The following is a 136214-nucleotide window of genomic DNA, read 5'->3' as shown; positions in this document are numbered from 1 at the left end:
TTGATTCTTAAAAAAATAAAAACGTGTGTGTGTGTGTGTGTGTGTGTGTGTGTGTGTGTGTGTGTGTGTGTGGTTGAGTTTACTTTCCATTCACCTATTAAAATGAGCCAGTTAGAGATGAATGGAAAACCTAATAAAATACTAGTTACAGCTTTCCAGTTGTGCGTCTTTCATTAATTTGACCTTCAACCGTTTGGATTTAAAATGTTACCACTTAATAGTTTTATCCCATCAGACATTTGGGTTAAATTGTTCTTTCAATAGTGTACTAATTTTAACGTTATGGACAAAAGCAATTTTGATCTTTGATCACAAAAATGTCATCAGTCCAAATTTGAAAAGTATTTTAAGGTGTTTTATATTAAATTTACTTGAATTTGTCGAATCCTTCCTACCTTTGCAGCTGTTCTTGACATGGAGGCCTAAAAAACTATTTGTCGCACAATGATACTTTTACTTGTGACCCCATACAGTTTTTTCAATACCTGCAAAGGTTCCTGGACCAATGATTGAAGATGAAGATGATTAAAACTAGATTATTATGAGCACCGTATTACATTACTGGATGCTCCCATATTTCCCAGGTAAAGGATATTGTCAATCTGAGGTTAAAATAGTTGCATAGATTTAGCTGCTGTCTGTAAACTCTGACACATTGATGATACAAATAGATAAGAGAGGAAGAGTTTGTGTGACAATACCTGGTATTTAGACCAACTCTGGTCCAAAAGCAGAAAAACAAAAGTAAAAAGTAAATTGATGAACCTGGACGCTTCATGTGCTAACCATGCAAGCTGCAGATAGCGGCTTACTGAGGCAGGAAGTAATAAGTTTAACATCACAGGAAATCATTGGACTCTGAGTTATAAGTGACTTATAAAGAGGTCATGTCTGTCTTTGTGTGTCCTATGCCAGCCCCGCCTCCCCCCTCCCCTGCAGTGCCACACTCACTTGACTATGTCGATTGTCGTTTACAAATCTTCATAACTGTGGTTGGCTCATTGATCAGCCTTCATCCACAAACAACTGATGTCTCTGATGATTTTGCTCAGCAGGAGAGATGTATCGGGTTCATGAAGTTTGACACAGATTTAGCAGGCAGTGGTGCTTCGGGGGGGGGGGGGCATTGATGTGTCCGTGCTTCAGCTAACATCAGAGTTCACAATAACAAACTCTTGCTGACCCCTGTGTCACCCTCCTGATCCAGCCAGCCACGGCTTATGCTGTGGCTCGAATCTAGGGAAGCATGAGTGCAGTACCATCCAGAGCTGGCTGTCAACACATCCAATAACTAACCCCCCCCCCCCCCCCACACACATACACAGATTTTATGACTTAAACACAAATATAACTTTTGATAGGTGAGCCACTCAATCTCTCCACCACACTTTATTGTGTTAAATTAAATTTGGTTGTTAGTGTATTTAAGAACTAAATACATAGTACATACAAAAATGGGAGAAGTTAATGTTTTTCTTTCTCCAGCTCATTTTAAATATAAATATAAGATAATTATATAATATATATATTATATATTATATTTTAAATTTTCCACTTCTACTTCATCGGCAGCTTTACAAAGACAGAAAGACATTATCCTTATTTAAATATGAATCCTTCAACCCTGTGTGTCTACAAAAGCACACTAAGAAGCAGGAGATGCTGAGAAAAACGACCTGTAATTTTTCTTCCCAGCTCACCGGAGACATGTGTCCCTGTCTTGAAGGTTGTCAATGTCCCTAGCACAATCGAGGATGGCAGCGTGTTGACAGGGATCGATTTTCATGTCAGAAGCTTCGCGGTATCCTACTGAGGGAGAAAAAGACATTGTTTGTGGAGAGAGACCGACTGAGGTGCCACTTAGTGAACACAGAAGAACTCGATTCTCAGAAATCACACAGTGACAAAGAGCTTTTTCAGGAGAGTCTTGCGTCGTTTCCTCATCATCATTGGCGCCGTTAGCAAATGGTCTTCAACAAAAGGCAACAGAATCAATTCCTTATTTATGCTACTTTTTTCTGAAAAGGTATGATTGTTATGGTTCCCCTCTGTTGTCTTATGCTAGATTTATTTTTTTCTCGTTTTTGTTTTTAAAGAAGTGATTAATTTAGGATTAACCAACAAATTTGATAAAATTAAAAATAAAAATGAAAACATTGAACACAACCATTTACAACTCCCACTTTAATGAAAGGATTTTACATCAAATTGATCACGTAATCAAAACATCATCAAACAGCTTAAAAGCCTTTCCCCCTCTGATTTGTGGTAGTCTAAAAAGGCAAACATATGCTTTGCACATATTTAGAACAATCACCACTACCATAGAAAAGGCTAAAATTGATTAAACACTTTGTGGTTGGAAAATTTACTTTAAATGTTTGAAAAAAAAAAAAAAGATGGCTGCAAAAGTTTGGCTCAATTTCACGTTCACAGAGACTTGTCATTCAGAACTCATCTTTGTTGACGCATTGTGGCGGTTCTTTCCGTCCAGTCCGGTTCTGTACAGGTGTTTTTCAAAGACAGTTCATCCATAGATTACTCTTAAGCAGAAGGCGAAGGCACAAGTTCCTTCCAACCAGCAAAGGTTTTGGATCTTTTGGTTTTTTGCATGTTTTCAACTGAAAATATGGGAACAGATTTAGTGCTGTGAAACTTGGCTCTGTCACTGTCCTCCATCATGAAATGTCGAAACGTCTTTTCACTGAAATGTGGCAAAATGTTCAAGACAACCAAATAAACTTTGTGTTTATATCCACAAGCAAAGGTGCTTGAAAGCTGCGGTTTGGTTCTCAGCTGCTGGGATTTACACTGTTGAAGCACCACGAGGAGCTTCAACAGTTTGACCTGTGAGACCTGTACAGCAGCATCAGTGACCAGTAAACTCTGATGAATTTAAAGACATCAAGCATGTCGGATACGATCTTGTTTCCGCTGAGAGTGAGAGTTTTCCCTCTTAGCCTGAACACTAAGGTCTTTCTCTTTTCTGTTCTCTGTTGCACTGCGAACCATGAATGATGCATGTGTATAAAAGGACAGTAACCCTGAAGATGAACACTCTTTGGAAATAATTTAGCTCATGCCAATGCAGGTAGTGAGCTGGTTTTCCAGACATGCAGCTATTTGCAGCAGATAAATAGTGTGTGGACCTATTCTTTCAACTTTGTTCTTGCTTTTGTAAAATCTTAAGACAGACGCTGTGTTTTATCCTTAAGTCACATAAACAGAATTGCAAATCTTGACCAATCTGCTATGCCGATGGCTATGCTGTTATTTGGAAGTCAGAATTAATGCTCTTCAGATTTGATTCAAGGACTAAAGAAATGTTTATTTTGCTAAAACATCAAGTATGCACATTATGGTCATCTAAATACAAAACAGTGCACTGTGTCTACAGCACAGCAGCAGCATTCTCCTGTCGCTTCAAATCAATGTTTAAAAGTGATCTTAAAAGGCACGGACAGTGGAGAAAATATTAGATTCTCTTTAGCAGCTAAGAATTCACTTCTGCAGTGTAATGTGGTCCCCTTAAAAACTCTACTATTCATGTTTTCAGAGTTTTATCACAGCTTAATATTGCATTACACACAGCCTGTTTGGTTGCAGACATTTCGGTTCTCAACAAGGCTTTCACGTGTTCTCTCACTGCGTCTTGGGAGCTCTGTTACTTTCAATAATTCATGAGTTTGACTGTGTGTGCCAGCGGAAACAGATGATGCCTCAGGTTTTTATCCCATTTGACTGTAATCACAATGTGAAGCTCCAATACTTAACTTAAACTCCCATCACATTGACACCAGACCCACCAGAGCTGACTCTCACAAGTTAGAAAAAAATAAGGTATGCAAGCAGAGCGTGTTTTGAATGTTTAAAGAATCAGCAAAATGATGTTTAGACTTTGCAAAAGCCTTTGTAAATTTGATGCTGTGAATGCTGCAGGGTGCTGTTTGGAGGGCAGAAAACTATTTAAGCTTTATCTACTAGCTGCAAATAATTTACGTAGGCAATCCATACAGCGTAAACAGCATAGTAAGGTTTCTGCAAAGTCATGGGGAAAAAAATCTAGCATTTACTGGGGACATAAAAAATACAGGCCTTAGAAAACTATTGATGTAATAAACAAAATAAAAAGCATTTAATATTTATGTGAGAATCTTAAAATTTGTGCCTAGTGTCGACACACAGCTAGTGTAAGATTTTACAAATGCTCGTAAAAATGTTTTGCTACCTTATATTTCTCTTCCATCGTGTTAATTTATATTTAAACAGTTTATTGTGACTGAACTCTCTGGCTGCACTCCATTAGCTCTCTGTGCTATGCTTGTAGCTACAAGGGACACAACAATTTATAAACCGCACACACACAAAAGCATGACAATGCTGCTAACTTATTTAGAACTTGTGCTGAAAAACCGTGCTAATACATTTTTAAATGTGTCAGAATGTATTATAAACTACATCCTTTCTGAGTGCCGTATAAATGCATCCGCTGCAGTGCAATGAATCCAATTACACGTGTTCTTCCTGCTGTCTGCCGTGAACTGGGACCATATAGTCTTTGTATCGCAGCATCTGTCGCTCTCTGTCTGACAAATGTCCTCTAAACTTTTTTTTTTTTTTTTTTCGACTCTACTTTTCAGTGACGCAGCATCTTATATAAGTAGAAAAACATATCCCTGTCAGTCTGTTCCACTGCGCCACCACCAGCTATCTAGCACTCACTGCCTTGACCAACCATGGATTTTGGATATTTTATGGAGTGGATACTGGATCCGCTTCATAAAATCTGTTGCCCAGTCAGTTCAGGGGAAGTTGCTCACCCAGCACACACAGTGAACTATCCATGTGGGGAAGGCTTTTTTTTTTTTTTTTTTTTTTTTTTTTTTTTTTTTTAATCTTTCAAGTAAAGTGAAACTTGGAATATTTGGGTTCTTCCTTGTAGATAAATACTTGTGAGGGAAATAAATGTTTGGTAGTTGGAAAGTGTTTTAGGTGCCAAAACAAATACAAACTAATATTTGTTTCCTTTCACTTGAGAAGAGCTTTTGAATTTTCAGACAGTATTATTTTTTACATTCAATCTAATTGCGGAATGTCCCTTTAAACAGGGGCTTGCAGAAGTGTTTGCAGTGAGGGCCAGAGTTATTGGTGCTGCTGGTGGTGCTTCATTCCCTCCTGAGCAGCCTTGGAGAAAAGTTGATGCACAGCATTAAGTACTCATTGGTCTGCCCTTTGCCTTTCTCTCCCTCCCTTCTCCCAGATCACTGTCTATATCCGGGCCAGCATCCTGAGTGGAGTGCGCTCTCATGTTCCAGATATTAAATTACTCATAAAATATTTGCTTGGCCTCCAGGCTCCGCTGCAGCTTGCTGCAAAACCTCCACTTAGCCCCTAAAACGTCTCAGAGTGCAGGCTTGTGTCACCTTTCTGAGCAAGGTCAATTTTTCCAATTTAGAAATGGGGCATTACAGGCCATTTCGGATTGCATTAGCGTCAGAGTTCTGCTCTTGTCACCTTTTTCTTTTCCTTCCCGTCCTACCTTTCCTCCGTGCTATCGGGACGAGGACTCCTCCTCTCCTAAAACAAGCAGTCTGAGAGGTTGAACATTGCATGATTCAGTAACAAGAACAGGCCTGATCACTCACGCTGTGTGCACTTGACTGCACCAGAAAGTTCCATTAAGCTCACTGAACCTTAAAGACATTTTAAAGATACAGCCGCGAAGTTCAGGAGGGCAACATGAGAGTTTGAAACTGTCTAGACTGATCTGTTGGGACTGAACCTGATGGCTCCTGGGTGTGGCACATTATTGTATAGATGTTTTCACCTCTATTCAATCTCTATTAATCCGAACATGAAACATTTAAGTTGAAGTTTAACATTTTCCAATCATTGGACACCACAGAGGAATCTGTGCCATGAAAGCCACTAATAGTTATAATTTATGGCATACAGAGTATTTTAAATCTGCTTTTTGAATTAAATATTATTTCATGAATGATGAAACACTCATCTGTAGAAAAATATCCAATATGCATTGGAGGTGAAACTACAATTTTCTCTGAAGCAGTATGTTTAAGAAAATGATCAGTTTGGTTTATAAGCAGTCGATTCTTGCCCTTGGTTTATTATTTTCTAAAGACCGAACACTTTTTCAATTCTCATTTTGAAACTTTTGAACATTTATCCAGATGCATCGAAATTAGTTTCAATATATCATACAACAACGCTGGGAGATGTTGATGGAAAAGACAGTGAGACCGCAGTTGCTCTTGTTCGTCTTTCATGCAGGCAGATGTCAAGATAGAGAAGATAGCAGTTTTTTGCTTAAAGAGGGAGGTGGACGTGGAGCATTGAAGTTATTGTGCTGTATAGTTTTGGTCATGCATAATGTGCAGTGCTGCACGGAGAATGATGGATTTAATTTCTGTGGGAAATGCATACAGCAGTAATCCAGTCAAATTATTCTTCTGCTTTAAGTGCTTTAATTAAATAGTCAACTTTACTGCAATATATTTTCTGTTGCTTGTGCAAGATTTGACTCAAGGAAAGAAAACAAATATGCAAGTGCAGGAATAGGTTTTTTTTTATTATTATTATTTCAGACAAACACTGAATAATTTCATTAATAACTCCACTTGCTTGAATATTTCAAAAAACAGATACAGTCTTGACAATTACTCTCTTCCACCGAGATCCAACAGACATCAGCAAAGATCAATGCACTGAATTTGAGCTGTAAAAATAAGTCACATGTATAATTGCACCGTTTCTGCCCAACGTAATGTCTTATTTCCTAGACTGGGGAGCACGGAAGAATCAGATAAAACAATGTAAAGCAGATGAGATTCCTCTGACTTCAGAGCTCAAGCATTCCCATATGGCCAGCGAAGGTCTCACAAGTGTAGCTGCACTGTCGCTTACAGAGCTCAGCAACAAAAAGGTGAGAATCCAGTCACCCATGATTATTACCAGCTCACTCATGAAATCGCCAACCACTGGGCAGTGATGGAGCGAGGAGAGGCAGTCAGAGATCAGGAGCTGTTTTCTATCAGACTGAGGCTCAGTTTGTACACAGGGTGCTGCAGTTTTTTTTTAGTTTTGTTTTTTTTTTTTTAGTCTTTTTAGCATAACATCAGGAAAACAAGGGAAAATCGTCTCTATCTGTCTCTATCTGTCTTTATATTTATGGATATGATCATCGATACAACTTGAACATTAAATATTCATTCAAATGTCAGACAAGGGAGTATTTCCCCTCTTCCACAACCAATGCTGTGTTACTTTAAATTCACACAGATGAAATATTTATAGTCCACTGAGAACCTTTTCCAGAGTCTTCCATCTCCTTCAGCATTGTGTTCATTACATCCAGATTATCTCCAGTGTTTTTATCAGCCTGTGACAGTCTTTAGGGCGGACCAAGCTGAATTGTCAGTGTTTTAGGGAACCGCAAGTAGGTAAGTGTGTGTGTGTGTGTGGGGGGGGATCCTCTGCAGCTATGACTTTAAATGAATGTCTTCCCATTTATAAATCCAATTTTATTAATGCATAAGTTAGTGTTAAAAATTTAGAAGATCCAGACCATGAAGCTGACTTGACCTAAAATATGACTGAACAGCTTTCTGAACCACAGAAAATAAGAGATTGTATTAAGCTGCCAAATTGCTGTATGAGAGCGGATCTGGAAATCCTTTACCAAAGGCAAATAATACTATAAGATCCCTCTGAGTTTGGCTATCTGCACCATCCCAATATCCCAGAAACATAGAGCATAAATCATTCAAAATCATATCTGTGTTTTTTCTCCATGGCCGCAGGCTTCCATTGCTCACATCCTGGAGTTTCTCGCACTGATGATTCTGTGGGAGGTTGGATTTATCAGGTTACATCTCTGTACAGAGATGTTCAGTGGGAACAAAGGTACACGTTGACCTAGCAAAGCTTTTCTTCCGCCAAATAGCCAAATAAAACACATAAAGTCTTAATAGAGTACATCTGGTACGTCTGGGCATCCTTCACTCCTCGTGTTCTGTTTGGGCCCCCGATGACACAGGAGCCTCTTAAACAGCTCACAAAATATAATATGAATTGTTTTAGGCCGACTTCATGACTTCCCCTAATTTTATGAGAATCACCCATAAACTTGAGTTTGAACTGATGACATGTTTAAAAGTAAGACAGAAAATTATGCATTATTTCTGTTTACAATGACAGTTAGGATGGATGCATCTGACTCCAAGTACTGCAATATTTATGTCTATGAATATTTGTTTTTCGGGGGAAAACTTATAACACATAATTGTAATGCAACCCTCATGTAACATATAAAACGCTGAATATATTGCCAATACTCTGAATGACTGTGGTCATCTCTGTTCTGTCAGATACATTTTCTATATTGGGTGAAACAAATGGTTGCTATTAGAATGATTTCATCTCATTATTTATACTGCATATCCGTCATGGTCACGGAGGGGGTGGCTTGTCCAGCGGGTGGGGGTACACCCTGGACTTGTTTCAGATTTATACATTTTTGTATTTATATGTTTATTTTCTTCATTTCGTGTGATTTTTATTTTTATTTTTATTTTTTTTCCCCCATTCCATTTTCCAGTGGAAGTTACACCAAGTTCTGGGGTAACTTAGCCACTCTTAACAACATATAAGTTAACAAGGAAATGGACGAGGCAACACTGATGTTGTAGTTTCACATTCATTTCATTCAGTTTAGTATAACTAATTCAAATTTTAAAAATCAGCTACATTTGTGTGAACTTCTATTATTGAATCATCCTGAATGTTGCTGAGAGTGACCTCTCCTCTCCTGCATACCTATACTGAAACTAATTGTCATTTATATATAATTTTTATATATATAAAGATAAGATTAAACAGTTCAACATTTAAATTAAAGAATTACAAGAACTGAGTTGAAAAATGTTTGTAATTTTAGCCTACGCAGCACTGATTTATCTCGATGCTCATCAGGATATCATTTACTCCTCAGCTATTTTTGCTCCTCTTCTCAATAGACAAAATAAATTTGTTGACATACCCATTTAATGGGTCAGGTCATCATGTTAGCATAAACACGGACATTATCATACAGTTGAGCCCACCGATAAGATAAGCCACAGTGTAAACCAGCTTTCCAGTATAATTTATGACCCACAAGTCAAGCCAGATTAGGCCTGATTGGATCACTGGTGCCATATGTGACCTACAATCTGCGCTTCGCTCGTACTACAGTGCTGGGAAGGGAAGGGAAGGGAGGGGGGGGGGTCAGTGATCTCCCTGGGCAAAGGTTGCCATGGGAACGACCTCTGGATGCTCCACTCTGCTCTTTGCAGCCCTCTCGCATCTTAAGGCAGAAATATCTAGGATTTCTTTATGTCAGGCAGGCCCATATTCTTCTGCTCTATTTCCCCACTCTCTTCTGTGCAATTTTAGCTCCCTCTGTTTCCTTTCCACACACACACACACACACACACACACACAGACGTTTACATGCACTGGCATTTGAACACTTGCATGCACACTTAAGGATATGTGATTACGCACTGCTGCAAACCCCTGCACACATATATACATACACAAACACGCATCCGTCTTTGGATTAATATCACTCTCAGTAAGAACACAGTGTTGGGCAAACAAGCTCTTCTATATAGTGGCTTGTGACCTTTATCGCTTCATGTTTTAAATTTTTTATAACCAGGTAATTCGCTTGTGTGAGCATGTCATCTTCAACATCATCACATCAGCTGTCACCTGAAGATCCTCAAGAGGAACTGTGGTTGGTGGTGATGGATTAGTGCAAAGAAAATTTCTGGGCAGAAGCTACAATCGCCGGCCTTTCACACTGAAACATCATGGCAGATTTCAAATAGATCTGTGATTTGCAGGGAAAATGCGCATCTCTGAATTTTAACCTGCTTCTTCTAGCAGAGCTCCGACCACTGCTGTAGTTCTTTCTGTGATTATGTTCACTAGCTTAACGTAGTGAGATGATCACAGGGTAAAAACAACTGAGGTCAGATTAATGCCCTTAAACAAAAACTAACTTATTTTCTAGGGTCTACTGAGATCAAATCTGAAAAAACACTGAGAGCAGAAAGAGGTCCTTTTGCAAAGTCATTATTTTGCAGTGAACACGGGAGAAAATATAATTGAATCCCCCTGGAGATCTCCAATTCCTCTCCTTCCTTCCTCTCAGGGTTGAGGTTAAATACAAAGGAAATACAATAAAGAGGTAATATCCCTCAGAGCAGCAACCAAGTTAAATTAACCATTTTTATGCTCTCACACAGTGTAGGTATCTACATCTAGATCCCATGAAGTCATTAAACCACTGCAGGATTTTATTAGATCTCTATTGAACTGTGCATGTGTGAAATACCTTCACAGCAGTTTATATCTACAAAACCCAGGTCTGGAGTAAATTCAATATTGAAAAATAATGACATAAATATTCTCATAAGTTATTCAATAATGTTTCTGTATCACAGAGTTCCACCATTCCTTGTAAGATCTCTCCGTAAATCTGAATCCCAACACAACTCCAAACTATTGGGCTATTTTAAAGTGGTACCATAAAAAATCCCTCCTGTCATATGGCTGTGCAAACCCAGCTGCAAGGTGTCTGAATCATTCAAAAGCTTGACTTTCACCCACAAGGCAGTTACAGTATGCAAAGACCATTTGAAATATTGCATAGGAGGTAACAGGCATGAAGGACGGCAGCTTGGCTTTCAATAAAAATTCTTCTTCTGTGCCAAAGCATTGTGGAGAACAGTCCACTTGCACACAAAGCACCAAAGAACAAATTCACCATCCTTTTTGTACACTCTGGCCCCGACGTAGTCATACAAACACTTCCACTTGTGTTTGTATGACAGGAGAAAAAACAGCTCCTCTGTGAGGCTCAGTGTGGAGTCGTGGGGTCGCCACGCTTGGTGTGCCCGAGGGAGCAGGCAGTTCTCTGAAAACGCGTCTGCACAATGAAGTTTATGAAAGGGACTCAAGTTGCCGACCTGAATGTCTTTTGCGTTCTTAGCATTCTCGTATTTTCAAGATCTGAGGACGTCTCTGGGTTAAACATGAGATGTATGTATAAACATACAATTGATGTGCTGGCATCTTTCTTTAAAACTGTCATCGAGATCTTTGATGTGTAAAAATAACTCCCGTCCAATGAAAACTTTATGGCTGGAAAGTTGCAAACTCTTGGGTGGAAAAAAAAACACTTGTTAATCAGCTCTTCAAATCTTATACTTTAATTGGTAATCAGTGCAAAGCGGTTATGAGCAAATACATTCAGATGGTTCTTAAACAAATACATTTACAGACATTCCTTATTATTTCTGGTGCATTTTCTCCCTGCTATGTCTCGGATGGGTTAATTTTACTAAACAGTCATTGTGATGTTACTCAGACAGCAGTTTAGCTGAAGGTATGTTTTTAATATCTCTAATTTGGAACTATGTGCTTCTCACCTCTGTTTACACCAGAAAAACTACTTATGCTCTAATGCTAACAAAGCTAACATAGTAAACAATCCGGTCAGATTTGAACTGTAACCGAATTTCTGTGCAGAGAAGAGCCTAGTCAACATTTAATCTCCTTCCAAATAAAAATTCCAGAGCCATCTGTCAACAGGAAACACACTGCGCCTCAGTCACTTTGGTACTGCAGGTGAGCAAACTTGACACTGGGCCGACACATACCTCTGAGTTCTGAGCAAAAGGTCAGAGTTCGGGGACTCAAGATACTAAGAGGACTTTCTAATCCCACCTGGTTACTCATTTTAATGTTTTTCACAGCAGGCTTGATTGGGGATTTCTGTTTGCCAAGCAGGTCAACATGGGCAGTGGCAGGTTTCAGAGGGCTTAACGGACAAACTTGACACCAGTTCCAGTAAGCCAGTGGAGCTGGGTCACGATGAAAGAGTCTGCGTCCACGGGAAAAAAAAAAAAAAGTCCACAGTGACAGGCAAAGAAAAAGGAATCCTCTTAGCAGTAATATCCTGTAGTGTACCTCCATCTGTTGCTCTGTGATGGCCGGCAGTCTAGATGGAGAGAGCAGAAGAAGGGGATCATGAAGAGCGCCATTAACAATGCTCTAGGTTAGATCAAAATGTGTTATATTTTCATTTTCGAATTCAAAATAATGTAAGATAAAAATATATTTTACATTCATTGTAGATATGTTTTCAGAAAAGCAAATTTTTTACAAAAGAGAGATATGCAAATGAATTGTTCACTCTAAAAGATGTCTATCTAAATAGAAAAAGTTAATGGATTTTCACATTTAGAGAACTGAAACATAGCACCACCCCCTCACACACATTTGCTCCAAAATAACATCACGGTGAACAAAATTTGTTGCCAAATAAATGTATGAATTTTCACTGGTCAGTTTTTCTTACCTGAAGTTTCACTCCTTGATAGCGTATTTTCACAGGAAAAAAAAAACAACAACAAAAAACTATAAGTAAGAATACTGTCGTGCATGTACTGTGGTGCACGAGTGAAAGCAGTCATGATCCGAGCAGCTGGAAGGTTAATGCACTAATAAGGATCTCATTATCTTTATTTTGGAAATGCGCTTTCTCTTTTGAAACTGCACCAATGTTCTTAGAGTATCAGACTGCAGTAGTTTTATTTTTTTAGGCTCAATTAAAAACTTCACTTTTTCTCTCAAAGAAAAAAAAATGTTTGTGCAGCAGCTTAGATGTGTGTGAATCCACAACTCCTTCGGTTCAGAACAGCTGAGAATAATTTCAGTGTATGAGCTCTTTGCTTATCCAAGACCAAAACAGAACTTTTCCTGAATCTCAAAAGAAACCCAGTTCCCCATAAGTGAAGAGCAGGAATCTGAATATGATACGATATGAAAGGAATCAATCTGAAGATTTTTATAACCGTGTTCTATAGAACGTACCAAAACTGTCCACATTGTGGGACGATGGCTATAGCACATGTAGATGAGTGCTCAGTATGTGTTATGGGAAAATTGATCTGTGGTTCTGAAAAGCAAACCACAGCGACAACAGCACAGTGCATCTGCACATGACTGCTGATTTATGTGAAGGGTTCATATCAATTAGTAGAGAGCTTAAAGAGGATGTTAGCGTCCAAAACCAAAGCTTTGATTGATGACTGCCATTTTATCAAGGCATTCATTTCATCATGACTGTCAGCCGAATCACTTTTAACTGGGCCAATGTTTTATGGCATCAGTGCTTAGATTTATTATGATGATAAAAAGCGTTGTCTGCCCTACGACAACATAGCGTGCACGATTCAAACACTGTTGTGAAAGCCAGCCACTCACCATAAACCATCAAAGACACTGATTTCAGCCCCCCCCATCCTCTTCAATTTGTCTGGGAAAATGCTGGTTAGTTTGAAAAGTGTATATCTTTTATTCTAATGAGGTAAAATGGAAAGGACTCGAGTGTTAGCATCCCCTTTCAGGTCTCAGCAGTAAACTAGTGAAAGTTCTGTAAAGTTCATTTAACAAGAAAGTAAATGAAATCCTGCCAAGGCTTTTGGTCTATTTAATTAAAGCCAGAGCAACTTAGCGGGATTGAATTAAATTTTTGGCAGGAGTAAACCAATACGCTGGGAAGGTGGTGGTGGTCGCTTGTAGTGCAGTGCAGTAGACTATTCATGAAAGATAAGAAGTGAGCCCATCTTTTTTTTTTTTTTTCTCCCCAGCTTTCTTCAAGATATATTTTCTTTGCAAAACAACTCGGCATATCTTTGCGTGCTCTCTGTCAGTGGCATTTAATTTAGAGAAGGAAATGGTCGGCAGTGATAAAGTTTGCCTTATCAGCTAGGACAAATAAATAAATAAACTTCTTCAAAAACCTGGATTATCCAAGTCAGGTTTGGTTCCTCTGTTTGTCAAGAGTTCAATCAGCCGGCTCTCCTCTTCATGCCTGTGAAAATGCGGTCTCAACTGAGGTTAATCCATGTGCAAAAGGTCTCTCTAGATTAGAGAAGTCCATAGCTCATTCTCAGCACAGGGGTCAGGGAGCACACACCAACTTTTTATGGCGAGCAGGTCGTTTTCTTTCCTCGCTCTTTATCCAGCTGCTGATGCCGACCGAGTGCAATACTTCACCGTAAGCCCCTTAGAGCTCAAGGTGAAATTGATTCCAGCCCAGAGTGGCCATATTTGAATGGCTTTAAGTTCAAACTAAATATTCCAGACAATAGTAATATCTCATGAGCTGCATTAAACTCATTCTCACCCTCGTCAACTTCGCTTCATCCCTCTTGACAAATAATATCTATTTAAAGATAATAGGGCTCAGTGATGGAATTATTTTTATTTATTTTAATTGAAAGTTAAAATCCATTTAACTAAGTAACTATCAGATAATAAAGAAATAATAATTAGAAGCATTTATTATAATACAGTGACAAAATATTAATGTGACATATGGCACCACAGCTAAATAATTCATATTCATTGAAATGCTTCTTTGCCAACAAAAGATAATTGTATGTTGAACTTACTTTGCTGTCATCGCAGTTACTTTTTGTTTACTTATTGCTAAGTTATGATGAGCTACCCTGAAGCCACATTGCCTCTGTGACTACATAATCAGCTTCAAAATAAACCTCAAATTAAAGTTTGCAAAAATATGCTGTTCACTTCAGAGGTTATTTGGAATTTAATTATGATTATTCATGAAAATATATTCCAAGCATTCTTTTTTAAAAAAGAAAAAAAAACATAACTTTGTTTTCATAGCAATCAGACTTTTAAAAAATTTATTTACAAAACTAATTTCCAGATGAGCATTTTCAATTTGTGGGTTACCAAACTAATATTGCCTGCCTGGAATAAAAAAAGAAATGTTTACTTGTAATTGAGTGCTAATAAAAATTGGTAACCTTGAGCTAAATGTAGGCTAAGCAATGCTCTGAATACTCTGGAAAATGTTCAGTGTCACCAGCGGTGCCAATAGTAGATAACTGAGTATTCATCTCTAAACTCTGGGTGGCAGTGTTGAAGCAATGACACATTACACGGCTAAGGGAAGGAAATCCAGCTCAGATACTGACCAAAACATTTCAATAATTGCTAAGGTTTTCTTGTTTGTTTGTTTTTATGGGCAGGATTATGCTACTACATTATGACAATTTTCTAAATATAATTTGTTATACTATATTTGTTGTTTTTTTTTTTTTTTTTATTGCTGGTGTTGGAGGCTTCAAGTCATAAATCCCTGGTTATTTTGCATCTAGGTCTTAGCAGCCTCCATCCATCACTATTTACATTCTATTTCACATCAACATCCATATTCATCTGATTATATTGGCACTGAAGATAAATGCATAGTTAATGTTCATCTATCTTTTCATGGCTATGAATTTAATATTGATGGAAAAATATATAAATTCTGTTAGATAAGATTCAGACTTAAATAAACTTGCTTTTTAAATTAAATTATATCAATAATAGGAACAATAATAAAGTTAATCTGTTACATGGACTTGTATGATTAATACTAAGGATTCTAAATTGAAGTTGGATGGTCGACATGAAATGTTATATCAAGCTGGCTGGTTGGTTAATTACAATTGCTGAAAATTATTGTAAATATCAAAAAGTAAATTCCTCATTGTAAATTTATTCTGTATTTATTCTGTATGATAAAAATACAAATATATCTTACAGATAAATGTATTACTGTTTTGGTGCTTTTAGAAAATAATACTCTTAATACCATAGAAAGTGATATCATTGATGCTTGAAACTGTTTCTCTATTTCATATTTCCATTAGCATGAAAAAATATAATGCTAATAAATTGGAAAAACTGCAGTAAGGCCAAATTTAAAGCTGTAAAAATTTTGAGTAATTTTAAATAAATAGCTGTGCATTACTGCTGTTCTGCAGTTCTGCCTTTGAGCATGCAGCTGGTCAGTATATTGCCCTCACATTAGGAATTCAGTAGTACTTATCTGCATGCTGCAGTTTTTCAACCCTGTCTGAGCTAAAATCAATCTCTCCTTGACACGCCAGGTCTCCATTATTAGGAAGTCATTTAACGTAAGTAATTTGCTTTGTGTAATGTGAGCTATGTATGCGTTTACTGTAATCTGCTGCGACCAGCTTTATTGTAAAACTGTACTGTGTTCATTCTGCTGTGTAAGGGAATGCCATAGGTACGCAACTTTGCTTTACTTTTGTTGGCTCACAGTCCCAGAAGAGCATGAGAAGATATATGCCACATTCACCTTCATCTCTGCTTTGCATTACATATATTTTATTACTACGCAGCCATTATAACATAGCGTTATAAAAGGGACTCTGTGGGCAACATTAGAGAAGTATTAACATCATTTTTTAAACATCTTTCACTTCTCTTATGGCCCAAGTCAATGTTGAGATTGTATGGAACTCATTAGAATAAGCTAAAGCTGCCCTCTCAGTGCCTTGCCATTTTGCTCCATTGGTGTTGTAGTCACCTGAACACAATCTGAAGTCAGCCATTCAAGTGACCTGGAATCAATACAGTCAAACTCAGTGGAGGCAAATAAATCAGCCTGGTTCATTTAACCCATGAGAGTGCTCCAGCACAGACACAGCAGTGCAGCACGTAATAAGAAAGACATGTTTGATGACAAATAATTTATTGTAAATTCTTGTTTCTCAGGCAGCTTTAGTGACTCCATACTTCATATCCATGAGGAATCCCTCCTCATGCATCTTTACTTGTAAATCCTGAGCACATCTGAACCCCATTTTTTTTTTTTTTTATGTTTGTCCCTTACTTTGAACAAAAAGTTATTCAACATTTTTGTCTGTTTTGGTCTGTATATCATTTTTTCATCCACTTAAAAAAAAAAAAAAAAAAAAAGTGTATATCCATGTGTGTCATCTCTTTGTGTAAACCAATCCAGTAATACTTTTGCATATCTGTCGTTTCTGCGGCTGCTTCAGTGTGTCCTTATGGCATCTGTCCTCATGCCTGTCAGAGTAACATATAAAAACCAGACTCTGTTTTATTCTTCAAACAACTTTTATAAAGATACTGGAATTTTACTACCAGCTTCTGGCACAGGAAATAGGTTTTTGCTGCTGTCCAAAAATGTCAAAAATATGGCGATGGCTAGCAGGATGCACAGTAAATTCACGTGTCATTTCATGCCAAATAACACTGTCAACTTGGACCTGCTGCAAGGGCAAGTAATCACATTAAAACTGCAGGAAACTCATAAAAGATGAATGTATTATGATTATTCATATGCATATTTATTTTATGTAAAGAAATTGTATTTATCGTTGGAAAATGAATGGCATTAATGGTACTGCCAGACTCTGTCGTGCCAAAAAAATTCACCACAGTGCAGAAACAGCTCAAGTTTAATCATTTGGAAGATTAATCGTGACATATTTTGAAGCCTTAAGGAACTCTGAGCCAACATCACATCAACTGATTATGGTTTTATGATGATTCATGCACAGGAAGGAAAGTTTTGAATTCTGGAGGAAGTTACATTTCACTCAGGTTTTTGCTTCTTTGGCTTTGTTATTGGAAAGGGACTGCTGTTCACTTCTACCTAAGTGAGAACAATGAAATCACATGATGTCTTCCATGTGGTGCATGTCTGCCTTACACAACAAGCTGAATAAATTGAATATCTGAGTAGATAAGAAGTACCTCCTGCTCAATGGCTCAAATTCACACGAAACTTTTCATGTAGCTGGAGGAAAAATGAAATGTGTCCGTATTCTTGCACAAGGAAGAATCAGAGGAGCCAATATTTATTGATTACCCCTTCAATTTTACATTTCAGTTCTTTGTCTTGGAATCACACACCCACATATTTAGTCTCTAAATTCCTTTGGAACATAAAATGACTAAATGCAAATTGAACATCTATTCAAACTATGTTAATTCAAACGGTAATGGCTTCTTATATTTTCAGACTTTTTTTTTTTTTTAATTAGACTGTAGTGTCTAACAAAATAAATAAAGTGCCATAACTTCGGCAAGTTCCTGTAGCTTGACACAATAGCCTGCAGTCTTGAGAAAGCTGGGGAAAACAGACTACAGCTTCATGCTCTACTGTTTATGGGATCAGGACCATAGATCAGGAGACTCAGTTCAAGCTCTAAAACTGATTCACTGTGAGGCTTGCGAAAATCTGAGAAAAAGTAATCATAAATGTATATATTTAAAAAAGCTATAAAGGTATAAGCTGTGGAATAAATCAATACTGAATGTTTTGTGTATAGTATGCTATTTTTATCCATTGGTATACATCCGTTAGGCACTACTACTACTACCACTACTACAAGTGATGTTGCTGATGAGTCTGAGCAGTAAACAGAAACAAAAATAAACAAACAAAAAGCTGTAGATCATATTAAAATAAACTAATACCAACCATCAATCAATCCATGAACTAATATAAATGTTGTTTGGAACAACACAGATATTTAAAAATAATACTAATGTATTGAAGCAGTATGAAATTAATAGAGAAACAAAAACACTTGCACACACTTCTTATTATTAGTATTGTGATCATCAATGCTCCCAGGAAAATAAATAAATAAGTATATGAACCGCTTGAAAGAGTTTGAGGTCTTAGTGACTGATGGAAATCAATCGAGCCAAAATAATAATAATAATAATAATGAGGAGGAAAACAGAAGAGAAAATGTTGAACTTACTTTGACTCTCCTCCTGAGTCCATCACCTGTTAGAGCCCCACGACCCAGAGAGAGGATGAAGAAGCCTCACTGTGAAGACAGATTTCAGCATTGTCAGACAGACAGAGAAACTGTCTCTGTTTCCTCTGGAAAAAGTCTCCCCATCTTTTCCTAAATGCCCAGCGCGGTCCCCAAACGCTTCATTATCGCTAGGTGAGGCAGAGACGGTCCCCCTGTCTGTGACTGACAGCGGGGTGAATCGAAGTGGCTCCGAGAGGGGATGCGGGGTCCCCCTTCGGATCGGCTGCATCGATTATTCCCTTATTTTAAAACCTCCCGTCTCCAAAATGACTAACAAATCAAGCCTCCCCGCCTCTTAGAAACGCGACGGGACGTTGCGTGGCGCTGAGACGCCCGGCACAGTCTCCTCTCTCCCGGCGCTCCCCCCCTCCGTCTGTGTTTTTCTTGGTTTCGCCCAAACTTGGTCCACATTTGAGTTGGTTCGTTCTCCGCTGTCTGGGATCGCTCTGCTGGAGGTGAAGGACCGGCCTGTCCCCTCGCTGCCTTCGCTGTCAATGGCTCTCGGGACGTATTTTATTTGAATGTCTGGGTTCCCTCCGAGTGAGCGATGATGGATATTCTGTGGATATTATGGACCGTACCGGCCGTAATAGCAGTTGAAGGTAAGCTAACGTTTGCCACATCCCTTTACCAACGGCTGCAGCCGCATCCTCCCGTTTAACCGGCTCCTGAGTTACACAGACAAAAAAAAAAACAAAACACACTTTTCAAATAAATAAATAAAATAATAATAATTAAAAAGAATAAACTTAACAACGGGAATACATCAAAAAATCTGATAAATAAATAAATAAATGAATGTGTTCGGAGTTAGCGCGGACGGTGGGACACAGACACGCTCCCTCAGCCCAGCAGGTACACGGAGCCCGCTAATGGCGTTAATTGCGGGTTAATTTGCGGGTTTTATTGTGTTTTGTGTGTGTGTGTTGTTGTTGTTTTTTTTTTTTTTATTTTATTTATTTTCTGTGTCACACCGCCGGTTAGGTGGAAATGTTAAATCTCAGCCAGATCGGTCGCATCCAGCGTGGAGGTGTGTCACAGTTGTCAAAACAGTTGATGTTGAAATAACGCGAACGCGGACGTGTTTTATTTGTTGGTTTGTTTTTGTTTTTGTGAGTCTGTATTTAATCCCGACAGTGGTTGAATGTTCACACACACACACACACGTGATAAATGTGGTGTAGTTGAACTTAAAATGGACTCTGATCGCTCGTTGTGCAGCCGTGAGGACGCAGATTGGATCAGCAGCAGGCAGCGGTGTTAAAGCTCCAGAGAAACAGGTTGGATGGTGGATATAATCTGGATGATGTGTGTTTACAGTAGGGCTGTTGTGTTTCTGAAGAGAAACTGCACAGTGATCTTACGATACTTGTTGCCACAGTTTCCTTATCTGCAAGATTTGGCACTTAGAGGGAATATATCAGTGTGATATGGTTGTGTAGTCTTTTCAGGATAATTTGGAGATTATAAAAGATAATTGCCGCTTGGCATCTTTAATGCAGAGGCCAGCCAGCCTGTGCTTCATAGTACTGATGTGTGATTATTTTTTTTTTATATTTTTTATTTTTTTGTGGAGCTGGATGTTTCCACATTGAAGAATGTGTCAGCCCAGTCTTACATTTATTCAGGCTATTTTGGGGACGCTGTCAGAAAACAAACATGTCTTCTTCCTCTGGTCAGTTTAACTAAACCTCATAATTACAGGTGGTCCAGTCCAGAAACGATGGGAAAACTCAACCAAATCTAACCACAGGTTGAAACAACAACAACAACAAGACACGCAAGAATAAAATACTTAGTTGCATGTTTGAAGTAAGACCATTTGTAGTCTACGTGTACAATAACACTTCAAATTTGTGTAGAAATGTTGAAAGACCTGTGAGGGCACATGCAGGACCGGCACAGACTTTGAAAAATGTCATGTGTATTTGTGCAGACTCCTGCCGACTGTTTCTGTTTATGGTTTCAACATGTCTAAGATGTAGAAAGAATGAGACGTGAAGAAAAATCTGTCTTTTAAGGGCTACAACACGTCACGCTGCATTACATTACTCATGGCAGCTCTAACATTTGTGCCATTCCTTCTTAATTTTCCAAATTATCAGTAAAACCACACCCGACAAATACAAAAAACCATTTATAACACAGATTTCATGATATTCCTTCATATCTTTTATTAACATACATTAGAATAATGCATATATTTAAAAAGGTCAACATTATATCCAGTGCCTTAGTTTTCCCATTAATAAAAATAACACATTATTCTTACGTAATATATAGTGTTCTTAAAAAAATATGTTATTGAAGAATCTTATATTACTCTGTATTTAGAAACTGTAAAAGAATATGTGATGTGAGTTAAAATATGTACGAGAGGATGTTGCCATACTATATACATACATACCTACATGTACATAGTATTCAATAACATTTTGGTTAATTGCGGATATCATGATAGCTGTTATAATGGTTGTTTATTTTTTGTTTTTTATCTTCATCCTTCTGTCCAAGTGTGAGGGACCCACAGGATGTGAAAAATGCCAAAAATAACAGCAGATTCACACTACAGAGAATTCCACTTTGCTTGTTTCTTTTTCAAACATGGCCACGGTCATGTAAAATATACTGTGAAGCGTATCTGTAAACTGAGAGCACACTGTACAGTGCCTCAAATACCACTTCACACTGCTCCTCAAAACGTTATTTCCGTGCACTGAAATACACTAGTTGCTTGGGAAAAAAATACCCCAAACAAACAAACAAACTAAAATAAAATGCTATGTTGATGTTAAATTGTTACGCAGCTAACAGGATACATGTTGGAGTACCTTTCGGGCCTGTGCTGCTTCAATTTTTGATTCGGGGAATCAGCTAGTCCCGTCGCCAACTCAACACAGCCCTCCTCCATTTTACCCTGTGAATCACCCTAGCTGACTGTCCAATGAAGTTGCAGGGATGGCTTACGTATGAGAAATGAAGAGTTGAAAAAGAGGTCACTGCAGCTCTAATCCTTAAAAAAAAAAAAATCCACCCACATCCCAGCATGCATCAGAAAGGAGCCCTTCAGCGGAACATTTTGACACGTTTAGTGCCGGGATGGTACATTTCTTCTATTGTTGCTTTTCTTTAATAGAGAGTGACATCTTTTTATACTTCAGTTCGTTATTGACGAATGTTATCACTAAATGTGCACTGAATAATAATATATCATTGAATCAAACTTTTGTGGTCAGACGCTGATAATATGTATTATGACTGAAAAAACAAAAATCTACGTAAATCGATTTGCAGTATAATGGGATCACAAACACTTTCCTGCGAATTCCTCAACCTGTTTTCTGGAGAATAAAAAAAATGAAAAGGCTACTTGCTATACAGATAATCAATGAATGAGGCAGGGGCCATAGTGGAGCAGATTAGAGGATTAAAACAGAGGTCAAATTTAAAGAAGTCTCGGATGTGCCTGAGTAACCATTTTGTGCATAGTGTCAATGCTACAAACCTGGTAAAATTCGAAATACTGTAAATTGGCTGAATGCTAATATCTGACTTTGGCCCGTGACCTTTTCCCCTCAGCACATTATCTCTTTCTTTTTAGATTATTCCACCGAGTCCATTCTCTCTACTCAGATTGCCATGTTAAACAAGTAAAAATGGCATCCATTCATTAGTGGCTTTTTATTCAGTGGCATTTCATTTACCCTGTGGAATGTGAAACAACTCTAAATTGTTGATTAGTGTTAATGTAAGCTGCCATTGATGCTACATCTTATTGGTTCGGTTAACAGGAACAGACAGGCTCTTTTTCTGAAATTAATGGAGGTACTACTGCCAAGGAAATTAGCTTAGCTATGTCAAACATGTCTATGAAAACACACTGTGGATTTATCCCTTCATTAGTTCGCCCATACATTGTCATCAGTGCTCAGATGACAGCCTTACTAACAATAGCGCTCATATAATTTTGTTGAGTGGAAATTCTCAGATTCATCTCTGTCTATAAAATTGCTGTGGCCTGTATTGTGAGAAGATAAAATTTACTAGATGGTTCATTTAGCCATTCAGAGTTATGCCCACAACCCACTTAAGTTGTGGTATTACAGTTTGTGCTGTGCAAACATAGCAAATGTTCTCTGGGATGATTGGTGTTGCTATGATGCACTAGCAGCCCTCCTCCAGACTTAGATGTAAGCTGTTGTTGGGGTCAGCAGGATGATAGATCGCTTCGATGCGTCGTGTTCTCTCTCTGGTTTCTTTGAAAGGAAACATAATGGGTCAGAAGCCACAGTAGAGGTTGGTGAAGTTGGGTAAAATGAGATCACAGTATGGAGTCTTAAAAAAAAAAAAAATGTCTCGCGGGTTTGATTGCATTTCAATATGCACTGCATTCCTTCAGCGCTCCATTGAACACCAGAGCCCGCTTATTTGAACGCTGGCAAACACTGACCCAATGGACGTTTTACATTTTTCGATATTTTATGAAATTTACAAACTTACATTATATTTATATGCATAAACATTTCTAGACAATTTTTTTTAAGGCGACCTGACAGTTCAATGCACCGTATGACTGTTAATCTTTATAAAATCCTGCCAAGTTCAGAAAAGATGCTTTCATATGCAAATCAGTTGGCTGTTTTCGACCGGAATTGTTTTGTAAGGCATAGACATGTGAGTGTAACATGGAAGCATTATGTTTTGTGGAAGAGTAACAAAAGATAGACAGAGGCGGGCTCAGAAATGGGATTAAATAAAGGTAAAATGAGCGACCGTATACAATCCAGTGTTTTCTCAGTCCACCCAATGAGCAGATGCAGGGAGCTGGCCTGCACGCCAACCGCCACAGTAGGCTTTCACAAAGAATCTGTCTCTATTCAAGCCCTAATCCATGCTGCTGAGGGCCCAGGCATTGTCACTTTGCATGCAAAATTTCAATTAGTGCTGGTACCAGTTGTTTCACTTTAAGGGAGGGGGGGGAGTGTCACATTTCAGAGTCATCTATGGCTACCTTTAGGGTGAGATCAAAGCGGGAGTATCACCGCTTTGCTTGTGAAAATTAAGGGCTCTTTGCACGGCATAAGGTTACTGACATTGGTACTGCTTAGCTTCCATGTTGCTGTTGTACAGTACTGACCTCAGATCTTGCTCACATTGCAAGTGTTTGGAATTTACTGTAACACATATACAGTTTATTATGTAAAAGTTAAACAGGAAGAAAAATACTGGAGGATGTTTCCTTTAAGGCGGATTTGTTAAAACCTTCACACGGGGGATTTTGGTGTTGTAGGTTTTTGTCCTGGCTGCTTCTCAAAGCAAAATAGTTGCACATGTTGCTCCTGGCTGCAGTTGGCTCAACTAATTTACCTAAAGACTGAGTCCAAGACATGATGGACCGCTTGACACTGTTTCCATACTTTCAGCTGTTTGACTGTGGTTCAATGTAGCAAGCCAGATCTTCATTCTCTCCTGCCTTCGACTGCTCCAATCCACACATACTTGCCCTTTAGACGTCATGCTAAAGTGGCATTTTTGTTTGTGGAACATTTTTTGATGAAGGAATTGAAGTTTATGAATTTCAATTGTGGTTAGGAAAGTTACAAAATCAATATGCAGGCCATGTTAGTAGTTTTAATGTGCTCTCCTCTTTATAACGCCATTATACTATACTAACACAGCAAGAGAATCAAATAATAATAATGGAGTAGTCAAACTGGGAATCTTCTGGGGATTCTTTTGAATTCTGTAGTTACTGACATCGGATGTGTGTGTGTGGATGTTGTTTACCGCAGATATAGTAAACTGAAATGGGATATTCTTATAATGTCCCATTGTTCACCTGAAAAATCTGCACATCCACTCAACACTTGATTTCTTTGGTTTTGTTGTTGCTGCCACACAACTCAAACAGATCTCTGGGCTCAGATCGCGTATCATTTTTGAGTCATGTTTTCTTGCATTCACAGCCTTGGCTGTACAGTAAGGAATCGAAGCGTCCACGGATCAGTTACTGGAGTTCTGAAGCTAACCACCACAATGGGTAGCACTACATCATACTTTTTAAAAACAAAATAGGACCTACTGAATTACAACTTCAGAAGCCAAGCCAATATTCAGCTCCCACAGACTGCACCTGGCAGCTTCATACTACAGAGGTGTATACAGTGTCTTCTACATGTCAGTCGTGTTCATAAGCCATATGTTTGCTGCATTTAGAGCGACTTTTCCCCTCTTGTTGTACATTCATCTCCTTCTAAAAAGAGAAGGTACATTTCTGCCTGTTTAAGGTGTAATCATATTCAATGGGTAGAGTCCTGCTGTTCAGATATGACAGTTACATGAGGCATTGAAAATATTTTCTAGCCAACAGGTGTTTCGTGTCGTGATATACAGCATGATGCAGGAAGAGCGTTGGTTCCTTTAAAAGTAAATATGACATGAATTAGACTCCCTACGTGTATTTTAACCTTCAAGAAGGTGGCACAAGGAAAAAAAAAAAAAGTTGAACAGGGAAAGAGAAGAAAAACAACCACAGCTCTGAGTTCAGCCGGTGCAATTCCTGATGTATGCTCTGTATCAGCCGACTCTAATTAGTTAGACGCTTGCATGGTTTTGATTTAAAGCTCACTTAGTCTTAATTGAACCCTGATTATTTTGCTGTGAAGGGTTGTGTATTTAAATGCCATGTGCTGTATTGTGTTTATCAGAGGCCGTGTTACAGAAGGTCATAGCTTTCAGATATATGTGCCGGCTAAAAGCTGCGGACACAGAGAAGTCTACAGTTTACAGAAGCCCATAGAAATTCATACTAACAGAAACTGTGGGAATATTTGTGAGATATAGTTCAGGTTTGAATGGTCACAGAAATTATGGCCCCACAAAAAAAAGTATGTCCTAAGCACATGGAAAATAGACATTAAAACTAAAAAAGCTGTACTTGCCAACTTTCATTCAATATTAGGCAAGGCATGTGGTGCTCATAACTCATACCTCACAGTATTTCATCTAAACTTCAGAATATTTCTGAAAGGTAAAAAAAATAAAATAAAAATCAACCCCACAATGAACTGACTTTCAAATAACTGCTAAAACTTCCACTCTGTAGAATGCATGTTTTGTTTTTTTAATCCCTGTGGCAAAAGTTCATATCAAGGAGTAAAATCTATTTCAAACCATGCTACTATATCTATAGAATTTTAATTTAATTAGGTGCTTACGTTACTGTAGGTACTGGATGCTATCAATGGGCAAAAGTTGGATGATAGAGATGCATTATTTTGTGAAGATGAGGTGAATTATGGGTCTCGAGATTTGTTTTTCTTGCAGTGCTTTAAGGATAGGTGTGTCTTTTGATCGAAGAGCTATAATTGTTTCAGTCTGTTGTTGTGGAAACAATGTGGTCAAAAAGTGAAAGAGTATGACTAAGGCTATTATAACAGTGTTGCAGCTGCAAAATATAGTGCTGCTAATCCCTACAGTTTAAGAAGGGACAAAGATTTAAGTCAGTATTGGAGAGAGGGTGGCTCTTTTCTTCCCCACGTTATTACAGAAAGTATTTGTTATGTATAGTATCAACTTAGCAGGCAGACGCTATGAATTAATTCAGGGAGTTAAACTTTGCTCCTAAATTAGATCTTGTACTTTAACCTGTGTGGAATAAAGTTTGATTCAATGTTGAAGCTGCATATGGTATTTTCTTGCCACTTGCAGAGACTAGGTGGGATGTATACATAGTGATGGAAGAAACCTGCTTTACCTCCACGTAACCTCTGATATTTCACACAGGAATCTAGATCAAGGATGTTCTTATATCCTGCTATCTTAATTAGCACATGTTAATTGGCAATACGCAGTCTCTTGGTAAGTCATATTTATTAGGAAGAGCCTGATTCATCCCAACCCGTTGGGAGTAAAAATCATTAGGGGACAGTGGAATGTATTTCCAGATATTATTCATAACAGGAAACGTGTGAGTACTCACGATCAAAATGACCCTGCAACATCTAGGCCTAATTTGCAGGATGAATTCTTCGCGCAGTCGGCTTAATTTCACAGAAGGTCCAGCCATTATGTGTACTCGGTGTGCTTTACGTCTTTGACAGTGTATATTATTTCGTCTTATCAGCGCGTCAAATCTGTTGATTGTAATTCTGAAAATGGCAGCCGAGTTTGCTCGGAAATCAAAGATAGACTGATCAACCTGACTCCGGTGCCTGTCACATCATTCATACGAGCGTTGAGTCATGCACATTAACAATATGGCGGTTATAATATTCAACCCAGCGAAGCCAGCCATGGAGCGAGGACGCAGAGAGAAAGAGAGAGAGAGAGAAAGAGACAGGAGGAGGAGGAGGGAGAGTGTACCCTGAGAGAGGTCAGACCCCATTTCAGAGAGCCCCATCCACACACACCCCAGGTACTGTGACACTGCCTTTATGAGTGCGCCGGGAGAACACAAACCCACCGGATTAGTGTCTGGCTCTCAATGTCCCCGGGAGCAGAGCCCATCGGCCGAAACAAAGCGGGGCTGATTGCGTTGTCATCTGCATCACAAAGGGAAGCCTTTTCTACCTGAACCATTGCCTTTGCGCCATGCTGCACATCACATCTATCAGCGACTCTGGACACACGTGACATCTGTCTTTTGTTTTGGTTTTTTTCCTTTTGGTCCATCTCTGTCTCCACTGCTCCTATTCCCTCTCCCTCTGGCCCACACCGTCTGTCCACCATGGCACATATCAACAGCAGGAAGCCCTCCCCCCCTGCAGTCTCAGCGGAAGCAACCTCCTTAGTCTGCGCCTGCAATGGCCGATTTCTGCTTTTGCCAGTAGTTATGTGCTCAGTGCGGTGTGCATCATAATCTCTCACTGCAAAAAACCACTAGCATTCTTTGTCTTTCCTTCCCCACCTCTGGCTCTCGCTGGCTAGCTGTATCTCAGCTCAGCTAACACACATTGGAGAAAAAGCCCAGTCCCCCGCTGTCAGACCCTAACAGGTCTATTGGTTTCACTCGGACCAAAAGAGCGCCCCAGCAGAGGTGCTGGTAGTAAGCAGACGTGTTTTATCTGATTAGTGTACTGCACAGGCAGGCTCTGCTCTTCTATAACCGATGATTGTTGTCTTGTGTTGGTGACCCAGCCAGTTCTAACAGATCAAGCTCCTGTCTTCGGATTATCTTCATGTTCGTATGTACAGACGATTTTGCAATAACCCTTTTGTTTGTTTTCATACTTCGTACTTCATCATCATCATCAAAGAAATGACTTTAAGATGCTGCCATCTTATATTTATATTCTATGACTGTACACTACTCTATCCTTTGAGGTAAAATTACATTTTTTTTTGCGTAAAACAAAGATGTTCGAAGTATGTCAGGAATGACAACTGAGGCTGAAAGACACACATTTTCCATTTTAAGACATATGAATTGAATTTATAAATAAATTCAATATATAAAAAAGACTATGACATTTAGAAAGCAGAGGGAGGGATGGAAAGGGAGAGAATGAGTTTGTGTCCTAAAGTGTGATAGCTGGTGTCTATTCACAAGTGATTGCATTAGCTTCGAGTATAGGGAATTCTCACAAGGCAATTAAATGATTTGGCCTTTGGCTGCGACTTGTCTGGTTTTGCAGAGCTGAAACTCATTGTGTGTTTTCACAGATTAATTTAGGAATCACATTCAATCAAAACCTTGTAAACCCTACAGTGAAACTTGAAAAACTCATTAAAATAACTACATAAATTAAATATGTGGTCATATCAGAAGAGAGTCAGTAAGTCATACATGCTGTGTAAAAGACAGGAAGTACAGTATGGAGAGCTCAGAGGTGAAAAATCTCAACGGCAAGGGTCATCACAGCAGCGGAGTAAACACACTTCTTAGTGCTTAATCGCCTGTAGTCCAATTACAGAGGACTGCACGGCCACATTGGCTAATTGTCAACAACAAGGGTGCAATTTAATTTCAACCTTAGGGGAAAAATCTACTAGGAACTGGCGAAGATACTGTAATTATATTCTTCACCAAGCACTGTGGTGTATTTTTTTTATATATATGTACACAGTGCAATGTATGGAGCAATTACATCCCCAAAAGTCTATTGTATCTTTTTAAAATAGATACAATGCTTGCGTCGACTTATCAATTGAATAAGATCAAACTGATTCCTAAAAAGAAGCCAATTTTATTAGTAGCATTTACAGAGCAAATCGTCTCCATGAAATAATTAGAAAGGATATGCTCCTGCCTGAAGCGTCCAGCACACATCAGCGGTGCTTTAGCCAGAAGCATTTGATGGATTTCTGCATGCAAGGAGATGACAGGTGCAGCACACAGTCAGCCTTACCTGGTTTGATTTCAAACAGTCACAATTGTTTCTTTGAGGAAAGGCAGCATTTTTTTCCTCCTGATCTTACGTCACTGTCATCAGTCTACCTCAGCGTACAGCTTTGAAATCAATAACCTAGATTCAGCGAAGATTAGTCCCTTCTCATTGTGTCCATAAAGCCCTATCAATTGAAACTTCATTGTCATCGTATCACGTACGGCAAAGGAGATGATAAATGCACCATTCTGGCAGAGAAAGCTTAGGTGAATTTACATAATCACTTGTCTGGAAGTGGATCCAGTGTGGGGAGCAATCAACAGCATTTGCCACACTCACACCTTGTAAGAGCTGCTGCGGTAACATCTTGCACCCCTTCCCCCTTCTTGTTCCAACTAACAATCCGTTGTTATTTAATTCTAATTTCAAACCTTGTTAAAGATTTCTAGCCGTAAATACTATCTCTAAAACACATGCCCACGGATGTACGGTTGCCAAAGAAAGACCGAGACACGTCCTTTTGGGTCAGTAAAACAATGTCTGGAATCACAATACGGCCATGAGGTAACATGGCGTACGAATCGGGAGCCAGGTATATAGGAAGATGGCGAAATGATAACTGTTTTCCATGCCTCTCATCTGGCAGGGCCTTTTGGACTGAAATCACAATGGATCATTTGGGAGGGCAGCTGGAAAATCCATAGAGAATCTCAGGAGACCTGCTGTGCCTGTGAAATCAATACAGAAATCCAGCTGAGACCATTAAATGAAATGAATGTCACATGATAGGGTTAAAAATGTAGAATATTATTATTCATACAGTCCAAATAGGTTTTTCATCTGCAGATAATACAAGTAGGCATGGACGTCAATAAAGGCAGCACAGATTGTCTCGTGTTTCACACTTCCATGCATACAAGCAATCCATCATGTTTCTGACCTATTTTTATTCTGAGTTATTCCAACTGTGTTACTGAGGAAGCTAAACAGACGTATTCCTTTATTTGGTCAGTGTTTCAACGTAGTTTATTACCCAGAAATAGCAGTCAGGTTGTGCATAAACATAGAAACTGCCCTGACTTGGGTATGGTGGACTGTGTGCATCACTTATTAGTTACATACAAGGTTACAAATTCAGGATCCGTCACATATTATACAGCAGGGCTTCAAATATTGATTCTTTTAAATTATTAATTTAAACTGTCATCTGTTGTCTTGATGAATCAGTCAGCTGTTTTCACTTGATTACCAGAAAATATAGAAAAAAAATCAATATGTTATACTAATTAACACATTTGAGAAGCTTAGTTTTCTTATTATGCTTATTTTGTTATTGCTCTGTTAATCCAAAATAAGCACAACTAGTGGTTTTGTTTCACAGTTTAAGTGTAAAGCAGTCTTTCTCTTTTTTTCTTTTTCCACTCAGTTGTCGGTTTATACAGCATAATAGCTATATGACTGAGCAAAACCTTAAGCTGTTACATGTGTGAAAACACAAGTTTCATAATTTAACATACATATCAAAAACATACCATTCCCTGGCATGGCTTTTCCTCTGAAGTGCCATAAACCACCATAAGTGAACACATATATTTGTGGTATGGGTGGCCTCGGTAGGGATAGGACCCCAAAACCAGGTACAGTTACTCACATGCTGTGCTCCCTGCGGCACCGCCCCAGTTTGATTACACCTCTTCTGAGCGCTCTGCAATCTGCTTTCCCTTAGAGACGGTTTGACACTTTGTAGTGGTCAGGCAGGCCCACTACATACATGTAGCGCCTGTGCGAGTTGATGGGGGCTGCTGTCAAGAGGCCTGCCTGTTGGAGTTATTGAAATAGCATGTTTGGGATTAGCCGTCTGTCCTCATCTGCGTGATGCTCTGGCAGGGGTTTGTATCTGGGCTCTCGTGGCCTGCCATGCCGCTGAGTGATGGAACAGATAGACTTGGACCTCTGCTCTCCAGAACTCTGCTGACGCACATCCTCTCACTCTACAAAACACCCTCACACACATGTAAATATCTCCACTCTGTGGCTCAATTTATTCATGCTGCAGTTAGCGGGAAAAACCTTGCTCCAGAAGTCCCTTGGGCACACTGACTTGAACAACTTTAACATAAAGAAAAAGGCAATTGTTGTTTTGATTTTGCCTAATTTTGCCAGACTGAGCAAAATGAAGAAGCTTTGGGTCATTTTACTATGTGACTTAACTTTTCTTCCCTGCACAAGAACCAGTAAAACAGCACATTAGGCAAAAAATGATTTCCCTTTCATCTTGAGCGCCTACAGTGATATGTCCTATTTTGGAGAAATAGAAATGGAGAGCCATAATAGTGTTTAGTGGTTTTTCTCCTTTTGGACAGATCTTTGGGCATGAGCATCAACTAATCTCTCTTTCACAGATATTAGCATGCTCATTTTATGTCTCCAGTTCTTTTGTACATGTCTCTCACACTCTCTCAGACACTCTCAAAAGTATGAACACTTCTGTCTGCACCACTTCAAATTCAACACCTGCAGGGTCAGGCCGTCGGGCTTTTTTGGAATTATGGCATTAACATGGAAACCAGAGGCCTGGAGTTGGATTAGTTGGGAGGAGGTGTGAACACAAGGTCAGGGCAAAGATGTCCGTTCAGCTAATTTCAGGTCATTCTTTCACCCCTGTTTGTCTTGTCATAGTATTAGTACATATTGACACACACACACACACACACACAAAAAGTTTGCTCATTTTGCTGTTCATGTGTGGTTGGGTTTTTTCCTTTTTCCACTCTTCACATATCTTATTCCTGTAAGCTTTAAAGCCTTGGGCAGGTGTTTTTGAGGAGCCTGAAGTTTCCCTTTGAGTGTAAATTTTTGCACCTGGCGGCTTCTGAACTTGCTGGAAACCAAGTTAAAATTTCTGTTCACACAACTCCTGAAATTGGCTGAGATAACGCTTCACAGCAGAGGCTGGAGCTGCTTTGGCTGTTAAAGATTACAACTACAAGCTATCAGTGAACCAAACATTTTATAATTATTGGCTTTCAAAAATGAAACCCATTGTTCCCTGCACATGCAAACCAGTGAAAACATGACAAGAAATACCATATTTGCGAAGCTGAAAATGTCAGTGATGTACCATGCATCATGGTTGTGAAAACACTATTTCCTAAAATGATGAAATTTGCATTGGTTGTAAACTGAACAGGTGCAACCTAACAAATTCCGTTACATTTTTTTTCTTTGAATGAACAGCCCCACAATCTACACTAGATAGGCAGTTTTTGATGTTTCAGTGTACTCTAACCACCGTACAGATGGATCCAATCACTCGTTAGTTTGAATCCATAAATTAATTTAAAATGAGTAACAATGAGTCAGCAGCCAGACCATTTAGGTACTGATGAACACACATTGCAGATAACAGAGCAGATGCTTTAATGTAACAGCCTTGGAATCCCTGTAAAAGACCGTAATTATGGACGGATACAGCAAATTCAATAAAAACACATAAGCTGCTGAACACACAACACGGGGATACTCTGAGTGTGAGCACATTCCCCCACACACACACACAAACCTCCGTGTCCATGTCGTCAGTCTTCTAAGATGACAGTAATGATAGTCGTCTGCCAGTTTTGTTAGCATCCAGCTCATGTCAGAGGCTGTCATTATGCTAACTTAAACAAGCTGAGTAAGTGCAGATCTAGATCTTTGAGCTGCTTAGATAAGTCTAATGTGCTTCCTTTTCATGGAAAAAATTCTCTGACACTGTTTTGCATACTGGCTTTAGGTTGTTAAAGATTTGTCCCTGACAGTCTGCATCACGTAGGAAATGTCTGCTTCCACTAGTTTTGTCCTGCCACTATCAGCCATAAATTGTATTTACTGACCCTCCACAGTTGAAAAATGAGCTCAGTTAGTTTCAGTTATTCATCAACTAATGGTCATTTAGGCATTTCAGGAAGTGACAAATTCAGTATGAACAGGCCAAAAGGAAACAGTCTTGCTCAAGGTTTTCTTCCTTTCAGTTGAAGGGCAAAATTTACCAAGGACTACCAATTCAGAGCACCTAATCCTTCAGCTGACAAAAGAAGTGTGCTAAACTCTCACTCATTGTTGCTTACACTCATGTTAGGTAGCTGGAGGGCACTTCTCAACAGCTCACTCTTACAGCCTAGCATGCCCCATTTCAAAACACCACATTTGCTGCCATCTTTACCTCCTTTGTCCTGCTGCAGGCTGGTTCTGTCAGAACACCTCCACCCTCACTATTTTTCCTTTGACCATCCGCCACCTGTCATCCCCATGCTAATGTGAAACATTAACAGCCTAAGAGCCTGAATAGAAATACACCACTTCGTAGAAATACATTACCTGTCACTCTGTCTCTGGATTAGGACTTCACCGGTGCCAAATGATTTAAGAGGCTTTTGGCAGGTTGTCAGGAGAGACATGATTGTGCTTGTGGCCATAAAGAAACATATGTGCTATTTATTTTTTTTTTCTTCCCCCTGCTTTTTGTAAGGCGTCAAAGCAGGCAGCACCAGATGTGTACAGTGAATGGTGCTGGGTTTTTTTTTTTATTTTTTCCCTCACTGGAGCGTGTGTCAGACACCATGTACAGCTGCACAGAGGAAGGGTTAAGTCCGTTTCACATGGCGTGAGCAGGGGGTGAAAACCAGCAGGTCTAATTGAAGTGCTTAATGGTCTGTCTGAAACCATCATTCTAGCCGACATAGCATGTGGGGAAGCCCTTTATCATTGAACTGAATCTGCTAAACGGGTCTTTATTTAAAGACATCTTATTGGGCAAGAGAGGGACTCTCACAGATGCAAACGCTGCTCGACGAATAATGTCACACTTAAGTGATATGACGTATTTATGGAACTCTTAGGCTAAACTGCAGATGTCTGTCTCCCTGTTCAGCACAAAACTTCTTTGTTATTTTTCATCTTTCTCAAGACCACTTTCTATTGAGCCACATATGTTCGTTTATGTCAAACATTTTATATTCAGAATGAAGTGTTCCTCATGAAAAATCAGCTGTGACATAATAGAAGAGGATTACATTAAAGCCTTATTTATAGTTTCTGTACTCTAAAGTTATTAAACAAAATTGATTCTTATTATCTTGCTTCTGTTTTTTAGGGGAAATTCCTAAGAGGAGTAAGTTTGAATTGAAAACTGTGTTGAAAAGAATAATTAACGCACATGATTTCACTAAAACATGCTAAAGACATGGATAAATAACTAAAATATTTTTTGCAGTTTCTCCAGCTTCAGTTGGCCTCAGGCCTGTTAAAACCACATCCCTCCCAAGCCCCATTCCTCTGCGCCTGGCTATAGTCCCGGTGTAGTCCCGACCTTCCTCCCCTGCTCTATCTCTCTCGTTCACTGTAGCCACAGCCCAGATTGGCACTCAGCTCCAACTAAAATCACATTTGATGTGAAGACTTTATGCATTGTGCAAGTGTTAAATTACTTCAAGGTTTCTTACTAGGAACTTGAACCGGTGGAGCTGTGCTGCACCTTCTTGAGCATTTGGGGGACCCGTGTCTTGCTCAAGGGCATCTCATTGGGAATAAGGAAGAAAAAGGTCTCTTTGTTTATTAAACCCGGCCAGTTTTTCTCGTAGTGTGTTAACCACTAACTTGTTTGAGTTCAGGCCTGTGAATGTGGGAGATGATGGGGAACTGTAGAATAGGTGGGTGTGTGGGTGGTGGAGGTACTCAACATCTCTGGCACAGTCAATTGCTCCTTTGGGATGCAGCCTGGAAAAGGTGCAAGGTTGTGTCAAAAGCAAAGTGTTGTTGGGTTTAGTGAACAGACACCCATTATACTGAGTCTTTGCAGCTGCATCACATATTTCCCAGCAACTATAGCTGGCGCCGTCATGGATGTCTATTGGGGGAATTACCCCTTTACATCCTGGCTAAATATATATAACAAGTGCACTTGAGAGAGCAAGAGAGCGCAGGATACCTGAAGTATGAAAGTACAGAGTTTTGTGGTGGTAGGAAGGAGAATAATAAAGTGAATTTACGCAAAGGCAATCACAGGTCTCGGCAAGTGTAATGCAAAAATAAGTGTAGTTACATGATGTGTGTTTAAAACACCACTGGCTGTCTTTTTGGAACAAAGGAACACTGTATGTAGACTATAAAATTCATAGTTGTCAATGGCCTTGAAGCACCCCACTCAAAAATGTCAGCAGAATCTTCTCAGACATCATGCACAGTAGGTGGGAAAAGCAAATGATGATTAAACACTAAAAGAGTGTCGCTGGTATTAATCACGTTTTGCATTGAGCCCTAATCATCAAGGTGCAATTAAAACAGTTTTTTTATTTTTTTTTTTTTTGGTCCTCACTGTTTTCTTTCCCTTCTTTTTTTTTTTTTTGTTTGTTTGTGGATTTTTTTTTTTTATTTTATTTTTCATTTTTTTTGCCTTCTAATCAGTTTTAAATGAGAGTCAGCCCGTTGGCAGACGTCTTATTGGGGCCGTTTGATTCAGCCAACAAGCTTCTTGTGAAGTGGATGAATAGTCAGTGAGAGTTCATTCATTCAATCTCAGCTACATACAGCATCCCTTTTTGAATTACCAGCTTTTCTATTTGTGCTGCTTTCAATTTCAATAATTATCTTACATTTTCCAAGCAGTATATTGAGCGTTTGTCTTTGCGTGGGCTGTAAACTCTGGCTTGGTTTTTATCCTTTGAAACCGAATCACTCATAGCAAACAGTTGATCTCATTCTATTGCAGCTCAGGCTATTTTTTATTTTCTCTGACATTATCTTTCTCTTGTCAGCCAGACTCTTATCACGCAGGAGGGGGTGCAGTAAAAAAAGCGACTTTCTGCCATTCGTGGTATTCTACATACACACAGCTCGAATGTTGTGATCAGCATTCAGACAGAAAATAGCCCCCCTCCCCTGATGTATTTTTTTCCCATCTTCTGCTCCCTCACTTTTCATCTCCTGTATACTGATTGACTGATTCACTTGAAGTTGCTGTCGTCGCTGGCACTCTGTGTTTATTCCTCCCTCCTGTACTTTATTTAACGGAATTATAAACCAATCAAAATCAGGGCTCATTACTCAGTTAGCTTTGGGCTGGTTGCTCTTTTTCAAAGCAATAATTTAAAACACAGAAACATACAAATATATATTTCAACATAAATTTATATCATCTGAGATTGATCCCATTTCATCATTCTGTGCTTTGAAGTATTGCTTTGGGTCATAGTCATTTCTGCATTCATACCAAAAACAGGATTACCAGGCCAGCATAAAGTTACTGCAGCTTTTTTGTTGTCTTTGTTGTTGTTTTTAAGCAGTGATTCTGTTTCACATTTCTGTCCCCCACTTGTGTGTGGCTTTACAGCCCCATACCTAATGCCAACCGGAGTTTACACGGCTGAGTAAGAGTCGAATGTGATTTTCAGTGCAGGCCATCTGCACAGAGGCTCTCTCTGCATATGCTTCAGTATGTCGATAGCCAGCAGTAAACACGCTTGTTCCTGAGAAAATTAACCTGGTGTGACACGCCTCCTGTTATCCTCCCTCTCAGTTCCATCTATCCAGTGATTGTCAGGGGGTACTACTTAAATGTTCCCCCACCCCCCATCCAACTTAAGACACACACAGAGCACATCTATCAGTAGAGTATGAGTCATTAGTTCCTTTCAGCTCCCTGGCCGGTTGACTCAAGCAGATTGCATATACTTGACTTGGGTCTGGGACCGCTGAGGGACTCAATGCAAACAATAATCACATATTTTCGTTGGACTGCAAGATTCAGAATTGACAATAACCAACTGCCTTTCCCTTGTCAGCAGCAGTTTTTAATGTGCTGATTATTAAAGCCAGGCTTGGCAGAATGGAGTCCGAGCAATGCATTTGAAAGACATGATGAAGCTTGGTACAAGAATTGTACCAAGGAAAATCGTGTCTAATCTCCTAATTAAGACTCCAGAAAGTCAGCATGTAATTTTCTGTCCCTAGGCGTGTTTCCTTTCTTACCTAATGGCAGCCAGCATCAGGAGATGGGCTCAGCTGGGTGAGGTGTGTGCTCCCTATATGTCGGTTCATCACACTTTCCCATCATCAGCACATCATCTCCTTCTCCCTACAATTACTTTGGAGACGTAAGCGGATTATCTACATGTATTACACAGCTGAGCAAGTTCAAAGATTCAGCACCCTCAGTGGAGAATATTTTAGAATATTTATATGTCCTTAGTAAAGTAAGTGTACGGTATCTACATGCTAGGCCAGAGGGGGGACAAGGGACTGTGACTGTAGCTCCATCTTTGAGCACTCTGTGTCCTCAAGAAATATTTTCTAAATGCTCCTCTTTTTGCTGCACCACACTAGGTACTGTAGGTAGATAGATGGGGAGGGGGCACAAGGGGGAGATAAGCATTCAGGATTGTAACATCCCTCGGCAACAGCACTGAAACCACAAGGGATGATATAGCTCTGTAACTTCTCCTCTTTTCTTTGTTCTCTTTTCCTTTTGTTCTTTTTTTTTTAATTTATTCAGTAAGTGACACGTCTGCTTGGGTTAACGTAAGGAACTTTGCCCTTGTTTTCCAGTGCAGAGCTGCTTTCATGTCAGCTATGAGAAGATCAGCTGCCGATTCGGTCGGCTCTGCCTAATCATTGCCTCACATCATGCTCTTCCTGGAACACATATGCAAACATGGACTGACGTGTTTATGATTCTTTGAGAGAGATGTCCAGATTACTGCAGAGATTGAATCTGTAAACCACAGCATCCATATACGGGCCTAGGATTTATTTATTTATTAATATTTTTTTTTCCTTCTCTAGTCAGAGTGGAGATGGTGGCTTTGTGCTGATTTGCGTGCTGTTTAAGGACAAGATCAAATGTAGTGGCTGCACTCAGGAGACTGTTGTTGTCTCAGCCAGCTAATCAACAAGTCATTAAGTCAGCTAAACAGCCATTCAGCTGTCTAGCTAATAAACTGGCCTGGAACCAACTCACTATTATTTCCCCAGCAGCTCTTGGGCAAGTCGAACCATCCTGTTTGTTGTACTGTACAAAGAGAGGACAGTCATACATAGGTACTGAATATCTATTAAAATCCTACTTTAACAGTTTATTTATTTATTATTGTCATTATACCCCCTTTTATCACAGCTCTGCTAAAACACTCACACTTTTATTCAGCCAGAAAATGACTCAATGAGATGAATGCGGATTGCTCTGTTATCTTTTTAACAACTGAAGGCAATCATGCTTTTATAGAATAATTGCTCATTCAACCTGGTTGTAGCGACTGATAAATTCATGGTCCTTGATTTTATTTTGTGTGTTTATTGTGAAATAAACACAGACCCTGAGAGAGACCCCATGGGAAGCAGAGCTCTGACTCCACTCGCCTCTGATTGCTAAACAAATGTCACAGGCCAACTACTAAATAAGTAGGTATTATTTGGAGTGTGATGCTGCTGATCTGGCTTGATAAACAGGATATCTATCTAAACTTCATTTTCTAAAGCTTTTCTACGTATCACATTGAAGCATGAATCAATATCAGGCAGCATTGCTCTTGCCTTGGGCCCTCCAAACATGCTTATTGATGTAGAAGTGACCAGTAGTGTCTGTATTATCTCACTCTGTTCTCAGCGACCTGAGGAGGGGGTCGTATGAGGCCGAGTGCGTCTTGGGATCTGCACTGAACATTTTCTGCTCTTAACAATGAAAGCGTTTCTAATTAAAAGTTTAATGGTAGTGTTAAGTTAATTATTATCTTCCGTCAGAGCTGATGGATGAGCTTAGAGCTTATGTACCACATGCCGCGGTTACCTTAATGACTCTCAGCCTTTTTCTGACAATAATGCCACTGCAGTCAAGGATTTGATGGGTCTTAGTGTCAAGGTTTTGCAAAAACCTATTTCAGGTTAAAGCTGAAGTAGAGCCCTGCAATGAGCCAGTCCTAAAAATAGCCCCAGTCGGCCATGCCAAGAAATACTATTTCCCTACACTAAAATGAGCCTCAGTTGCAAAATGCTCTGTCTCTTCCTTTGTTCTTCGTTGAGCACCATGCAGGGAGCAGATGTGAGAACAAGGATGGTGCTGATGGTGCCACACGCTGACATTTGCCAGCAACTGTAAGCTGTTTTCCTCCCTGAAAAGAAGATGCAAAGAGTACTATGTGAGGATTAAGGTTAGGATTAGTCTGTTCTCCGGTATGTGTCAAATATGCAGTGAGTAGACTGGACTAAACATACAGTACCACACAACAACCAGTGGGAGCAAAGGTAACGGCTTTTTCTGGGCTTCAGTTTCCCCAAGATACCGGCGGCTCATTGAAAATATGCGCAGTCATGTTTCCAGGGGTTTTTAAAACATCTGACCTGCCGCACTGTTCTACACATTTGGTCTAATATTGACTTCATCTAAAATGAACATTAGTTGAGTAGCTTGCTGTTTTCTGAATGATCTCTCCCCCTCTTCTACACGCTGCCTGGTGTAATAGCCAGTATCCACAGAATGAAAGCATTTAACTCCAATCAAAGGGATTTATGGCTGCTTTAAAAGGCAAAGGTGTCTTTTCTCTCTTGAAAGTGCTGTTTTGGCCGTCGTCCAGCTCAGACCAATAGCTATGTATGATGAATTGTTATTATCTTGGCTATCTGCTTAGGATTCACACTCCTCTCCAAGTTTGAAAGGGCTGCAATATCTACTTGCATTAAGCAGCAGTGAAGCGGATTTAAGTAAAGGTTTACCTGCCAACTATATGTCATGTCTCAGTTCAGAGGGATGAAAACAGACAAATATAAACCAAACAAACTGGGCAACTTCTACGCATTTCATGCTTTGTTTTCCAAGCATTTCTACTTTGTGCATCCCATTAGAAACGTAACGTTCATGTAGCAATTCATTTTCCTCGTCTTTTTTCGACAGACTAGCTCACACAAGCAGAATAAAGTTGGGAGCAAGCGTCAAGGCGAGTACTGTCTGGGTTAACAACAGTTCTCCCCGACCTGCTGGTGTGTAGAGACGGACAGAAGCATACATCAAATTTAATGCCAAGAGGATGGAGAGCCTTGTTCTAGCAACTCCAGGACCACATTTCTAGTGTCATTTACTGCTGACTTTAATGTTTTGGAGTTCATAGCTGTCAGTTAGTGAACTAATGCATTTTCCTTCAGACCTGACCCAGGAATATTTGATCAGTGTTTACTGTGGGACAGATGTTTCTACGTTCCTCTTTGTATCCAGTCAAAGGAAACATTACGAGCTATGTACGTTATGTCTGTGGGTCGGAGGAAAAATTCTCCTTGATTCTAAATGGTTTCATTAATCCTAAGAACTCAAGTATTTTAAATAACACGGTAGTTTCTCTGCTAAACTATGTTGACGCCCTAAGAAATAGGATTCATTCATTGATATGCTATCCTACATATTATTATGCTTCAGTCTTCAGTAAAGGTATGTGCCTCAATGCATTCTTATTTGATTATCTCCAAAAGAAGGGAGCGACTTATAAAATATACCGCTTTTAATGTGCTCATTCTTTTCAAAGGACACAATCAAATGACTGATGGTATCCATTTGAATTGCATGGGAACAAAATGGCTCTAAAAGCAAATAGATACTTCTCTTCCTACAAAACATACACTTACTCGCCCAAAGGAAAGTGGTAGAAGCATGTTGTATCAGTCTGAACTTGATAGATTAAAAAACAAATTGTGACTCCAAAGAACTCCAATCAAATTGGACTGAATTGTAGCATACACTGGTTTGGATTCTGACCTTTAACCTGTTCTGGAGGGAAGAAAGAAGTTAGGATGGTATTAATAGTTTCACTCTGAGGCTCAATGCCATACTGTCCTCTAACTGTGTTGTGTAGATGTTTGATGGAAATTATACATAACTGGGACATGGTCCAAGCTTGGATACAGGACTCCCGAAAATGAGATTTCATTATCTGATAAGGAAATATTGTACTGTTGCTGTCAAATGCATTTATTGTGCTCGGGAGGTAAATTGAAAATGGTATGCTTACAACTGTAAATGAACTCAAAATTCACAATATGGTCAGTCATATCATCTATATTTCTTTCTTTTGACTGCTGCTGGCAGCCATTGGATGATGACCTTCCATCTACTAGTTTGACTGAATTTTTTTTACACTGTTCTATTGGTATTGTAAGAAAACGTATCCTGAGAGGATTAGAACCAGCATTTAAGTGCATGGGTACATATACACAGGTACAGATGGTGGCAGGAAAAGAGAGGGGCCACTTAAGCTTGATCCAAGTGCCCACTTTATTATGATCCATGGTAATTTTGGCCCGCTAATGTTTCAGACAATTTTATGCATGAGCCACACTGACTTTAAGTACAGCCTTCTTCATAGACTTGTTAATAGGTCAACAGCGTGGGGGAGCAAAAAAAAAAAGAAATCTTCTGTCTGTGTGTGTAATCTTCCTGTAAACAACTGCTGTTTTTCTTACAGTAATATCACGAATAAGTGAGCAGTAATGTGTTACTGCATGCTGTTTTTTTCCAGTATGAGGAAGTGATTCAGCTGATACTGAATTCTGTTTGCGTTACATGTGATGTGGTTTGTTCAAGAGGGTTCATTTGGTGCCCTGTGAGGAGATTTGCCCCACTCAAGAATGTCCTATTGTTATTGATAGGAATGCTCATTCTGAATGAATCATTGTGAATTTGAAATATAAAAGGGGTAAAAAAAAAAAACTAAAAACGATAATAGACACTTGTGGCTCATGTATTGTCAAGCTACAGTTTAAGATTGTATAAGAAATGGAAAAAAGTGCTGAAACATGACTTATTTATTTTTTTCTTGAATGTCAGGATTGATTTCTGAAAAGGGACTGGGGTCCAGTCCTGTCTATAGACTGCACTTGGGAGCTCATTTGCCTAATCTTGGGAACTAGAGTGGAAGCTGTGTATAATGAGGATGAAGGCTTGTCTGGGATGGCGATTTGGGGTTAGGGCTGAGTGGGGGGCTGGGGTGGGGGGTGAGCCTGAAAGACATGAAGGTATTAGTCAGACAAAGGGGCAACCAAGAAGTTTATACAGAGCGAGAATGCCTGTGGAATGGTCAAGCATTTTTGCATTTTGACTGCCTTTGTGTGAGTGCAAATCAAAAGAGGGAGAGGGAAGGAGCAAGAGAAAGGACAGAATGTAGGGATGCTTTCAAGTTTTCCAGAGGGCTCCTCTTGAAAACATTTTGTCCACGTTCAAGCAGCGGGGATAGGCTGCACACAAGCCATGTGCGAACCTTCGTGAAGGAGGAATCCTTTAGAGCCTGCTTCCGCTTCATTGTACTTAAAAAGGAATAAAAAGTTAAAACTGCTGTAATTATAGCAAGCCTGGTTTTTCTGTCTATGCTCAGCTGCAAACTTTCAGAGGTAAAAGCAAATGGATTTTGAATTGGGGAAGATAAATGGGAAAATATTTAATTCTGAAGCATCTTTGATCCGCTGTTCAGTGTACAGTGGCTCAAGCATCAAAGCAGCATAAGAAGATTCCTTCAGCTGGTGAATTTAATAATGTCTGCAGTAATCTGATATAAGATGATGATTTTACGTAGATAAGCCCAAATCATAATTGTATTACTTTAGACGTCAGACGCTCCTTTTAATAAACATTTTGATCTTTTCTTAGCTTGAGAAGATATTTAATCGCCTTCCTCGTATGTAAAATGTATCATTTCCTGTCTCTTCATTCTCAGTACTGTAATGCCAACGCCAAGATATTCTGAGGTGATGCAAAGTACTGGAGGCAATGTACTTGACTCTTTTGTCATAAAATAAATAAATAAATGAACAAACAATCTTAATGAGCCTTATTTTGATGCTGGTGTAGCGCAGTCTCCTAATTGTCCATTTCTCATTTCAAGCGCAAGACTTGCATTCCCTCAAATCTCCATCATCAGGCTCAAGCTGTTTTGTTTCAGTGAGTTATGCAGGCCATTTGCCCGTTTGTACATCTGCTTGTGTATAATTAAACAGCATTTCCCACTTAGGGATGTCTCAAGGGCCATAATAGCCTCCACAAATATACAAACACACAAATGTGCATTGTTCTGTGTATTGACATGTGCCTGATACCATCAACACCAAGACCACCGTCAGCCTAATTTTGTAATGTTACGGGCATTATCCAGTGTAATCTTGCAGTAAATTAATTACAACCCACAATCCCTCATTCCACTCTGTACTCCCCGAGGAGCTGACCACATTTGCACTTTCATTCAACCGGGCTTGTTGTCAGTGACAACCATGAACATGGAAAGCAGCCTACAGTTTCAGACTTTTTGAGTGGTCTGAGCATTTAAAATCTCATATCATACCCTTGGCTACATCATGGCGTAGATTCAATCTTGCATGGCCATACAGCGTAACAGGAATGTCTGCTAAGAATTCAGAATTAAGGAGTCGCTGGGAAAACCTCCAACCATGTGACCTTGGTGAGGGAAAAACCTGATCAAATATTCAGTTCGAGGTTCGTTTGCATAAAATCTGCCAAAGGTGTGAATGCATTACTGTGTTGTGTCCTGCTGCCAAGGTCAGTGTACATTCTGAAGTAGCCCACAACTTTGTGGAAACGAATTCACCCTCATAAATAACAATTAATGGAGGGCAAGTTTGACTTTGCTGTAATTAGTTTGAAATGATGCCCTTAGAAAATATAGACTGTTGTTTAAGCATGACATTGGAAATCTTATTAAAGCTTGAGGGTGAAAGTGGTTTTTAATTGATGTAAATGTAATCTTTGTCAATTTGTGTATTCATCACAATTTCGGGTTTGAAGGTTTGAGGCAATGAGAACATTCATTGTCCTTCCCAGTGAAAGAGACAACTTTAAATGAAAAATATTATTTTCTGCAACCTTTTAGTCACGGAGAGAGTGGAATAAATCTGATGCTCTCCCTAGATTTATTTATTTTTTTACATCTTCATGCAATCGCTGATGCCTTAAGTTAACTGTGCAACAATGGGAGAAATTATATAGTCAGGGTTTTGTTACTCAGCCTCGGGGCATTGTAATGGCTATCTGTGTGCACCAGGCTGACAGAAAGCCCTCCTCTGAGTCGGACAAGTAATCCAAGATTAAAATGTATATACACCCATTATCACGAAAGAGCAAGAGAATAGGCCAGGCACCCTGAGCGCTGAGTACACACACAGTCACAAACAGTGGGGACACGAGGTCGCAGCACTGGGCCGCTAGAATGCGCTCAACGTATGCGGGCACACACCCCAGCGGGGAGAATACACAGGGAAATTAATGCAAACACACACTCTCCCCCAGAGATAAGCTGTGGCAGCACATTGTCAAGGGAATTTGGCCATCCATATCATCATCCAAAAAAAAAGACAGCTCCATTAAATTTAAAGCTTCTCAAGAGCTGAAGCTTATAGGCTATTATATTATATCTGTAATGTGTAATGTGAAAATGTGTGTTCTGGTGTTTTGTTTTGTTTTTTTTTTTTGCAGCAAAGAAAGCAATCCAGAAAGATGACTCTTTCCTGTAATTTTTTAAGTATTCAAATAACTACCATTTTCACACAAGTATGAAACAAGAGTTTTAGCTACCTATGTGACACTCTCACTTTACAGAGCTGCATGCTTTGCATACACAAGCTGTCTGACAGTCTGGCTAAAAAGGATCTCCAAAAATAATTGACGCAGAGAACAGAGCCAGACGGGCTGAGTTTGACAGTGCGAGAAAAAAAAAAAACATATAACTTGAGAAGTTTACCAAGGATATCACATTGTTAGTCGGGAAGGCATTATAGGCGAGTACACTGTGATCTCTTTGACTTCAGTTTTTCTCTTGATGAAAAGTTTCGCGTGTCAGACCAGGAAGTCGTTTCAGGAGGAAACTTGCCCCTGCAGTGTTGAGGTGTTAATTCTCTGAAGTCTTCCTCATATCGTGCAACCTAGATTCCTGCTGCTGCAAGGGAATATTTGTTCTTAAAAAAAAAAAAACTTCCAAAGAATTACATTTAAAAGAGACAGATTTGGTGCATTAGTGTATTCAGTCAGGCTGACATTGTTTGAAGAGAGCTGATGTTTTTGTAATAGCTTTATTTTGACCATGTGGCACATAGCTGCCCAGACCCAGCCCTCAGGTTCTGTAGGGCTTGTACAGTCCCAGACACATTTTTGCAGATGTGGTTAATTACGAACTACTTTGGACAATTAGTAAATGAGTCTGACAGTAACCTCTATGCATTAATCACAGTAAATTACACAGAGGAAGGCACAGCACAGAGGTTCAATTAACCTTTTCGCCCTCATCTGAATGTGGTGGATTTGGTTGGTTTTTCAGCGAAGGTCCTAGCACTGTCCCAGGTCACTGGGGAGAGGGAGATGCGCCCGGTGCTACAGAGGACTTGTCAGTCGGTTCTCTTGCTCCCACATCCTCCCGACACTTGTCCTCACCAGGCCCAGTCCCCGCCTCTGGGAATTGTGGAGCTGTCTGGAAATCAAGGCGACCTTTGTGTCTTGCGGTTTTCTCACAGCTGCGGCGGCATTTACTTCTAAAAGAGGTGTGCCAGAATCCCCCTATTGGTCTAATTTAGCCGACAGTTAAAGCTGACCTTGCCATAACCACCAGCAAGAGCTGGCAAACTCTCCGGAGGATTTGGAAGCCAGCGTCGGGGACTCTGGACCGACCTAAGACATCTTTAACTTGTGGTACGTAGCAAATATGAAAGACTTTGCTGCCATTGGTTTGGCTGGTGGAGTGTGTCTCCACAGTAAAGGTTTCAAATGATTTTGTGGATTATTGAACATGGTGAAAGACATGCCGAACATTAGTTTGGTCAACGATGTGGTCTTTAAATTGATGTATCTCTGGTTCGGCTTCCTGATGGCAGTGTGGCTAAAGGAATGACTGACATTATTCCCGAACAAAAATCATCTCATTCCCCGATAGAGCGAAGTGATGATTCACCAGTTCCAGGGGACTAATGAACTCTCAAGAGTGGACGCCTCACTTCCACCACTGCCCCCGAGGCTGGTGGCTTTTAAATCAAAGTGTTTTCCCAGTCTATCTGCTTAGTTAACATTTACCTTCAATAACCTGTCAAAATTGTTATGCCCCCCAGCGTGTCTTGATATGCTACTCTTTCTTTCTTACACTTTGTCAAGGAAGGAATGCGAGTGCTGGGCAACAGACCAGAGACATTACTGAAAGATATCAAATGAGCATTTTGTGTTCTTGTATTTTTCAACCTGCTCTGAGCCAGTGCAGGGTTAGTGTTGACAAAGATGAAGAGGTGACGAGGTAGACATATTTTCTTTACTCCATCTGCCATGAGAAGGAGACAACGGATACTGACAAATGAAGAGCCAGTGACAGAGCAGGCATACAGACAGATATATGAGCAGGAAATACTCTCCGCCCCTGTTGAGTCAGTTCCCAGAGTCAAGCCGGCACATTGCAGCCTCTGTCCGGCCTCGTCCAGGCTGGTTTGTGCTTGTGGCTTGATGCTGATGTTTCAGGATTGATTCGACTGCATTCACAGTGAGGCACCCTGCACAAACAATTAAACAGGCATGCGGCCCTAACATGCTGCCCTCTGGTTTCCGACTGCCCAGTGCCCCTGTGAGAACCAGTGGTCACGTGACCTGGCGAGTTGTGAGCGAAGAAAAGGGGACTCTGGGTCCCCCCCCCCCCCGCCCCCCCCAAAAGCCCTCCTAACTCTTTGTGGTGCCCCTCTGAAATCCTTGCTCTACTTGGCCCACAGTTCTCTCTCTCTCTTTCACATACACACACGTAAACACACATGCTAAATCACTTTGTGCTAATTCCTCACTGTTGTGCCAACACACACATGCAAGTCTAGTCAGGAGCACACGCACACACATACACACAAAGCAACATCTCAACACACAGGCTAACCCTATATGCACACACGCTCATTCGTGCGTACACCTATATGTGTAAACACGTATACACACTCCGTCCATAACTTCGAGGTATACACTTCCAATGCACGGCCACCCACATGCACAACAGGCGTGACCGACAATAAAACACAGTCGTGGTCTTGCAGATGCCTAAAAGAACACGACCCTTTGTCATCCATACCGGGACCTTTTCTTCCGGGGGAGGAGCGCCATTCAAGGTCGAAACATGATTTTAGCCTTTAAACCTCTTTCCCAAAACATGAAAGGGCCTCACACAGGCACACACACACACATTAAGCCGTACTTCCCCTTCTTTTATCTTCTGTATGTCTTTCTATCTTCTACACTGGACAACAAATACTAAATTCATCATCAGGCATAAATTAGGCCTGCTCTTATATTTATGGTGACGTGGCTTCATCCAGGTGTTTGCTTGAATCACATATCTTAGTCAGAAGAAGAGAGTTCTGTATACTGCATTAATTGTTTTAAATGAAACCTTTCATTAAAAAAATACATTTTGTTTTTCTTCAGCAGAAATATGTGAAAGCGCTTGATTGATTGACCTGTTAAAACTGCACCTGGCAATTTCAAAGGTTCATGGTCCTCCAAAATTTCAGCTTCAATCCCCAGCTATCATGTAACATGATGTAACATGATGTAATAGTACAGTACTTTGACCAACCCAGCCAGCCTCTGATGGCTTTTACCAAACCATGGCTCAGTCACTGCAGTTAAAAAGATGGAGGACAAGTAACAAAATATAAAATTAAAAATGACAAATCCTCAATTATGGCTCCGTGTGCTTACATTTAGTCAGAATGTTATTTTAACATTCAAGTTGATAAGATAAGAGTTAAGAAAGGAAATAAAATGGCACAAAGTGCAGCTTTTTAATGACCTTTTTTTTTTTTGCAGTACACAACTAGCAGCCACCCCCCACCACTCTTGTTGCCGCTCGGCTGGAATTCCTCGCGGATCACTGCCCGCGCCCTCTTTATTCCCATTCTGTGCCTCCTCCGACACCTGGCCATTGCCCCCCCTCGCCCCTCCCCGTCCCTCCAGTCTTCCCTGCCCTCACCCAGTTCTCCCCTCTAGTTCCTCATTAATCGGTCCTGATATTGATGGAAGCTGAATGCTGGCAAATGACTGCGTGTGAAGGCCCTCCATGCACCCGCTTCTCACCCTGCTCACAACCACATCCAGGGTTGATTAGCATGCCAACCGCTTACCACGCCTGTGAATCAGTCCCTCTGTCCTTCAGCTGGCTCAGTCCTTCACTCTATCTATCTATCTGTCTGTTCATCACATTTTCCTTGTCTCAGTTCCCATGTCTGCACTCTTTCTTTCGATTTTTAAGACTCTCCTGGCAGCATTATTGTTTCACTTTTGTGCCTGTCTTCAGTGTTCCTCTCTGCCACCTGTTGATGCCTTTCTATCAGGCAGCTTTGTGAGGTCCCAGTAAAAAAAAAAAAAAAAAAGTTCTCCAAATGAAAAGACATGGGGACGCACACACATCCTGCCTGCTGCTCTCTCTCACACTAAAGGCATTTAAAACTCAACTCCAGATCCATAAAGAAACTGTCTCTGCACCCAAATGATCAAACGCGGTTATTAGCAGATAATATTTCTGTTTCGTGTTGAAGCTTTGTGATCATGATCAGCATCTGCTCCTCTGATTATTAGGTTTCCAACGGACTTAGCCAGTGAAGCTGAGTAACACGCACGCATGCTTGCATACATGTGATGTTCACTGAATAGATGGACACACATTTCATAGCATGGAGGCACCAGCAACCTGAGTAGAAGTAGACTTTCAAAGGCCATAGTAATGATTTTCTGCACATTCCCCTTTTATCTGCCAAGGCTGTGGCTCCTGGCAGAAATGTGTGGTCCTCTCTTAACAATGAGAATGCATGTCTTTGAGCGAAACTGTAATGGAATAACATGATGAAGCGAGGTGCTTTCACATACAATTAGGTTCTGATGACCACGAGCAAAACTAAGTTAATCAGATGAAGTTTAATAAACTGTCTGAGTTTAAGGAAAATAATCGAACCAGTGTTTTTTGTTTTTTGAGCTGAATGACATTTGACTGTTTTCAACACTACGGCCAAAACAAAACCAGGTGGGACAACCTCTCAGATTTAGCTTTTGCAGTTGACTACAATGCAGCACAGATGTTTTTTGTTTTTTTTTGCCAGAAAGAAAATCTAACTTTTCTGCAGCATTTCAGAGACTTTTCTACCTGGACTTTGAAACAGCACTGGATGCTTATGTCCTTTGATAACCAGCTTCCTCCTTGCCACTACAGCACCGCTTTATCTTGACTTGGGGGGAATGAAGTCATTATACCCCTTTAGTGACATGCTGCCCATCACACCTCAGCGCTCGCTGACCAGTTGCCATAGCAGCAAGCAGCTGCGGCCGAGAGTCTTCTTTGATTTTGATCCACGCCAGGCAAATAACTCAAACAGACTAATACTCCCCTCCTTCCCTCCCTCTCCTGGGCAGCGCTATCTGCTGCTGTTACTTTCCTCCAGCTCTGTTTGGATGTCTTCCTCCTGCGCTCACCTGTCAGACGAGGCCCCTCAGTGCTGAAATATGCCTTTTTGTCTATTTGTCCCCATTGGAATGAAACCATAAAGTCACTTACAGCCAGAATTTTGCCATTCTCTTTACGGCAGCTCGCCTGAAAGCAATCCGTCTTTGATCTGTGTCACGAGTAAACACAGTGATAGGAGTTAAACCCAAGGTCGAACAGACGCTGAAAACACTTATGCGTTTTAGCTGTTCTGGAGATAAGGGAAACAAAGTGCTCTGTCAGGCTAAGTGGCTGTAATGGCTTCAAAACAAACAGAGCAAGGGCTCGCTGCTTCAGAACAAAGGAGAACTCGGCATTCCACAGAAAAACACAAAACATATCTGGACTTAACTTGAGCCAGACACAGTTTGTTTACCTTGCAGGTTGTATGGCAAACATTTATCTGAGTTAACAGGAGAAGGGCCAAGTCTGGTCTACACCTTCCTCTTCCCGACATAATGCCGCTTGACAGCTAGTCCAAGGCAACCAGTGTGTCTCACTGCAAAGGGCAGCATCCTATTAGGGGAAAATCCAAACTTGAAAAGCCAAGAAACTTGAGTTAAGTCAGAACTGGCCTTTGTTGTGCAAGATTACATTTTGATTTTAAAAGCAAACAATGAGCCAAGAACTCATCAGTTTTTATTGTTCCTGTCATCCACTTTTCTTCCAACGTCTAATACTATTCCTTTGTTCCCATTGACCTCACATTAAGAAAATACTAAAGCAGTCTTGAGAAACACGCTGAACTCCATTACCACTCCTTTGATTACTGCCCCTGACCCCAAACAAGTGGATGTTTCTCCCTAGATTTGTGTGTAGATGACACATCCTTAAAGACTCAGAACAATTTTGCTGCCCGATCCATAAAATATTGATGGCTCTGCTTGTAAAGGTATTATGGGTTTGCTAAACAAGTGCTCAAGTTAATTATTATAATTTAAGATGTTTCATAAAATGTGTCAGCATGTTCTTGTGCACTCAGTAATTTAACTCGGTCTGTTAAAAAAAAAAAGGTAAATGACCTCATTTTGAGCTTGGAGACTTTAAATTTCTTTTAAATGCACTTTGAACAATTTAATTTTCTTTGGCTAGCCCTGATTTGAGAGGAAGGGTGCAGCCTTTGGGGCTGCAGAGACATACACAGGTCATGGAAATTAGTCTGCTGCCTTTTTTTTTCTCCCTCGAATAAACAGAGCGAGACTCTGCTGTCCTGTTTTCTTTAACACTCCTCTATCTTTTCACTCCCTCTCATTTTTCTGCTCCTACTCTCATTTGGTTTCTGTCTTCCACTCATTCTCACTTGACCACCATGAAACCATTAGCTGTCTGTTTGTGCTTCACTGGTATCCAATATCTTTTGGAGTATGTTAGTTTGACTAACACAGGGTCCTTAAGGTGCCTTAATGGTTGGCCAACACAATTTCCATTGTGCCGTGCAGTTGGTGATTAAGAGGATTTTGATTGCAGGGGCTTTAGGGGTGCCTGTACTGTAAGTGATATTTGGGTTATTCTGAAGCCTGTTGTTGTACTCTGTCTAGTGTGATTGGATGCCGTAATGGTCCCAGCAGTGCAGCAGCCAGGCATATGGTGGAGGTACTGGCTTCCGATGCCTCCCATTCCCTGCTTTATAGACCTCCAGGGGGTCGTGACCCCACCGTAATTCTTCCAAAGCCAGAGAGAGAGAGGAGCCAGCACACAGGCCTGGAATCCACCAATGTGCCTTACTTCCCATGTGACCCCCACCCTCCCACCCCCTCACCTAGTGCTGCTGTGATATGTGTGGTCCCCATCAGGAATGGCAGGGTGGGGACAGACAGCGGTGGTGATAGTTAAACAGTCACGGCTGTTAAGAGGTACACTCGCCTCCTCCTCGGGTCAGAGGATGGAGGGGACGGGAGCTGAAAACGGGTCGTCTTGTTGATGGAAGAAAGCAATGTCAAGCGGTGGCAGGAAGGAAATGTATGAGCTTGAGTGGGATGAAGGTGGTGGTAGTGGTGGGGGGGGGGTGGGGGCTAGTAAAGAGAGGCATGGAGAAAAGGAAGAAAAATCTGGAAGGCTGGAGAAGAGAGGAGGCGATAAATTAGGAAAAGAGGAGTGAGACACGGCATCTATGTTTTACTGTTAGCTGCAAATAAATCATTACTCCTTTTTTTTTTTTTTTTTTTTTTTTACCATGCCCACATGTCGGCAGGCATCATAAAACACAGGTAAAGATACCCATAAATACACATTATTACAGCCTTACATCTAGCCTCCCTCTCTTCAGACGATAACACCATATCATCCGTAACAATGCTATCTCACTGCAACCCAACCGCATAGAGCATCTTCCCTCTTCTGTGCCTACCTCATCACTTTTTAATGTGCATACATAATTTAATGCCTCTTGTCTTAAGTATTATTCGGCCCCTAACATCAGGCGATGGAGAAGTGAGAAAGTAAGGCTGGCTAAGTACACCGTGCCATTGATGAAGTAGCACAAGGTCTGGGGGGGGGTGGATAGGCTGTGTGTTTGTGTGTGTGTGTTGTGGGAAGAGGAGGGTTAGAAGCTGTGATATCTGCCCAGACAGAAAAACTACTCTGATATCTGATGACTTTCTTGGCAGACAGGCTGCATTGACTGGCAAGAGATCAGCTCCCCTACGTTGACCCTGTGATGCTTTCACACATCAATAGCACCGTTCAAATTCCTCTGCGCGACAAATAAGCAGGAAGTGTCATACCTGAACACAGAGGAGAAAACTGGCCATGAGTTTGTGTGTGTGTGTTTGTGGTTGGGGGGGTTTATAGGCAGCCATGGTTGACTGGCTGATTTGATTTATTTCGTGGAGGCACTGCCAATCATTACCACTGCGCTGCCGGCTGAATCGAAAAAGAATGCACTCCGGGGTTGTTTTGCTTCGCGTTCACCATGACAGTACTGCTGAAAACGATGAGAACCACTGCTGACAGTTCATGCTGCAGATGCGCTCCAACATGTGGAATACTTTCAAGCGGCATTCCAACTTTCAATTTTAGCTGTGTGCGTAACAGTCCTGTACTAATCTTCAAAACAATCCACTTAGATGTTGACAAGGAAAGCAGTAAATGATTTAAATCTTTTGTTTGTGGTGGTGATGGCAATGACACCAGACAAAACAACTTTTTCACTCTCTGTTATTATTCAGCCATTTAAGTGCTGGATCAAGATGAAGTCACGAGTAAATGCAATATTGTATTTCTTATTGTCTTTCCTGGGAAAAGTCTTGTGATTGTAATGCATTAATACCCCTTAGGGAACTAGGTACACTGAGCTTTGTCAGGTAACACTCACACCCATACAGTCCCACAGTTAATAATGCATCACCCCATCATGGCCTGCCAATACACATAGGTGTGTAGGAATAGGGATGTGTCAGAGCACGAGTGTGATTATGTGAAATACTGTCTGGTGTGCAGTGAGCAAGGTCATCAAGCTGTTGGTCTTTGTTCATTCAGCAGCCACCAGCACAGCAGTTATCCAACGCAATGTTCCCGATCAAATGAAATTAAAACTTAGCTCTGTGTTTTCTGACTGCATCAGAGAGACAGTTGTATATTGTTATCACAGCTTGAGTTTTCTGAAGGCTGGTGATGTCGGTTTGCTTGTAATTGTAACTTAGTCCTGAGACAAACACTCACGGCTGTTCAGCAAAGAGACAATCACTCTTAGAGCCCGTTTTATTTTTTCCCCAAATTCAGTTTTAATTTTTCCCATTCTCTATTCTTGTCTCAGAGGTCTGCTTTTCCTTGCCCTACCACATACATTGGTGACATCAAGTCATCAATTAACTTAAACATGTTCAGCTGCCCAGGGCAGCAATCGAACCCACAACTTTATTATTGTGGGGCAACAGCACTAACCACTACTCCACCGTGCTGCTTACTTTAAACAGCAGAAAACTGGTAGCTCATCAACCTCCATCTGTATTTTTCATTTAAATTGTTGTGTTCATTCAAATGATACTTTTCTTCTGTCACTTTTATTGCCGGTGCCTATTTGGTCCACTGCTGCCACCAATGGTTGGACATGGAATTGCATCCACCTATAATCTGTCAGTCTCGAACAAAATGACAGATTGAGTGACAGGGCAGGGGCACTTGAGGGGCCCAATTAGATTTCAGATAGGGCCTGTGGCCCCACCCCCACAGCCACCACTGAGTCTGCAAGACTTCAGAACGAGGAAAGAGTGTGTTTGTCCAACAAGGAGTGCCGTAGAAGTAGAATAATCAACCACACAAGCAGAGCCCTATAAAGTCAGTTTTACTTTTTTCCCATATTCTTTGCTTTTTTCCGGTTTTTAATTTTTGAAAATTAAGTTTTTAGCATTTTATGGAAATTTAACCTAGAGACAGTGTTTCTTCAGTTATAACTGAAAACTGTAATGCTTCCACACATTTAAGCAAAAACATAACACAGAAACAATGAAACATACGTCCCACAACCCACAAGGTTATCCATCGATTACTGATATCTCCATTGAAGCGCATGATAGTCAACCTCTTTGTATTAAGCTCAGTGAGTGACTCTCATTTGACTTAACGCTCAGACGGCCGCTTCGACATGTTTACATTAATTTGTTTATGGGGAATGGGGGGGCGTGCATAATTAGTGACCCCCTTGGAGGATTTTCCTGACAGATAACATTCCTCTTTATTCTGAAAAAAAAAAACCAAACAAAACTTTTATGTAAACTGTCAGTCAGTTCCGTGTTTATAATTCCCTTTTTAATGTCTAATTTTGTGATTCCGTGATTGCGGATTTTGATGTCGTGAAACATTTACAGCACCAGATGAGTCACATTTATCATTGAACACGTCTAAGGATCTTGTCACTCCCTCCCTTAGCACTTGACCCAGAAACCAAACCTGAGGAGGAAGAATAAGAGGGCTTGATGTGTAGGGCATTTTTTCAGACAGATTAGTTTGATATATGATGACATGCAAAACTAATTTGTCAAGCCCATGCTGCGGTCTTCAGTTGTCATTTGTAGCAGTGGGGGTGTTGGAAACTCTGTGAGGAACATTGATATGTTTTGAGCAGAGCAACTGAAATCCAAGCTTTCATGGGCTTAATGGCACTAAATGTAGAAGTGTGGTTCAAATAGAGTAAGAGTAAGAAAGAGCTTTTCACTGTTTAATTTTGCGAAGTTTGTCAAATGTCAAACAATGGTCTCCCAGCGTAATGGTTTGATATCATAGTTGTCATTGTGGTTCATGCTGAATTATATTGCCTCTTATCTTTTGTCTTTTTGACAAGAAAAGAACATGACTGATTAAGTATCTTGTTTTGTGTTTATTCATTTTTCTTCAGAGCTTGTTGGTTTTCTTTGATTTGATTACACAGCACTACTACTTTTTGCAGATATTGAATTTGTAATGGAAAGGAAATATCTCCCTGTAATTGACATAAGGAAAATGGAAAGAGCTTGTCATCTTGTCATTTCCATTCTGCGAGTCCTTGGTCAGACAGACATTTGCAGGCTGCCGCACGACGCTGTTTCCTTCCCTTTGAATGTTTCTCCATTAGAGTCCAACTTATGTCGTTTACTGGATCAGTGATTTGTCTTCACATAGTGGGCTCCATGAATGTCTCTATGAAAACCGCCTGTTGCATGTTTCAGTAAAATCTGTCTGCATTCATAGTTCACCATTTAGCAGAGCCTGGATAACCAAAAAAAAAACCCTGTATATTTGTGGTACGAACATTTTTGGTGGTGAATATCTCCAGTCAAAATATTTCTGGTTATTCTTGGAAAATATTAAAACCACATTGACAAACATACTTGATAGCGTTGCATTTTTCTCCCAGTGAGCAGTGAGAGGTCGTAGGCTCAAACATCAAGCAGCACTTCTTGCAGGTCATCAGTCCAACCCTGTTACCAAACTTTAGGTGATAAGGTCTTTACAGCAGATTTTAAAGGCAGAATAAAGGCTCTTTAAAGAGATGTAGAACAGGTCATAAACGGATTTGTTTATCACACTTTAATGACTCGTCTTGGCACACTTTCCGTGGGATGATGCAGATCTCACATGGTGGGTGAATCAGTCAGGCAAAGACAGACTATTGCAATAAAAAGAGATGACTATCTTTTGCACAAACTTGCACAGACGGACTAATGAGTGCATGCATACTTGTGAACACTGTCAAACCAAAGGTGCTGGCTAAAGGCAAATGTGGTGTCAACCACCTCCTCTGCTAGCCCGCAGTTTGCCAAAGCTGCCAATCAAAGCCGTTGGCACGGAGATCGCTGCTCCCCAAACCACCACAGACATCCTCTCATGTAGGACAAATTAAGCAGGGAAATGGGTCCCTTTGCTCTCACAATTCCAGTTTAGTGTGATTTAAAGCTGGGGGGGAACATCTTGTCTTCTGGACTAATACAAGCATATCATGGTCGTACTGCTCCTACGGAGGCCCCTAGCTCTGTTATTACCGGGCCTAATCAAGGACCAGAGAGACACCAAGAAATAAAAAGGATAGATGAGAGCGAGTGAGAGAATGAAATACCTCATGTGAAACCAGGGACCACGCATCCGTGAAATAAAGGATTCCTTCATGCTCTTACATGAGCTATGTACATTTTTTAATCATCCCCTTTTAACTAATGGCTTGTAGGCAAAGCGTGGGAGGGTTGTGATGATTATTTCTATCAAGTCAATTAGTAGTGGCATCTGAAAAGCTGTCACTGTGATGAAAAGTGATTTGTGCACCCCTGTCTAACTTTGCTGCAGGTATTTGCTCACAGAGCACTTAAAATGATTGGATGGATGGATGAATGTCACTTGCACGCCTCTTTTTTTTTTTTTTTTTTAATCATACATTTCTCTTCTCTTCAGCTGCTGCTTATAAAAATGTGGGACCCTCTTTTACAGAATTTTCCACTGCAAAATTTAAAATGTACTGATCTGTTAAACAGGTCTCGGTGGGTTGTCAGGGATTTGGGAAATATGGAAAGCATACTTATAAATCCTGCTGCCTGTGTTATTAGCCAGGCTTCTTTCACACAGCGTATGATTGGCCAGGTGACTGTTCCTACTCGCAATTTATTGCTCAGGCTGATGTGTCTCCGCTATGAAATATGGTGTCACTCTGAGCTAACTACACTTTAATAGTGAAACTATACTAATGATACATCTACAGGTGTGGCTAATGGCAAAAACACGACTTTATGCATGGAAAGAAAAGCTATACTTCGAAAAGATTCACATGGCAGTCATATGTTGTAATTAGTAGTGAGACAAGACAGTTACATTTTCTGAAAAAAATGGCAGGCGGTCTTGTATGGAATAATGGATGTTTGAAAACACAACACTGTTTGCTGATGGCTGAATTAAGTTTTGCAGTTATTGTTTCAGCAGAACTCTCTGATCAGAAATCTGTTCTTTGGTACTGTTTTGTCTCATTACAAATCGGCGACAGAAAGACTTTTGCAAAATCAGTTTTTAGATAAAGATTTTTTTATAGGTAGGAAATTATAAGAGGCCAGTCCAACTTCATGCTAACTAAATCCTAATGGGGCTGACTCATTCTGAAAGAAACATTATAAATGGACTTTAACAGCCCAGCAACATTAAGGCAATAAAAAAAAAAACTCACAATGCAGCACTCTGTCAGCTATGCCAGCGTTCCCACCACTGACAGAAAATATCTGCAATTGTGAATCAAAAAATTATATAAAAACATGCATAACTGTTATCAAGCCAGTATCTATAATTTTCACATCAGATCGGAAAAATCTAATAATACACTTCCAGTCCAAACGGAAGACCTGAACACCTTTCAGTCATACATCAAATGGTAGATTTACTTTCTCTTATGTTTGTTTTCGGCGATTGCCCCTTGGCCCTGCTGACAAGTTAAGTTACACTGACTGATAACACAGTTTGGCTGTGTAGGGATTACTGTCGTACATCCTGCGTTTGGCCCCTGGGAACGCCATACCGTATCACTCTGTCAACAGTTACTGCTCAGAGAGTGCTCCACTTTCTGAGGCTCACATTTGTGTGCGGGGTGCCATATGTCAGACAGCACCATCCCCTGCCAAAGTCAACCACGCAGCTTCCCCCTCCTCGTCTCTCTTTGCCTCAGAAAACACGGCGCTCTGCGGTGTTGATGAGGTGGGGCTGAACTCTGAGCCCTCATAGTTTCCCTGAAAACACCTACATCATCTTCCCAACTCAAAACCTGTCTTTTCAGGACCCAACAATAACCTCCACATTGCGTAAATCTCGCTGACAGAGTGATGCCTCACCAGTGACACACTGGATGGCTCCCTGGATAGCTAAAGCTGTGTGCCAGTTTGCCTGGAAGTCGTGAAAATGAAACAAAGCTGCATCTCTGGGGTTTGGGCCACTGCCACATGGTCCACAAAGCCCCTGTTTCATTGTAAAAGTGGGATTAAGAATTCATTTAACACACAGGGATATACTGTTATGTGACAGGGCTGGGTGCTCTATAGTACTTTAATGGGTCCAGCTTGTGCTGACAGATAAGTTGAGCTGAGCTGCTCTGGACCAGGGGCTCCATCCACTTCTTCCTTCTACATGAAACAGACTGTTATTCTTTCCAACAGGCCATACAGTAGTCCTGTCCATCATTAAAGCTATGAATCACATCTCTGCACTTGCACTGACTCCCTCAGGGGTATATCATTGGTTTGCCCCCTTAATCTGGGTAGATTTCCGTGCTGGGTCTACTGTACAGTATAGGGTTCTGTTTTTAACACAATGAACAGCTTGCTCTTGTTACTCTGCAAATGCAGTGCATACCACAAACTTCCCACATTTGCCATCAGACACTGTGGTTTCAGGTGTTAAGCGAAATGTAAATGAATGTGCATGCACCCTTCAGGAGAACACAGCATGGCTTTTATGGCTAAAAATGTTTACTTGCTTTTTAACCCTGCCAACTGACATTATCAAAGCAGCGGTAATAACCATATGTGGTTTAAGTCGACGTTAAATTCAATATTGAGGGATTTGTTCCATCAACAGGAGAGGCAACAGTTCCGCTTGCAAAAAAGATAAAAGGACGTCGTGCCTCCGAGCTGCTTCATGCTGTTTTGGAGGTCAATTGCTTCTTCACGATACCCCCATTAAGCTGCAAGCACTAAATATAGGTTACTTTGTTAGAAAATCAGTATATTCTCTTTGGTTCTGGTTTGAACCTCCACCACATCAAAGTCATTTATATGCAGATTTCTTTCCTCAACTGTGATGCAATAAGTTGCAAAGCAATTTGTCAAATTGGGTTTTCCATGGTGAGAGAAAAACAGCCAAGGAGAAATGTCTCTAGACACACATTAACAATACAATTAAGCCCCAGAACACAGCATCATGTAGGTGCTTGTGATAGAAAGTAGGGGAAATGTCAGTTGGACGGGAAAACTGCACTTGCTGGGGGAAAAGGTGTATACAGCTGGGAGGTGTGGTTCAGTGGAGGGATTACTCATGGCAGTAGAAAAAGTTTCCATCCATCATTCATGCGGCAGAAATCTGTCTGTTGGCTTTAACTAATTGGCCGTCTATCTGTCAAATCCTGATTTCCGTGCCCTTTGGGCAGAGCAGGGAACAGTCAGTCACCACGCAAGCCAGCTGCAAATGTTTGAGAAACAGCTTGTCAGATTTAAAAAAAAAAAAAAAGAAGAAGAAGAAATAATATAACCAAAAGCAGAAGCTGCCAGTAAACCAATGAATGCATTATACACACAGTGGATGGTGTGAATACACAGCACGGTAATGCTGCAGAGAGATGTTTTCAGTATCCTCTCTGGCTCTCATTTATTAGTGCTGGAACACAAAAGCTTTGTGGATAACTTTGAGTTTGATGTCTTTGTATTTGTATGTATGAGATGTATATTTTCTTGGTCGGCGTCGGAGCTGTACTGTCTTTTCTGTGAGCAGCTCCCCTCCTGATCCTTGATTGAAAATGCTGCTACTTTCTTTAGAAAGCTGAGATGCAGCATTGACCCCTTTTAGAGAGGAAGAGTGTTGTTGTAGTATCTAGGCACTCCCCCTCCTCCACCACCCTGCCCATCTCCCCCAGCCTCTCACTTCAGACAGCCTCTCACTTGAGAGCTCTCCTACATCAGCACTAAACTCTCCTTAGTCTCAGGAAGTGGTGGAGGAAGCACTCTCAGCCTAGCAGTCTTTTCTTAGACTCCTAGGCCTCATTTTATATTCATAGCCCCTTCCACTGTTGAGGGTATCAGGTTTAGAAAAGGGGAAAAGGGGGAAAAAAGAGACAGAGTTTAATTATTTACTGTCAAATTGTTCATATTGCCTGTAATTGCATTAAGAAACATGTTAAGCTTTGCCTCTAACTGTTTCATATTTGGCAATGTTTCTCCGTACGTGTAGTCAGAGACGCTCTGCTGCTGACTTTGACTGCCATAGCAGAGGTCATTTTCCCAAAGTGTGGTTAAACTGGGGAACTCTTTTATGCATCACTCTCCATGGCCACACAAATAATGCAAAGACACTTATGGTTGTAAGTGGGAAATTGAGAGACTGCAATTTGTCATCGGATCTCACAGCACTTCATATGTCCTTCTGGGTGTCGCATGCTGACGGTGAAAATCCATTACATTACAGACTGGGCTGCAGAGCATTTGGCATCAGGCTTTAGACTGAGCGTGAGAAAACTTTTTTTTTTTACCTCAAATAAATCATGCAAAAAAAATAAAGATTGTCTCTGAGTGGAGAGACAATCACTGTAGCAGGAAGAAGGTTGTTCAGTTCATAAAATTAGGAAAAAGTGGGAGGAAATGCAAATAAATTGCTTCTTGTATAACTAAAGGCTAATCGCTTTCACATGCACAATTCCACCTTCAGGTACTCTTTAAGTTGGAAAAACTGCAGATTGATTGACTTGAATTAATCGTCCTTAATTGATATGGTTGACAGAGGGATTTCACCTGGTTTCCTATATTAACTGCTTTGTTTGTATGGACTACCAGGTGTAATGAATCTGTTTTTGCCATTTCCGCACTGATGTCCCCCCTGTGAGGTCCGAGTCCGAGTCCTTAGTCGCTGCTGAGTCAGCCATTAGTTAATATAACTCCTCTCTTTCCGCTGCCTTAAGAACGGCAGCCTTCCTGAGATCTATCTGTTGACGGTCCCCTCAGGCCTGCATCTTTTCTTTCACGTAGTTGATTGTGACCAAACCACGAACACAGCAGATGGTGTTGGGAGCGGGGTAGCTCATAAGGACACTGTGACATTTTTTTTTTTTTTTTTTTTTTTTTTTTTTTCGAGGACCCTACATACCTATGTCCTATGAGCGGGCCTAATTCAGATGCTCACAACATAGAAAAGCGCCCACAAGAAGAAAACAAAAATAAGTGATTCCTGTGGCGAGACACTCTGCATCCTGTCCTCCTCCTGATTAATAGCCACCAGGTCTTGCTGAGCAGCCGTGCTCCTCCACGGCCGGAGGTTCACACTGTGAACGACGCAGGGGCTGACAGTGGTGAGCTATGTGCTGCTCCGCCCCGCGGGAGGTAATGAATTGACGTGGCTGCCAGGACTGGAGTGCAGACAGCAGGAGGAGGGAAAGTGATCAGTCTTTCATGGTGAGATACTTCTTGTCCAGCATGCAGGCCACTGATAGCAGGATGAGAACAGAGCCTTAAAGAGAGGGGAAGGGAGAGGGAACAGAACAAGGTGAGAAGTAGTGGATAGGAAGAGAAAACGGGTGGAGGATGGCAGAGATAAAGAGGAGGCTTGGGGAAGGGGTGGGGAGTCACCCAGTCTGTGTTAACATTCCTGGGGAAATTCGCTCCCTGCTCCCCCCACAACACTCCCTAAACCACCACCGAGGGGGTTCATTATTCTCACTGTACTCCTCCACTAATTATCGTTATCATTATGGGGGATAATTACCATTTCACTGCCTAACACCCATGTAGGCTGCTCGGCTCTGAGTCATAGACAAGGTTATCAATAGCTGCTCAATTGCAGTCTCATCTGCCTAATTATACGATTTGGGCTTTGAGATAACTGAATAGGATGTGAAATCTAGTATTATGCCTTGAGTATGGGCAAGACGCAGAAAGTCAGCAGAGGGCCTTGAAATAAAGCAATGCGTGTGGAGCCTGCTAATTAAAAGCTGTGGCTTTCGCTGGAATATAAATCAGAGGAAATCCAGGGTTATGAAACAACTGGAAGTCTCAGAAATATCCTGCAACCTGGTGCCACGCTGAGCACGTGGCAAGCGTGGAGTAAAATCCAGTCAGATGTGACGGCAGATTCTGTCTGATTTTCCCCCACTCATTACCTGTAGGAAGAACATTTACATGCTATCTGATTTCAGTGTTTCTGCTTTATTTCTCCCCCCCGCCTCTGCTTGTAAGTAACTAACACTATTAGCACCAATTGAATCAGCACATATAACAATATAAATGAAGACTCTGCACAGTTGTTCATCAGACCAGTATTACATTTGCTGGCTGTGACTTATGCTAGGCTTAGTAGCCATGTTTGTCGAAAAGGAGGCGGGGGGGGAGGAGGGGTGTCTCTAAATCCCTCTGTGGCATTTTGGGGTTGCAGCTGACGCCTTGAACCTGACGAATGCTCTCTCCATCTGCTGCAGCTCAACACTGCAGCACACCAGAGGGATGGATGCCCAATCAACAGGAGAAATTCATTAGGCCTGTCAGGGATGGATAAGGGAGCATGTTGGCTCGGGCACGGAGGGTACAGAAAGAGAGGGAAAGAAGGTGACACGGCAAGGGGTTCAGTAAGCGTGTGACGGACAGTTGGGTCAGGCCGGCCCAGTGTGTGCCACCGATGACCTCATGACTGACAAGAGGCACATTGTCTTTGACCCCAATTACCAGAGGTGTTTCTTTCTGTGGCATGTCGGGTGGCCCCCCCTGTATTCTGCAGAGATTTGCTTTTCCAGCCTGTTGTTTTCCCACACAGAGTGATGGCTTAGTTCTGCTGACCAGGAAGTGTCTGACTAATAACTATCAAACTTATGGACTTAAATGCATTTGTTGTATCAGCGTAGGTTTCAGTAGCAGGAATAAAGTTTATTAATTATCACCATTATTATAATAATCTAAAAAAGTTTATGAACTAGCCAAGTGGTGGAAACTCACATTGGTTCAGAACGACAACAAAAAAAAAAAAAAAAAATAATTGATTGTTGCTGATTTATTTTCTGCTGGCCTACGAACCAGCAACTGACTTAACCGTCTGTGACAACTGTCCAGATAATAACTGAATAAGTCCACGAATTACACCATCAGCAGCTTGGATGGCCTGGACGTACTTTTTCACAAATAATATTAGTTTGTTTCTTTGATCCCGTTTTCGATCATGTTCATCTTGAATTTTGAAGCGTCATCGAAGGTATCACTGTTTTGGGTCAGGGAACTTTCACTGTGTATTCATTCAGTTCATTTATTTATTGATTTATTTTTTAAGATATTCCTCCTCCCAAAACATTTTGGATTTAGTGTTGTCCAGCATGCTTTCCTGCCAATGATCTGACCATCGTCTGCCTTTAAATCTCTCCTCAGAGACCCTCATGGACTCCACCACAGCCACGGCGGAGCTGGGCTGGACCGTCTACCCTGTGTCAGGGTCGAGCGACAACAGCGTAAGTAGCATGCTCCAGTTTCAGCTCTGCCTCTGATAATTAAAGCTTTAATTAAGTTATTGTTTAAGTCATAACATAATTGCAAGTCATCTGAAAGCATTTTTACATAGTGACAAAGGAGAGGTGTGAGGCCTTTCTCTTCTTTGTTAGAGGTACAGATAATGTGTAAATTTGTTCAGCCGCCCTTAAAAGTTTAATTTCTGGTGCTCCGTGTCTTGGCCAGTATTTCTGTTTCTCACTCTTAGGTCAAAGATCAGTGATTGAGCCGGTCTGCCCCCCAGAGTGAGCTGAATCATTTCCCCCGAAAGCTTGGGCCAAAAAAGCCCAACTGCACGGTTAAATAGAGAGAATTTGAAGTGAAACATTTTATTATAGTTATATAATATTATTATATTGTAATGTTTTCCCCATAAACCCTACATTTAGGGATGCTTGATGAAGAAAAACCTTGAATGTCTGGAGCAGTTACGAGAACTTTTTTTATTTATTTATTTATTTATTTTTGTGCCACAAAAAGTCCAACATTTTAACTCCTAAAAAATATTTCACTTTCGTCTGCATTCTTCCTCCATAAATGATTCAGGTTTCTTACATTTTAGCCTGATCTGAACTTTCTGGTTCATGACCAATGCTCTACAAGTGAACAATCCCACATACTTAGAGCTAAAAATGTGCACTCATAGGTTAGGCCAGAAGCTATGTGTTATACAGGCCTTGTTGGTGTTTGATGCACAGTATTTCCACATGGTTTGCCAGGGCATTGGTTCCTCCTAACCACATGCAAGCCAGTCCCACTTAAAATCAGCCAAAACCAGAGGCTCAGTCTCCTTCACTTCTTTCCCCACCATAAGATTTAGACTTCTTAGCTTTGGTCCAAAGGAGAGAAAAAAATGTTGTAGGCTTATTTGCTGGTGCATTTCAAAAAACCACTGCCGATTTTATTCAATTATTTATGCTTCTGTGGTTTGTATAAAAGATGGTTTGAATTATACTCTATCATGCTGTGTCTTGTTGCACTAAAAATGAAGGAGAAAATGGCATTGAAAGCTGGCCTTTAACAGTTCCATGATACAACTTGAAAGTTGTTCAGCAATAATTTAGGACAACTTCATCTCCCCCAACCTGAGGGCACGTCGTCTCCTCTCTGCTGATTCCTACAATCAATACCAAAGCACAATGGCGCCTGGTTTCTTCTTCTCTCGTCAGCTCTGGATCCAATCTACACAGACCGAGCTTACGCACATGCATATCAACTCCAAAGACAGTTTACATCATATCTCCCTTTCATCTTTCCAAATGTTAGATTCAGCAAAGCATTCACTCAACCCATGTTTCATAAATAGGCTTAATACTAAGTGGAAACTTAAGATGCAGATTTTGAACACAAACATCACCGTTTCAAACTGCAGTTAGAGTTGTACAAATGCCCCGAAATGGCCAGAGTGAGATGGAATGAGGGTCCGAACATCAAAATAAAGACCGCAAAGCTCTTCAAGAATTATCTCCATTCCAGCAACATGTGGTTTGCTGTCTGATTCTGTGGTAGTTTTCTCTTCCAAATCAAATATCTCCACACTCAGCCTTCCTGAAGGGATTATCTGTGATGACGTTTGAATATGCACCCTTATTTGTTTTGTGCCTCAGAAAAATTCTCCTTTCTGAAAACCTCCACATGCAGTTGCGATGTATCCCTCTCTTGGAGCGCAGTGAAATGCGAACAAGTCCCTAAGCCCCCTGGGCTTAGTCAGGTATAGGTTGGCCTTATCAGCGTGGGCACTAAAGTTTTATGACTGTATGGCTGAGATTGTCGAGAGCATAGCCCGCTGGAAAGTGAAGAGTGAGAGCGATGAGGATAGCTTGTCCCTTATGGCCCAGGGCAACAGGTGTAGAAAATGGAGCTCACTGTCCCGCTCAGTATAACAGCAAGAGGTGCTTTACAGAAGCTATTGTCTTACACACATATATGCATGGCTTCGTGGGCTTAGCTGTTGGATCAGTAACATCCAGCAGAGCGCCGCACCAGCAGTTGGCTTTCGCTGCGCTGTATGGCTTCATGAAATATATCCTAACTTGACATGTGATACTTTGCGGCACAATGGAAACGCAAACAAGTAACAGTGTGCTGTTAAGTCAAAGATGTTATGGCAGTTGGTGTTATTCCTCTGTTTAATTTTACGGGATATTTTGATAATTCTTATCACATTATTGGTGTAAGAAATTCCTTCAGCTCCAGATATAAAATCCACTTCCTCCGGTGGATTTTTGAAAGCGTACAATGTTACACTTATGCTTGTGTAAACCTAATTTTATAACTGTCTCTGTGTATAGCTTGGCAATTCCCCCTTTTTAATTATGTAAAGTGACAGCCAAACTTATGTTGTCCCAGAGCCAGGCATGTGAGACATCTTCATTACTCTTCACAGCCATCCAGAAAACATTCAGCTTTAGTGTGATATTTACCAAACCAGAGTTTGATAAGTACCTCAGGAAGTTTACTGACTTTTGACTAATGTTCTCAGATACTGGCGAGAAAATACATGTATCTGGAATATCACATGGCTGTGTCTCAGGGAGTCTTTGTAAAACCCTAACCCCAAGTGTGCACATTTCCCAGAGCACACAACACAACATATCTATATCTACCAGAAAGAACGCTGATGCTAATAGTGGTTTGTGAGGAAAACAGCTTGTTGCTCCATATTCAAACTTGCATTGCAAAGAAACTCAGGTGGCTCCTTTTAACAATAGTCAATAAACTTGAAGATGTTGACCCACTGGGAATCTCCTTTGTGAGATGGAGGTAATGTTTTCAGTGTTTTCTTCTCAAGTGGAGCTCAGAGACGTGCAAGCATCAGGTCAGACATCCTGACCCGCTCCCCGCTGCGCTGCAGTGCTGACAACAGCAGCCCTTTATAAGCACACCACTGGCTGCAGGCAGCACACAGAGCCACCGTGGAAGGGAAACTGAGGTCTCCTGCATAGGCGGAGAACATAATGAGGTGGTGTCTTTGTGTGTATGTGTGTGTATCATTATGGATTTGTCATAAATAAGATATATCTGGTGTCACTTGGGGACACACCACACTGGAGTTATACAGGAAGCCAAGATGCAGCTTGTGTTGCTAAAATGTCTGAAACAAATCAGTTCCTTATGATTTATCAAAGACGCTGCATATTGTATTAAAATTCCTTCGGAATAAGTTTGAGGTTGTTTATGTATAATTGTGGGCATGTGCAGCAGGCCAAGAGGGCATACTGCTTTTTTTTCACACAGCTTTGTTTTTCTTTACAAGTAAATCATTGAACTCATTTTGTTGCATTGGTTCACAGGAATTCAACATGACCGCTAACTTGCTGCGATTCACAATTAGAGTGTGTGAAATGATGTTTTTAGGAGCTCTGCAAAGAAATATGCAAACAAGATCCACATGTAACTCTGTGGAATTTGGGGTAAAAAGATTGAATTGTTCTTCTCGTTTCACATGTTGTGTATTAGTAGTGGACAGTGGTAATTGGAGTTGACTGCAGCAGACATTTCTACTTAAGGCTGTGTGTGAGTCTCTCCGCCGTATGAAGCCCGCCCTCCTGCAGGATTTGGCTCCCATGGCCTCTCTCATAGTAATTGAATGCAGAGAGTGGGTGTCATTCGGGCTCCGTCCCTCCGGGGAAAGGCACTCCTGCTCTGACAGATTTCCCACAACTGCAAATGGGACGACAGCGCCTGGGGAGTTTTCCGCTGGATCTGTCTCTCCCTGCTTTTGTGTGAATAATTTATTTACCAATGTCAGTGATAAAGCACTCATGTGCAGTGTCGCCTTGGGTTGCAGAGCAAGTTCAGGTTAATTCAAACACCGTAATGACAAGATGTGACAAATACACACTTCATGTTGCGTCAAAAAAACATGACTGTTATTTGTCGGAGTGCCCTGACAGGGTGCTCTTGCTGCAACTTGACTGATGTGTCACTTTATTCTGACCAACAGAAGCTGGTAGAGAAAATTGTTTGCTGCGTTAGTTGACTTCTGCTCTATGTATCACGTATTTATGGAAGTTGGTTTGAATGCTGCTTTGTCATTGTCTGCCATGAGGGAACCTGCTTTTCGGGAACATCACAGCCCTTCAGGAATGCTTCACAGTTATGTTATAGCCATTTTTTTTTTTTTTTTGCATCGCATGTCTTATGCTAATGGTAAGATGCTGTTCAACATTAACCCACATCAATGCTGAATAACACACTGCATACACACTTCAGGTTACTACTTGTTGCCTCATCTACAGTATATTAATTTTGCCAGATGTTCTCTTTTGTTGTCATTGTGAATTGTATGTGTGCCATGCTTCAAAGTCTTTAAAAAGAAAAAACAGCTCACAAAAATCTAAAAAGACTTCATGTTTTCGTTATCCATACGATACGAAAGATGAAAACAGAGCTAATTGTCCAACTTGACCACACGGCACCTAATCCCAGTTTCTCTAGACCAGCGTCAGAGGGCAAATTAGCACAGCTGCATTTGGAGTGAAGCAAGCTTTTCTCACATCTTTGCCTTAGTGTGTACAGTTTGGTAACTACCTGCGTTTCTCTTCTTCCCCGTCATCCTTTTCACATCAGTGAAGTGCAGCTGTGTTTCGACAAGGGAATGATTGAGATTCTCCAAGTCTTCTGGTACCTCTAAGGCAAGCAGAGGACCAAGAAGAACATTGCCCAGAATGAATTTTTCATCCAGGCCTTGAGCCCTGGCTGCTGTATCTGAGCGGCCTGTTGTCATCTCACTCAAAGCACTCAACACACAGCTGTGGTGATGGAGTGCAACTGTTAATGCACTTGAGCGAACTGTCCACCTTATGGGACAAAGTGGTTTAATAGCCTTCTGTGGCCCATCCTCACATGTAGAGTCCCTTAAAGATATCCTTCATCTTGCCCGACTAACCAAAGAAAAAATCATACTGATGGGTTCTTACTGCTACATCAGGACAATCAGAATCTTGATGTTTATGGAATCTCTCAAGGGCCTTTTTCCAGTTTTTGAAGCCTGTTGAAACAAATCCAGGTTCTCCATTCTTTTCCAGTGGTGATTTACCTTTACTGCAGTAAAGGCCGAGCACACTGTCAACACCAGGGTTGAAACAGAGCCATGGAAATGCATTGTACCGATGTGAAAGCTGAATACTCAATAATGAATTTAGGATCTGGCTGATTTGGTTTTTCTGGTGAGAATTGCTGGTTGGAGGCAGCCACAGCAGACGTGACCTGTACAATATTGTCCTCATCCTCTTCCTCCTTTCCTGAGAACACGCCCGCTCCCTCTTCTTCATCTATCATCATCCTATAATGTAAAAAAATTGACATGTGACTCAATGTGCATATTCCAGAGCATATTATTCCTCCCGTACTCCCCCATCTCCTCTGTCACAAACAGCCAAACATGTTAAATTTAGATAAGGACGTTAACATTTATTCAGCTAGGCAGAATAGGACTAAAATAAATCAGGATTTCATTGACAGCTCACCTCTGCATCATCATCCTCCGGTCTATTGAGCTCGATGCTGGCTGAAGTGAATCAATCTCCTAAACACGGAGAAGACATCTTCATTGGGATCAGTTGATGATTAGCTCAATCAGTGTACTTGTAGTGTGTGGAGTAACACTCAGCTCATTTTTAAAGTTTTTCAACTCCATCAGTAGCTTTAATGCATGTACATGAACACCTAAATAGCCTTTATGCAAGATATGTACACACATCACACATTGGATGCTAGATTTTGCGTTCATTCCAAAGCAGAGATACGTTCATGACGAGGTTTGAAAATACCCTACAGATACTTTTGTTTCCCTCTCTGCATCTTCCATCTTACGTAACAAAAAGAACAATGAGAATGTACATGTCAAACACAGTGACTATCAATAGCAGACAATAGTGGTACAAAAAAATGTATCTAATTCGTCTAGTTATGTTTAAAGACTCATTTTAACAACATAAGACTAAGATACAAAAGAGAATTATAACTAGGACATACATTTCAGTCTAATCATTTGAGTTTTCAAAAAAATGCGTCTTCAGTTGCCTGTGTGCAGAAAGCATGCCTACCGGGCGAGTTTGGGTGTAAACAGGAACACTTTCCCTGGCTTGGACCAGTGACTTGGAGTCCTTGGACTTGTTGGTTGGATGGCTGTTCAATCAGTCTAAATTGGCCATTGCAGAGCTGGATGAACGTGACTAGCACAGTGCAAAAAGAACTTGGGGGGCAAAAGTGGAGGACGTGCCTGCTTTTTTTTGGTCAATGAAGAGGCAGTAATAAAATATAAAGGCTATAAAGTGGCATCTTAAATCATAGTTGGTCCCAGTGATGCGAGCTGTAATAGATGGGGTGGATTTTTCCTCAGTCCTCACAATACCCATTTTATGAAACTTCAAACAGCTTTGATTGGCCGTAATGACCATCAATAACTCCTCTCCTTGTGTTTGCCAGACAGATCTATTTATCAGGATTTTGACTGGGTGTTGACAACTAGTATCCCAGAGGAGTGTAGCTGCGGTCAACTTGTTGCAGCTGACAAACTTGTTTATCGTCTGCGCATTGGCTGAGTGTCCTGTAGTTGCACAGATGTGCAGGAAACGGCGAAATCTGACAACACAATAGTGTTGCTTGCAGTGAAAGTGCATAGGAGCCCTGTGGTGCCAGCAGATCAACAACCATGAGTGTGTGCATGTTAGCTGCACTGTTAGCTGATACGTCCCTTTTCATGGCTACTTTCTCTGCTTTTCATTGAGGATGAACATTTGGAAGTTGTTGATTTTATCTTTTGAGTCAATATGGCCACTGTTAATCCCTTCAACGCTCTAACTGTAATTATATTCAGCACAAACACCTGATGTACTTGCCCTTGAGCGCCGCACTGAGCGGTTCTCTGCTTACCCAGTGTAAACTAATTTGGAAATGCCAGGTGAATGGATGAGATGGAAGTATAAAACAGCAGCAGTGTACAGTAGCATCATGTTCACTTAGAGAGGAGGTGAGTAATTAGTAGGTACAAAGAGATCCGAGACCCTGGACTAATGTTATGGCTCAGGTTGGTGAATGAAGCAAAGAGCTCTCTTTGTTCAATGGTCTCAGCTGAAGGGGCAACTCCAGTCTATAATTCAGCCTTGACAGCGCGTTCCGCTCGGCTGTACAGATAAAGCAGAGACCTACTGTCATGGAGATGTATGGATTGCAGGTCAGCTGAACTTTTCTCTCTCTCGCCTCGAGTGGCAGAGGAGATATTGATTCGCAGCGAACGTCATTGAACTGTAACACCTCATAACTCCGGAGGAGGAGAGCAGCCGCTGACATGTTGTAGTCTCTTGCAGCCCTGCCACAGTCTCCACAGTATTTTCACATCAGACAGGGTTTCTGTGCCGGGTGTTTGTCTCAGTTTCACCGCTCTAGCATTATATAAATTACAGGATCTATAGCTTCCCCAGTGAATGAACCCGAGGCTGGTCTGGGAAAGTAGCAGACATGGGGTGAAAATAGTTGTTTTGAGGGCAGTGGCTCCAGCATAGTTGATCCAAACAGCTGGCGTACACTGTGCTTTAGAAATGGTATCAATGAGGAATAATTTCCTCAGTCAAACATTTCGCTTTGAAAATGACCCTTTTTTTTTTTTACGATTCATTTAACACTCTTGTTAGCCAATCTAACAAGAATCACTGTGGGTGTGTTAGCAGTTCATTGAAAATGATTTATATAGTTGGAGCATCGAATAACACAAGCTCGGATTCCCAGGGTTTGCTTTAATCTGCTTGGAATAATGGACGGGCTACATCCATGAGGTTAAAGCAAACACTGGAGGTTATTTACCAACAGTGTTTGACTCAGAGTTGTTAAATTCAGGACACAGATGAGAGCAATTAAAACATAAAACAGAAAGCTTTTGTTCGGGGCTAGCCGTGCGTTGGGTTTCACACCGATGCTTTTTCAACATAAGAGTATGTTTTGTGAGCAGAGTTACTCTGAGGGAGGAAGAAAACACAGTGTACCATGGAAAAATCCTTTGATTGTTGTTGTTTACCTTGAAGTCTAATAGTCTTTGCATTTTATAATGTAGAGAAACTCCTTCACAAATGCAAATGAGCTCTTTATAATGTTTGTTATGCCTTTGGTTATGAAGAAAATGTCTTTGATCATTTGGGTCTTAAACATCTATTTATTTTATGTTCCATTAACGCTCTTTTTAATGCGCTTGGCCCCCGATGGCAGTTGACTTCCACACTCAGAGAACCAGAAACGCAACATTTTGCCAAAAGTAACAGGATCTCAAACGAATAAGCTGGAGTTTCTGTTTCCATCATCTGAGGGCGGCTCCTCCCCCTCTAGCTAATCCATCTTGACATCCACCACCAGTTACCTCCACCTTCTGCACTTAAAACACAAGACCACCATTTTGCTGCACTCTCAGTAAATAGCCAGGAGAAAAAGGGTGGAAAAAAAAAGCTGTGAAAATGAAGACGTTTCTTCTAATTTCACACTCTGTGCTTGATCGTTAGGCTCTTATTATGCCCCATTTGCTTCCCTCCACTGACTGTGATGAAAGCAGGCCAAAGAGACCATGACAGGACAAAAAGGGGCCCTCCATCAAAACACATTTTGTTTGGAGTCTTTTTTAGCACTGCCTCATCCACTTCCCCCCACCGTCACTACAGACACTTTCCCCTGCAGTTTCCCCTGTCTCTGTCCCTCATTAGCAGCAACCCCCACCTGTCTCCACATTCATTTTTAGCAAACTGGGATTGTCCAAACGCTTTGCACCCGGTAGAAGTGGGACACTCCGCCCTTGTTTAATTGGCCCACACCCTCCCCACTGCCCCGCAACAAGTGGGAAGGTCAATAGCTGCTCATGACCTGAGATGATGATGTCTGTCACTGCAGGCCTCAAGACCGACACATCCTTAAACCTCACCACCAAGGACCAGGAGTTTGTGCTAGCATGAAGCCCCCATTGCTTTATTGAAGTTGTTGAAGTTTTGACTGCATTGCATCACTTTGTCATATTCTTTTTGTATTTGGTGTGATGTTTACGATTAAAAATGTTGCTGATAAATGTAGAAAATCAGGTCAATTATTCTGAAATCGGCCTTTTCAACATTGTTTTGTATGCATGGACTTATTTACAGCTAAATGTCAACAGCTTTTATTTACGGAGGCAGGTTGATTCGTCAGGCATGTTTGGGGGGAAAAAAGATTGAGATAAACGAAGTCCTAGTTTTGGCTTTTTGTTAAATTGCATTCGCTCTGATTATTATCATCATCATTATTATTATTGGCTGCACATCAGTCTCTTCTGTTGAGATTGGCTCCTGTGATGGTTTGGGTTCGGGTCAAGCTGGGCATCACACTAGCAGTGATTAATTAGGACATGGGAATTAAGAACTAAAGCTGTTCTAATTAGTCAGAGAGTGTTTGACAGAATGCTGTATTGCGACAAGAGGGGTGATTTTCTTCTCCCAACCCCTCAAAATCCTGACTAAGCGGGCATTAATTTGAGAAATTATATCAGCTGTGAAGTGAAGAGTGAAGGGGGGGGGGGGAGGCAGTTGTATTAGAAGCAGTGGAGGGTGCAGCTAATGCAAAGTGGCTCTTGGGGTTGAGAATGGGATTTTTCTTCGGATGAGATTCCAAGGTCAAGGTCACGACCTGCTCAGCAGTTGGAGCGCATGGTGTTTTAAAGTGGATTTGATCCACCACCAAGGGGCAGGAAACCATAGAGGTTGCATCTGGAGTCTGTACAGTCAGAGCGAGCGCTCAAATTGGTGTGCAATATGTGAACTTTGAAGTGGAGCAGCGTTCCCAGAAAACCTGGAGTGAAATTTGCCCCTTGATTATTCTTTATATGATTACCTGTGTAATATGATTATGCCATTTTAGTGTGACTTTTGATTGTGGAAAATTCACATCATTTTTCCTCACAGCTTGGCAGCAATGAAAGGAGCTTTCATTACAATGTCAATAAGCCATTAGACTATGTGCTATGAATGTGTCCTATTAAGATACAATAAAAAAGTGGGACATGCTATCGCATAAACCAGAGCCTCTCTGTTTTGTTCAAGTGACTTAATGTCAGGTCTCGAGTTTCTTTTAAAGCATTACAACATGTGAATGGTTTCTTCAATGAAAGGGCAGGAACAGAGAGAGTAAACATCAAAGCTGTCTGCCTCTACAAAGCCGGATTTATATTCTAACATCTCCAAATGAAAACAATCTTTCTGAAAATGGAATTGTTTTTTTAAGTAGCTCCTCAAATGCATTAAACTTCACCTTTACATGCAGCTTCACATTTTGAAGCTGCAAAAGAATGACAAATAAAAACTTGAAAGCAGACTAATCAACTGTCCAAACTGCAAATGATCTTAAAGAACAGCTTTCATAGTACCAGCAGATATCCGTTGGATTCACTTGTCAGAATAAGTCGCGTTCAGGTAACTGATATCATGCAGCTCATATTCTATCTTAAAAAATCTTAAATGTGTGAGAAAAAATCCACCACTTTAATATATCTGAAAGTTATATAAGACATAAACAAGAAATAAAAGTGAACCCTAAAGCTTTGCTCCCTGTTTAAAAAAGAGAAAGTCATCTGCGAGTATCTTTGTTAATATGCCAGTATTACCTCAATAAGTGGGCGGGTGTCCTGGAGAGGCTGTCCCTCATTTGCTCCTTTAGCCTAGCCTGATGCATCCATTTAACAGTCATTAGAGATATTATGTTTCATTGCACCGTGTAATCAATTTAATCAAAATATTGCCTTAAGTATAGCCAGTAATCAACGTACCATAAAATGCACATGAAAACATTCCTATTATGGAATTTATGAGAGTTGATATTAATCAGAACCTTGTGGAGTGTTTACTGCTTTACAGTTGAATTGAACTTAATTGAATGAATCAATTTAAATTTTACGCCTCAATTACCAAATGTTTTTTTCTTTCCCTTTCGTGAACAATTCTGGATTTAAATCAAACTTCTTTTTATTAAAAGTAAGACAGGAGAATGTTAACTCTGTGCTTCTGTCTGTTTTTGACCAACAGTGGGAGGAGGTGAGTGGTTATGATGAAAACATGAACACCATCCGGACGTACCAGGTCTGCAATGTTTTTGACAACAATCAGAACAACTGGGTACGCACCAAGTACATCCGTCGTCGTGGTGCACAGCGGATCCATGTGGAGATGAAGTTCTCGGTGAGGGACTGCAGCAGCATCCCTAACGTGCCGGGCTCCTGCAAAGAGACATTTAATCTGTATTACTACGAATCAGACGCCGACACAGCCACCAGATCCTCCCCGGCATGGATGGAGAACCCCTGGATCAAGGTGGACACCATTGCTGCGGACGAGAGCTTCTCTCAGGTGGACCTCGGAGGCAGGGTGATGAAGATCAACACCGAGGTGCGGAGCTTTGGCCCCGTGTCGCGAAATGGCTTCTACCTGGCCTTCCAGGACTATGGCGGCTGTATGTCGCTCATCGCCGTCCGCGTCTTCTACCGGAAGTGTCCTCGTATCATCACGAACGGGGCGTTGTTCCAGGAGACGCTCTCGGGGGCGGAGAGCACCTCTCTCGTTGCTGCGAGAGGTGTGTGTATCCCCAATGCGGAGGAGGTGGACGTGCCCATTAAACTGTACTGCAACGGGGACGGAGAATGGATGGTTCCCATTGGGCGCTGCATGTGCAAGGCAGGGAACGAGGCTGTGGAGAATGGGACTGTTTGTAGAGGTATGTTTAGCTCCTACACTTTCACCTTGTCTGTCATCATCACAGAGTACTCCAACCACTGAAGGAGAGAGCCCATACAATGTTTACATGGCTGTGCACCTGCCACTGTAAGCTGTTCCAGGGATCTGTTCATGCCTACTCAGTTGATTGTGAATAATAGCCGTCTAATGGAAAACATGATGGAAGGTATGAAGTCTGTCAATAGATTATTCAACTGAAGCTATTTTTCCACATAAACCATCATCATTTCCTGTTTTTATATTTTCCAGCTGAGATACGGCGTAAAATTTGGCAATTCATTTGTTAACTCTGGCTGGAGTTTCATCTGAAAATACACTGCTGCCTTTTGAAGTTGGGACTGCAGAGCGTGTTTAGTTTGGTCCTTCTGAGCTGCCATAAACAGATCAGCATACCTCATTGTAGGCGCTCGGTTGCAAATCACAACAGTCTGTAGAAGAAGAAATAAATTACCTTTCCCTTTCGGACCGTGTAGAACAAAGGATTAAAAAGTCATCTCTGTATCTGGACGTAAAGAATTACATTTAATACACAGTCAATCAATGTGAAATTGCCAGTATAGATTGTGTAAGATCTTTTTTTCCCCAAGATCCTCCACAGAGAGAAACACCTTTCTACATATGTAAAAGAGTTTGACAAATTTTCAAAGCGGGTAAGAACTGCAATTTTGCAATTCTGATGTCAAGGCTCTCAGAAAAGGGACTCCAAAGCACGGAGAAAAGAACCACATCACAAAACTTCGAGCAGGCAAACAACACACAAAGGGTCGGGCTGTGGCATTATCGAAAAATAAATAAAAAAATCTCACACGGGATCAAAAAAATGATCAGGATCAAAACTGGCAGTGGTAGAAAGGCTATGGCTCGTGGTCTGTCAGGAAAAAAACCCCCAACATGACAGATAATCTTTTGTTGGTAGATTGCCTCCTCCCTTCTATGAGGACAAAAAGGATATTTTTCAAAATTGCCTGCATTTTCCTATCAATTGGAATCCCTCACTGGAAAATTGATCTGGCTTTTCAAAACATCAATGTACCCAACATTTACCTGTGCCATGCCTGACCCGCGCTCTGGCAGGTGGTATTTGGTCAACGTGCGTAGAGATCACTTGAAACAGCATCACACGGTGTCGCCTGCAGAGTGGAGCCGTCCTGCTCCGGCGCAGCACAACAAACCACCCACCTGCGTTTCAGATCGGTGTGTGTTGCTGGCTCTCTTATGTGTGCCTGTAATTACAACACCCCCACCCACCCACCTACCCACCCCCGCAGTGTCTGTGTTCTGGAAGTGAGGGAAAACGCGATGGGTGCTGCCTCACAAACACTGCCAGGCCCGCTCAGTGACTGCTAATGAGGACGGGCACCATCTACTCCTGAAGGAATACGCGCCAATAAGAGTCACGTGACGTTAGCTGCCTTGTCATATAGCAAACCACTGCTGAATCCAAATCCATGCGTAATTACACAAATCTGCATGTTTGTTTGTTGTTGTTTGTTGTTGTTTGTTTTGTTTGTTTTTTTTTTTTGTCCTGCATGTAACTCACTGGATTGAAGCATCTCAGGGGTGTCCTCTGCCATGGTAGGGTTTTTTTTTTTTTGTGCGTGCTTAACGGGATTATGCAATTAAACGCCGTCCGCTCACTGGGGGAAAGTGAGTTGATCCAGTGCCATGAGTGAGACTTTGTGTCTGGCACTGCTGACCATTCTCCTGTTTATTCCTCCTTACCTGCAGGCAGAGAAATGGCTTTTTGTTGCCCATGGTCCGCTGCCAGCTAGGCTTCACGGCCCACCTACTCCCCTCTTCCTCAGCTCCCAGGCTGCAGTGGTGAAAGTTATAGATTGGAGCACTGCAGCGCGCCTACACCCACTGTCTAGATCCTGGCGGTGAAGGGAACCATAGACATGCACGCAGGCTTTCATCTCTATCACTCCCTGATCATGTGACTCAATCCCCATGTATTAAAGCTTTATGAGAACAATGCATTATCCAGGAATTTTATGGCTCCATACAATAGTTATGAGCCTCAACAAAAACAATAAAGAAGAGAATAAAACCATTAGACTTTAAAAGGGATATTGTTCTGTGGTCCATCTGTTTTTCAAAAGGCCGTTTTTGAAGGAAAGCTGCCACCAGTTGCTCCCCAGTCATCTTCCTCAACAGTGAAAGCTGATACCGGTGTTTGAAACTGTGGTCAGCCGCTGCTGCATTTCAACTGACAGAAGTTGGATAATGAATTGATCTAAGAAAGATGCGCCTTTGCCTGCTGATATTATGGGGTAATGAATTGATTTGAGAGAGGTGCCCTCGGAGGGTTTGTAAGATATCCCCTTTCATAGAGGGATTACGAAGCCGCAGAGACGACGTAAAAGCAGCCAAGATGAAAGGGACTATTTGTTCTGTAGTATTAATAACAAAACCAAATACTTTGTTCTAACATCTCAGCAACTAAACGTGTAATTACACATGTAACAATTAAATCCTTGGCCGGGATCCCTAGCAAATAATTATGCTGTCAGGAAACCTGTCAAAATATTGACAGTGGGGGTGGGGTGGGGGGGTGGGTGGGGGGGGCTTACACGAAACTGCTGAGGCCTTTTTCTCTACGATTGTCTTACAAGTGAGATTATATTTCTTCATGTAGCAGCAGTCGAGAGAAGGAGTACACCAGAAAACGTCCCTGAAAAGAAAGATCTGGTTTCCCCCGCAGAGCCTGGAGGAGATAGCCCACCGGAGAGAGACACATGAGGTCCTATTTGCCCTTGCTGTTCACTTTTGAATCAAAAGCATTCCCTTCAGTGGGGCACAAGGAGAGCCATGTTCATGGGTGGAACCACAAACTCCCTCAACAATGCTCATGTGTGCTTTTTTTTTTTTTTTTCCTCACTGTAATCTGATCATCTAACCCCACGCTATTGTGAGTTCAAGGGTCCCGACTGTGGGAGCGTGGCTCGCGTCATGGTGCGGTGAAGATTCAGACGGGGACAGCCTGCCACGGCGATAACAGCAGCTTGATTCATGACTTGGTCGTGTTGTTTCGTTAATGACTGGGGGAGGAAAGAAAGAAAGTAAAGCATCCTCAAAACAAGCAGCATAGTTTGTGTAGCCCCGTGGCCCTGCCTTTGCAGGGAGCAGAAGCAACACATAAAATCACACAGCATGACAGTGGATAAAATAAATATTACATATTCTGCATACTCTTCAACTTGTGTGGTGGAAATAATGGTTTGAGAAATTGTTTTGATGGCAAAACCATGTAGGTTTACGGAAACAGACATTCTTCGTTACTGGAGTGAAAAGAAATGGTTGATAATTTTGATTTATCACATGAACACAAACGCTGCATTTTGCATACCCTGTTTGTTTGGCCATTGATATTCAAATAACATTTCTCCTGCGTTTGTTTAACACACAGGCGTGCATGCAGACATGCTTCCACACTCGCAGACACTGACACTATTCCAAGATTCAGATACACTGTATAACAATAGAGCAATTTCCACTAAGCATGCACAATAAAGCGAGCCGGTAAGTCACACAAATGATAAGCATTTTCAGGCCACTGTGTGGGGGATTTGGAACAATACTAGGAGCTTTTTTTTTTTCTCCACATCATCGTCTTGGTGAGGTCTGCATCAGTGCCGGGGTAGTAGCTGCTTGAAAGCATGGTTCCTCCAGTTGCACCAGAGCAATTAGATTAAGGAAGAACGGCTTCAGTAATTCTTCAGCTAAATGTGGTTGTAGATAAAGAGAGTTAGGGGGATCGAGTGTAGAGGTAGGTGCCGGGCAGACATGATTGGATAGACATGATTGCATGGAAAAGCAGAAGGGTGGGGGTGAAAGCAGGAAATGAGTCCCCCTAACCCACTGTCAGAATCCCAATTATTGCAGTCTCTTCGTCTGGAGAGGGTTTAAGGGTGGAAATCAGCGTAGCACAGACAAATCCACGCTGCCGCCTTTATTTCCCAGGGTGCCTCTGTCTTTAATGGCAGCTCTAATTGACTAACAGTGCACGTGGGGAGCAGCCACGCTGATGACTGGATGACTGTCCTCTGTGCTGGAACAAGACACAAAGCAAAACAAAACAAACACACCCCCTCAAGGCTTTTGGTGCATTGTGCATTGAGCAAACAAAGATGAAGAAGGTTTGCATTGAGTTGCAGTGAGAGAGAGAGAGAAAATGTCAGCAGTCTGCCTATGGAATAAGCATTCGCACAATATTATGTTAAAATAAAAACCACGCTTATTCTCTCAGATTGATGGCTGCTTCGGCTGCTGTTATGAGCTGTTTAGTTAAACACGGAATACAAATTAGCGCCAGAGCAGATGTTCATTACTTCAGCATTTGCCTGTTAAATGGCATTATAGACAATGCGATTTAATTTCAATCAGTGATTGTTTCATTTATACCCAATAAAGGGCCTGTGATGTGGATTTGATAGAGGTGGCCTCTTTGGTCCGCACCTGGCATAGGATGTTGGAGCAGCGGGAGGCAAATGGCGCGAGGCCTCAAGACCTGCCTTTATTCCCTCATTCCTGCTGCGATGGGATTTCAGTACGGCCAGGTGCTTTTACTCCTGACTGCCAGTCTTCTTTTTTATTTCCTGTCTGTTCTGCACCCTGGGCACATTCATACAGCAGAGGAGAGAACAAGAATTCAGAAGGTGTTGGGGAGCTTCTAATGAGAGGGATAAGAGAGTCTAATGAAAGGAAAAACTCAGAATTAACCACACATCCAGCTCTTCTAATATAAATTACAGCACAGTGAGCGCACAAATCAAATTACAGTAGGCAGCCATGTGTGCTCATGGGGACACAGAACCACACACACATATACTTCATCATCCTTATTTTCACAGCACATTCATCATATGCAGAAGTGATAACGTGACCTGCGATCCCTGCGAATCTCCCTGAACTCAAAGATCATGGCCCGTTAAGCCGGTAAACCTTTTCCACATGTTTTTGCACATGTCAGGCTCTGCTCCATATGCCCCTGTCATACCCCTCATTATCCCACCCCATCTTTTGAATCTCAAATTCAGACAGTATGACCTTCTATAATCCTTGTGTTTTTTTGTGTTTTTTTTTTACAATGTTGGTCATCACTTCGACTGCAGAGGTTTCCTGCTGGTCTGGTTCTTGTTTATAACACCTACCCTCTGTCTCTCCCTGAGCCCAGAGATACCTGAGCGCTCGACGAGCACAGACAGTTTTCTGGTGTTTCTCCATGAGGCTGAACACCCTGAGACCTTCTGGTTTTGTTCATGATTAATTTGGCTTGGATAGACAGCCCTGACACTGAGGAAATGAGAGCTGCACACTATATAGAGATCCCTCCATATGTGCCTCTCGTTTCTCATCAGAGACAAGGCTGGGGCTTTGTCAAAACATCCCCATGTGCTCTCTCTCTCTCTCTCTCTCTCTCAGATGTCCTCAACTCGTGTCCTGTTAAAGGATTCAAGTTGCTTTCTCGGCCAAAGGAGGCTGATGGATCAAGCATCTGTCTGGATAAAACAGGAGAAACAATCGGGCTTACTGTTAAGGACAGGAATTTCTCTTGAGTATCAGTGACCTTGTTTTCCAGTGATGTATTAGAACTCGGTCAACATTGAGAGGAGATTGTAGCGTCTTGTGTTGTATGCTGCTGACCTACATCAGAGCTATTCTTCTTCTTCAAAAAAAAAAAAGGGTTGTTCACACACAGTTAACCCCTTTGGTCGCACACAGGATGGTCATTAAATCTGAGAGAACGTCTCGCTGTTACAGCTTCAGATAGTGTACAGTCTGCACAAAGGTGCTTTCCGTCATGGTGTGTACTCAATGTAAATACTTGCCTGTCAAAGTTGAGTTGAAATAGAAAAACACGTGTTAGTTATATAACTCGCCAGTTATTCATTGTTTTGCTGTATGCTTCATTTGAATTATTTGACAGTTTGTTCCTCAGAGATGAACCTCGCTGACAGCAGCTTATGTAACTACAGTATATGACTGCAGTTGCTAACAACTCTCAGTTTAAAAAAGGGACCAGGCGTTTTCATCCCTTGTGGAAGAGACGCTCCAGAGCTATAATGGATTGTAAAATAAATAACATCACCCACCAACAAAGATCTGTCCCTCTGTTTAACTTCAGGTGATAAAAGATAAAAGTTTAGATTAATTTCGGGGGTGGGGGGGGTATTAACAAGGAAATAAATATTCATGCTACACACTTCTTTGTTGTATTTTGTAATTCTGATGTTTTTGACTTCAGAAAAGGGACTACTTAGTTGTCTGCACTCAGAAGATTTCATCACAAAGAAGCCGCTGAAAAAGATTTATATAATTTTAGAAAGTGTTATTGATAAATTAATAATTTCCTCAGCTCTTGAAAGTAAAACACTCTGTAGTTCTTTCACAATGTTATTTCCCCTTCCTTTTATATATAAACTGACTGTGCAGTGCTTAAACCAGGGGTGGATACGCTGTTAGCATGTGTAAATTCAGAGTCTCTGGTGAGACTGTGAGGTCCACTTTGCTTTATGCCAGCAGTCAGGATGTGCAGTCTCTTGCAGTGTCATTAAGATAAATTCCTGTGCATTTAATTACTTGGCAATCAAAGTGATTTAGATTCGGAGAGTAAGTCCTCCTGTTCTTGTTCTCAGAGGAAAACAAAAAGGCTGAGTTCAATTAACAGATTTTTCCTGCACCTGAGACAAAGTAAGAAAAATCAGCAGAAACTTCATTCAAAGGTGACATCTCTGTTCAACTCAGTTGACTCCTGTGAGGTGACTAATGTCTTACATATCCATTCAGGGGGGACCCAAACAGCGTTTGAGCAAAATCTACAACCAAATCAAGTTTACACCGAGATGTATTTTACTTTGAGATTTGATTCCAAAATGTTTAAACTAAATGTCACCTCAGGTGCTGGAGCGGCTTGGCAAAGGTTTGTGCTGTCATCCCCAGGTGGTCTTGAGTTTGAAATTGAACACATACCTCTCACTGTTACATTAAGCTTCCCCACCGTCAGGTGCCACCACTGCAGGTTTTCTTTGCCACTTACTACCTGCTCGACAGCTCTACCTCCGATGCCATTCACTATATCAGGTATCAGCAGTACATTTCACCTCTGCTCATGTTAGAAAGGCCACCACAACCAGGAAGTGACTTATTTATTTAGCTGGTGTGAACCAACCAAAGAATCCCTGTTTGATTTGCATTGCGATGATAAAGGCAGAAAGCAAAACTGTGCCAAAATGAAATAACGCCAGTCGATTGTTGGCTTTGAACCATCTCTTTCTGCTCTGAAGCCCTCTCCATACTCATACTGGCTGTGACAACAACCAAGACAAGGATCTAACAGAAAAGTCAAGTGAGTTGGAGCATGGGTGGACAGTAAGAATACATATGGCGTTGATTCCAGTGAATGCCCCCACTGACATCTGGGCTCTGTCTCTTGTTTCCACTCTACTATCTACAGCCATTCCCACTAATTGGACAAAGCTACTGCTAGCTGCTGGGGAAAAACAAAAGCATGTTCCTCTTACTGTATAGGTAGTACAGTGGCAGACTCTTTTCCTTCATGCTGCACAATGAGCCTTCAGTTGCTTTAGCAGAAAGATTTACTTACAAGCTTAAGGGCCCCCAGATGAAATGTAGATGGTGTCATTATTCCATCGCATCAACTACTACGTTCAGCAATCAACGTTTTGTTTGTCTTCATAATTATAGGTAGTTGTGTTAATTTCAACAAATTAAAATAACATCTCAAATCTCTGTCACTTAAAAAAGACTATTTGACAAGGGAAGGAAAGTTTACAATGCATCATTCAGACGGACAGGTATGAAAAAAAAAAGGAAATAAAATGGCATTTAAAGCACTATGAAAACAAGGCAATTGGGAAAAAAAAACATTAAGAAGACATTAAACTTATGTTTAACAGATAGTAAAGCAAAACAAGAAAATAAGTATAAAAAAACTTGCACGTGTAATATTATGGTAAGCTGCAAAAAAATTGAATACCTGGATTTTTCCAGGACAAAAAAAAAAACTAAAAATGAACAAAGTGCTGAATGACCAGACCAACATTACTATCCCATAAACCTATTGTTAGCATGGCTAGAGAAAATTAAAGCCTTATCTTGTTTGTGAGCACATGCTGAGTGCACAATATTTTCCAATGATGCACTCGTTTTCTTGTGTCCTGTCGCACGCCATCAGTTTGTTTCTCTTATTTAATATGCTTGCTCCCTACGTTTACTTGTTTGTCACAGTAGTCAATTAAGGCATTAATTGTGCAGGATGAGTGTACTTGATGCTGGGCAGGAAAACAATCTTGGCTCCAGTGGCCTGGTTTAATTGCCGAAGCCTTGTTGAGGGGGATGGCGTTCCGTTGCTGCAGGCGACAGCACGCCTTTGTAAATGGACTACTTACAAAATTTTCTGGATGTTAAAACTTTTTTACATCCCCCTGGGCAGCTGCTAACCAAATAAATTACTCAATATAATGAGCCGTTCCACTCTCCTCTGGAATTCCCTAGCTTTAGCCTGAAAGGTACAGTTCGACACGCTTTCCCTCATTCTCATAAGTCTTGTAAAGAGCTGGGTTCATCTAAAGGATACCCTTCTTTTTCCTTTTGTAGCTCCCCCTTGGAAGATGAAAGGCACAGCACAATCTACCAGGCTAATCCCTATCTGGTCAGAATATTTCTACCAGTGCATGGTTTATGGGTGAGAATATCATCATTACAATTCCCTCCCTCTTCCCAACTTCCTCTCCACCTTTAGGTCTTTGGGTTGTGATTAGAGTTGTTTTCCCACAGTTTATGCTATAAAACCTTCAGGGATTCGCTGTTTATACTGAATTTATATCGAGAAGGAAGAGGTGAGACTGTAAACAACAAGCTAATGAGAAGGCTGCTCTGTTTTGCCTTGTGTGGAAAAATAACATTCTCTTCCTGTGCACCTCACAGCATGACTTAAAATACGGTGCTGTGATATAACAATGTTTTTACGTCCCCATCATGCTCGAAAATTAGACAGTAATTACGCTTTAATTTCTTTCTATTAGGCGGAAGTATAGCCTTTCCGTGCTGTGTAATTCAATACACCACAAGTTTCTGGTAATACAAAGCACCATAACATTTGCTCTTCATATAGTAAAATGAGCATTTAATTGCCCATGAGTACAAAAAAAGAAAGAAAGCAGAGCTGATGCACTTAATTTTACCTTGGGTATAAATCAATATCTTCATTGTTTGTGAATTGCTTTGCCCAAGTTCAGTATTTCAAACTCTATTTCCCAGCAAGGGAAAACTGATATCACTTGTTGCAGATCCATTACTGCTATTGAGATTTTAGCATTGACATTAAAGAAGTAAGGAATATGAAGTACTTTAGGTCAGGCTTCGATTTTCTATTTTCTGAAAACATTGACTTGCTGCACTGCAAAGCTCTGTGCATTAAATGTTTATTAGTCACAGAGAATGGAGGGGAGAGAGTCTGGCACTAAAAAAACTGCGAGACACAGTTAACCGGCTGAACAGAAAAATCACGTACCCAACTTCTCCGGACCGGACATTAACCACCCGCCAATGTTTACTACAAAGCCTTGACTGGCCTCAGAGTGTATTGATGCCTGGGAAATGCTCACTTCGTGCTGGGACCAGTGTTGTGGTTTATTGTGGCCATCTCAATGCTGTGTGGTCTCCCCAGAGTTATTCGGGCGGTTTAGGTGGGGGCCAGATCAGTACATTTTCATGTGTGGGGTGTTTTCATTGCATCCGCGCCAAATGACTCAGTATGATACCGTCTCAACACACACCAGGGCCACCGCTGCCTCCCCTCACAATGCAGGCATCTCGTCTCTGTGAAGTAACGGGCTTAAAGGGCCGTCTGGAATACATTAGTCACAGATATTAATGAGGTTGTTTTGATTCTGCTCTCCCCTTGTCTTCGCTTCTTGTCCACCGTGCAAAGTCACGACGATGCTGAAGATTTTGGCTGAAACAAACAAGACAGACCTTGTCGGCACATGTGGGGGTGGGGGGGGGGGGCAGAGTTAGAATGAGCCGGTGAGATGGAGAGAAGGGAAAGCATCTAAAAGGAAGAGATCATGATACAGTGTAGACACACAGTATGTCTCCCTTAAACACAATACATGATATTTTGCCCTTGGCAAGGGAGTGGTTTCCTCTCTCCTTTCTCCAGTAAGAAATGAATTGGCACAGTTTTGAGCTTTCACTGGCATGTGTTGCTTCACATTATGGATTTAATGTCAGTGCTAAAGTCCAGTATGTCTCTGAAAGCTATTGTGATTAGATTTTTTCTCCAACATGTCATTACTTTTAGGCGTTCCACTGAGTGACATAGAATAGGACCGTACATTATATTTTCTCCACACAGAGCCTTGAAGGTTAACGTGGTGACATTGACACCGAGCGGCATGTGACATTTCCCGCCACCATGAGGGATATCTCGATTCTCCACAGAGAGAAACCTCTCACTGGAGAAGACACTTTGGAGCCATCTGCATCTAAAATAAGCAGGCTAGACTCAAGCACGGTGCTGATACACTGATGTCACTCATTCCTTGCAGAGCCTCGATAACTCCTCCTTGCGACCTTCTTACTAAATATAGCAATTCGCGTATTGATTTGGGGACATGCTGGATTCACAGCATAATGACCTATTTCAACAGATTGCTTGTAGTTAAGTTTTCTTTCTTTCTTTTTTTAATCGTGTGGGTTTTTTTTTTTTTTTTGTCTCCAGGCTACAGGAGGTAGAAGACTCCATATGTTCTGAGCAGACACATCTCGGTTTTTGTGGCACAGGCCAAAGAGCCATCATGTACTTATGATGGCTGCTTGGAAGCATGAGTACACGTGTCGGTGCCGGAACCCTGTGTGAGAGTAGGAATATTAAAGCATTTGTTTTTATGAAATCTTTATCAGAGCACTGCTCCCGAGGCTGTCAGGAGCTGTTTCATCACGACACGGTGCAAAGTTGTGAGATTATGAGAATCTGCTGGGCCTGCGAGCAGCATGATTAAGTACGGATCATTCACAGTGTTTAAAGTGTGGCAATGTGGGGAAAGGGGCCAATGAAAGCCTGGCAAAAGATGGCTTAAATTCCATCTGTGTTTACACCATGCCAGCGGGCAAGCTTCCCATTGCTGAATGACTGCCTATGATTGAAATCATGGCTGTGACGTGTCGTTATCTGTTGGTGTAGTGTTGCAACAGGGATGGGCGTCAACAGGATCGCTGTTATTCTATTCATGGCAGCTGGGATCCTGAAATACTATCATTGTTTAATCAAAACAGTTGGATGACATGCCTAAACACCTCACTATTTATCTTTTTGCCCTTCCAAGTCGCACAGCTGCCCTCTCCAAGGCATGCCACGAGCTGTCTTTCATTGTCAGTTAATACTGAAGTATGCAAAAGGAAACGATGTATCAGATACCCAATATTCTCAATTTTAATAGAACAGCCTTTCTTCTAAAGCTCATTTACTTTCTGTTGTGCTCATTGAAGGATTTTGAAACTTATTAAAGTAATTTATACGGAAGACTTTCTACTCTGGCATTGTCATTCAGATGGAAGATTCTTATCAGCCGAGAGCGCAACTCCTTCCCCTCGCTTCGCCCATTCACCGACCTTCCAGGCACCTCCACAATCAGGCCTTTGTGGGCCTGGTTTGTCTGTCATCTCCCTGGTTCTGTTGATATGGGCCTCGTGCTGAGAGCTTGTCTTCTCATACACTGCACTAAGCGCTAGCTAATTGAGCTTGTCGAGCCAGAACCTGTTACTGTGCTGATAAGGAAGTATTTGACCACCTAGGGGGCCCCTTCCAGTGCCCTGCGGAACACATTTTGAATAGATCTTTTATCCAGAAAAAGACATAGCAACCAAAGGTTGGATACTAAGAACGTCTCTGTCTATACGATGGCAGTAGTCAGAGGAAGAAGTTGTTAATGTTCCTGCTGAATACAGAAACCGCACTAACACAGAATGTGAGTAACAGCTGGAGCATCAAACACCAATTTGATGGACACTGGAAGTCTGATGTACTTGTCAGAGGCTGTTGATGTGGTCCAAGGAAAGAGCCCATAAAACACCACCCAGCACTGCAAGTAGGACTTTCCTTTTTTCTTTAATCGATTGCTTATGTCTCTGGTTAAGGGCCTTGACAGAAGTCCACAAATCGAAGGTCTTGGATGGAAGCCCTTGCCATTTCCTCATCAGACTTCCATGCAGCAAAGCAAGACTAACTGAGTCTGGAGCCCACCTCCTCTCTCTCTGTCTATGCCAGACTTGCTGCAATAGTTTTTGCACATAATTTTCCCCCATTTGTTTTGAAGTATTTGGAACCGGAGTTGAGAGTTCAGGAAACCTGAGCCATTAACACACACGTTACACAAATTTTCTTTATTCTTTTTCTGGCATGAATTTATTGAAAACCAACTCTATCTGGTATTGTAGCCAGGTTAAAACATGTGTAAGGAATGACATTTCATCCAGGTCTGCAGTAAAAGGGGATTCTAGGCTGAGTGCAACTGACATGACCCCCACCGGTCTTACTGGCATAATCCTGCTGTCTCCAGGAACCGAAGACTAATCTGCCAGTCTCCCTTTTTTCAGCCTCTCGCTCATTTCAAACTGCCTCTAACACCTTCACTAACATGTGGCAACCATCCTGACTGCAAAACTAGGTTTTGGCATGGATCCGCTTACGGTAAAGGTAAATGTGGATGTTTATTGGACAGTTGCCATCGGTCTTCCTTTGTTGTAAATTGCTGGTCTGCAGAGGGCACAAACAGATATGGTTTTGATGACTCACACTGCTGTCATCATATGAGTAAATACAGTAGCTGTCCCCCCAGAAGGTAGAGAGATCTACTCAACCATTATATTTTTACAATGACCTTTTCAGCACCTCGGCATTAACGTCAAAGATGATATGTGCCGGCCTGCGTGACTATGTCAGATATGCGGTGCTGGAATGTGCTGAGACGTGCCAAGGGGAAAGCTATGCCTTCAGGGTAGGTGGGTAGCAGTCAGGTTATATGTCCAGGACATGTTTGAGTGGTGAATTTTAGTCATACGGCAAATCCTGACAGAATGATTGAGATACAGGCCTCAGTGAGACTCTCCAACGTGTGTCGGGTGTGGCTCCATGACCCCATCAACGAGGACGAAAGCCGTCAACTGATGAAGACCAGCTTCCCCACAACCCAATTAATGAAACAGGCAGTTTTCCACATACTCTACGGCTATTTAAACATACAAACAAAGCTGTCAAGTCAGCTAGTATGGAACTATTAGTTAAAGTGTGGAGTAACGTCGTATCATACATAAATTTATCTTTATGTAGGCCGTGGAGTAAAAACTAAATCCAAAGTACATCAAAAAGAGAGACAGTCGCTTTCTCCTTCCTTCAAAATCCCAGTTGTTGAGGAGCAGATTGCCGCCGCCTGGTAGAGTGAGGGAACAATCCCAGCAGAGAAACTGTTTTATACAGCTACAAAACACACTGAATCAGTGATTGCATGAAGAGGAAACATCTTTGTATTGTGGTAAACGGACTATCCATTCCTCTTCCTGCCTCCCTGGTTTAGTTATACTGTGAAATACAACACATGTTAAAAGCTAAATAAAACCATTTATTTATTGATCTATACAGCACTTGAAACTTCAATCCATGGTGATGAAGAATCTGCAGTAGTGTAGAATAATTATCGCTCACCTCAGGGTTGTGTATCTCAAAATCAATACTTGGAACTTGTTTGGAAGGAGTGTCCAGAGTGAGAAATGACTGTGCTGCTCACGAAGCAGCACTGAAATGTTTATATTGGTTATATGGTAATGTTTATTTGTGTCAATTTATTGACCATGAACATTCAAATATAATTTTCTAAACACAAAGAGGCGGGTTTATTCTTGTAGAAGAATAAACATACATTTTACGGCTTTAAAAAAGAAACAGCTTTTTTTTTTTTGCCACAGTCTGTTTTCATATTTCCAAGTATTTTAAGGAGTCACCCGCAGTTCCACATGACTACTCTCAGAGAGCAGCCATTTTGGTGCAAACCATCGTAACAAGGGGAGAAGAGTTAGACTGGAGGAATATACCGGGGTAAACTCGCCAGCAGTGAAGTTGCCAAGGTAACAGAGGGCTCGCCTATCTCCCCCCTCTTGCCCAGCATTGGCCCGATCCCTCTCTGTGTGAGCTGGGTACTTAATTTCACTGACCCCCTGGGTCTGAGCTGAACAGCCTCCATTGATTAGGACAAATGGAAGGGAGACCAGCCAGCCAAGCCCCTCCTTTATCAGGGTTAAGGATGTAGTCGTAGAGGGGGAGAAGACGCAGAGCCGGCGGATGAATAGCTCGGGATCCCTTGTTTTGAGATGAATCAATGATATATTTAAAGGCTAATTAGTCGATCTATTCTCTCCGTATAAAATTGCTCGGGCCACCACCTCACACTGCAGTCGTGAATCGGCTATGTAATGTATTCTACTTCTAAGTAGCAGCTATTAAAGTCTTCAAATGAATCTCCTCCCAACAATGCCAGCCTTTTCAGGCACAGGTGTGATGGAGCACAGAAAAGGTTATGGGTGTGTTTTGTGTGCGATTTCAGCCCTCCAAGGTTCATCTTTGAGCGTCGACACCAGGTGAAATCAGGCTTTGGCGGCTCGTCTGGTGTGGCGTGCCACTGATTGAATTTTCATGAGCTTATTATCCAGTTGACAAGCGAGGCTGACTCAGGGTCACATGATCATGAGAGTTTTACCGCTGACTGAGTGGCACATGTTTTATTCTCAGCCACTTGTAAGATCTCAAAAAAATATTCACAGTCATGGGACTGTTAATGAGATAGCTATTTAAATATTTTCATCACCCTGTAAGAAGAAGAGATTTATATTACTACTTACTGGCTTTTGAACAAAAACAACGCACTAAAAATATTTTGTTGAGCGAATTGTTAGGTTCTCCTCTTTGTTTCATTATTAAGTAATCTCCAGTCAAACATGTGTGTTCTACTTGGGTGCAAGTGTGCGTGCGAATGAGGCACTTTACAGCTGTTGTTTTTTTGTTTTTGTTTTTGTGTTTTTCCTCTTGTAGATCAGATGGATAATAGAATTTGCTCAGACTCACTGCTGCCTCATTAAATGCTTGTGGTCAGAAGATTTGATATAATCTTTAATAAAAGCACTCCAGGGAGAGAGATGGCTGAAGATATAAAATCCGGCCCACGAACATGATACTCTCAGACCCGCTCGGGGCACTGTTTATCTTTTGTGCTTTGTTTGAGGCGTGTGTGTGTGTGTGTGTGTGTGTGTGTGTGTTCGTGTTCTCTGTATGTTTGTATGTGTGCATTGGAGGGTTACACAGGGACAGTGACAGGAATCAGCACCAGCTGCTCCTTGCCCCCCCCCCCACCACCACCCCACCCCTACATCCTCCCTTCCTCCGCCCCCCCCTTCCCCATGACACCCCTCTTGTCCCCACTGACTGGACGACATGCAGTCCCCTTTATGCCACCTGTCCATCAGCTAGACTGCACCTTGGGGAGCCTCTGTCACCGAGCTTGGAGCTGCTGCTCGCTGCCTTTGTTTGGATTCTGGTAAAGCTCCCCCTTTCTGTCCTTCCCCCTCACTTTCTCCCTCGCTCTGTCCTGCTCTCTGTTGCTCTCTGTGCTTTCCTTTACAAACACGGACACACAGAAAGGCACACACACACTGAGCGGTGATTGCCTCTGTCAGCTATTTCTTACATCTGCCTCTGGGCACAAAGGACCCCACCACTCATTTCCCTGCTTCCCTCACACCTGTATTAGCCAACATGCCAGTGATTGGGGATGTTATCTTGGCCAGGAAAGGCTGGCAAGGCTAGATTGAAATCAACATCTTTTTTTTCTTTTTTTTTTTTCTTTACGAATTCCAGCAGCCTCGAAAACTTTTAACTTAGTGTTTATTTCACGGACCAGGCAGAGTAAATCATCGTGCAATGCTTCTTATCTCTGCCAAGACAATTATGTGAATTCCAGCCCAACCCGCCGGTTGTGTTCAGCAGGTCACCGAGGTTATTTATCTGCCATTCGTTGCGCCTCTCTCCTTCCTCTACCTCCACCTCCGCCCAGACCCACTGTCATCAGCAGTCTGAAGCTGTGATCGGGGCTGCGAGGTCTGGGTGCAGCATGCGGAACGGGGCGCAGAAGCCGCCTTACATGGCAATGGCTCCTGTTGCCTTAGCAACTAGCTGTCCTTGCGCAAAGGGCGCATTTGGGGGTTTGGGTGGCTGGGGGACTGACAGTCCGAGTCAGAACTGATGTGGAGTTCAGACACATCGATCTGTGTGTCTAGGGCAGCATGCAGTGTAAACACAGCCCTACTCACAAACACCATGATAATATATTGATGACTCATAGGTTTAGACGGAGCACGAACGAGTGCAACTGGAGGAACTCTTCATTACACCCACTGATGGCGGGGGGGTTTCCTGCGTGCTGTGGTGCAGCAGGTGACATGTTCCCACAAGGGCCAGGGCGAGTGGAGGCTGCCCAAATTCTTTTGTTTGTCTCAACAAAGACTGCTTCACAATCTGTCATCTGATCGAACCCGAGTCGCTTCATTTCCTACCTGTCTCAAATTCAAAACAGTGTACAGCCACTCAGTTAGTGCAGTGCGTAAAAAAACAGTAGTTATCTCCACTCACCAGTGCCATCAGTAGCAGGACAAGCAGAAAATAAATGGCTTTCTGTGTCACAAGTTTGGCATCTCTACTTTCAGTTTGCATGCGAGGTTAAGTTGGCCCAGACTGCCTTTTGTTTGGAAGAGGAAGACCTTTATGCAACAGTCTGAACTCCCACAAAGATGAGAGGCATCGCCTGGATGGGGGTGGATGGTGGGAGGAGGAACGAGAAACTGAGGCTGTTGTTCTCTGAGCAGGTTTAAAAAATTTAAAACCCAGATGTGACTGGATATAGATTTACCACGTCATCCTAAATTAGCACTGCAAAGCAATTAATTCTTAATCATGGTACAAAAATGGTTGAATTAATTAATTAGCATTAGACTATTTTCTAACCACTGAGCAATACGCTCACATCTGCTAATTCCCACCCATATGCAATAAGCCCCAGAATTTGACTGAATTAATTACCCCGTGTGAGCACAGAGGCTCAATTGGTGGGCAGATTAGGGAGGACTACACCATAATTTCAAATTATGTACCATTATGTGCATTAAATGACTTTTTTTTTTCCTGCTCAGGTAATGATCTGTCATTACAAATAATGGAACACAAGGTAGCCAGTTCCTGTGCATTGTGGATGCTGAAGGTTGACAAGGCATCTTAAATGGAGATTAATGTCGACAAAAGGGGCTGCCTCCTGCCACACCCCAGCCATCTGCAGCCCAGTGTAGCGAAGGGGTCCACCAGCAGCCTGATTGGACCCCTCCATCCTCTGGAGAGCAAGCTGTCAAGTGATCTGCCTGCATGAAATGACCCTTTCCGCTTTATTCCCCCTCAGCCACCCACCCTCCAGCCTTGTTCATATTCCTACTCTGCGCGTATATGTGTTGGCTCAGATGCCTGTAATTTCACCATTCCACGTTTGTGCCTCCTTTTTTTTTCCCTCCCCCTTGCTGAAAAAAAAAAATGGTAAAAAGAAGAAGAAAGAATGAGAGAGCAGTGAAAATTCCAGACGTTATTACTGTGCTGCATGCATGGCTCCAGTGATACTCCCCTTTCATCTCTGTTTCCTCTTCTATTGACAGATGGTAGTTATCAGACAGTATGGAAATACTGTGGTTAAGATAGTTTTCACAATTTTTTTTTTCCTCCCTCTCTTTGGTATTTATGACCTGATGATCATCATGAGAGCCTTGTGATCTTGAACACAGAGTCACTCTGCCAGGGTTGTTTGAATCAAGGAACTAACATTTGCCACATGGGAATGACGCACATCTCCAGAAAGGGTTTGAGCAGTGAGGTGGTACAACGTGCGTTTGTACATCTCTGTGCACACAAATTAAGTTTATATCTTCTGAAATTACTTGATCAACACAATGTCAATTAATTAATATTTTTATGGCAATTATCAAGAGTTTTTATCTGTTTTTAAAAAGAATGGTTAAACACATCATGTTGTGCTTTGGGAAACTACAGCATCTTTGCAAATTAAAGATGAATGCAAGAGTCATAAATAATATTTAGAATAATTAGTAACAGAAAGAAAATATTTGTCGCGTACATGTGCAACATTTTGCTGTTCCAACTTTCTATGATTTCTATGGTCACTGATTGTATAGATCTGTAAGAAAGTATTTAAAGTAGGGAACCTGTGAACACACAGTCAGTAAATCTATACCATGTCACTCACATGTATTATTTACAGCCAAAGTTCAGGATGAGAAATAAGGTCAATTAGTGGGAAATTAATTTACACCAGTTGTTACATGACTAATATTTCCCTTATGTGGTATTTTTAGCTGCCACTGACATTCTGAACAGTGCTCCGCGCTTCTTTGTGTCCTTGTAAATACCAAACCTTGTGATGGTGAGCTTTGCATATGTGCCACATATATGAGGCTAAGCCCCTGCAGTGTGAGCTGAAATTGTCCTCTGGGCAGCGGCCAGATAGGGTTTATTAGCAGCTTTCCTCTTTACGGCCTTTGCTTATTTATGTGTTGATGTATGTGTATCGGAAGAAGATGGAATTAAATGAGCTCTGTGTGTGTGTGTGTGTGTGTCTCCACATGTGTTTCTCAGTTTCCTGGGAGTGTGTAGACTACATGTGTTGCATGTGTGTGTTCTTTGAGCCTCTTGAGGTGCCTGCACCCTCGGAGCTCATTCCCCAGGTGTCCCACATTTCCAGCTAATCTGCTGCTCACTTTGGTTCCTAATCTGTCTCAGAGGAGCCTGCTGTGGTGGGTGGGGGGGGTGATCCCTGTGACAACTGCAGAGGAGATGCAGCTCTGAGTAAATTGCTGAGGGGCACAGAAGGAGAGGTCGCTTCCTGATCATCCCCCTTGTACTCCCATACCCAATGGTACACACAGCTTTGCACCTATAGGTATGCTGTGTGCATCAGCAAACATGAGTTTGGGGGTGTTTAAAAAGATGACAGATTAATGAAAAATGTACTGCTGGGTGATTCTCTTAAGTCACTTAGTTCCAATCTGAAGCCTTTTCCCAAAGCTTAAAGCGTGGGATTTACTAAAGTTAAATAAGGCAACTAATCATTAAGTGGCTGCGGTGGGGTTTTTTTGTTGTTGTTTTTTTTTTTTTTTTTTTTTTCGTTGCGTGAGCTTGTGAAAGTGTCTGACTTGTTTAAAGTCATTTTGCCTTGTTTACTCAACATCACACAGGAGTTTCTTTGAAACTAACCCATTTAAATGACCCTGCGCTCACCTTGAGTGGGAGAGTAGCCTGATTCACACCTTGTAGGTCATCAGTGGCGCCCTCGCACACTGGCATTGTCCTGGCTTACAGTGTGAGAAGCCACGCAGAGTCTCAAACCTGTTAATTGCACCAGACATGGAAACCCAGAGGGAGAAATGAATATCTCATTTGTGTGCCAGTATGTGTGGGGTGAAGCGAATGCCAGTTGTCTAATAGCTTTCACACAAGCCTGATTGAATTAGATGGCGAGTAGGACTTGGTTCCTAATTGAATTGCGGAGACCCTGTGTTGCAAACAGTGCAAGCTAGTGTTCCCTGTGGAAGTGCTAAGGCAGACGGTGGACAGGCTGGCTTGTCCTCGCTCCCAGGAACAGACAGAGAAGTCGTGGCTGCTCTCCCCTGGTTGAGCTGCGGCCGCGACTGTCTTTTCACAACGTTACGCTTTGCTTAGATGTGACCAGTTCAAAGGCTGCCGGTCTCTGTTTGTGTTTGTAGGATGGTAGAGGTAATGAGAAAGCTGCTATAAAAGCTAACAGGTTGTCTCAATCCAATCTTTTTCTCCAAAAAACAAGAAACATATCTCTCTGCGAAGGCTCTCTGATCTGTCCCCACAGTCATTCACATAAATAGTTTTTACAGGCACCAGCACCAAAGCAAACAGAAGTCCAAACTTGTACGTGGCTCAATGCAGTGGCCTCTTTGGTCACAATGGAATACAGGGAAATACCCAGCGCACACACACACACACACACACACACACACACTCCCTCTGACGTTGGCCATTTTCATTGCTTTCAGCACTTTTTCCTGCTGCGCTCACAAAACCTCGCACCTCTGATTTTTTTTTTTTTCGCTCTCTTTTACCTCTCCAGCCTTTTCTCTTTCACACCCTGAACACCACACACATACACACACCTTGCCTGTCTTTGTCTCCCTTGTCTCTTCTTTAATAGTGTGTTCATTAAATAAAGCAGATTCTTTTTTTTGGGTGGGGGGAGGCAAGAAGGGACCGTATCCTGAAAAGGGGGGATAAGGGGAAACGGGGAAGAGGGGGCCAGAGGGGTGTGCTGTTGTTGCTGTGATGCCCCAGACTGCCGGACAAAGAGCCCCTCTGTCAGCGGCTGGAGATGAGAGATGGTGGGTGGAAAAGACTGGAGGGGGGTATCCGTGTTTCTTTTGTTTTTGTTTTTGTTTTGTTATTTCTCTCCACCTTCAGTAGGTGTGGCCTGACGTAGGAGCACCTGGTATCAGCCAGCTGACAGTGCACAACACTGCTCAGGCAGCCATGATGGAAATGTCAAATGCCCTGTCTTTGTTTAGCCACACTCTGTTAGCTCTGTGTGTGCGTGTGCGCGCTGACTCAGTCAAAGCAGCCAGCTTCACAGCGAGCGTTTCCAGTATGGCTGGTCACGTCGGCATCACTGCTGAAAACAACACTCCCTGCCTCTCTCTTTATGTATGTTCCTCCTCCTCTCCACTCTCACACACAGAAATACCCTCACACAGAAACACAGACTTTGAAGGATTCGGATTCGGATTTAGCTGCAGGTCTCATCCTCGCTCTGCTATAAATCTCTCCAGCTGTAATATGCAGGAAACCTTTGAAACAACCAGCAAATTACCTGCTGTAAAAACTGACTAGCACCCTTCCATTGACTTATTTCTCACATCTTAAGCAGCCCTATTTTTATTCAGAGAGTCGATTGCAGAAGGCCATAATTAAAGCCTTTATGTCACTATATGTTATTAAAAGTCCTAAACAAGACAAATGCAAGCAGCCGGAGGTTTGGATTGTGTGTGTGTGTGTGTGAGGGAGGTGTTATTCAGTTTGGGTTTTAGGACTCCATGTTAGACAAAAGTCATCTAATACTTGAGTCTTTAAATGATCACGGAACATTGGAAACAAAACTGTCTGGCCCTGCTAGGTTTTTCAAATATAAGATTAGAGACTGAATATTCCTGCTGAGCCTCTGGAAGCAATTTAAGGTGATCTGGACCTTTTGACACATCAACTACTAAATTGAGTTTGAAGTGTTTATAAATTCCCATAATGCTTTTCTGTTTAGCGTTTTCTTTTTGACAAACATTTCATTGTTTGTCCCACTTCCAGAATCCATATTTGCCATCCCCAGAGATCTGCTGCTAATAACGATATTATTAGCAGCATGTTTTTTTCTGTTTTGTTTTGTTTTGTTTTATTTTTCTTGATTTTTCTTGTAAAGGTATAAGAAGCAGGAACAACAGAGAGGCTGTTGTCAGTGAATATTCTGACAGTAATTAACTCTTCTTGCCAGGAGGATATGTGAAGTTGGGTGGGGGGTCGGGGTGTTTCCAAAGAAACAGCCTTTAGCTTGCACATGTTGAGTGAGACTGCCAGGATGGTGATCAAACAGCTCAACATCAGCAATCTGGGCAGGCGGGAGGTAGGGAATTAAAACTCTGATCTGTTTTTTAATCACTGCTCGACACATCTTTGCTTCTCTACTTCTGACACCAGACAACTTTGCAATTCTCAAAATCTGTCATCTGTATGTAAAGTGGAAATTCCCCAAATATTTCCCAAAAATAATGACCGTGGCAGGGCGGAGAGGCATGCCAAGACATATAATACTGTGTCCTCTCAAGCTGGATTCTTTAAATTTATGAGGTGCCAGATGAAAAAGCTTTGTCACAGGAGGAAACACAAAGAATGGGAAATCTGCTGAGAGTTTTTAATTAATACTTCAGAGTAATATTGTTTTGTTTTAACTGTAATGAATTTTAATAATTGCCACAATTTGAAGTATCATGATGATGTAAGTCCTACCCAACCGGTTCTCCATATTAAACATTAACAAAAAAATATATATATATTATATATCAAATTAATATATAAATATATATCAATATCGACAGCCAAGATGACATTAGAAACACTTGGTGAATACAGTATATGTCAGTGTTTCTTAGAATTAACGTGCCTTCCTCTTTGTAAAACACATTTATCTTATAAATCCAACATGCTTGTCATGTATGTATGAATTTCTCACAAAAAGTAAAACAAATTAATTAAAGGCACAAGTGACAGCATACAAACCTGAAACACCAAATTTAATAGAAATGAATTAAATTTTGACAAACAGACAAGTTAAGAATAAAAGTGTATACATTTTTTCTTCTGTAATTTTCACACTAAATCGAACAGACATATAGTAGCTGAGAGAACGGAGTCTGTGGATGTTTGTGGTGTCGGTGGGAAAATTTCCATTACCCACCACTGCGCCATCCAGCACTGGAATATTGAAGCACATCCACTTTTTTCACCCTCTTCCTCCTGTGCAGATTTTAAAAGTCATTGTTCTGATTGTTATGCACAGTGTGCATACTGTTGCAGCACGTACATTCACTGAGGGCACAGTAACACGCTGAATTACCAGCCTGAAAAACTCCCCAAACACAGCCCTTCCCCACCTACTCCCCTCTTGTCTCTTTGTTTCCGTCTTTACACTTCTCTCTCCCTCCCCCCGTCTCTACCTCTTTATGCCGTCTCCTTTAGTGTTCCTCCTCGGAGCGCCGCGCTCCCATAGACCTCACTGTGGCCGCCGAGGTTCAGTCCCAATTCCCCACATAGCTGTTGCCTGGGCCTCATTCACATAGCCTGTTGACTGGCAGTGTGAATGTCCAGGCCTCATGTTTCGCTCTACACCCAGAACCTTTTACCCCATCAATCATGGAAGAAGAAAAACATGTCAGAGCTAATACTTGGTGAAGAGATATTTAAGATTACTTTCTTTTTGTTGTTTTGTTTTATTTTGGATTCGCCCTCATTGCCACAGATATTCGTGATTACAGAAACATAACACACACACATTTCCCGTTTCAAAGTGTAACTTCACTGACATGGTGTCTCCTCTTCAGCAGCTGAACCCAGAGAGACTTGACATTCTCGGCCTTTAATGAAAGCAGATCAGATTCTGTTTTAAAACTGAGGCCTATTGATGCTGTTGAAGCCGTTTCTACCTTGTCCATTTTAAACTAATACTTTGGCTTATCTTATTGAGCCGCTCAAATCACCCTCTTGAGTCAGCGATTCAGCTTGCCAGTGCCAGTAAAACAACAACAACAACAACATACATTGTTTTGTCCGTCCATTTTCAGTTACCATAGAAGAAAATACCATCAAATGTTTTACTTATTTACAAAATACATATTTAATTTGAAAACGCCAATTCTCCAGCCTTTAGTGTTTTTGCTTTTATGAAGTGGCTGTATGGTCACAATTGCATGGATCATTATGCGGCGGACAGATTTAGTAGGTGATGACTCTGAGTAATGCACTTTTGAGTTACAAGAGGAAAAGGAGCATTAATTCCAGGCCTGTAGGGTCTCTGAGTACAGTGATGTGTCTGTCTAACATAAACATGGATTGGACCTGGACTAATTCCGCCCTGTGATTTGCTGCCTTCTTTTTTTTTTTTTTTTTTTTTTTACATGGGACTTTCAGCTACAGATGTTTCCATATTCCAGATGCTACAGTCAAGCAGTAATTACTGAAACAGTCTCCGAATGAAATAATGGCTGTACATTTTATTGCTGTACAGTGTAGAAGATGACATGTTGTGTTTAAGTTTTCAGAAACATGGACAAAATAGGAAACATTGTTCCCATAATGAGTGAAACAAATTGGTTGAAATGTTAAAACAAGAAATGATCATAATAAAAATCAGCTGTGATGCTGGAATATATATATATATATATATTTTATTATGAATAGTCAACATTTAATATCAAAGTAGTAAAATGATTCTAAACTAACGGAAAAGCTTCTTTGTGTCTCCTTTTATCCATTTTGCACCATTGCCACAAGAACAAACACACAAAACAGCACTGACAGACCTGAGGCTGTTGAACTTTAGTGATGTACTACGTCCCGTGTGAGAATTTCTTATTTTACTGTACTTACAACACCTCTGTACTTTCTCCTTTATCAGAGGAGCAGGTGGGAGCTGGATTACCTGAAGCAAAAGCTCTAGCCGCTTTGGCCTGAGATATATATTTTAAAAAATGTTCCTTACATGATGGAAGAGCAAATGCTGGAAAAGGGTTATTTATTTTTTTTTTCTCCTTTTTCTTTTTTCTTATTTTTTATTTTATTTTTGTTGCAGTGAACGTTTAGGCAGAATGTGACTCAGGAGAGGATAAGGGGATTTCACAGACAGCTAAGTTAGGTTGTTTATCACTGCAATGACTGACGCTTATGGCCACACAAAAACAGATTCACCCCTTATATAGCCTGTGATTCACCCAAATACTACACAGATGGACAAACACGGACTATAATCGCAGCAGCAGTGTGTGTTCATCTTTGTCTTTATCGTGAATGTAACTTTCCTCCCAGGTTTCCAGAGAGAGGCCCTTAAAAGGGCTCTTAACAGAAAGCAGGGCACTTCAGAGATGTTTCAGGCAACTAGAGCACAGTGAATAATTCAAAGCAAACTTACAACATGTTGCCGTGTTGCCAGATCCCCAGAGAGTTGCCTCACATGCAAGGCCTCAGTGGTGTGTATTTATGTGTCAGGGTTTTGCTGATATGTATTCATGTCTTGGGTTGCTTTGAATTCTGGCCACTGGTCACCAACTGTGGCAAAATAAATCACTTCAAACACAGAGACTAAATAAATTCACCCGGTTGTCTATCGCAACACCGTCCATTTCACAGATTTAATGATTAATAGGTGATTACGGATTTACTGCTACAGGAAATGAAAGCGCTGATATATATATAATATATATTTATATATATATATATATATTATTTTTATTAAACAATTTTTATATATATATATATATAGTTTGTTTTATTCCATTTCTATTTTGATGAAATTTCTTTGAGTTTTCACTGGTGGAGCAAAAACAAAGCATTTAGAGTCATGCTCCCTCACAACTTGAAAAATGTCCATGATATTCTGACATTTTATGGATAAAATTATTCAGCTATTCATTAAAAAAAAGAATCCAAGCCCTTTGTTCATGGCCTTTGTATTTTATCTGATGCCCTGTGGGCACAGGGGAAACATTTAACCTTCACATTTTTTCACTGCTTTAATTTGACACTCCTCTTCTTCCTGTCCTTCAGCTTGTCCATCAGGTTTCTTCAAGCCAACCCAAGGAGATGAGCCTTGCATGCAGTGTCCCATCAACAGCCGCACCACCAGTGAAGGCGCCATCAACTGTGTTTGCCGCAACGGATACTACCGCACTGACTCAGACCCCCTCCAGATGCCGTGCACAAGTATGTATAGTTCTAATGTTGCTACTTCGGCTGTGTTTTTATACAAATCCACACAGTGCCCAGACATGAGTACATACTCCCAAAGTCTTTGATTTCAAACGTGAACTCTTTGACACATAGACATCATACACCCGCAAGCAGACGAGCCCCAGGATCAAAGGACAGTGGTAGCCTGTGTAACTCCAAACAGAGAAACCCTGTCAGAGCTGTCCCTCGCACGAACACAATGCTGACAAACCCATAGTGAGGCTGTCCACGGATCTGACCCAACACACAAGGCTCGTCCGCCCCTCCTCAACATCACACAGGCTCGTACTCCAAGCCAGTGCAGAGGTTACTGGGCCAGGGCGCGTAGCTTTGTAGAGGGGCAAGCACGGAGAATGAGTCCAGGCGAGACTCTCTCTTGTCATGCCAATGAAGCTGTTTGAATTTGAATTTGAATTTGAAGCTGACATCGAGGGTTCAGCAAGAGAGAGAGAGAGAGAGAGAGAGAAAGAAACGAGGATGGAAGGATAGACCAAAGCAAAAGTGAGGGATGGAGGGGGTGAAGCATGAGGGAAGAAGCATAGATGGAGTGGAAGGAGGAGAGTGGTTGTGTGTATGTGAGAAAGAGTCAGTGCATAGAGTGTGGTCTAACTAAAACAAAACTTGGCGAGGAAAAAAAAGCTCCTTTCAACGTTTTGGTAGAGTTTTTCCTTCACTCTCCGTCTCTACGTGTTGAAAGGGAGAGAGGAGGGAAAAGATTTGATGGTTTCCAACAAAAGAGATTTGCATAAGCCTGGCTCTGGGAGTCGAGCAGCTGTTGTGAATGAAAAAGCAGCAGCGTCACGTCACTCGTATTAAGCGTAGCAGGGCCCGGCCTGATTAAAGCGAGCGAATGGGCCCATCAGAGCGGCCCGCCAGCTAATGGAGGGACGAGATGGGGTAGGTGGGCGGGGAGGGCATATCCTCCCCAGGAAGGAGTTGCCAAGGAGGAGTTATGTTTCCATGTATGAGAGACACCAAGAAGGGCACCCCAATGGGCTTCCTTCCAGAGCCGGAGATGTGTTAATTGCCACCAATTAAAGGAGGTTAAATAAAAAATGATCGATTCAGATGCAGGATGTTGTGGGTGGAGTGGAGTTGTTTATCTCATTAGTCGTGGAGGGTGCGTCTTCCATAATTAGGTGCACATGAGTGTAAAAGATAAACACTTCTCATTGTTTGTTTGTTTGGCCTGTCACTCACCATGCAGCACCATGTGGAAAGTTTCCACCCCGTAATGCCTAGCTGCTAAGAATGTCCCAGTAGGAGAAACAGTAGGTCTCGCTCCCCTGCAGTAACTCTATACGATGCTCCATGAGAAAATTGTCAAGAGTAAATGTTAGGAAAACACTTGACAAAGTGGACAGCAGCATGGAAAATGAGAGAGTGTAAACGGACGTCCCGAGGGAAGAGGCGCTGCCAGCTTGGAACAGTCATAGAGCCTGCAGTGTCTTAGTGAGCATGTGGAGTGCCTCTCCTTCTGCGTTGAAATGATTTAATTGGAGATAGCAGCTACGTCCTGTATGTCATCCAGGACGCAACTTCCATCCCAAAATTAGAACAATTCCATGGAAGGTAAGTGATGCAAAAGTACAGCTGTGAGTGTTTGTAGTTCATATCAAACTTTCTTGAAAGAACCCCCCCCCCCCCTCCACTAGAGCCACTATTTGGCACCTTATCTTAGGTTCCAACCTTCAGTACTTCAGTACTTACTTCAAATTTATGACTGAAGGTTATACGCATTTCCCAGATTGATTAATTTTTGTATTCTTTCTCTCGTAACATGGTGGAAACAGCCTCGACCAGACGTCTTATACTTTTATACATCAGTTCGATCAGCTGTCCATCCCATTCTTGATAACACTGAACTAAACAACGCCTTGAGAACATTTCTTTGAATTTTGCACAAAAACATTTACCCACACTCAAGGATGGACTGCTTAGATTTCAGAGGTCACCTCTTAACAAATCTATACTGACTGCACTGATTCCACTCATGACAGTAATACATGGAATACTTTTTATTGCAGTTATCACGACAATACGATTCATAAAATACATGAGAGATATATAACTGCAATATGGTTGTTTGGCAAAGCAATGCAACCGTGAGCATTTGATGCTAGTTTTAAATTTTTCTAAGTAAATGCAGCACTTCTAACTCAACTTTGGTTGAACATTAAAAATAGTGTAGTAAAATTAATAAATTGAATCCAGGAATACATAACTCTGAAAATGAATGAATACATTTCCATCTGCAATTTGCAGATATTATTGTGAAGGAAAAAGTAAACTGTCCAGAAGAGCTTCCTTCAGAAAACATCTGTGTATTGGATCAATCAAATGTTGACTCCAGAGTCTCTTGTATTTTCCAGCTGTCCCCTCAGCGCCGCGGTCTGTCATCTCCAGCGTGAACGAAACCTCCGTGATGCTTGAGTGGACGGCTCCTCGGGACTCCGGGGGCCGCGAGGACGTGGTCTTCAACATCATCTGCAAGAGCTGTGGCGGAGGCCGCGGAGGCTGCACCCGCTGCGGGGACAATGTTCAGTTTTTGCCCCGTCAGCTGGGCCTGACAGAACCCCGGGTCTACATCAGTGACCTCTTGGCCCACACACAGTACACGTTTGAGGTGCAGGCTGTCAACGGGGTGTCAGATCAGAGCCCCTACTCCCCTCAGTATGCGTCAGTCAACATAACCACTAACCAGGCGGGTAAGTGGGCCCATCTGTCTTTTTCTACACTTTATAGCACCCATGTGGTTTTGTCTTCACTTTTCTTTTTTTGGCTATTTCAATGCTCCTCCTTTGTCTCTTATGGACCGTACAGTACCTCTTCATCACACTCACTCCTCTACAAGGACATAATGCACAGTGCACAGACCTCCGCTGAGTCTGTTTCTTTGCTCTCCTGTATGGTGATGTATGCAGATGAGGGGCTCTGAAATGGGATGAAGAGTGCCGTTGATGATGTGACAGACAGAAAGTGATGGCCTGCTGGTCTTAACAGTGTGACCTCATCATCGTGTTTTTCAGGCAGCGGGGCTGAGAGCAGGTCTCTCCACTTCATCTGCTGCTCAGTGATTACAGCACTGTTCTCATCAACCCACTCGGTTGTGATGTTTCATTTAAAAAGTAAAAAAAAAAAAGCATGGCACATGCATATGGTACGCAAAGGTTTGAGCTATTTAGTAAACTACAATGATCAGAGGCCAGTATTCCTTTATGTACAGAGAGCTAATGAAAAACATGCCGCTTGGTGACTGAAGCTGCTTTTTACCCTTCGGGACTTTTTACATATGTGCATCAAAATCTTCAGTCTGTTTCTTTGCATGCTTTCTATTGTGTGATTGCCGTTGAACTCGGCCGCATCGATTTACCCGTTAATAGTCAGTATGAAACGCATCATTTGGCTTTCCATGCTTTTTTTTGTTCCCCCCAAGCACTGATGAGGGGGGGGGGGGGGGGGGGGGGGGGGTTGGTGATACGGGCTGGGCTTTATCTTTGCAGTGGCTTTGCATCCCATCAGCAATATACGTAAGTGCCTGTCATCTCTCATCATCCGTCCCCTTCAAATGACTTCAAGCCTTCACCTGAGAGCGGTCCTCCACACGGAGCTACGAAAGACACTGTGTTTTTATTACAGTGGACATAGTGGGTTTTATTTAACAACACACTCTCTCTCTCTCTCTCTCTCTCATTACTTTCCTATGAAATTCCCAGATGTCCACAACTCGACATGAAGGCATTTTAATAGGAAGAGTATACAAGTTGTATGAACACATTTTAAGAGGAGAGTTCCTCACTTAAATCCACTCACTGTAACAAATTCACTGTTTACTGAAATCTGTTGGTGTAAAAGTTCCATAAAGCACTTGGTTACATTGGAGAAACTCTAACTCACACTAAAATGAAGCCCTTTATTCAAACTGCGACCCCTTTTTATTGTCTGTTTTGATTTGAGTCACTGGTGTGGTGTGTTAATGAGGGCCTGTGAGTGCAGTTAAGCGTTGTAATGAGGCCCCTGCCCTACGCTGTCTCACTGGGCCACAATAAGTCTACCACCCCAAACCTTGGCTACTCTGCTTCCCCTGCCGAGGGGTCCTGGCGGAAATTGGGGGGCTCTGCGCCCTCTCCACTGAAGTGCCCGTCACTTTGGATTAGGCAGCAAGCGCTCCCGTCAGACGGAGCTGTGAAAAGACTTCAACTCTTGCTTGCCCTCCCTCCACCCTCCCACTTTCTCCCATCACCCTGCAAAACCAGACTCGCTCCTGGGACACAGGCTTGCAGTTTTGTGGTGCTATGCTAAAGGGCTGGGGTCACAGGGACCAGGAGCCCATAATTGCATCTGGTTTGTAAGGCTTGGAGGTTACATAAACATCATGTCACCCCTAATTACCTCAGGCAGCTCCGTGCCCCCCTATTACACCGAGAGTTAGAGAGGGAGATGAAGAAAAAAACAAACTAGACTTTGAAAGTTTGAGTGCAGATATGTGTCTTAATCAGTCCTTTGTTGTTCTCATCGGGTGTGTCTGTGACAGAACCATCTCAGCAAATAAATAAGCAAATTGCAAGTGTGCAGCACAGAAGTGTGGCTTGTTTCGTGTGTGGAGGGCTGTCGTCCTCAGCTATGAGTTGCTGGTGTGAAGGGAGGTTTGGTGGGGGGGGGCAGGGGTGGAGATTGGTGTTAGATGTGAGCAAAACTTCTCACTCTCCATACTCAATCAAGCACCCACCACACTCTATTACCCACAGGGCTTATCCTCCCACTCTGTAGGTGGCTGGCGACAGTTCCTCTGCGATAAAGGACATGATTGCCCTGGAAAATGCGGCGCTTGATTACACAGTGTAATGCCACACAAAAGGAGATGCTGTGCTAAATGGCATTTGAGGACGCTTTATAAGCATATGACTAATTCCCCAAAACTTGCATTGTGCCGAATACGCAAACACCTTGAAATGCACCTCCAAGGCCTTTTTTTTTTTTTTTTTTTGCCATCTACTTGGGCTTTACTTTGCCTATAAAACGTAACTCTGTGCGTGACATCAAATGGAGTGGAGGAAGTGAGAAAGAGAGTTGCCTTCTGTCAGGGAAAATCCTCAGGTTTCCACTGATTTAACAGGTTCTGACAGGTGAAAGAGAGAACCCCCCTCACATCCAGTAACTCTACATCAACAGCACAGGGACGAGGAGTATTGATGTATAATAAACATATAGCTCTTTGCAATTATCGCCCATTGGAAACCACACTGTTGGGCTGTGACATGTTCCTTCATTACCACACTGATGGGAGCTGAAGTTTATTTCCCCGTTTTAAACATTCACTAGAGCACAAACTGTGGATTAATTTACCAAAACTGTGTTTGGCTAGTGTACTCAAAACGCAGTGCCAAGGTGTTTGTAGAAAACTAGTCAGAAAATAATTTTTTAAACTGTAGCTGGTTCTCAAAGATTCATATCCTCAGTAGGAATGAATGCACTTAGCTCTTAGTGATGCAGGCAGTGGGTGGGAAACTGTTGATAGACTAGCAGACCCCATGCTGGTCAGGTTTAGGTAATCAGCCATAGAAAAACAGCAGCCTGAATGCTTAAGATGAAGATTTTTATGATACAGCAGACCTATTGATTGTGTTCTTCACTCCCTTGTATGTGTACTCTTCGGCAGGCTGCTTCGCTCCCTCTGTTGTAATTACAACTTAAGCCCAGTGTTTCAGCCAAGTCTTACAACAGATGCAGAATCCTGTGTGCAATCTTGCTTGTTGCCCCACAGGATTATGACGTAGTCACTATTGATTTATCAAGTATTGATTTTTTTATAGTCTCGTTTTACTGCTGCTGCGTATAAGCAGAGAGGTTAATGACAGTAAAATGTTTGGTAAATGATTTGCAACTTTGTGGGCTCCTACTGTTTGCCTGCTAGCCATGTTTGCTCCTGCAATTTACTTTTACAACCTTACCCGTAATACTTCCTGTTGCTTCCTGCTTTTGGCAAAACAATGAGAATATATTTCAGCAGGCAAGTTTTGGTTTGTCTGCAGCATAACAGTAGCGTTGGTCTAGATCGTCTGGTCTGCATTATTTATGTAAATGTTACTTGGATTGCTTTGAGTGCCTGGAAAAAAATCTGTCTGACATAGCAGTGCTGTGGTGCTTGTTGATTGGTGTCTTGAGCCTGTTGCGGTCACAGGTTTAAGTTGGCTTAGGGAAAATGCCAGAGTACCTTCCCTTTGAGACGTGCTTGAGGAGGACAGTGCGAGTACCGGACTATTTTTAACATCAGTGGCTCATTTACCATTTCAGAAAGAAACGTATTCATCCATCCTTCCTCCTTCCCATCCCTTTACCTCAGCTGGCCTATAACGTTCATTATTTTATGAGCTGAAATTTGTTGCTGAAGCTGCAATTCCGCCACGAAGTTTAATCAAATATCACTGACAGCCGAGAGGCAGTGCGTCATTTTATCTTAACAGACTTCGCAGTACGACACCCTGCCATTTTGTCTTGACACACTCTGAGACACACGGCTGCGTAGACACACACACACATCAGCAGGCATTTGATTTCAGGTGAGCCCATTCAAACCTGTGTTTAAGCTGTCAGAAACGCTTAAATGGTGTGCTTCCGATTAAGCACGGCTGGAAATGATAGTCATCCCCATATGTCTTTCATGTGTCTATGGAGCCAGTCCAGTCTTTTATATCTCATAAACCAACTAATGTATACTTATTGTATACAGATGAGTGCTTTAAATTATGAAGACCCAACCAGGTAATAGCTGTGTACCGGCTAAGAGTTGAGCTGGTGTATCGTTGCTTTCGGTGCACAGAACAGAGATTATGTGCAATCTAAACGCAAACCATCTGCATTCAGCATTGCACAGCAGATAAATGAGATCTTCATACCTTGTTTGTTTGTATGCCATATTGCGTTCTGTAGTGGCTGGATATATTAGATTCCAGAGGACACATTTGTTTAGGCATTTCATTAACTCAAGGTGAGCCGTGGTGTCTGCTGCTAATGCTGCTGAGAAGCAGAGGGGCTGAATTGTTTTCCTTATCGGCAAAACTGGCTGATTGTGGAAGTGAACCACATTACTTGGAGGGGGAAAGGTGTAATCGGGTGCAGCCTTTTCATATGGTCTGGGAAGATTTATGACTTAATTACCGTCCAAATTGCCCAGGTTCACTGTAACCGGGCTACCAGGGACTGGCTGCTCCACTGGGCCGCGGTGTGGAAAGCACTGGTGCAGAGCCAGGTGGGGCTGCCAGAATGTGTCAATACACCAGCCAGCTACTACTCCACTGTTGACTTTAGGACAGTGACACCAGTTAAAAAAAAAAAAAAAAAGTACAGACTGAGTGGCTCATTCAAGGCAATCACATGGTTGTCTGGTTCATTATCTGCCTTTGTCTCAGGGAGAGTCTTTAATCTATGTGACCCCGAATGCAACAGAATGAGTGGAGCACAAAAGCTGTCCTTGTGTGCTTTTTCTTTCAAAAGAAAGAAATCCATTCAAAATGAACAGGTTTGGTCTCTCATTACTTTAAATTAGCTTATTAGCACGTTAAAGATGATTGCAGAGAAATTATGCCTGTCGTGCAACTACGCTGCGATATCATCAGCAGTAAAAACATGTGAGCGAAAGAGATTTGGACTGAAAAATAAAGAGGCTGACCGACAGGGTGTCAGGCAGGGACCACCGGTCTACATGTGCAGTGTGACGGTGACAGAAGGTGTTCAGAAGGGCACATATGGTGGGTGCCAGGGTAGGTCAGCCAGGCAGACAGACAGGAGGCCCCAGCATGCACCTGGAGCTCGGCGCTGACAGAGCCTTGAAAGAGGGCCGCTCTGGTCGTCCAACAGCCAACAACTCACATAGAGCTCATTCCCACCACTGCTGATGGAGCGGTGCAACCTGCTTACAGAGGAGCCTCCAGACAAGCAATATTGCAGAGCGAGAGAGTGTGATAAGCTCAGCGATAAAATGCGTGGTAAGTAGCTCAGAGGGTTGACAGTGAGGTTTATCAGATGACTTTAAATAACCTGCGCACGCATTAGGAATTTAATTATAACTCCCCAGAGGAGAATTAGCACATGGATTGTCAAAATTAGTTAACTAATTGATCTTTATTCATAAATCATTCATTAGAAGTGTTTTTCCTTTTTTGTCTGTGTACATTTTGTGGATTCCTTCTTCAGGATGTGCTGTGCAGGTTTGAGCCTGCACAGGGAAGAGAGTAATGGAGTATGCACAGCGCCTGCATGTAAATCTAGGTTAAAAGGCCACGATCTCTTTGCCCAGCAGGCTGTAAAGAGGGAGCATAATGCGAATATACAATTAATTATTGTTGAGTGCATTAGTTGTATACAGCAATCCCTGAATAATTGACCATGTTTTAATGCAGCCATTTATTTACTTTTTACATGTAAGAACATGATGATGGTGATGGTGATAGCAATATAAAAAAAAAAAAGATAATAAATTAAAGGTGATAAAGCAAAAAGGGTTCATAACCCAATAAGTGATGTGTTTTTGTATTTATGAGTTTTTCTATAAACTTTATGGAGTTAACTTCACTAATTAAGTAAATGGATTTGTGATAAACACAATAGCCCCCCTCCCCTCGCTGTCCCTTTTGGCCTCCTCTTTTCTTTCCCCTCTTTCTTTGCCAGACACTCGACCAAACGCTGATCTCCGGTTCAAATTCCTGCGGTGACATATAGACTTAGTATTCCTTTTAAGGCAGCTGAAAAACAGAGTTGTCATTGTCTGAGCGACTGTCTTGCCACTGTCTGGAGTTTCTGGTTTGGACCCAACATCGCCCCCCCCCTTCTCCCCTCCTGGTTCCTACTCAGATGTCACTAATACCTCTCATTTTTTTATGTAGTCTTAATTCACTCATATACATCACGCTGCTCCTGCGATCTGCATCCAGCATCATCCTCTGGAAGGATTTATGTGTAAATTGGGGTCAGGAACTTTATAAGCGGAGATGATCTTTTATAATCCTTGCTATTGTGTGCCACTCAGTGCACCAACCTCATACTGTGTCGATGAGCATGATTTCAATGTTAAGCCTTAAGTCATTGCTGTGCCATTGAAACTGAACTTGAACAGATGTGCTACATGCAATTTTCCACATCATGTGTGCTGTAAAACTGCATTGGCAGGGTATCAGTTGAATGGGAATCAGTGTGAATCAAGGCATGGCTTAAAATAACGGTGATATAATGGGCACGCGGTTCTACATTTCTCAGGAGGTCCAGGACATGAACAGTGCCGTGTAGTCAGACATGTTCTTATTAATTTTGTCGCACTGGTCGCTGGTGTATTAGCACGCAATAAGTCATGTTGATCCTCGATCCTCCATCTTGAATCAGCTATTCAGCTCCTTTCTGCTCAGACCAACATTCCTCTGTGTTTGCAATTCCAACGAACCTAATAATTCAATAAAACAAAATATTTTTTTTGCATATTAGAAAAAGATGAAGAAGGAGGCAGCAGCACACGCTCGGTTCCCCAACACTGAGGGATAGTGACATTCAGTCTGTGGTTTGTGAAGTCTTTCTCCCAGCAGATGCCAGTTCAGGAGTTGTTTAAATGCAAAAGAGCAGCCTGCTGATTAAACCGAGTCCAGTTTCCCCCAGAGGCACTTCAGAGTCAAAACTCTTTTTCCACATCCCTGTGGCCGACAGCTCAAATTGGTGTTTGTTTAGTCCAAATTGGCCTCGAGGGGCAAAATGACCACAGTAGATCTGTATATCTCCAGGAAATTCAGAGTTTACAAAGTGAACTATATTCTATCATTCTTTGCACATGTGTATATTTTTGTTTATACATTTTAATTGAGAATATGTGACCGTGCAGAGACAGTATAATTGATTTAAAATTGCTTTTTTTAGTGGTGATACGTGAACCAGTTGAAAAGGGTCAGGAGCTCATTGAAACAACATTTATAAGAATATCATCTTTTTTACGCTCCTAACTGTGTTTTCGTTAAATTTCTCACTGACAACGTATGTGTTTATGCTCATTAAATAAAAACTAATGAGATTTTGTGGGGATAGAATGATAAGGTTTTGTACTTTCCATGATTGTTCAGTCAAAGTTAAGCATGGCAGACAGGCCTTAAGTACATTGAGAGTTCTTGTGAGATGCTTTGGCTGCTTTAAGACCAACCACTAAATGAGCACCACTTAAATAACTGTGAAGACCCATTAGTTTTTTTATGGAAGTCCCTTTTATCACTAACTGCTCTAAAACTGCAGGGAAATAACTTACAAGGACCATCTAAAGTTCACTCGCAGCTCAGCACAGCTCAGATAGTCAGATACTGAGGCTTGTCCTCAGTAGCACCCACCAGCAGAGAACCTCTGAAGAGCTCTACTTCTCTTTGGTTGTTTTACAGTTAGCTCAGTGGCTGCGAAGGAATTGTCTCCACACATACTTATCTGGGTCGCATCTCTCCCGTCTGCAGATTTGCTGGGCTGGCTTAGGTTTTAAGCCAAACTCTGCAAGCATCTGAAAACTCCTCAAGTCCCTGAAATACGTATTTTAGAATTAGCTTATGGTGTGTATATGAGTGTATTATGGCCCCCAATCTTTTCCAGTACAGATGGTTTAAAGCTTGATGAACTGAAATCTCACTTTTGTAGCTTTACTACACTGGAAAGTCTTTATAGATGTAAAACCCACAATCCTTTGCAGCTGGGGAAACAGGGCAGGCTGCCAGTGTGCTAAAAGTACATGCAAATATGGGCCTCTCCCTTTAAGACGGCCCGATGCGCCGCTCATAAATGGACGGGAGTCGGAGAGAGTGGAGCAGTGGCAGCCTATTTGGGAGGCTGCCTGGTAGAGGACCAGCTGTTTCGGGTCCTTTGGGAGACATTGCGCTGTGGGGAAACTGATTTTTACAATGAAAAGGAAAAGGGATTTACAAGCCCTGACCTGTTCTCGCTGCCTCCCCCATCATTCCCAAATCATAGCATTGGTCTGTGCACCAGAGCATCTAATCAAATCAGAGCCACATGGCTGTAGACACATTTGAATGTTACAAAGATGCAAATAAAAGGCACTAAACATATACTTTTTCAGAAGCATGAGTCATGTACAAGCAGAGATGTCGACGATTTATTTTTTTCACCCCTTTTTTTCTAGGCCGCATTGCTTGTAAAAGCGAACTTAAAGCAATTTCCATCAAATCCAAAGGTTATCTCTTGCTGTCAATAAAATAAGTCAGCTGCAGGAAATAAAATCCTTTATTTTGATTGCTTTGATTTTTTTTTTCCCAGCCCAGCTCCTCCAAACATGGCTCTGCTGAACATTCACTATGGGCATCAGCTTCAGATAGCACCTGAAGGCCCCTCAGCTAATGGATGCTTATCGAGTGACTGTGCTCTTGACACAGGAACTAATGACCAAAGCTCTGCCGCTGCCATCCATCCACAGTGGTCGCTCTTCACCTGCCTTTCTTAATGAAACTGCCCATCAAACATGAGGGAAACATTAGAAGCAACTACATGGTTCAAGTGAGAGTGGAAACGCACCAGTGAAAGAATGCAGCACAATAAAAGACAGCAGAGATATAAATTAATGAGGTGAATGCAAATGTGTGTGTGTGTGTTACTAAATGCATGCTCCATTAAATCGACCCGGATTTAAATGAGTGGAAAATATCTGTGTAAACTCCTTCTTCAATTGATTGGAGGAGTCACTAGGTGTTCAAACATAACAGTAAAACATCTATTGGAGATACTGAAAAAAACAGAGCCTTTCTATTCTGTTTTGTTGGGGCAAGGCCGTGGCTTCATCCAAGAATAGATTTCAAAGCACTGTCTTCAATATTAGATCTCAGCCTGAGTAACAACAGCCCATCCTCTTCCAATTAAGCGACGTGCTACGCAACTTTGCAGTATGTTCACTCATGTTTGTTTGTTGTTTGGATTACCTTTGAGAATGATTGAGGTCAAAAATCTGTTTACAGCTGAAGTAGTGCAAAAAAGAATAAAACTAACAAAAAAAAAGTCAACATCAACAGCGTAAATTGCATCATGGGAATTTAGCATATTAACATTAATGATCGCCATTATATATGCACTTCAAGCATTTTGGTTTCGACGCTAGAAATGATAGATATTTTATCTGCTGAGATCATAATCGGCTCCCCTCACGGTCGAGACTCCTCTGTCTGGCTCTCTCACTCCTTCGTACATGGGAAACTCATAAAATACTCCTGTGAGAGACTTATTCATCAAGGCCATTTATCTTTCCAATTCAGCCATCTAATTTAATTACATAAACTTACAATCCCTGTCTTTGTCATTATATCCGCTTCATTAGTTGTAAGAACATGAATAGAGCATTCATTGAGGAAAAACCTATAAATAAAGCTTCCAGTGAATGTGGAGCTCACCCACTTTGAGGAAACTGATCTAACCTGACATGGTTTGAGATGAGTGCATAGAAGACTAAGAAACTTTCTTCCATCTTTGTTTTTAATTTCTAATCGTCTTAAATGGGGTGCAATCCACATGATTTAAGAATAATTATTGTAACAACAAAGAAAATGGTTTGAAACAACTAAAACATGTATTTAGCAGCATAACTCGGTGAATGATGTTGACACAATGAAAACCAAATATTTACTCAACCCTTTAAATTATAGATTAAGTTGGGGGCGGGGGGGTCTAGGTACACATGAAGATTTGGAGTACAATGGAGACTTGTAGATTTGGAGTACATAAATTAGATGTACGAAAATGGTTTTCATATGTGGATCAGTGCTGTAGGCCGTACTTCAGTGAAACGTTGACTTGGCATACCAGCACATTCCACAGTCAATTGGTGGAACGTCAGCTTAGCTTGAAATGCGTGTACTGAATTAACTTGAAATGCGCAACACAGCTGGATTGCTATTTGCTCCACTAGCCAAATGTTTCAACACTTTTATTTTTTCCTCAGTATTTACCTAGTGCCTAAAGTCCTGTCTCGGTTTCCAGCGCGGCACCACTCCCCCCTCCCCCCTTTATCAGCTCCTTGAACCGCAGTCATGGCGGCTGCTGCCCCATCGCCTGGAAGTTGTCTTTTAACAGAAGAAAACCACAGTGTTCTTCTCCAACAGCTTTCTTGTGTTGGCATGTGTCCATCCTCTGTACATGAGCCTCCTTTGTTTCCACGGCGCTGTATCAGGTTACCGGGCATGGCTGTGCTGTGTGTGTTTAATGGAAATGCTATGCAGCAAAAGGCCATGTGGCAGTCTTGAATATATGTGCATCCGTAATGGGATACCCGTGAGTTCCCCTTAGAGTAATTGTTTGCCTTATTAGGCTGTCGTCCTGTGGCTGCAAACAAACCAGCGAGTACAGTTAGATGAAGGAGATTCCTCAGACCGGTGTCCTGCCTGGGTGCTGTATATGTTAGTGTACCTCAGGCTCCAGGAGAGAAGCGTGATGTATGTCGGCTGTGGAGTCACAGGCCATTGTGGCGTAAGTGCTTTGCCGAGATGAAATACAGAACATCTATTTATTATCCGCCGGCAGCGGCACATGAGGACATACTCAGCCCCTCGACCGTCACAGCTTATATGAGACACCATAATTTGTACGCTCAGATGGATGCTTCTGTTTGGGTCAGAGGGCATGCCTGGCTTAGCTGATTAGCTGATGAGAGCGGGTAGGGTTATATAAGGGACTTCTTATCCACGCTCTGCGTCACTGCAGTCTCTTAAACGCCATATTTTCTCCTCCTCATCGGGACAGTATTTACGAAGATGGGTTCACCTGATAATAATAACCCTAACAAATACATACGTTATGTAGAAAACCACACACATGCAGTCCCAGAATCTTATATTATCGAGGCGTGGCTGTTGTAGTTTTCCAGTCAGTGGATTTTCCACCGAGAACGCGTGCCGGTGGAGAGACTTCTGTCTTTATTGCCCGGACTCAGGGGAGCCACTGAGCTGCTGGCTGAGGGCTGCGTGTGTGTGCGGCACGGGCCTGTAGGGGATGAGCGTGGGGCTTGGCGTCCATAAATCTTACCCAGCAACCCCCCTCCCTCTCTCTCTCGCTCTCCAACCCACCCGCACCCTTTCAAACACACAGAGGCTTCGCTTAGCTTTACACTAGCCCAACAGCACCCTGAACTAATCTTAATGGTTGTTGGAGCGATTGAGGTGATCACGCCCCCCTTTGACCTCATGGTTGTGCGAAAAAGAACGTACAAAATTGTAGGTCACTGGGCCGTGCAAGAGGCCACCCATGATGTAACAACCGTACCACTGAGTTTTACCATTGTTTGTGTTAGCTTAAATGTTTGTGAATAAATTCCAGCAATGGGGCAAAATTGAGTTGTTTGTTTTAATGCAGAAGAAGAAGAAAGTGAGACAGTTTGTAGAAAATGCATGGTAAATATAAAAAAAATGACTAAAAACAAGCAAAGTTTAGGTCCTAAATAAGTGTGGAAGATTGATTTGGTAAAGGAATACACCTGTGAGACTGAACACTCTGTAAATGATGTTTATTTCTCAATATAGCTGACAAACTTCCCATATCGTATCATTTGTTTTACTTTTTAATTTGAGAGACAGACCAATTCCTCACTGCACTTTAAAAATCATCTTGCAGAGACTTGAAACTTAAATAATAAGGCAATCCATCACAGTCAACTGTCTCACCTCAGTTTAATCTTATCTTTATTTATGTGAAGTTGCATTATCAGTCTTCCGTACTGCTGTTGGTGGAAAGAGTTAGTGGTTTAGTTTAGGATGCTGCAGACTTTGGATGTTACAAAATGAGCTGCCAAAAAGTATCGAACTGATTAATTACCAAACTAGAAGGCAAAGAGGCGGAAAAAAGTTGACTATAATTTTGTCTGTTTGTTGCATTTAAAAAGATGCTCAGTATCTGTTGACCAGTTGCCTCTCCAACGAATCATAAAGTGTCACATGGGAAACTAAATGATAAGGACGAAGCAGTCACTGTGCTTGCCTACTAATCTGAAACAAATGAATGAGAAAGCGTTAAAATCAAATGCCGTATGACAAATCCAGCTTTCAGCTTTTATCTCCGAAGAAATATACACAAACTTAGTCAACCTAGAATGTAAAAGACAATGAAGCTTGTGGATCTTTTTCATTTCGCGTTTGTGCTACATACAACACGCTCTGCATCCACGCAACTCGTTGTGGTCTGCAGTGGTTTGTTTGCAGAAGCTGTTGTCAGCAGTGTGACAACCACTTAATCACATGAAAATCACAGCTGATGTCGGGAAGTCCCGTGAGGCCGCTTAACATGGTTGATACTGTGTTGTAACTTGTCAACCTGAAGTGCATGCACAGCCACGAGACTCTCTAAAAGGAGGCTGCAGTATATTACATAAATTTTATGGCATTACGTCCTACACCTTAGTAGAACCCGGTGTTTGGCTGTGGGATTAAAGATGCTATAAATTTCACAGTGCGTGACTGTGAAAGGTGCCGGTGAGTTATTTGCCTCCTTCTTAACACACTGTCTTTGTCTCTCCGCAGCTCCATCCACTGTATCTATAATGCACCAGGTCAGTCGTTCTGTGGACAGCATCACCCTCTCCTGGTCCCAGCCTGACCAGCCTAATGGAGTCATCCTGGACTATGAACTGCAGTATTATGAAAAGGTACCGTTGCTGCAGGAACACCAAGCATTCAGTAATCCTTATAAACATCACTTCCGCTCCTTTTCTCCTTGTGAAGCTAAATAAACCATGAGCTCATGGCAAAAACCTGACACTTTTGTTTAGATGCACATTAAAATTCAGAATATATCCTCATGCTCTTTTGCATAACAGCACATCCTCGGAGGGATGTAGACGGAGCCTCTGAACATTGCTTAGAACTTATGCTCGTTCTCCTTCAATTACAATCACGGTCAGTCAGGAAAGGAAACCACGCTCAGCTCTGCAGCAGGGCCACTGGGGATTGATGCGCAGAGACTTGCGGTTGAAACAATGGTGAGCTGACTGCTGTAAAAATAGTACTCAAGGGGCGAGCTCCTCCGAATCAGCATACTTTCTCACAAGAGTCACAAATGTCGATCGAGGCCCACTGATCACTTAAACGCACACAGCCACTCGGAGACACGCAGGCGTAATCGCACTCATGCACGCACGTGCGTCCAACACATATACACAGCAATTTGTTGAGCTTTCATCTGCACGCTGAGCCGCTCCACTTTTTGAATATAATTCCCTTTACTGACACTGCTGGAAAGAGCTGTCAAAACAATTGTCCCGGCCCCTGCTGCGGCTCAGAAGAGTGCGGTGAGCAATGGGTTGAAGGGAGCAGCTAAAAGAGTCTCAGTCTCTGTTCTCAAACCTGTCAGCGTTCTGGAGAGGAGCATGGGAGTGAAGCACGGCTCTGATGATCAGGGGGCTTGGCTGGGAAAAGCCGGCTGACCTGAAACTGCCACCAAATGTGTACCTTCTTTACCTCAGCTGGTGGATGTCAGCCTCTCTGAGCTTGGCTGCTTTATCAAACATTATGCATTTTGTGAGAACAAATAATTCATGTTAGTTCTACTGTGGTAACTCTAGATGTGTGTAAAAAAAAAAAAAAAAAAATAGCGCAGGGAGGAGCAGATATCAAAATATTTCTGTAGCATGTCTGCTTCCAGTAGCTCATGTTACAAAAGAGCAGAGCAAAAAAAGCAACGTTTTGGTGAAATGTTTTAACGTGCAAGCTGCATGTTTTGTCTTTGGTAAGTGCATTATTTGTTTAAAAATAACTGTCACACATACTGAATTCATTCTGTAAGTAATAATATTATTCTATCACATCCCATCCTCAAAATCAAGAGTTCTTTTTCAGATCCTAAAATCACTACCCCGAGTCTGTGCTGCGTTCACTGTTGTATCTGAGATCTTAACCCTGTATGTAATGTATTCATGTGGCATCTCATAATTGTTAGCTTTTGCACTTGGACTATAATTAGTAATGTGGACAAATTTATCATAGCTGTGTTTTCCTTTTCTTTTTTTTTTTTTTTTTTTTTGCCTCTCAGGACCAATCAGAATATAACTCGACCACTGTCAGGAGCCAGACTAACACAGTGGTCATTCGTGGCCTCAAACCAGGAAGCATCTACGTTTTCCAGGTCCGGGCCCGCACCGTGGCAGGGTTTGGACGCTACAGTGGCAAACTCTACTTCCAGACCATGACCGAGGGTGAGAAATCAGCCAACGCTCACCAAAGCACGCATGGCAGTTATCACTTCTCATGCATGGCCTATCGATACGCCGTGCAGTATAGTATGGATTCAGACAGCTGCAACTTTGAAAGGGAATCATGTCGTGGAGTAAACAATACATGTACCAGATTACCGAGACCAGATTAGCGTGGCATGAAATCATTTCTTTATTTTCTTGTCTTTTTCAGTATTTATAAACATCCTTCGAGTTAAGCTCACATAATTATCCCATTATTCCTATTCCTCTCTTAAGTGCGGTACACAAATATCCATTCAAACCAAAATTATGTATTCGTCGTTTGTCACCATGAGCCTCTAAGTCCAAGATGAAGTCCGAAGTAGTCTTACCTTTGTACAGTGACATGACTCCGGGAAGAAGGAACATTCAGTAAACATCAGTCATGTAGGTTAATGTCAGAGCCAAGGCCTGGGTTTTCCCCTCCGAACATCTCATTTCCTTCAGCCTGCTGTGCCCAGGGCCATCATTAGGCTGAACTCTCACACAAACATCCTTGATGCTGCCACACGCACACATCCCGGCAGTGCAGATGCTTCAAACTGACTCACAACTGTAAACTAAGGATATATAAAACTCTGAGTTGTCATGTTTTCACCGAAAAATATCTTCTTTGTTTCTGTCGAGAAGGAAAATCGGATGAAAGTCAACTTAAGCTGGATTTTATGTCCCCATACGCCAAAAAGTTGTGTTTGCTGCTGCGAGGAGATACTGATTAGCATAGTGTCAACTAAATAATGTAGCCACAGTTGGTGTTGGGCACGGCTCGGAAGACACTTCTCGTTAACAAAAGTGCGGGGAAAAGTGAGCACAAAGGGAAAAGAGTTCCTCTCAGAAAACGAACCATTTGGGGTTATTCAGAATACAAATGTGAAAAGGCCTAACAAACCAGAAGTACTCTGCAGAGTCACAGGCCCAATACTGAAGTCGAGAGCAGATTTCTCCACGTATACGTATCTAATAAATTACTTATACGCTGTAAAGTAGCTATGTATATGACTTTATTAGCACACATCTATATCTAATAATCCTGCTGTGGATGCGGGTGTAAAAACAAATAATAAATAATACATGACGGTGTATTATAAACTATTTATTGCTTTACAATTAAAATTTAACCGTGGGAAAAAAAAACTAATATCTATACTATCTAGATGCAGTTAGGCCTCTGGGGAACTCACTAAACCCTGTCTCTGGATAAAATTGTGAAGTTTTGTGTCGTTTGCAGTGCCCAAGACAAGGATCTGGCTCTGCCTGTCTGAGCCCATTCGGTAGCTGCATTCCTGCTCTTGGCTGCCGGATCACTCTGGGTCTCACCCAAACATGCTCTCTCTCCTCACTTCACACGCTTTCTGCCAGATGATTTGTCCATATCTGCAGCGCATTCACTCATTCAGTGTATTTTGGAAAATGATCCATGCAGCCAGCCGAGATGCCAAGATGCTCGTTGGTTGACCCAGCCTTCTGTCCGTGTGTCACCCAGTGCCCCCCCCCCCCCCCCCCCCCCCCCTATGCAGTGCCTCAGATGTTCACCCATATGTTTCAGCATGCGGCTCTGCATGTATGTGTGCGAGCATATGTGCACGTTGCACTGTGTTTGTGCTCATGATTGTGTTTTCTACAGCTGAATACAACACCAGCATTCAGGAGAAGCTCCCTCTCATCATCGGATCAGCAGCTGCCGGTTTGGTTTTCCTCATTGCTGTGGTCGTCATCATCATCGTCTGTAACCGGTGAGTCACTGCTGTCTCAGTCTGCCAGTAAAAGTTCCCAAAGTGGACACTTTTCCTTTTTAGTTGTTTTCCTACTCAGTAAAGTCGCATCAGTTATGTTGACGTGAGATAAAACCACACGGGTTTAAAGATATTAGCTCTTAATGGTCTTTCAGCAGCAGATGTAATTTATAAAGCAAAGTTGTGCGGCCGCTGCACACTTGGTGTCAAATGGTTTTCATTTTAAAAGTGTAGCTTACCTAGCAGTTTGATGTTTTCATACACAGAGACACAGAGGAATGACCTCAGTAGCTGCGGATGGTTGCACACAGTAAATATCCGTCTTCGATTATGCTGGGTTAATGACTTAGCTTGTGTGCTGCATTGTGGGATAGTGTAGGAACGATGCCAGGACGGATTAAGAGTCTGTGTGATGGGAAATTTAGAAGAGGGTCGGGCAGACGAAGAAATAAAAAGGTTCTAATACGCTGAGTTGACCCCATCACAGAAGGTAAAAAGATATTTTGATGTCTCTTTACCAAACCGAAGGCCAATTCTAACTGGCAAGCAAGACGATTTTGTAATGAGGTCATTTTGGTGAAGGTACCGTTGGATAACAACAAAAAAGTGTGATAGTACATTTACATCTTGAGCTCTATTTTTGTTTGTTGTAGTTTTTTTTTTTAGGTTGTTCTGTTTGCTCACACACTTCACACACTGTATATGTCCTGCAATGAATCTGGTTTGCTTGAAGTCGTTTTGCATATCGTGGTGACCAAAACAGATTTTTCTCCTGATCAATACTCAATCAATACCCAATCTCAACATATCTACTGAGACTGGCTTCCAATCAGATATCAGTGTTCAATTTTTAAATATTTCAAATCTGCATAAATCACCAAATGAGACTGACAAAGAAGCAGTTTTAAACTGAATGTGTTACACTTGGCAGATATCCAGTTGGCTTAGTAAGGTCATGATGAGCCAGATAGTAATTTCATCAGATACGTGATCTGATTTGCTTTATTAGGTGCCGCCCGGTTCAATTCACTCAAACGGGCTTATCTTAACACTCTGCTGTGACATTGTGATCAACTATCCCACAAAATGTCACATGACTCATGAATCTTAATGAGACGTTGCTGATATTTCTATGTTTCTCATCTTGTGAAGTCTTTAAAGTAACATTACTGTAGACGTACTCACAAGTTTGGAAGAGTTCATGCAGCTGCTGAACTGGATTGAGGACTTTATATAATAGTTGTTACCTTGCAGCTTTCTATATTTTCCACTGTTGCAAAAAGTGAAATGCTTCTCTGTGCACAAAGTCCTGGCTCTCTGCATGTGATCTTCCTTGGTGGTATCTTCAGTGTAGGTAAACCTGCGGCTGTTTGATCTGTATCTCTGCCTCTCCCTGCTCCCTGCCTTTGAACCAGAGCTAGAGTTCTTTGTCTTTCTCCCAGGAGGCGTGGCTTTGACAGGGCCGACTCAGAGTACACAGACAAACTGCAGCACTACACCAGCGGCCACAGTGAGTAACACGCCATCCTCAGCACCAAGCACACCTGTCTCCATGACTACCATCACACACAGTCATCTCCATGGCTATCATTCAGCCCTCCGCTGCCTCACACACCTGTCTCCATGGCTACCACCTTGCACGCTGGTGTCCTTGGCTACAGACCGGACCAGCACAGCACTGTTTCATCTGCCCCCCACTCCCCGCCTCCCACTTTCAAGTAATCCTGCCAGTTCTTTGACTCGGCTCACTTGGAGCCGGGATTTAACCACATCACATCCGATGTTGGAGTGTGTGTTCTGCACATCATTACATTTCATTGTTAACTAAATCCATTGTGGTGGAAATAGGTCAGTCCTCAATCACATTAGCATGCTAATGCCACATGAGTCATTTGCCATTGTTAAAAAATTCAAAAGACTTGGTGAGTGAGTGGAAATTCTCAATGGTTTTCTTTCTTCATACATTACAGGACCATATAGCTCAAATGACAATTATGCAGAAGTAAATCTGGTGAGAAAGAGCTGAGAAGTCATTTCACCATCTTAGATATTAAAGCTAATCCACCCTTTTCCCACCCGAGAGAAAAACTCAGATTGCTCTCCATCTTTAGTCTATGGCACCCATCTTAATTTGTTTATTTGATCTGTAATTACCACACAGCCACATCCTTTTCATTTTGAACACAAATCCTTCCTCCATACAATCCGATCATGCTGGGTGAGAAGCTCACTGAGTGCATCCTGTCCTCACACCAGTCACAGTTCAGGCTTTTGCCCCAGTTTTCTGGTGGTCCTTGCCATCACAGGAGGGTGGTCTGTCGAACAGTGCTTCATCTTGGGGAGAGACTTTAAGGTTTTAGTGAAGCGGCGTGTAGGGGGGAGGTTTGCCCGGTCAGATTCTCTCCATCTGTTCATCTCTGCAGCACGCTACTTCTGAGTCGTGTGCCAGGTTTCAGGGCAGCGTGCATGCTCTTCTAGCTCTGCAGCAGCCTAGGCATGAGTTCAGGATCCATTCAAATTGCCTCAGGCCTGATGTGGAGGTGAGAGCAGAATAATCGGATTTAAAACTCGGGACACTTAAGTCCCTGAACACTTAAAGGCCACCTTAAGCCAATTTACCTGGCATCGGGGCTTAGGAGAGCCAATTTATTTCTTGGAGTGGAGCTGAGCGATGCTGATATAGGGCCCGGGTTTTTTCTCCTGAGTGTTAATGGCACTGTGACTCACAGGAGATGATATATATATTAACCCACCTTATCACAGCTAAGAGGACCAGAGGTACTGTGTCCTTGCCGGCTGAATAGCTACACACAGTAGCCACGAGGCGCCAGTCATAACCGCCAATTTGTAACCACACCACCTCCTCCGTTTCTCAACCTTCATCGGCTGGATGTTAAACAAGACATCGCATAATCGCTCTGGAATGTGGGGATGCAAAGTGAATTGATTGTTCATGTTCCTGAATGCATTTGAGCGTCAAACACGTGGCGGTGTAAGTTTGACCACAAGAATCAAATATTATAGCTCTTCCTTCCTTTTTTCCAAGTGACTCCAGGAATGAAGATTTACATTGATCCGTTCACATATGAGGACCCCAATGAGGCTGTGAGGGAGTTTGCTAAGGAGATTGATATATCCTGCGTGAAGATTGAACAGGTCATTGGTGCAGGTAATGGAAAAATCTTGACTGAAACGTGGATGGAATAGCACACTGTTAAATAGCTGCAGTGTCACTTGATTTGTAAATACACAGGAGACGATTTCACAGAAAAGTTCCTTTTTTTTTTTCAATCTAACCTTTTCACAGGAGAGTTTGGGGAGGTGTGCAGTGGAAACCTAAAGCTCCCAGGTAAAAGGGAAATGTTTGTGGCCATAAAAACGCTGAAGTCCGGCTACACGGAGAAGCAAAGGCGGGACTTCCTGAGTGAAGCCAGCATCATGGGGCAGTTTGACCATCCTAACGTCATTCACCTGGAAGGTGTGGTCACCAAGAGCAGCCCTGTCATGATCATCACCGAGTTCATGGAGAATGGATCTTTGGATTCCTTCCTCAGGGTAAGTCACTGGACATTTGTTTGATTTGTGTTGTTTCTGTGTCACCAAGAACAGACTGTTAAAAGATTTCATTTTTGAAGCGAATTAAATAACACGAAAGTTGGAATTATTTTTATTTTTCAACAAGGAATCCGTGACAGTGTTCTTTTGAAAAAAAAAAAAAAAACTCTATTTAGGTCTCATCCATTAATGCATCCATTAAAATTGTATAGTAATCATAAAATGCAGCGGTGAGAAGGAGAACAGCTGCATGGCTGGTCATATGAAAAACTGCTCAGTCAAAAAGGCTCCTAATGTCTGACAGCACCTAATGAAAGTGCAGGCAGCATTACAAAGTGCTGTTAATGTTAGTTTCACAGACTGACAATACAAACTGCTCGACTGTTTTGTTTTCTTGTTTTGTTTTGTTTTTTTTTTTAGTCTCGTTGCAGGGCTTTTATTGTGACAGGCTTTAAAAAAAATAATATTGTCATGCTATCAGTTTAAAAAAGACTTTCTGACATTTCCATCCACCACTGTCTTTTATAATCAACAACTGAGCTCAGCTAACTGTCAACTACCTGTCAGAAAATGATGTGAGCAGCATTCACTGCAACTCCCCTGCAAGTAGAACAGTACTGTTACTCTAGAGTTGCTTCACCAAATCACAGAATTAGCCTTAATTTGCTACAACTGGGTGAATTTACTGCCGGCACTTTGTTGTGATCATAGCTGGTGAAATAAGAATTTGTCAGTTCAAACTTTAACCTTCTGCAGATAATTTTATAATACTGTTAATTATGCCATGTTATACTTGAAACTGTGGCTTTTCTGTCTGGTTGTTCAGCTTTGGTTATTCAGACACGCTCTCTTACATGTGCACGTATTTTAGTCTCAGTGTTTTGTCATGGTCTATTCGTTTATGAGCTGTAATCTTCAATAAATGTCCCTGAATCTGTCCCATTCAGAGGGGCTTTTTTAAATATTTGCTTTCTATTATCCTCGTCGGTCTTTGCAATAACCAGCCAATGCCGGGTCCCTGCAAGTCGAGGCTGAAATAATCATCCTGCATTCACTCTGCAATTTCTCTGCCGTTGTAGATGCAGTTTTTCCTGTAGGAGCATCTCAGGACCACACTCTTATTTTTTCCCCCTGCATTGACTTTGTGACAAGAAATATGCAGCGCTTGAGTTGGTGTGATTTTTAATTTTCATAATCTAACAGGAGGAGGATATTACAGAGGACCAGCCACGCGCCCACATTTACGACCAGCATAAATAATTCAAACACTTTTTGAGACTTAGAATGAGATGTCAGAATTTTAAAAATGAAGCAATGAGACGAGATGTCATGCAATCCTTCGTTTTCTCCCTTGGGATGCCTGGTGATTTTTTTTTTATGCTTTCATCCAAACTGTGTGCATGTTTTGATCAACATAGGAAATTATGGATAGATGACATTTTTACACTAAATTATGAAATGGGAGCGAAAGAGAGAGAGAATATAAGCACACGAAAGTAAAAAATAAAAAACAGAACATGTTATGCTGTTCTTCTGGGGATACAGATGTGCAGTACACATGAAACTGAATATAGCCATTAATAGGACACTTTGATTCCATATAAATTAGTGTTACTGGAGAAGACAGCAGTATTTTTAAACCGAAAGCACTCTTCCCTTCTGACTGTAGAACTGCATCAAACATCCTCCAGAAACATAAATGCAAGCTACTTCCCTTAGACTCCCGTTCGCAGTCTTTATTTGTATTCTCCCCGCGACCTCAGAGACACAACGCATCAGCTCTTTTTCGGCATGTGATCTCGCAATGAAAGGTGTTTGTGTATACGTAGATGTTTACTAAACATATTTGACAGCACATTGTATTCAAAACAACGGGGAACCTCTGCGGCACCTCACGGTGACAGTTTCTGACAACAGTTGCTGACAGTGTCAGAGCCTGTGAACATGGATTGTGTCTTCTCCGAGGTGATTTGGTGGGTGGTTGTGTAAAAGGGGTCTGTGCAGTTTACAGTGAGCTGCCTGCTCAAGGATTGTCTCCTGCTGAAAATCCTGCAGGGTAGAGGGGGAGCCAGAACAGGGAGGATGGATTGATTGGAGCCAGGCTTTTATCCGCAGCCATCCATAAGCCAAAAAAAAAAAAAAAAAGTAGTTATGAGAAGAAAAGTTGGTGTTTGACATAAAGCCTTGTTTTCATATAAATATTACCAGACCTTGATCCACACAGAGTTCAACAAATTTGCGGTCATTTCTTCCTGCTAACTTGACCCCGAAGACTTGAGAAGAATCTTCCCAATTAAAGTATATGCAAACACAGCAGTCAGATTAGATGGCTGCGTGTATTTGTGAGACTCATGAATAATGCATCCGGCTTAATTGCTGTGGTACACGAGGACGAGCAGCTTGACGTGAGAAGAAGCATGCGCTCGGCTAATGAGCAGCAAAATGTTTGAGAGAGAAATGGCCCAGCGGCGCGGTCGTGCAGACTGTTAATATGTATGCGCTTTGGGCCCTCCCCGCCCGCCCACCCTTCCAATCCGCCATCTTTTAGCTTCTCTTGTCAGTCCACGCCAAGCGCCTGAGCTCCCAAGATCCGTTCTCTGGAATCTTTCTGTTCTCCAGGCGTCGTGGTGGGTGGTGGGGGTAAGTGCAGGTGTGCACAGTTGGAGGCACAGCTGCACCCCCGATCCAGACGTTCCCCATGCATGGGGTAAAGCCCTCACCAAATCGCAGAGGGGAACAGCTGTAGACAGGCAGCCGGTCCCAGCCTAGCTGAGGCCGGCCGAACCCAGCCCAGTATCCTGCAGGAACTAATACCTACTTTTTTACATTTACCACGTATAGATCAGAGTCTGAGTCCATCTGTCGAAGGTAATTGATAAAAGTTTGACTTGAATATGAAATAGTGATGCACTATTTGTTAATACTGGCTGCATGGATGATAGGTTTTGAAGTAATTGGTGAAAGAGAGAAAGTCATAAAATTTTACTGAGTGAAACAAAACTCTCAGTTTTGCATTTTACAGTTTATTGGCTTTTAGCACCTAAGCCTCAGTCTTATGTATTTTGGCACAATGCAGTGAACTAACCCACTCTGGTGGAAAAAAAAAGGGTCAAGGAACAGTAGGGTGATTAAACAATGACAAGAAAAAGTACAACTGTTCCAGCCTTTGACGGGGTAAGCAGGTTCACCATCAGGACTGAAAGCAGAAGACTGAAATTATGTCCTGACTTCATACATGTTGTGACGCTGCCCAGAATTACTCCACGCAATAATGTGTTCCAACACGATGTCATTTTTACAGCAAAACGACGGCCAGTTTACTGTGATCCAGCTTGTTGGTATGCTGCGCGGCATCGCCTCAGGCATGAAGTACCTCGCTGACATGAACTACGTACACCGTGACCTTGCCGCCCGAAACATCCTGGTCAACAGCAACCTCGTGTGCAAGGTGTCCGACTTCGGGCTTTCGCGCTTCCTGGAGGATGACACGTCAGATCCAACCTACACCAGTGCTTTGGTAAGAGACGTGGCCTATTTCCCGTAAAGTCACCGGAAAGTCCTCTAAAGCACGTCAGGTTATTTTCATCTCTAGCTGCTGAAGAAAGCAGCCCTGTTCATTCCCTCATTGCTCTCCCTGTCGAGACAAAATATCACCCCTTCATCAGCTCTTGTAGTTCATGTCCCACACTTCCTTCCAAGGGGTTTGGTTATATCCAGCTCCCAGTTTGGATTACCGTCAGCACTGTGGCCCTGAACGGCGTCTCTCTCTGGGGGCAGGACACTGTGACGGTCTGGTTCCGCGCTGAGGTTGTGCCCTTTGTGTTCGCAGGGTGGGAAGATTCCTATCCGATGGACTGCACCCGAAGCGATCCAGTACAGGAAGTTCACCTCTGCCAGTGATGTGTGGAGCTACGGGATCGTCATGTGGGAAGTCATGTCCTACGGAGAGAGGCCTTACTGGGACATGACCAATCAAGATGTATGTATTTTGAAAGTCTGAAGTCCTCACACTTCTCAGAGATGCATTCTGAGATCTGAGATAGTGTTTGCTCTCCCTTAGCTAAACAGCGGGTTTCACACATCGGTTATGTATTAAAACTCCCCTGCTCTCACCGCAGAGACATAATCAGATCATTGTGAATGCACGGCAGTGCTCAATGGACAATTTCTGCTCTTGACTGGAGCCTCCATTTCCTATCTCCCTCTGGGTAGTGGAGAAGAGAGCAAATTATAGGGAGAGAGATAATGAAAATAGTTTCAAATTGAAAGTGAGAACACTAATGTGCTAAGAGGGACTGAGGACCTTAACGGTTATCTTATTAGCAGCTTCAGATAGTGTTTCTGCTCCATCGGGGTCCTCGTTTGGAGGTCTCATGAATGAGATTAATCTGGGTCTGAATGAAGCTCCTTTAATGGCACCAGTAATGAGCAGGGGATTGTGCGTCCTCGTCACAAGTGTCCTCCGGGTTGTTCCACTCTGTTAACTGTGCACCACCTCTGTTTGCCCCCCGACCAGCAACATCACTGGCCCAAGTCGGACATATCTTTAAGATGGTTTTCTGGAGAGAGAGTGTTAAATACTTTGTAAAGGATGAGATGAGGTCGCCACTGGCAGAGTGCAAGTGGAAATGCGAACTTGTGGAATAAGGTTTATGTTAATAATGGCCTAACCGGTGTTTAACAGCCCCTCAGACAAAGAAGTAATGTGCTGATTAGTGCGTTTATATGTTTATTATCCTTTCATCCTCGTGTATTTATGTATTAATTATTAACGGTGTTGAAGCTTTGACAGTAACAACAGTGAGATGCTGTTGTTTTGTATTCATCAGAAGAGACATAATCGTACAGGCAACTCTGTTGTGTGTCTCAATTTAATTCAGGATAGCATCCAACAACTATAAAATGTATTTCACATGTCTGTGTATTTGTAAGTTTTCCACTTGGATCCAATCAGTAGTGGAAAGTAACTCGTATTTACTCAACTTAAGTACATTACGATAGTTTTTAGATTTTCTTTTTTTTTTTAAATCTAAATTTTGAGGGGTTCGTTTCTCCAGAAGATTATCACAGTACCTGCTGCTATTCTGAACTAATTTGAGTTTAAGATTGCACATAAAAAAATCTGATACCCTTTTAAAGATAATACCTTGTAAATTTAAAGATTAAACCTCTTGACCTCTTGTCAAGTTTATGGTATCATTTTAGCACTTCCATCAAAGAGTTTCTTTTTCTATCTTTTATATTGTTTTATTTAAATAAAAATGTTCCACAAAACCTTTGAGACAAGAAGAAATTTCCAAAGCTGCTTTTTTTTTATTCCCATTAATCCTCTTTTGACCCTTCAGATTAATCTTGTGATCCTTTGCATGAGACCTGACCTTTAGGTTTGCAACTACTCAAGAAATCAAAGCACATGTATATAATGTAGTTACATTTTTCTCAGAATATTTCTGCAGATAAACTGACTACTGATTGTAATAAATCTAATGTATAATTTTACCACAGCAATTTTTCTGCAAAACACCCAATTTTACACTCACTGTATTCCATTATAATTGTTCAGTATACTTTTGGATGTTTTGGAGTTTTGTTTAGTTTTTTTAAACTCTGTTTTATTTGTATTTGTGCTTAAAGACCTCAGTATTTATCCTAGCAGTGGATTGCTCCATCGATCCGCCTCGCCTTCATAGAGCCTCGTAGGAACCCATAGAGATCTCTGTCTCCCCCCGCAGGTCATCAATGCCATAGAGCAGGACTACCGACTGCCCCCACCCATGGACTGCCCCAGTGCACTCCACCAGCTCATGTTGGACTGCTGGCAGAAAGACCGCAACAACCGGCCCAAGTTCAGCCAGATCGTCAACAACCTCGACAAGATGATCCGCAATCCAAACACGCTGAAGGCCATGACTCCATTGTCTTCAGGGTGAGTGGCTGGAAAACTGTTGATTTAAAAACAATAAAGAACAACTTGTACGATTTACATTGTAAGTAACGCTCTTAGTAGTAACATATGTGTTGAAGGTATTTTCCTCCGTCCACGCTCTGTCCCTCACTCCCTGCGGAGTGTCTGCCTGTGCGTTTTAACTCGTCCCTGTGGGCGCCCCACAAGACAGGCTGTTGGTTTGAGCATCACTTCACAGTGATGTGGATAGAACAATAAAATGTGTCTGAGTCTCTCCTAATGTAAAGGCTCTCCTCTTCCTAACGGGAAAGTCATGCTCCAGCGTCCGTGCCGTCCGTGGCGCGGCTCACTTTTGCCGAACATAGTGTCTCTTGTTTCTCCTGGCGCCGAGTGGTTGTGTAAATTAAAGCCTTTTGGTTCGATAGATCAAATCCTTCCCACGAATGCTTCGGGCAAATCCTGAATTGAAGCAGTTGTGCAATTTTCAAAACAAAACATTTTGAAGCGTCTCTGCTCTGGGTGTTAGTTTCCTTTGAGAGCCGGGGTTTGCTGATTTCCATTATCCCTGTCTGTACTTTCGTTTGTGGTGGGGTTCAGGAGCGAGGGCCAGATTTTCCACAGACGCTGAGTGGACGCATTGGCTCCCCGAAGCCTATCACTTCATTTGGAAAATATACTTTGTGAAAAATCAGTTTGGAAAATATTGGCTCATGGATTAAGCCGTTGGGATTCCCTAAAATCTCTCTCTTCCTTTGAGAATCGAATGTAAAAATGAATGTTTGAATCATACGCAGGTGGTCAGGATTGACTATGATGTCAGCCCTGCCACTTTGTATTACTCTGAATGGCTTCTGCTCGTCTCCCCCTCAGCGTTCATCTCCCTCTCCTGGACCGCAGCATCCCCGACTTCTCCAGCTTCAGCACTGTGGACGAGTGGCTGGACGCCATAAAGATGGGCCAATACAAAGACAACTTTGCCAGCGCTGACTTCTCGACTTTTGATGTGGTGTCCCAGATGACCATGGAGTAAGTGCTGGTGATTTCTGCTCTTTTGGGGTCTATAAGTGTGAGGGGAAAAAATTTCAAGAGGCTGAATCGCGGCGTCTCTTATATTCATGAAACCTGAACATGCACCAGACTTTGCCTCCGGCCTGTTATAAAAAGACATTAGCTGCTCTGCATGTAATTAGCAGGTCGTAATATCGCAGTTAAGAGGCTGAACAGTGGGCACAATAGCTCAGAGCTATAAATGTGGCCTTTGTTCTCTGCCATGTGTTCGGCAGGCCTCTCTCCGACCTCAGGATTGACAGGAAACATGTCGCTGGTTATCCCAAAAAACGGGGAGAACCATCACCACAAAGCACAAAATGCAGTCAGGTTAAGAATGCCACCTGTGTGGAAACACACAAAAGCCATGTCCTGTCTGCAGATAACGCCGTCTGAAGCCAACCCAAAGAGATGTCGAGCTTGAATTCTCCGAACAAAACAGATGGCTATGTGTAATCCAATAAGCACAAATTCTGTTGAGATCCAGCGTCGGGCGAGACAGATTTCATCATTTTGGGATTCGAAACGGTCCAACAAACAAGAAACTTTCCATCGAAGGGCATTTTTTATGACACATGACCCCGACAGTAAATGTTGTGTCTGTGATAGACTCGGGTCAGAGAGATGCAGTGAGTTTGTCATTCGTGGTGTTTGATTTGGTGGTCTGAGGTGGGTGGGGTTTTACCACATCACTCAGGAAGTTTCTCAGCCACAGAGAACACGTCGAACTGGCATTCGAGCATTTTTCTGTGATTACGAGCTTTCAGCGCTCGAAGATGGATGAACACGCAGCTGTTTCTTGGCAAAAGGAAAATGTTTCATTCCTGTTTCTTTACTGTCATCTGTTTGGATAAATATTATTTCTGTTGTTTTCTGGTGGCCTTCCTGTCCAGCCTCAAGCTGTTATGGTCTTACATTGTTTTGGGTTTGTTATGTTGTGTGAAGTTGGGATGGCGTTTTTTTTTTTTTTTTTTCAGTTTTTTGTTTTGTTCTTCCAAGGTTGTCCGATAGAAAAATAGATAGATGGATGGATGGATAAATAGACATCAGCCTGACGTCTGCTTGTTTCTCTCATCACAGCGACATCCTGAGGGTTGGTGTGACGTTAGCAGGCCATCAAAAGAAGATTCTGAACAGCGTCCAGATGATGCGGGCACAGATGAACCAGATCCAGTCGGTGGAGGTCTGACCCTTCAAAGTGGAGCGGAGGGGGAAACAAAGGCGTTCAGGAAGCGGGTGCTCTGGGTGCGGAGGATGGAGTGGAATTTTTTTCTTTTCTTTTCTTTCGTTTCGCGTGACGGTGTGTCTGGTCTCCCCACCAGATGACCATTCATCCCCTGTTCCCCTTCTCCACCTCCCTCTCCCCCCCCCCCCCACCCCCCTACCCCTCTCCATCCTTGGGGTCATCCGTGGAGAGCCCTGGAAACAAACGTCCACGTGATGAGGCACCAGAGGGCGGACAGCCCACCCGCCTCTGGAGCCGGGAACACGGGAGGTTAGAAGTGACCAGCAACACATTTTTCAATCTTCCACCAATTTTCATTTTGATGTTGAACATTTATTGTTTTGGTTTGTTTGTTCTGATAATTTTGTAAAGATTTTTTTAAAGAAAAAAAAAAAAGGAGAAAAACTGAGAAAAGGCAAGGAGTTTATCTAAATTTATAGATGATATAAGGTTGTACACTAGAAGAACTGAGTAGGAAAGCTACCCTTTAAAAGGGCAACAAAAAAAAAACAAAAAAAAAAAAACAAAAGAAAAAGAAAACAAGACAGAGTTGGGGAGAGGAGTCCATCCTCAACAAGGTGTGGATATTGTCTTTGTCGTATAAAAAACTTTGGACTTCATGCGGAAACAGACTTCTCTCAGGCCTTCTGCAGAGGAGACAGACGGACTCGACGTGCACTTCCCGGCTCCCCGGGAGAGAAAACAGATAAAAATAATAAGGTTAAAAAAAAAAACTAAAAAAAAAAAACAAACAAACAAGAAAAGGAAAAAGGACAACAACTGATTCATTCAGACTGACAATTCACACGTGAAACCAACACTCAAGAAAAAAAAAAAGTTTTTTTTTTTCCTCTCATTGCAAGTAATTTTCTATATTGTGTGACATTTTGTGATGAAGGCTCCCTCACACCATGCTTCCTCTCACTATAGACAAAACGACAAGTTTCTTTTCTTTTCTTTCACGGTGAAATATTCACAGCCTGCCAAATAGACCTCTTCCCCTCTGTGCCCCCCCACACCGATCCTGTACTGTACATATCAGATGCACTTGACCTGCCGCGACGGGACGACTCTGAGACGAGCAGAAGAACCGACCGCTGTTCCGTCGTCCTCTCCTTTTGTGAAGAGAAAAGAAAAATACCTGCACAGCTCCACGCAGACGCACACCCACGCAAAACCGCTTTACATCCGAGTCCAGTACGTCCCGTTACAGCTTCCTCCCTCGTGTCGTTCATCTCGGGCGCTCCTGACGCGTCGGGACTCTGTTTGATCGCATGCTGAGTGAGTGGTTAATTTCACAGTGCTTTGATTTGCTGCAATTACTAGAACTCTGTTTTGTTAAGAGCTTGGATTTGACACACTTTACAGAGTATAATGTGGCTGCATTATATTCACTGCTTCTTCTTCTTCTTATTCTTCTTCTTATTCTTCCAACTTTCCTTTTTGAAAAGACAATTTTTACGTTTTAAAGTATTAAAAGTTTTGATACCACACATGGTTATTTTGCATACACACAGCCACAGTTAGATTTTACAATCAGGCGTTTGTTGAATTAAAAACAAAAAAATGCAATGTGTGATATTATTGCAATTTCTGTATGGATATTATTGAATTGTTATCATTATTATTATTATTATTATTACTTTTAGTTTTGTTTTGTTTGTTTTTTTTTCTGCACTGAGTCTCCTGTTTGACTCCAACAAACACTTCTGGATCCTCCATGAATGCTTTGAATTTATTTTTGGAACATGATTCCTGTTGGTGCACAGAACCATGTAGATAAACAGCTTCTCCCTGTAACAGGTTTTAATTTCATTGAATAGACAGTATATGCATTTTAGTGTACGGTTTCCTGTGAACAAATACTGTCTTATAAGTACAGAGCAATCATTGTTTGTGTTGTCGTTGCCAACCTTTTGTAAGGGATATTTGTGAGTGAGTGAGTGTGTGTGTGTGTGTGTGTGTTTGGAGGGGGTATGGATATGGAGTTCGTAGCAATGCAGTTCCCCTGAGATGGTGAATCAGACAAGGTGGGGGGGGCGGTTGGATGGGTGGGGGGATTACAGAGCCAGCAAATGATATCAGAGCCTACTGGGCTCCGCTCGGAGACCTGACAGCCAGACATGGACGTCCAGCTGTGAGCCATCGGTCAGATGTGTCCGGTCACAGCAGGGGCGGTCCAACCCTGATCACAGCCGCTCTGTCCGAGCACCGACCGCTGCCCCCCCCTCTCTCTCTCTCCCTCCCCCCCTTGATCACATACATGCCTGTCAGCCACCTGTCTGCCGCTCCCACTGATCTGCTCACAATCGGCTCTCAGCAGTTGTCTGGTTTCGTCTTGGAGAGTTTAAAGGCATCAACAGCAGCGGGCGAACTGACAGTCGTCAGTTGTGTCTTGTATCTTCCTGATGGTTAATGCCACTATATTGGGGAGGGAGGTGGGGGGGGGTTCCTCCCAGACAGGCCAATGCTTCCATGTTCACACGCACTACTTTTTCTGGTGTCCCTCATGACAGCTTTAGCACCAAAGCCCTGGTGACAGAAAGTGAGAAACCTCAGCGACTGCACTCTTTGTCACCCAATCGGTCGTTTTCCCAGATTAGCCACAAAATTCAACCAATTTTGATTCTTTCCAAGCTCCACATTCCTCCTCCTTTGTTATTCCACCAGCAGATATTTCCCTGGAAGTTTTTCTAACACATGAAACTGGAGGAGAAGAATCATGAGCTGTTAGTCAACGCTGAGAAGTAGCTGAAAAGTGATGCCACTGACTTTTTTATTTTATTTTTTATTTTAACCGAGTTTCACGCCGTCTTCCTTTTCCATTTCTCAACGCTTAACAGCTCATCAGTTTTATTTAGTGGTGCTGAACCGATGTCTTGTCGCGGCACCGTAAATATTCAGTCGTCAGGAAAAACACTCAAGAAATGAATCTAATATGTACATGAGGCTGCTGATTTATTTCTTTTTTTGCTCCTCTGGGCCCATTAACACTCATTCAGATGCCCGCCCATGGACGCTGCCAAGGATTTGAGATATTAATCAAACAATTGTCCTTTTATCCTTGCTCGAAGGAACTACCTTAAACTGTGTAGGCAGACAAAATGATGCTGGAGTTGATTTTTATTTTTTTTTTCTTTGCTGCATACTGACATTATGCAGAATACTTTGTGTTGCTTCTGAAGGGTTAGTCTGTCATCTGCAGAAGTTAAACAGGACCTGTTAATTGAATGTGGAGTGTCAAGAGGCACCGCATGAAGTATTCATGTACCTTTATTATTTTATTTTGATGGCACACAAAAAAGAGACAGCAGTGATCAGTGGGAAAAGAGAAGGACTCTGGCTTCTCTTTCAACAGCAAGACTGTCCAAAGCCCGAGCTGTGACAAGCTCCTAAGTCCAATTTCAAATTGCTGAAAAATGTACACAAACCAAATTATTGATTCGTCTGGCAGAGTCTCTTTGGTGGGCGTACTCTGAAAAGAATTTTTAGTCTTTGATTATTCTTTTAATACTTCTCTGAAATCAGACTGAATATTTCATCTCCATTAAATAAATGGCCATTACTTTAAATGGTTTTTGGAGAGCAGGAGCGTTCAGCCAGATACGTCTGAATTTTGGCACACCAGGAGATTTTAATCAACTGCATGTCAGTAAATTTGTGTCTCCAGAAAAATGTTTGCAATCTGCAATTCAGTGTCCCCCCTCAAAAAAAATGCATTATTTAACATTACAGATGTAGTTTTATTGCAAAATGTCATACTTTTCTAGCACCCAACATGCCATCGATGCTTCTGTAGTGTAGAAACTTTTGAAGAGTTTTCCTCCAGAAATCGAAGCAGATGCAGTGTGGTTCTGACTCTCATGATGGTTTCACACGACGTTTGCCCACCACAGCTTTCAGCAAAACATGCTGTACTTTCTCTTCCTCCATCTGGAAAGCAAAGTAAAACCAGTCAGCCCTGCCCTCGCCATGTGCCAATATTCGAAGGACGGAGGAAAACCGTTAAGTCTCAGTGTTACAGTTATATGATAGTGTGCATAAACAGGAACTGTGCCAGATTGTACCCACTGGGCTGCGTTTGAACGTCGCCCAACTTCCAGTACGGTCAGAGCGAGAGGTCTGCCTCCTGTTGTGGCAGACAGAAAATGGCTCCTTTGTGATGGTGGCAGCACAAAGATCCAGGGCGCCCTCTGCTGCTGCGGTTGGCGGTCAGATGTAGCATGTTGGAGTGACACTTTCAGGTTCCTGATGGTCTGTAAATGCTGCAGCGGGCAGAGCTCCAGCGTTCAGGCCGCTGATGGACAAATACTGGCTGCTGCTCAGAACAAGCCTGCGTCTTTCCATCTGTCGGACAAACTTTCATACCACTGCTGCAACCTGCCACTTGTGTTCCCCTATATGACCCAGTGTTCCCCTCTGTTTACCAATCCGTCCCCTGCCCCCCCCCCCACTCCCCATTACTGCTCCGGCTGGTGGGTCGTGCAGGCAGGGGAGCTCCACATGTTCCCCTGGCTTGTCGAAGCCCACATCATAAACCGGTGCAGTTCAGACCACTGTGACTGATGTGGGAGATCCTGTATTTCTGTATAAATGTATATTGACTGTAACCCTGTGAATGATGTAACAATTTCATTATTTGTTATATTGTCATTGGTTTATTTTCTAAAAATGGAAAGCCCAACTTGACTCTCCTCAATAAAAATAAGATCTGTTATTAAAAAAAAGAAAAAAGTGCAGAGTAATTCATCGTTGTTGTTGTTGTTGTTTTTTTTTTTTTATATTTGAAGGCTAATTATTTTGTAACTTTATGCAACAGACCGGGACTTTATGTTTC

General features: G+C 41.9%; 1 protein-coding gene across 3 annotated transcripts; it reads left to right on the top strand.

Moving 5' to 3' along the window:
• The first annotated feature begins 19207 nt into the window (after positions 1-19207).
• ephb2b (eph receptor B2b) lies at positions 19208-132161 on the top strand. Of its 3 annotated transcripts, none has more exons than XM_029501270.1 (16): positions 19208-19369; positions 63144-63223; positions 74291-74975; positions 100500-100655; positions 103055-103390; positions 116204-116328; positions 117711-117873; positions 119537-119645; positions 121091-121155; positions 122692-122814; positions 122953-123200; positions 126502-126717; positions 127030-127179; positions 128933-129126; positions 129976-130131; positions 131233-132161. In XM_029501270.1, the coding sequence occupies exons 1-16, from the start codon at positions 19315-19317 to the stop codon at positions 131339-131341; spliced, it is 2970 nt and encodes a 989-aa protein (XP_029357130.1). In that variant the 5' UTR covers positions 19208-19314; the 3' UTR covers positions 131342-132161. The 3 variants fall into 3 exon arrangements, with proteins under 3 accessions (XP_029357130.1, XP_029357129.1, XP_029357131.1); XM_029501269.1 differs by having other exon boundaries at positions 121088-121155; XM_029501271.1 differs by having other exon boundaries at positions 121088-121155; positions 122689-122814.
• The last annotated feature ends 4053 nt before the right edge of the window (positions 132162-136214 follow it).

The sequence above is a fragment of the Echeneis naucrates genome, chromosome 5 (genome assembly GCF_900963305.1).
Source record: "Echeneis naucrates chromosome 5, fEcheNa1.1, whole genome shotgun sequence".
NCBI classification, from domain to species: domain Eukaryota; kingdom Metazoa; phylum Chordata; class Actinopteri; order Carangiformes; family Echeneidae; genus Echeneis; species Echeneis naucrates.
Note: the sequence above shows the minus strand (reverse complement) of the source record. Positions and strands in the feature narration are given on the sequence as shown.

What these genes read in the sequence shown, in the direction of transcription:
- ephb2b (XM_029501271.1), top strand. Translation starts at nt 19,315, where the DNA reads ATGATGGATATTCTGTGGATATTATGGACCGTACCGGCCGTAATAGCA. An exon ending in CAACCTACACCAGTGCTTTG is followed by an intron (nt 126,718 to 127,029) that starts GTAAGAGACGTG and finishes TTGTGTTCGCAG; the next exon opens with GGTGGGAAGATTCCTATCCG. An exon ending in GGGACATGACCAATCAAGAT is followed by an intron (nt 127,180 to 128,932) that starts GTATGTATTTTG and finishes CTCCCCCCGCAG; the next exon opens with GTCATCAATGCCATAGAGCA.